The sequence below is a fragment of the Chrysemys picta genome, chromosome 4 (assembly GCF_011386835.1).
Source record: "Chrysemys picta bellii isolate R12L10 chromosome 4, ASM1138683v2, whole genome shotgun sequence".
Lineage (NCBI taxonomy): Eukaryota > Metazoa > Chordata > Testudines > Emydidae > Chrysemys > Chrysemys picta.
Genome location: NC_088794.1, coordinates 10,580,807 through 10,718,123, shown reverse-complemented (window position 1 = coordinate 10,718,123; position 137,317 = coordinate 10,580,807). Strand labels below are relative to the sequence as shown.

The 137,317-nt window shown below is 56.3% G+C and overlaps 6 protein-coding genes across 20 annotated transcripts in view; 3 read left to right on the top strand and 3 right to left on the bottom strand.

Annotated features, from left to right (window-relative positions):
- The window catches only part of NDUFS8 (NADH:ubiquinone oxidoreductase core subunit S8), a 2,744-nt gene extending 2,396 nt beyond the window's left edge, over positions 1-348 (bottom strand). The window contains exon 1 of the mRNA XM_005294967.5: positions 210-348. The gene's annotated coding sequence lies outside the window, so the exon portion shown is untranslated. The remainder of the gene's footprint in view (positions 1-209) is intronic.
- A 320-nt stretch (positions 349-668) lies between these two features.
- On the top strand, positions 669-21,996 carry LOC101937286 (aldehyde dehydrogenase family 3 member B1-like). Of its 10 annotated transcripts, none has more exons than XM_065594535.1 (12): positions 669-800; positions 5,146-5,450; positions 9,643-9,768; positions 11,613-11,775; positions 13,643-13,753; positions 13,988-14,108; positions 15,764-15,849; positions 16,204-16,285; positions 16,610-16,996; positions 17,269-17,435; positions 17,747-17,846; positions 18,438-21,996. In XM_065594535.1, the coding sequence occupies exons 3-12, from the start codon at positions 9,692-9,694 to the stop codon at positions 18,629-18,631; spliced, it is 1,488 nt and encodes a 495-aa protein (XP_065450607.1). In that variant the 5' UTR covers positions 669-800; positions 5,146-5,450; positions 9,643-9,691; the 3' UTR covers positions 18,632-21,996. The 10 variants fall into 10 exon arrangements, with proteins under 10 accessions (XP_065450607.1, XP_065450605.1, XP_065450604.1 ...); XM_065594533.1 differs by having other exon boundaries at positions 4,955-5,450; XM_065594532.1 differs by having other exon boundaries at positions 4,880-5,450.
- Positions 21,997-23,553: 1,557 nt separating this feature from the next.
- ALDH3B1 (aldehyde dehydrogenase 3 family member B1) lies at positions 23,554-34,961 on the bottom strand. 3 transcript variants are annotated; one of them, XM_065594539.1, is made up of 12 exons: positions 34,749-34,961; positions 33,769-33,901; positions 31,369-31,494; positions 29,754-29,916; positions 28,847-28,957; positions 28,471-28,591; positions 28,132-28,217; positions 27,810-27,891; positions 27,063-27,449; positions 26,589-26,755; positions 25,745-25,844; positions 23,554-25,100 (listed from the first exon to the last, which is right to left on the bottom strand). In XM_065594539.1, exons 3-12 carry the CDS (start codon positions 31,443-31,445, stop codon positions 24,907-24,909), a joined length of 1,488 nt encoding a protein of 495 aa, XP_065450611.1. In that variant the 5' UTR covers positions 31,446-31,494; positions 33,769-33,901; positions 34,749-34,961; the 3' UTR covers positions 23,554-24,906. The 3 variants fall into 3 exon arrangements, with proteins under 3 accessions (XP_065450611.1, XP_065450610.1, XP_065450609.1); XM_065594538.1 differs by lacking the exon at positions 33,769-33,901 and having other exon boundaries at positions 34,749-34,960; XM_065594537.1 differs by lacking the exon at positions 34,749-34,961 and having other exon boundaries at positions 33,769-34,695.
- A 10,163-nt stretch (positions 34,962-45,124) lies between these two features.
- Positions 45,125-54,735, top strand: UNC93B1 (unc-93 homolog B1, TLR signaling regulator). Its single transcript, XM_005294970.4, has 12 exons — positions 45,125-45,261; positions 47,750-47,880; positions 48,188-48,329; positions 49,257-49,410; positions 49,844-50,005; positions 50,216-50,345; positions 50,836-50,929; positions 51,184-51,308; positions 51,851-52,033; positions 52,342-52,615; positions 52,883-53,001; positions 53,444-54,735. The coding sequence occupies exons 1-12, from the start codon at positions 45,252-45,254 to the stop codon at positions 53,744-53,746; spliced, it is 1,827 nt and encodes a 608-aa protein (XP_005295027.2). The 5' UTR covers positions 45,125-45,251; the 3' UTR covers positions 53,747-54,735.
- Positions 54,736-68,368: 13,633 nt separating this feature from the next.
- Positions 68,369-82,480, top strand: MAX (MYC associated factor X). 4 transcript variants are annotated; one of them, XM_008171690.4, is made up of 5 exons: positions 68,369-68,577; positions 68,704-68,730; positions 75,874-75,981; positions 80,317-80,446; positions 81,310-82,480. In XM_008171690.4, exons 1-5 carry the CDS (start codon positions 68,542-68,544, stop codon positions 81,495-81,497), a joined length of 489 nt encoding a protein of 162 aa, XP_008169912.1. In that variant the 5' UTR covers positions 68,369-68,541; the 3' UTR covers positions 81,498-82,480. The 4 variants fall into 4 exon arrangements, with proteins under 4 accessions (XP_008169912.1, XP_005295028.1, XP_005295029.1 ...); XM_005294971.5 differs by having other exon boundaries at positions 68,372-68,577; positions 80,323-80,446; XM_005294972.5 differs by lacking the exon at positions 68,704-68,730 and having other exon boundaries at positions 68,373-68,577.
- A 3,026-nt stretch (positions 82,481-85,506) lies between these two features.
- On the bottom strand, positions 85,507-119,791 carry FNTB (farnesyltransferase, CAAX box, subunit beta). Its single transcript, XM_065594540.1, has 12 exons — positions 119,620-119,791; positions 107,621-107,685; positions 104,568-104,640; positions 103,600-103,691; positions 92,875-93,021; positions 91,990-92,073; positions 90,788-90,874; positions 90,406-90,535; positions 89,727-89,859; positions 87,131-87,242; positions 86,779-86,893; positions 85,507-85,910 (listed from the first exon to the last, which is right to left on the bottom strand). The coding sequence occupies exons 1-12, from the start codon at positions 119,710-119,712 to the stop codon at positions 85,785-85,787; spliced, it is 1,257 nt and encodes a 418-aa protein (XP_065450612.1). The 5' UTR covers positions 119,713-119,791; the 3' UTR covers positions 85,507-85,784.
- Between the last annotated feature and the right edge of the window lie 17,526 nt (positions 119,792-137,317).

Genomic DNA, 137,317 nt, shown 5'->3' with positions numbered 1-137,317 from the left:
CTGCCCCGCCCAGCAGGAGCAGAGGGCGAGGCTTGTCTCGCCCCGCTCAGCTGCCGTGCGCATGCGCAACCGCCTGCGCTCCTGAAGGTCCCAGTGACCCGAGCGAGGCCGAGAGGACCGACCCCGGGGAGGGAGGAAGGGGGGGGCTGCCGGGCATGGGCCGGGGGCGGGGCCGCGCGCGCTGCGCGGGGCCGGGGAGCCGAACTCACCCCCGCGGGGACAGCACCGAGCACCCCTACGCCACTCCGCTCCGAGTCTGCAGCGACCTGGCCAGGCCTGGGCCGGCAAGCGCTAGGGCCAATCAGCGTCCAGCTCGTGTCTCATTGGCTACGGGGCCGGGCGGGAGGCGGGGCGTGCGTTCTGATTCGGCAGCGCGGACGTGACGAAGGTTAAATGGGGTTAAATGATTGGCGGAGGGATGGGATTTAGGGCGGGATCACTAGTGGCGGCCTGGGTTGTGTGAAAGGTGTGGGGGGCGGGGTCACCCCCGGACGGCCAGTCGAATTGGTGGAGGGGAAAGGGGCGTGGCCACGTCCAGAACGGCCAAGTGGATTGGCGGAGTGGTATGGGGGCGGATTTACACACATAACGGACACGCGGATTGGCGGAGAGCCGTGGGCGGGGGGCGTATACTCCTTCCTATGACGCAGGGAGCGGGTGGGGCGGGACTTTTCAGCGCACGCGTGGACGGAACGTGGGGTTTGATGGGGTTGGTGGCGTTAATCCAGAGTAGTAGGGCCCTGTGTGGCTGGGTCTACACGGTCTCACTTCGGTTTAGCAGCGGCTGATCCAGTTTAGGGGTACGTCTTCACTACCCGCCCTATCAGCGGGTAGCAATCGATTTATCTGGGATCGATCCCCGAACGCGCTCCCCGTCGACTCCGGCACTCCACCAGAGCGAGCGGCAATAGTGCAGTCGATGGGGGAGCTGCGGCCGTCGAGCCCGCGCCGTGTGGACCCAGGTAATTCGATCCAAGATACTTCGACTTCTTGGATTGAAGTTGAGTATCTTGGATCGATTCCCCCCCAGTGTAGACGAGCCCTAACTGTGCATCTGCAGTTAATCCAGATTAATCTTTCTGTGTAGACAAAGCTTGCATCCCCTGTGCCTTGGTTCCCCACCTGCAGCATGGGGGTGGGATCCACAGGGCTGTACTGCACTGGAGACCGTGGGGTGCTTGGACAACAGGGGCCCACACTGCCAGCGAGAGGGACCATGGGAAGAGGGAGAGACACCATCCTTGGGGGAGGAGATTGTTGCTGAGGTTGGGAGAGCCCCTTACGCCCCCAGTGGCAACAGCGGCTGGCCCCGGGGGGTTGGTATAATCAGCCCGTAGCCAGAGGGACCTTTCCTTTTGGATGCGGGACTCAACCATGACAATGGGTGTCTTGGGAGTCGTGCCCTTGTCCAGGCTGGCAAGTCCATTAGAGCCATGTTTGCTTCCTGTTGCTTTAGCAACGTGAATGGAGCTTGCATGTGCTGTGACAGCGTCCCCGTTTGGGTGCCTGGCTTTCTGGGAGCCATTTGCAGCCCTCTGAAGTGTGACTTCCCGAGGGGCTGTTCCTGGGAGTGTCCACGCCAACCCCCTAGCTTTAGCAGGAGATGGAGGTTCTCAGCACTCCTTGAATCAGGCCTGGCCTTGCCTGAATTCGTGGACTTTTGAGGCACTAACGTAATGAGCCCCTGGCTCAGCGAGCACCTACACAATTCAGCTCCTGTGGAACAATCAGTTCTCCCACGGCTGTCCCTCAGTGCAGGGCCGATTTGTGGGGGGGGGAAGCTGGTACAAATTACCGGGGCCCAGCGGTCCGGAAGGGGGCCTGGCTTCCCCGGCCCTGTTTAGCCGGTCCGGCCTTGCTGGGCGGCCCTGCCCCAGTGCTCTGAGATTTTTTTGCAGGTGCCTGCAAACTGCTGTACATTGCAGCTGTGCAGCAGTGCGTGGGAGAGGTTCCCCAGGCGACGCTGTACTGTGTGTGGATGGGAGGAATAAACGCCAGGGAAGCAGGGCTGCTAATGCAGGTCCCGTGGGCGTGACAGCAATGGCCAGTGTTTAACACATTAATTCAGAGGGGTAGCCGTGTTAGTCTGAATTTGTAAAAAGCAACAGAGGGTCCTGTGGCACCTTTAAGACTAACAGAAGTATTGGGAGAATAAGCTTTCGTGGGTAAGAATCTCACTTCTTCAGATGCAAGACTACTTCTGTTAGTCTTAAAGGTGCCACAGGACCCTCTGTTGCTTAACACATTAATTGTGGCCCAGGTCAGTGTGCTGCCTGCTGGGCATGGCAGGTGAGTCAGGCACCTGGAGTGAGTGGAGGGTGGGCTCTGTGCTGTGGCTACAGGACATGCTCAGCACAGTGTGAATGGCTAGTGCCACACACCACAGTCAGTCAGCAGGGTCCAGACGGCACCATTTCTCCTCTGTGCCAGCCTTGCCCCTGACACTGCTGCAGAAAGCCATAGGGCAGCACTTACCTGGCCCCCTCCTGGCTAGATGTGAGCTGCTGGCCTGGGTGAGACTCATGTTAGAGGAGGGAGGCTGAGCAGGTGTGTGAATATTCAGGGCTGCCAGGAAGACCAGGGTTCAATTCCCTGCTCTGCTACAGAAGCCCTCCGTGCCCTTAGGCATGTCCCTTAGCCTCTGTGCCCCAGCTCCCAGCTGTGCAATGGGGCTCACAATCCGGCCCTGCTGCACTGGGGGTGAAAGGATAAACACACAAAGGCGTGTGAGGTGTCCAGATACTGCAGTGACAGGGGCTGGATCAGGGCCGGATCCAGGCACCAGCTTGTCAAGCAGGTGCTTGGGGCAGCCACTCTGGAGAGGGGCGGCATGTCCAGCTCTTCGGCGGCCGGTCCCTCACTCCAGCTCGGAGCGAAGAACCTCCCGCCGAATTGCCGCCACAGATCGCGATCGCGGCTTTTTTTTTTTTGGCTGCTTGGGGCGGCCAAAACCTTGGAGCCGGCCCTGGGCTGGATAAGGACCTGAGATAGAGAGTGCAGCTGTTTACCCCAGTGCAAATCTCCTCTGACTCGAATTGTGGCCCTAAGGACCAGCCCTGGGCCAGGGGACATGCCCAGGACAGGGAGGGGAGCTGGCAGCCACATGGCTATGGATCCCAGCTGATCTCCAGCCTGCCCCAGGAGGAGCCAGATGGGGAGATCGGGGTCAGTTGCCCTGGGGCTCCTGCCTTCTCTTTGGCCCTCATGTGCCCTGTTGCTGCTCACACCCCCTTGGGAGCCCCCTGGGAGGGAGTAGCACCCCCTCATCCTTGGGGAAGCTTTTGGGTGAAGGAGCTCATCCCTTCCCAGGGGCCTGTGCAGTCCAGGAGCCATCCCATGTCGCCAGGGGATAGCAGGTACCCTGTCCTTGGCAGGCAGTGGCTGCAGTCCCTAGGGGGTGCTCGGGGCACTAGGAGAGGTGTGCTGGGATAGCTATCTTGATAGGAATATCGTGACAACATCACTGTAACCAGGTGGGCAACCCCCAGGGGAAAGTCCGTTTGCCAGTTCCCTGAGCAAAATAAACTATAGTGGCAAAAGGATTTGGATTTGGATGGTTTAGCTGGGTGTGCGCCAGGGCTCTAGCTGGTATAGAAATGTGAAGAAATCACCCCCATAACCCGCATTGCTAGGCCAGCGTACGTTTCTAGGGTCACTCCGGCCTCAAACAGCTTTGCCCAGCTCCAGGCGTCTGGGAACGTGGGCAGGTGGGTGGCTGCGTGATGGTCCCATGTGGGGCTGCTGCCAGCCTGGTGATTACCAGGGCACAGGCACTCGCTGCTAACGGGAATGGCCCATGTTCCCAGCCTGGACACCCACCTCTCCATGCCCAGACCTCTCCAGGAAGGAGCTGTTTGCTGTGTTCCCCACACTAACCTCCCTGCTGCGGCGCTCTGTCCCCCTCTGCTTGCTGCACAGGGTTAGGGCTCCCTCCAACCAGGGGCCCTGGCACTCGGGCAGTGGTGCCTCCTCAACCTCCTGGAGGCTCTGTGCCACCCCCAAACTCTGCCTCCCTTTGAATGAGGTTCTGCTGACTCCTGTCAGTGGCCTCCTTCCCCACCCGCTGCAGGGCCCCTGAGCCTGGATAGCCCCCCTGCTCCTGGTCGATGCTGGAGTGACTGACTGAGGCACTGAAGAACCCAGGCGTCCTGAGGCCGGTCCCTCGCAGCTGCAGTCAATGCTCCCCTGCTGGTTGGCAAACACGGAAGGCACTGTGGGGTGGGGCGCAGGGGGTGTCACATGGGGTGGGCTGAGGGCCCATCCAATTTAACTGCTTGCAGGGGGGGGGGCACTCAATTGGGAGGAGCTGTGAGGACAGAGCAATGGCCAAGGGCCAGGACATGAGCAGGAGCTGACACCCTGGGGGTCGTCACACAGTCGTGGGAACACACACACAGGGTGGGGCAGGTAACGAGAGCTGTGCTAATGTGGGATAGGATGGCAGGGGAGTCCCTAGCTGGCTGGGGAGCAGTCACGCTGGCAGAGAGCATAGGGCTGCAGGCAGCTGTGGGATGGAGCCGCCCAGGACGGAGCTGTACTGGCTCTGCCATGTTATCCTCGGGCAGGCAGGGCAGTGATGCTTACCAAGCCTGCTGGCCAGTATGGATGCCAGGCTCCCGCTAGGGGCAGCACAGGGGGTGGGTGAGTCCTGCTCTGGGCCCAGGAGAGGGACTGGCTGGGGCCTTTCCCATCCCTGTGGATTCCAGCTCAGGGGATCTTGCCCCAGGCACCAAGGCTGAACCCTGTAGACTCTGGTACCTCCACGCAGATAAAACACTAACCCTTGAACCAGCATCAGGCTCATCACGGCAGGTTGACACATCGGGAATGCCAGGCAGCTAGGCACCATCAGCACAGCAGCTCATGCAACCCCCGGCAGGCAGCAGGCTGGGTGCTGTGCAGAGAAGAGGTAACGCCAGTGAGGCTGAGGGATCCTGTGCCCCCCCTTACTCAGGAGCCTGGTGGGTCAGCACTGCGTGAGTCTGGGGGAAGGTCACCCCATTGGGGCATTGCCAACTGTGGAAATCCTTGAGGAGAGCACCCACAGATTGAAATGGGGACATCAATGCATGGAGGGCAGCAAGGCCAGGGGACTGCCCGGCCCACATACACCTTGGCACTCACCAACTGCCCCTGCTAATACAGGCCCGGGACAGACTCTGTCTCTCTTCTGGGAGACTCGGGCAGGCCCTGGCACCCCGTTGCTGTGCCCAGCAGCTCTGGGGAGTGGGTGCCTTGGTCCCTGTTCTCTGGGCTTTCTTGTTGAGGCCAGCCCTCCCTCCTGTGCCCCAATTGGCTCCACCCGCCCACGGGGATTGCCGGGGTGAAGCACTGAGCAAACAACACTGTCGAGAGGGCTGAGTCGGAGGAAATCCCTGAGAGAAGCCAGCGAGGTGCCGAGCTCCCACCTCAACAGCACCCAACTCCGGAGTACATGGGCAGCACCTCAGGTACACGCCCCTCGCTGAGCCACTGCAATGGGGCATCCGGCCTGGAACAGGGCCTTTCCCCTCTAGGGGTGCCTGCTCCGCTCCAGCCCCAGGGTGGGGCACTGGCTGGCTGGGGGTGGAGGGGGTGAAGGGACATAGGCCCTTTCCCCTCTATGGGGTGCTGGCTCTGATCCAGGCCCAGAGCATGTACCTGGCTCGGGGGCAGGGAATGGGATATGGGCCTACTCCAATCCAGCCCTGGGGAGTGGGGAGGGCAGGCTTGCTCGGGTGTGTGTGGGGGGGGGGGGGGGGAGAATGGGAAATGGGCCTTTCCCCTCTAGGAGGCGCCAGTTCCTATCTGCTCCCAGGGTGCAGGGCTGGCTGGCTGGCTCAGAGGGTCAGGGAATGAGCAGGGGGCCTTTCCCCTCTAGGGGGTGCTGGCTCTGATCCAGGCCCAGGCCAGGAACGAGTTGGAGTTGGTGCTGTCTGATATCTCCTGGTGGCCCTGTGTGGACAGCGTCGGGGTCTGTAGACTGGGTCCAGCTCACCAGGCGGCTAATGCAATAAGTGCAAATAGCACCTTGTGGGGAAGTGTCAGCGCGGCTGGGCTCTGGGGCAGCTTCTTGCCCCCTTGCCAGAGGAGGTCCCAGCCCTTCTGCTGTCTGGTGAGTGAGCAGAGCCAGGAGAGGCTTGTGGTAAGGCCCTGGGTGCTGTGCCCAGCCCTGGACTGGCGGCTTGAGGACCACCCGGGATGCAAGGGCCAGAGACCCATGCAGGGATATGGGGGGCAAAAATGGACACCACTATTTACCTCTCTCCATTCTGAAAACTGACCATTTATTCCTACCCTTTGTTTCCTATCTTCTAACCAGTTACCAATCCATAAGAGGACTTTGCTTAATAGGGATCGTGTCAAAGGCTTTCTGAAAGTCCAAGTACACTGTATCCACTGGATCACTCTTGTCTACATGCTTGTTGACCCCCTCAAAGAATTCTAGTAGATTGGTGAGGCATGATTTCCCTTTACAAAAACCATGTTGACTCTTCCCCAACAAATCGTGTTCATCTATGTGTCTGATAATTCTGTTCTTCAACCAATTTGCCTGGTACTTAAGATAACTCGCTGATCGTCCCGCTTTCTCAGTCTGAGGCAGGAGTCCTCCCCTCTTGCGCTCTCCTGCTCGTGCTTCCTCCTGGTATCCCATTTCCCCACTTACCTTAGGGCTTTCGTGTCCTTCCCCCGGTGAACCTAGTTTAAAGCCCTCCTCACTAGGTTAGCCAGCCTGCTTGCGAAGATGCTCTTCTCTCTCTTCGTTAGGTGGAGCCCGTCTCTGCCTAGCACTCCTCCTTCTTGGAACACCATCCCATGGTCAAAGAATCCAAAGCCTTCTCTCCGACACCACCTGCGTAGCCATTTGTTGACTTCCACGATTCGACGGTCTCTACCCAGGCCTTTTCCTTGCACAGGGAGGATGGACGAGAACACCACTTGCTCCTCAAACTCCTTGATCCTTCTTCCCAGAGCCACGTAGTCTGCAATGATCCGCTTCATTCTTGGCAGTATCATTGGTGCCCACGTGGAGAAGCAGGAAGGGGTAGCGATCCGAGGGCTTGATGAGTCTCGGCAGTCTCTCCGTCACATCGTGAATCCTAGCTCCTGGCAAGCAGCACACTTCTCGATTTTCCCGGTTGGGATGGCAGATAGATGACTCAGTCCCCCTGAGGAGGGAGTCCCCGACCACCACCATCCGCCTCCTTCTCTTGGGAGCGGTGGCCGTGGAACCCCCATCCCTAGGACAGCGCATCTCATGCCTTCCAATCGGTGGAGTCTCCTGCTCCCTTCCCTCAGATGTATCATCTAGTCCACTCTCCGCATTAGTACCTGTGGAGAGAACATGAAGACGGTTGCTCACCCATATCTGCATTGCTGGTACGTGGACGCTCCTCTTTCTTCTTCTGGAGGTCACATGCTGCCAGATTTCTTCACCGTCCCTCTGTTCTCACTGCACAGCCTGCTCTGATTCTTCAGAACGTTGTGCCCGTAGACGTATATCCTGACGTCTGTCCAGGAAATCTTCATTTTCTTTTATGCAACGCAGGGTCGATACTTGTTTCTCCGGACCTCGAACCTTCTCTTCCAAGATGGAGACCAGTTTGCACTTTGTACAGACAAAATCGCTCCTGTCCTGTGGAAGACAGACAAACATGGGACATGAGGACCAGCCCTGGGACAGGGGACAGGCCCAGGACAGGGAGGGGAGCTGGCAGTCAGATGGCTGAGTCCCATGGGTCCCAGCTGCTCTCCTCGGGCCTGTTCGGGCCTGCTGCCCGAGCGATATGCGGAGATCAGAGCCAGTTGCCCAGGGGCTCCTAGACCCACACGTCTCCTCTCACTGCTCAGACCTGCCTGGGGTGGGTCGCACCCCCTCCTTGGACAAGCTGGGCCTCCCCCGGGCAGAGAGGCGGGCTAGCGGGTCCGACAGGTTTGGCCTGTTACAAGTGCCTGGGAACGTAGTGGGTGGGGTGGCTGGGTGACAGGTTCCTGCTCCCCGTCCTAGCACGCACCCAGGAAGGAGCTTGCGTTCGCTGAGCACCCCAGGCTAAGCTTTGGGCTCTCCGCTCCCCTCTATTTACAATAGCTCAAATACGCTAACCCTGAGACCGAATCATATCTCCCCCGGGCTGCCACCCCCCCTACCCCATAGGGACCCCTCAACACTCTACTGAACCCAGCGAGGGCCAGAAGCCGAGCGGTACTCTGTACTCCTCTGCGCCGTCCACTGCGATAGGCTGCGTCCCCCCTTGGAACTGGGTACTGCTGAGTGCTGTGCCAGTGACGACCTTCCTCACTGGTTGCAGGACTCCCGAGGCCCCTGAATCCTGGAAAACCCCAGACTCCTCATGGATGTTGGAGCAAATGGCAGTGTCACTGCAGAAGCCAGGCATCCGGAGGCAGCTGCTCTCCTGCTGGATGGCAGACACAGGAGAGGAGTTGTGGGGTGCTGGGAGGGATGTTCCCTATCTTGGCTGTAGCCTGGGGCACCCTTCTCCCTGGGTGGGGTAGGAAGTGACCCCTTGAACAACAGTTGGGGAAATCAGGATAAGCCTGACTCCCTGCAAAGCTTCTCGTAACCCAGCAGTCGCTCCAGGCTCCCAGGAGCCGGTGAGGCAGGGAAGCAGGGTTCCCAGCATTGGCAGGCCTGCTCCAGGGCTGTGTCGGCACCCCTGAGCTGTGCACATGCAAGGAACCCATTTCTCCTCCTGGAGATAACCCCGTTGCCCCAGCCCCTGGGACAGAGAAAGTCCCCACCTGTCCCACACATCCAGGTGGGCTGCATCAGGGTCTCTTGGTTAAGGAAACACACATGGCCACAGCTCTGTCCGGCTGCTGTACCCATCACGGGGGATTTCCTCAGTCCATCCACGGTAAACCCTTCACATCCTCAGCTCCAGCAGGTCACCCCGCCCCCATGCCAGGTGCAACATTCGTGGGGCATTTCCCTTTGCAGCTGAAAACACTATTGCCCCCTTGGTCCCAGCAGTTCATTCAGGCCTTGCCAGGCTGTTTCCGCTAGAAGCAGAAACAGAGGCTACATGTCAGGGCTGTTCTTTGGTGCAATCCTGTTTCTGCCCAAAGAACAGAGGCAGAGTCCGGTCCCCTGCGCCCAGCAGGAACAAACAGGAGGCAGGTCCCTTGCTCAGAAGTCCAAGTCTGCTGCTCCCAAAGGCAGCCCGGTCTCTGCTTCCTCCAGGGCCCTGCTCTCTGCTGCATCTCTCGCTGCATGACTGCTATTTCACTCACAACCAGTCAGTTTCCCCCTCTTGCCCCACCCCCCACATTTGCAATCAATCCCAGAGAAACTCCTTCGCTTGTTCCAGAGTGCTAACCGTGTTAGTCTGTAGCAGCAAAAAGAATGAGGAGTATTTGTGGCACCTTAGAGACTAACAAATTTATTTGGGCATAAGTTTTTGTGGGCTAAAATCCACGAAAGCTTATGCCCAAATAAATGTTAGTCTCTAAGGTGCCACAAGTACTCCTCGTTCCTTAGCTTGTGATTAGCTTTGCCATGAGGTTCATTGCCTTGGTCAGTGGCTTCCTGCTGTTTCCAGCTATCACTACACAAAATGATATTTAATTGCTGCATTCTTTTGGCCTGAAAGACAGGTGCTTAGCACAGCCATTGGCTTTAACCAGGTCTATGACTTTCTATAGATCAAAGACACGTTTGTTGAAAGCCACCAGCACCTTCCAGGGTAACAACATGGACACAAAAGGAGACACCCCAGGGAAGGCGCCCACGGGTAGCGACACAGGCAAGACGGACTCCACAGCTGCTGGGTGAGGGGCCGAGTGCCTAGAGACACCAAACTCTGGGTCACCACAGCTGTCAGGGAGGTGTGGTGCAGAGCCGAGTGGGTGAACTAGCGGGTTTAAGGCTTGGGGCAGCCAGACCCCACACACACAAAGGGGACCCAGGCCAAGCCCTGTTGGCTGCAGCAGGGTTAGGGCCTAGGAGGGGAGTGGCAGTGCTGGGCTCTTGCGCTAAGCCACCAGTCCCTGCCCCTCAGAGCATCTCACTGGGGAGAGCACCCAATGGCAGAGTCTCCTCCCAACCAAACCAACACTCAGCACGGCCCAGCCTCACACTGACAGCAGGGAGCCATGGGCCACCGGCCCTTCGGGTCACACCTGTGTGGGATGCTGATGGGAGGATAAATCAGTAACTCTGACCACCAGACCCCACTGCCCTCCCCAAGCCAGGAAAGAACACAGGAGCCCCAGCCTACAGCCCTCCCCCACTCTAACCACTAGACCCCACCCCGCAAGTTGGGCTACAGCCCAGGAGTCCTGGCTCACAGCGCACCACTCTAACCCAGCAGACCTGCCTGCCCCCTGCTCTAATCACCAGACCCCACCCTCCCAGAGCAGGGATAGAGCCCAGGAGTCCTGGCTCCCAGCCCCTCCCACTTCTCTAACCCCCCAAACCCCTCTCCCCTCCCAGAGCAGGGATAGAGCCCAGGAGTCCTGGCTCCCAGCCCCTCCCACTTCTCTAACCCCCCAAACCCCTCTCCCCTCCCAGAGCAGGGATAGAACCCAGGAGTCCTGGCTCCCAGCCCCTCCCACTTCTCTAACCCCCCAAACCCCTCTCCCCTCCCAGAGCAGGGACAGAACCCAGGAGTGCTGGCTCCCAGCACTGCACTGCTGGGCACTGGCGGCTCTACGTTTCTGCCCTGGGGGGCGGAGCCGTGGCCGCATCATCGGGCAGGAAATCATAGCGAGTGACGGGCCACAACATGATCCCTCCCCTGGCTCAGCCAATCACCGTCTTCCTCTCGAGGTCGGCTGCCCAATCACCATCAGCATAACGGGAAGGGGGCGGGGCTGTGCCAATCACAAAACAGCAGCGATTGTTACCTGGCCCGGAGGGAATCAGGTGCTGTGGGCGGGGCCTGCTGCAGGGGGCGAGGCGAATAGGTACTGTGGGCGGGGCCTGCTGCAGGGGGCGAGGCGAATAGGTACTGTGGGCGGGGCCTGCTGCAGGGGGCGAGGCGAATAGGTACTGTGGGTGGGGCCTGCTGCAGGGGCAGGGTGATCAGGCAGTGAGGCCGGGGCTTGCTCCATGGGGCGGTAGGGGGCAGAAGAGGGCTGCCCCCCAGTCCCTGATTTCACTGTAATTCACTACCATTTGAGCCCCTCTGGGGCTGGACCACCCCCTTCCCCCCCCCCCCCACTGCCTGTGCTTCCCCATAGGGGTCAGGGTTGGGGACTGTGGAGATGGGTGTGGTCAGAGGCTCAGAGGTCATGGGGATAGGCAGGAGCTGCAGGGGGTGGGGGAGGGACTCAGAGGCTATGGGGATAGGATGGGGCTGGGCAGGGGCTACAGGGGGAGGGTGGGTTAAGGGCGGAGATGCCTTGGGGATGGGCAGAGGCTGCAGGGGAAGAGGGGTTAGATGCTCAGAGGCTATGGGGAGGGGCAGGGGGGCTAGGGGCTCAGACGCTGTGGGGATGGGCAGGGGCTGCAGGGAGATGGGGGTTAGGGGCTCAGAGGCTGTGGGGATGCAGGGGGAAGGATCAGAGGCTGTGGAGATGGGTGGGGGTCAGTGGCTGTGTGGATGGAGAGCCGGGGATGGGGCGAGGACTCCGGGTCCCCCCAACACAGGCTGACCTGCCCCCTCCCCCAGCATGAGCCCCTATGTGAGTTTGGTGAGCAGCCTGCGCGCTGCCTGGCTCACGGGGAAGACGCGCGCCGCTGAGCACCGGGTCTCCCAGCTGGAGGCGCTGGGCCGCTTCCTGGATGACAAGAAGCAGCCCATCCTGGATGCCATGGCCTCGGACATGCGCAAGGTGAGACATGGGGCTGAGCCCAGAGCCCAGCTCAGGGCAAGGGGGGGGCAGGTCTCCCTGTAGGACAGGGTTGGGGGGGAATGGGAGTCTCCCTGGGGATCCCCCACAGCACAGAGAGCAGGGGGCACACTGGGGTCTCGTCTGCCCAGGTTCCTGGCCCACCCTCCTCCCCGCAGGAGTGGAGGACTGTGGGCCGTGCACTAAGCGAGGTGATTGCGGCGTGTGGTCCCCTCTCTACTCCCATGGGGGTGGGTCTGTGTCTGTGCAGGTGGGGGTGTTTTGGTAGGGCCTAGTTAAATGTCCTTACTGCCCTGGGTTCTATTAGCAAAGGCCAGTGGGAGCAGCGCCTGCCTTTGGATGGGGAAGGCTGGGACGACCCTTAGTTCCCGGGACAGTTTGTTCCCTGGGCTGTGACCAGCCCCCAAGGAGGCTCTGTCTCCTGCACAGATGAGATCTGCCTGGTGGCAGAGAGTCCCCCAGCCCAAGGAGTGGAGCTGTTGACTCCAGTTCCTATCCCAGGGCTTTAGGCTCTGTTAGATGCGCCGGGCCCAGGCCATGGAGCGCTAAGATGCGCAGGATCCAGCCCTGGTCTCTCTAGTCTGTGGGGCGCCAGTGCCGGGCGAGAGGACGGGGTGAGGGGCTCCTGGCAGCCTGTGGCGCTGAGGAACCTGCTGTGGTGACCTGCACCTACTGGCGTTTCCTGTGGGCGGGATGGCTCTGTGCCCAGGCCTGTCGTGTTGCTGGGGGCCAGCTGGGAGGTGACAAAGGCGAGGATATCCGAGGCCAGTGATCGCCCGCCGAGATGGGTCAGCATCTCTCGGCCACCCGGAGCTGGCAGAAGGCCTCATGCACCCAGGCGGCTGCGTGAGAGTCTGGAGTTGGTGAGGAGTCCAGGTGCCTCTGGCCTGGGGACTGCACTGACCCATGGGGGGACCCTTTGCCTGGGGAGACGGCACTGCGTCTGCCCCCACCCCAGTGAGCTGCCCCCACCCCAGTGAGCTTCCCCCAGCTGGTCCCATCCCTGCCGCATGCCACCCTCGGGGTCTGTAGTGGTGGATGGGCAGAGCTATGTGTCCCAGGCCATGGTTGTATCATGGTCTGTGCCCCGTCTTTAAACAGTTGCTCGGAGGAGCCCTTCAGTGCGCCAGCTCCTCCCCCCCCCCCCAAGAGATCCCACTCCTCCTCCAGGGCTGGCCATGTGGCCTCACTGCCTCTGAAATGGAGCCTCTGGGCTCCCGCCCTCCTGCTTCACACTGAGAGCTCTGCCTGGCGCCTCCCACTGAGCCAGACTCCTGCTCGGAGCCTTTTACCCCTCAGGAATCAATGCCCGTCTGTCAAGATCTGCGGCGACTCCAGGCAGCCCTTTCCAAACCTGGTAACCTGTGTCACCTGGAATCCAGGGTCGGCAAGGCAGCAAAGTGTAAGCGGGGGAGGAGGGGGGCGTAGGGTAGAGCTCGCACTGGTGGAAGCCAGAGAGCCAGCCCCTAACCCTGTAGCCCCTGTGCTATGCCCTGATCCTCTGAGCTCCAGCTCCACTCGCTCTCCCCTCATCTGTGCTTCTGTTTCCCAGCAGCAGTCGCAAGCCCAGGCCGTTAACGCTGTCCTCCCTGCCCCTGCCCTCAGGAGCCCAGCCTAAGGGCCCACTGGCTGGGTATCCATTATCTCCTCCAGGGCCTCCGTTCCCAGGGGCAGGCTCCGTTCACTTCACCGGAGCAATTCTGCTCTCCAGCCAGCCGGCTATGGGATTCAGGCACCTCCAGTGCCTGGCAGTAGGATGCACAGAGGCACGCAGCATCCGGATCGAAGTAGTACCAGAATGGGCATGGCCGGGGTGGGGGATGAAGCTAATGCTGCTCTGTGCCCCCAGCCCCCCTTCGAGGTGGAGCTCTCCGAGATTATCATGGTCAAGAACGAGGTCAACTACGCACTTAACAACCTGTCCAGCTGGATGAAGGACGAGGGCGTGGACAAGAGCCTGGTAAGGGGGAGACGCATCCTTGGGGCTGAGCGGGGACGTGCTCCCCCTAAGTGAAATGGGGGGAGAAACACACCCCCAGGCCTAGGCCTGTGGCGGCCGGAAACAAGCACCCAAGGCTGAGCTGGGACCTGCCCCCATGGCCAAGCCAAGGCTCCTGTCCCCATGGTCCAGTTCACTTCCTCGCCACCTGGGACCCGCTCCCCCCAGCTCCTGACACCAAGGCTTCCCCTTCAGGTGACTCAGCTGGACAGAGCCTTCATCCGGAAGGAGCCCTATGGAGTGGTGCTGATCATCGGGCCCTGGAACTACCCCTTGCAGCTCATCCTGGTGCCCCTGGTCGGGGCCATCGCGGCCGGTGAGTCAGGGAGTAGGGACACTTCCCCCCCACAGCCCGGATCCTGCTCCAGGCAGAGCTCCCACCCCCAGCATGGTCCCTACTGTGATGGGTTCTCCCCGGGGTGCCACCTGGAACTGGGGTATCACTGAGCCGCCCGTGACCCACCAGCCTGGGCTCCCTCTCACACTGCGCTGCTGTGACAAACCACAAAGCCTTCCAGCCTTCACTTTCACCAGCCTTCACTTTCACCAGCACACAGGTAGGGACACACCCAGCCGCAATGACATGCAGGTTCTTTAGAATCATAGACTATCAGGGTTGGAAGGGACCACAGGAGGTCATCTAGTCCAACCCCCTGCTCAAAGCAGGGCCAATCCCCAAATGGCCCCTCAAGGATTGAAGTCACAACCCTGGGTTTAGCAGGCCAATGCTTAAACCACTGAGCGATCCCTCCCCCTCTAACCACCAGCTTCCCAGCCTGGGACCACAGAGCAGTACCGTCCTGCCCTGGTCAAATCTCGCCAGTATATGGGTTTAATACCTGTCCGCCTCTCCCTTAATGTGAAGAGAGCAATGCACAGTTGTAGTAACCAAGCAGAGATTTTTCCCAAGCACTCCAGTCAAAGTTCATGGGTTTAGATTAAAACAAAAACAAGCTTATTAACTACAAAAGATAGATTTAAAGTGATTATAAGGGCTAGCAAACAGATCAAAGCAGATTACCTAGTACAGAACGCAAACTAAGCTTAGTATACTAAATAGATTGGATATGAATTAGCAGATTCTCACCCTGAGAAATGATACAAGCAGGCTGCAGAGTCTTAAGGCACAACCTGCACTTGCTTCACAGCTTGGAATCCCCAGGTCTTTCAGACCCAGGCTAGAAATCCCTTTAGCCTGGGTCCAGCACTTCCCCCGGTTCAGTCTTCGTTCCTCGGGTGTTTCCAGGAGTCTTCGTGTGGGGAGTGAAGAACCCCAGATGATGTTACTCTCCTGCCTTATATAGCTTTAGCGTATGGTGGGAACCCTTTGTTCCCGCAACTTGGTTCTCAAACCAGTTTGTGGAAAAATACTGACCTTCCAAGATGGAGTAGCACAGTCACATGTCCTTGTAGCGTCATAGCAGCCATTACTCACAGGCTGTCTGTAGCGTTCTCAGGGAGGCTCCCCAGGTGGGGGATAAGCTTCTCCTATGGCCTATTGTTTTTCCTAATCGCCCATTGCCCTGAACAGGCCTTCCCCACCCACTATCTAGACTAAAAACATCTTGTCTAGTGGGCGTTACCCAGGTGTAATTACATTTGAAGTATAGATACATAGTCAGTATTTATAACTTCAGATATATGCATAGAAATAGGATAATCATATTCAGCAAATCATAACCTTCCCAGTGACACCTGACATGACCCATCTTGCATAACATGCATCATCATTATGCCATAATCATATCATAATAATATCACTGTGAGAATATGGGGTGCAGTGTCACACCCACATGCTCTGGGGCAGGGCTCCCGACCTACAACCTCCCGCAGCCCCAAATGAGGCTCCTGGTGCGTTCGCCAGGGACACCTCCCTGCAGTGCCCCCCGGTGGTGGGTCGAGGTGCTGCGGCGAGGCCCCGGGGTGGGGAGGTGTCTGTGCTGCGCAGTGACATCCCGCCTGCCCCCCCAGGGAACTGTGTCATCATCAAACCCTCCGAGATCAGCAGCAGCACCGAGAAGCTCCTGGCTGAGACGCTGCCCAGCTACCTGGACAAGGTAAGGAGCTGCCCCCTTCCCTGGAACCACGCCCATCTCCTGTTCCCAAGGCGCTGAGCCACTTCTGCAGGCCTAACACCATGCCCAGCCCCCTACCCCATGCCGAGCTGGCCCCCATGCCCCAGCCCCCCACACCCAGCTAGCCTCTGTGCCTCCCCAGTATCTCGACCTCTGCATCCCTGCACCCACTGAGCTGCTCCCCAGTGCCTCCTTCCCCCCAATGCCCCGCGAGCGTGACGGGGACCGGGCCACAGGGAGCAGAGAGGGGAACAGTACAGCAATGGGCAGGGATGGGGCAGAGTAAAGGGGGCAGGATGAGGATCACCCCACACACCCTCCCCTCTCCGATTGCAGGACTGTTTTGCTGTGGTGACCGGGGGCCCCGTGGAGATGACAAAGCTGCTGGAAAACAAGTTTGACTACATCTTCTTCACTGGTATGTCCCAAGTGACCCAGCACCCCCCTCCCCCATGGTCCCCTCTCCCCTTCCACACCAGAGGGCACCTCCAGCCCCCCCTGCCTTCCCTTTCCCAGGGGGCTGCCCCCAGAGACCATTGCCACAGTGCACACTCAGGGCTCTCTGAGCCCTGAGGCCCCTGAAGATGGGGGCTGGGAGTGACTGGAGCCCCCAGCCAGATGCAGGGTCCTTCCCCCTCCTGGGCGAGACCGGGGCTGCCTGCATCCCAAGGTCCCTGGCGCCCCAGGCTGGGTGGAAGAGTGGCGGGTCTCTGCCCTGACGCTCCTTCCTGACCCTCCGCAGGCAGCCCCCAAGTGGGCAAGATCGTGATGGCAGCTGCGGCCAAGCATCTGACACCCCTGACGCTGGAGCTGGGGGGCAAGAACCCCTGCTACGTGGCCGACGAGAGCAACCTGCAGAACGTGGCCAACCGGCTGGTCTGGGGGCGCTGCTTCAACGCGGGGCAGACCTGCATCGCGCCCGACTACGTACTGTGCAGCGCGGAGACTCAGGAGAAGCTGCTGCCCGCCCTGCACCACGCCATCACCCAGTTCTTCGGCCCCGAGCCCCGGGAGTCGCCTGACTTCGCCCGCATCATCAGTGACAAGCAGTTCCAGCGCATCCGGGCCCTGCTGGGCAGCGGGCGCGTGGCCATCGGGGGGCAGACGGACGAGAGAGAGCGCTACATCGGTGAGGGCCCCGCCACCAGGGCACAGAGATCCAGGGGACCCATCCATGCCAGGGCACGGGGGCTCAGGGGACCCATTCATGTCAAGGTGCGGGGCCCTTGGGCAGGGGAGGGGGAGCCCCGATGGTGGAGAAATGAGCGCTGGGAGCTCTGGTGGCAGGGCAGGGCCTGTGGGGAGCTCTGGTGGCAGGGCAGGGCTGGATGGAGGCAGACCCGTGGCGGATGAGGGCTGCCATGTGCCCCTGTGCAGTGAGTGATGCCCCCTTCCCCACAGCCCCCACGGTGCTGGCGGACGTGCAGCCGTCGGAGCCTGCCATGCAGGAGGAGATCTTCGGGCCCGTCCTGCCCATCGTCACCGTGCCCAACGTGGACGAAGCCATTGCCTTCATCAACAGCCGGGAGCGGCCGCTGGCCGTGTACGTCTTCGCCTCCGACACCAAGGTGCGGGGCAGGGATCTAGGGCGAGATCTGGCTGAGGACTCACGCCCAAGGCCAGGGCTCCTTGCTGGAACCGGCCTTTCACCCATTCACTGCTGGGGCAGTGCGACCCCACCACCCTGGGGCCAGTCTCCACAGGAGGATGGCTCTGCTTGGCTCCCCACACTCCGCCCGGGCCTGCTCACCCCTCCCGGAAGGAAGCAGCTGTGTGGGAGGGGCTCTGGGCCATCTGATGTGGCAGCACTGGGGTCGCTGCGGGTGGGCATCAGGCACAAATTGGGGCTCCCTCACCCCCCATCTCTGCTTCCCCCTAGCTGGTGCGCCGAGTGCTGGAGCGGACGAGCAGCGGCGGTTTTGGTGCCAACGACCCCATAATGCAGATGACGCTAATCTCGCTGCCCTTCGGTGGGATTGGTACGTCTGGGCTCCCAGCCAACCCCTGTTCTCTGACCCCCGGCCTGGGACTGAGCCCCTGAGGGGGCGCATGGCTGGGCCCCGTGACTGAGCCACGCTGTGTGGGCAGGGCCCAGTGGGCTGGGATCGTACAGGGGGAGAGGGGAGGGGCAGCTGGGCCCCTTGACTGAACCGCGCTGTGTGGGCAGGGCCCAGTGGGCTGGGATTGTACCATGGGCAGGGGGAGGGGCAGCTGGGCCCCTTGACTGAACCGCGCTGTGTGGGCAGGGCCCAGTGGGCTGGGATTGTACCATGGGCAGGGGGAGGGGCAGCTGGGCCCCGTGACTGAGCCACGCTGTGTGGGCAGGGCCCAGTGGGCTGGGATCGTACAGGGGGAGAGGGGAGGGGCAGCTGGGCCCCTTGACTGAACCGCGCTGTGTGGGCAGGGCCCAGTGGGCTGGGATTGTACCATGGGCAGGGGGAGGGGCAGCTGGACCCCTTGACTGAACCGCGCTGTGTGGGCAGGGCCCAGTGGGCTGGGATCGTACAGGGGGAGGGGGGCGCGGCTGGGCCCTGCCCTGTGCCCGTATCCGAGCTGTGCTCTGTTTCTAGGGAACAGCGGCCTGGGCTCGTACCACGGCAAATTCAGCTTCGACACCTTCTCTCACCACCGCGCCTGCCTCCTGCGCAGCATGGGCCTGGAGCCCATGAACTCCCTGCGCTACCCACCCTACAGCGAGCACAAAATGGGGCTGGTGCTCTCCATCTTCAGGATCAAGCGCACGGGCACCTGCACCCTGCTATGACGGGAGGCCCAGCCCAGCCACCCAGCACCACACAACCCACGTGTTGCCTGATTGCCATGCGGGGGAGGAGCAGCTGGCTTGAGCCCCCCAGCTGACCTAGGAAATCTGACCTCCCTCCCACAGATTAAAGACACTCTCCAGCCTTCCTCTTTCCCCCACTGACGATGGAAGAAAATGATCTGGAATATTTAAGGCTCAATGTCCTAACATAGCGTTTCTCAAACTGGGGTCCACCGGCCCCGCTGATCAACTCCACCCTGTTCCTCCCTCAACTCCCCTCCCTTCCTACCAGTGCCTCCTGCACGCCGGGGAACAGCTGTTCAGTGGGGTGCAGGAGATGCTGGGAGGGAGAAGAGGGGATGGGGTGCACTCGGGGAAGGGGGCGGAAGGAGGTGGGGAAGACGATGGGCAGGGGCGGGAAGAGTTGGGGTGGGGCCTTGGGGGAAGGGGTGGAGCCTAGGGTTGAGCGGGGGACTTGGGGGTCTGTAAAAAAATTGAAATCGAAATGGGGGTTCTCAGGTTGCTAATGTTTGAAGCCTGCTGTCCTAACAGATAAAGCACAGGGTATTAGTTGGTGTCTGTTACAGCTACCAAATCACACTAGGGCTACCCCTGCCCCGCCTCTTTTGGCTGAGGCCACAGCCCCGCTTGCTGGTCTCAGCCCCGCTGTAGACCTAGCTAGGATGGGGGGGGAGGGGAGCCGGAGAACTCCGCCCCTCCCCCTGTGGCCGCGGCTACACAAGGTCTATTACGCACTGCCCATGCACTAGGGAATAGGATGACCGGAGCCTTATACATCTTAATGTGTAGGGGAGACACTGCGTGATCATGGGGGACTTTAATTTGAGTGCCATATGCTGGAGGAGTCATGCTGTCAGCACTGAAACACCCTTGGAATTTCGAAACGTTATAGATGACAAGTTCCTCCCTCAAAAAGTGTTTCTGCCAACGTGGGGGAAATTCTTTATTAGCTCTAGTTCTGAGTGGTAAAGAGGAACTGATAACAGAACTGAAAATGAATGGCGCTTAGGTATAAGTGATCATGACTTGATCACATCTGTGACGTGCAAACAGAATAAAGTCTGGACCCGTAGTATATAATACATGCTGCTTTAAAAGGGTCTCTCAGGCTGGATTGGGTAAGACTCATTTCTGTTCAAGAGCAGATAACAGTCAGGGATCTCTCACAGACACCTTCCTCTTACCCTGGAAGGACAAACTGAGGTATGTTTACCCTCTGGTGCTGCTCCTTTCCAAAGTGCCGCTCAAAAATCAAGAAGGATTGTGCTTGCGTGATCCTTATAGCACTGGCTTGGCCTCGTCAGCATTGGTTCTCTACTCTGCTGACCCTGTCTGCCAGACCTCCCTTGATGCTACCTCCAGAACTAGACCTGATCTCACAAGAGCAGGGTTGCCGGCTGCATCCCAACCTGGCGGCTTTTCATCACGTGCTATGGACACTTCATGGTTGACGCCGCAGGAGGCCGACTGTTCAGAGAACATGCAGAACGTTCTCCTAAATAGCAGACTGCTCTCTGCCTAGATACATTTACCTGTTAATGGGGAAGCGGTTCTCCTCGTGGTCTCAGAATAAAAACATGTTCTGGACTGTTTGTTCCGCCTGGAACGACAAGGCCTGGCTGTTAGCTGCTAGTGAGCTCTGACAGAACTATCTCTGCTTTCCAGCCTCAAAGTGCCGGTCGCTCAGGATTTTCCAATTGCATGTATGTTAGGTACTTGAAGGGTCTGGATAGACTCTCTCCACAGGTGGCAGAATTAATCCTTCCTTGGAATTTAAATCTACTGTTATCAGGGTCGAGGGGTCCACCCTTTGAACGAATGGCTGCCTGCCCTTGACTTCATCTTTCCACGAAAGGGGTGTTTGGGGTAGCAATTACCGCTGCGAGAAGAGTGGGGAGTATAAGCCTTGGTAGCTGACCCCCCCCCTTACTGTACCATTTAGGCTGAGAGGAGAGTTCTAATTAAGGGAAGCTCACCTGTGGTGGAACAGGAGCGGCGTCTATAAAACCAGGTGGCTGGTGGCAGAAAGAGGCTGCAGGGAGGAGAGCTGCAGTCGCTGTCCCTGGGATAAGGGAAAGAAAGGGGCATTGTTCCCAAGAGAAAGAGTCTATCTAGTAGACCAGGAGGACATAGGGGTTTAGCTAGGGTGAACAATGCGAGCCTGGGATAGGCAAGATAGGGAGTAGTCTAGGAGTGAGGCAGGAAGGTTTGGGGTAGTTGCTGGAGATAGGACCCCTGGACCGGAACCCAGAGTAGAGGGTAGGCCTGGGTTCCCCTACAGCCCCTGAAGGAGGGGCATGATCCAGGCAGTGATCGTGAAGACCGACTGGGAAGGTTCATCCCAGTCCCTGAGGGGGTGTGACTCAGCCAGGGGTGTGCCTGGGACGCTGTGGAGGACTTTGTAGAACCTTGGAAGGGGAGGACCATTGTGTACTTGGCTGGAGGGCTCCTGAGGAGCAAGAGTGGGGCCCTGGAGCAAGACAGGCCAAGGAACAGCAAGAAGAGGGTATCAGGCTGAAAGAGCTATGCCCCAGAGCAGCCAGCAGGGGGTGCCCCTAGCGGTGACTGGCAAACCCCATGACAGCAGCAGAACTGGACACAGGATTCCAGCAGCAGTCACACCAGTGCCGAATATACAGGTAAAATCATCTCTTTCTCCTACTCCAGATTCCCGTTTATGCATCCCCGGATCCCATTAGCCCTTTTGGCTGCGGCCTTGCACTGGGAGCTCATGTTCAGTTGCTTATCCATCACACCCCCCAAGTCTTTCACAGAGTCACTGCTTCCCAGGATAGAGTCCCCCATCCTGTAGGTGTGGCTGATATTCCTTGTTCCTAGATGTAGACATTTATGTTTAGCCATATTCAAATGAATCTGGTTTGCTAGTGACCTGTAATCTTCATTATTTACCACTTCCCTAATCTTTGCATCATCTGCAAACTTTTATCAGCAATGATTTTGTTTTCTTCCAGGTTGCTGATAAAAATGTTAAATAGCATAGGGCCAAAAACTGAACCCTGGGTGACCCCCCACTAGAAACACTCGTTCAATGACGTTTTCCCATTTATAATTACATTTTGAGATATGGCACTTAGCCAGTTTTTAATCCATTTAGTGTGTGACATGTTAATTTTGTATTATGCTAGCTTTTAATCAAAATGTGATACCAAGTGAAATGCCTTACAGAAGTCTATTACATCAATACTATTACCTTTATCAGCTAAACTTGTAATCTCATAAAAAAGATATTAGGTTGGTTTGACAGGATCTATTTTGCATAACCCCATGTTGACGGGCAGTTATTACATTGCCCTCTTTTTATTCTTTATTAATTTGTTCCTGTATCAGCTGCTTCATTATCTTGTGCAGGATTGATGTCAGACTGACAGGCCTGTAATTACCCAGGTTATCCAGTTTAATTATTGGCACAGCATTCACTTTCTTCCAGTCTTCTGGGGCATCCCCAATTTTCTGAGATGTATTGAACATCATTAATGGTCCAGCAGTTTCTCAGCCAGCTCTTTTAAAACTCTTGGGTGGGAGTTATCTAGGCCTGCTGATTTAAAAATGTCTCATTCTGGTAGCTGCTGTTTTAAATCCTGCTGAGATACTAGTGGAATGGAAAGAGTCATCATCATATTTTACAACTCCATCATACAACTTTTTCCCAAATACGGAACTGAAATATTTATTGAACACTTTTGTTATTTCTGGCATTATTATTGACCATTCTATTTCCATTGAGTAATGGACCGATACCCTGTTCTGATTCTTTTTGTTTCTAGTATATTTTTAAAACGCTGGGCCGGCGCAATCACTAGGTGAACTAGGCGACCGCCTAGGGCGCCTAGTGGTCGTGGGTGTCGAAAAGCCTGCTCAGACAAGGAAGTGGAGTGGAGATGAGCTGGGGGGGGGGGGGGGGCGCGGAGAGGGCCGCCCATGGTATCGGGGGGAGGGAGAGGGGTGCACAGGGGAACCACTCCCTGCCCCAGATCACCTCCACTCCGCCTCCTCCGCAGGGCACTGGACTCGATGACCTCTCGAGGTCCTTTCCACTCCTAGAATCTATGAATCAATTTTCTACTATTCCTAGCTTCTGATTTCTATCCAATACTATCAACCTGCCTTGTCTTCCATTTCTTATATATATATTTTCTATTACTGACTTCACTTCCCTCTAAGTTAGGTTGTTTTTTAGCCAGTGTGGTCTTTCTTCTTGATTGTGACTTCTTTGGGTATCTAGTGAAATGTTTTTAAACAATTCCTAAATCTCATTCCAAATGGTTTTTAATTGGGGGACAAGGACTGGAGTGGGGTTGTGGCTAGGCAAGGCAGGATGGGTGAGGCAATGGGGGTTGTCTGGCTGGGTGGAAGGGGATGGGTGAGGTGATGGGGGCTGTTTTTAGCTGGGCAGGGGGGATGGGTGAGGCACTTTGTGTCCTCATCCATGGAGTACAGTCATGGCCCCACTGGACATTACCACTGCGCATGGGAGCACATGCCCATCTAAAGTGGCATGTCCTGGCCCAGCGGCTGTAGGAGCAGTCCCGGGCGGGTCAGTCCCTGTTCTTCTGGCTGGGCCAATTCCACAAGTGAGATGAAAAGGAAACTGAAACATCACAAACTCCTTCATGTGCAATAAAAAGGGAGGGGGGTTCCTAAGCTGTCTTTGAACCTGGGCCCCTGAGCCCCAGCTATGAGCACAAAGGCTGCAGGGGGCAGCCACAGCAGAGGGGACCCACCCTTGCCCTGTGGGATTCGCTATTTGCCAGGGCTCAGGGACGTGGGTTTTGTTTTGGCCCCGAGGAGGTGGGTGTGGCCGAGGGGCTAAGTCTGTGCATACGCAGACAGCGATGTGGCACGGTCAGTCTGCACTGCAGGGCTCAGCCATGCAGTCTGTACCTCTGGGGGTACTCCCAGCTCTGCCATGAGGAACCCTGGTTTGCCACTGGCCCTGCTAAGGAATTCCCTCCACACCCCCACTGCCCAGAGAGCCCACAGCCAGCTCTCAGGGGCTTCCCCCCAAGTGCCCGGCCCCAGAGGCACTGAGCTGTGGCCATGGGGAAGAACAGAGGGATGGGGCCCTTGGAGCTGGCTTGGGCCACTTGCAGTGAAGGACTCAAAAATTAACTCACACTTTGACTTTAGCCCACTGGGGCCACCCACAGCCCCCTCTTATCCCAGCCTTGGGCTCCCCCCACAGCTCTTCCAATAGCCCTCAATCCTGACCCTCAGCCCCCTTCTGTCCCAGCCCTGGGCTCCTCCTACCCCCAGCTGTGCCAGTGCCCATTAATGCTGACCCACAGACTCCTGCTGTCCCAGCCCTGCCCCCCTCGCTAGTGCCCCTCAATTCCAACCTGCAGGGCTCCCCCCGGCTAGTGCTCCCCATCTTTCATTCTCCCACAAGCTGCTCCTTGACAGCAGGGAGAAGATGGGGGTGGGGGGCACACCCTGGCCGATCTGTCTGCTGTGCCTAGTCCCCTCTCTGGGAGTCTCACCCCAGCCCCGCCCATGCTGCCCGCTGGGCCAGAGCCAGGGAGGGCGAAGGCCCTGCAGGACCAGGCCAGGCAGGCGAGTTCAACACCAAGTCTTTACTAAACCAAAATCTACGCAGGGCAAAGCACAGAGCAGGGGGCACAGGCAGCGATGGGCGGAGAGCAGAGAGCATGATGGGAGAATGAGACTAAGCCAGCACAGCTGAGGCAGGAGTGATTCCCTGAGAGCAGGCTGGGTCGCAGGCTGCCCTTACTGCCCCTTCGGCCCTCGTCCCCCTCGGAGCAGGGTCCTTCGGCTCCAGGACACCTGCCTTCCCCCAGCACGCCATGGGAGGATGGCACTGCCCTTCCTGGGCAACACAGCAGCAGCCTGTGGGGGCACCAGTGTGGGAGGGCACCACTGGGATTACAGGTCCCACATGTCTCCCTGGCTTGGGGGGGGGTCATTCCTGGGCAGCCCCCTTGGCATTTCCCCCCTCCCAGCATCTGTCTCCGTGGGGGATGCTCTCTCCCCACCACCCAAGCAGCTGGAGATGGGGAAGCAAGAGGCTGGGCTAGGACGGGCAGGAGCTCCCAGGGATGGGATGGAGGAAGCGGTGCCCCTCTCCCCAGGAAGATGAAGGAGTCGGAGGAAGGGTATTTAACCCCCTTTGGAGGGGGCCTCCTAAGGTCAGCCAGGCCTTCTTCCCCCAAGGCCGTCAGGCAGCCAGGAGGTTGTGTGGTGCTGGGTGGTTGGGATGGGCTGGGCCGACCCTCCCGTCACAGCAGGGTGCAGGTGCCCTTGCGCTTGATCTCGAAGGCAGAAGTCACCAGCCCCATTTTGCGCTCGCTGTAGGGTGGGTAGCGCAGGGAGTTCATGGGCTCCAGGCCCATGCTGCGCAGGAGGCAGGCGCGGTGGTGAGAGAAGGTGTCGAAGTTGAACTTGCCGTGGTACGAGCCCAGGCCGCTGTTCCCTAGAAACAGAGCACAGCTCGGATACGGGCACAGGGCAGGGCCCAGCCGCGCCCCCTCCCCCTGTACGATCCCAGCCCACTGGGCCCTGCCCACACAGCACAGTTCAGTCATGGGGCCCAGCCGCACCCACCCCCACGGTACGATCCCAGCCCACTGGGCCCTGCCCACACAGCACGGCTCAACCTCGGGCATGGGGCCCAGCCACGCACCCTCCCATGATGGATCCCAGCCCCCAGGGCTCTGCCCACAGAGCGAAACTCAGCCATGGCATAGCTGCAGGCCCTAGTGACACCGGAGGAGACGCAGCCGAGCAGCAGGTCCCTGGGCCGCTCCGTGCGGTCCCAGTGTCCCCAGCTGAGGCCCAGTGTGTGCACTATGCCCTGGGCAGAGATGCTGGGCCCTGCTCCCAGCCCATGTCTCTGCAGGCATCTGGGTCAGCGGTGGGCGGCCACACGCTCTTCTAGGACTGCGCCGCTGCACGGCTCCGGGCTGCAATGGTTGGAGCTGGTTAGAGCCAGGGCCCGACGTTCCAGGAGCTCCATGGCAGACAGGCCCCTTCCCCGGGCTGTGTATCTAATGGCTCCCAGGGGCTCGGTCCCCACCTGGGGGGCAGGGAACGGGTTGGCTGGGGGCCCAGACGTACCAATCCCACCGAAGGGCAGCGAGATTAGCGTCGTTTGCATCATGGGGTCGTTGGCACCAAAACCGCCGCTGCTCGTCCGCTCCAGCACCTGACGCACCAGCTGGGGGGAAGCAGAGATGGGGAGTGAGGGAGCCCCATTCCCACCTGATACCCAACCGCAGCTCCTCCCCCAGTGCCACCCCATCAGCTGACCCGGAGCCCCTCCCACACAGCTGCTTCCCTCCGGGAGGGGCGACCAGGCCCAGGTGGGGTGTGGGACACTGGGGCAGTCTCTCCAATTCCTATCCAGCCCAGCCATGTTCTCCAGCCCGTCCTCTGCTGCCCCAGTCAGACCAACACAGAATCAAGGGGGCTGCAGGCACCAGGGCAGCCTCTGCTACCCACCAGACAGTGCCATGCACTGTGTGCATGATGCACACAGGGTGACTCTGCGGCTGGGGCCCTGTGCTGACCCCTGAAGGGCCCCAGTTCTGTCCTCACGGCTGACAGAGATCTAGGCTGGTTTCATGCTGGTCGTACAGTCTCACAGTGCCGCCCGCGTCTGGACGCTCTCACTCCGCTTCACAGGGGTGCAGCTTCGGCCTCTTCCCAATCTACTGGAATGAAGCCCAGCGCATCTGCTCCCGAACCCACCCAAGAGTGTCCACACGGGGGCTGCTGCCCTGGGGTGCAAAGCAGAGCCGTTCTCCTGTGGCGACTAGCCCCAGGGTGGGGGGTCACCTGCAAACGCTGCCCCCTCCTGGCCCAGCAGTGAATGGGTGTAAGGCCGGTTCCAGCACGGAGCCTGCCCTGGGCCCGGGCGTGAGTCCTCAGCCAGAACTCGCCCTAGATCCCTGCCCCGCACCTTGCTGTCGGAGGCGAAGACGTACACGGCCAGCGGCCGCTCCTGGCTGTTGATGAAGGCGATGGCTTCGTCCACGTTGGGCACGGTGACGATGGGCAGGACGGGCCCGAAGATCTCCTCCTGCATGGCAGGCTCCGACGGCTGCACGTCCGCCAGCACCGTGGGGGCTGTGGGGGGGGGGGGGGGCATCACTCACTGCACAGGGTCATATGGCAGCCCTGATCCGCCATGTGTCGGTCCCCATCCAGCCCTGCCCTGCCACTGGAACTCCCCACAGGCCCTGCTCCCAGCGCTCATTTCTCTACCATTGGGGCTCCCCCTGCCCTGCCTGGATCCCTGGATACTCAGCCCAGAGCCCCACGCCATGGCATGGATCCCCCAGAGCCCAGTGCCCTGGCATGGGTGGGTCCCCCAGAGCCCTGCACCCTGGCATGGATCCCCCAGAGCCCTGGACCCTGGTGGCGGGGCCCTCACCGATGTAGCGCTCCCTGTCGTCCGTCTGCCCCCCGATGGCCACGCGCCCGCTGCCCAGCAGGGCCAGGATGCGCTGGAACTGCTTGTCACTAATGATGCGGGCGAAGTCGGGCGACTCCCGGGGCTCGGGGCCGAAGAACTGGGTGATGGCGTGACGCAGGGCGGGCAGCAGCTTCTCCTGCGTCTCAACGCTGCACAGCACGTAGTCGGGCGCGATGCAGGTCTGCCCCGCATTGAAGCAGCGCCCCCAGACCAGCCGGTTGGCCACGTTCTGCATGTCGCTGTCGTCGGCCACGTAGCAGGGGTTCTTGCCCCCCAGCTCCAGGGTCAGCGGCGTCAGGTGCTTGGCCGCAGCTGCCATCACGATCTTGCCCACTCGGGGGCTACCTGCGGGGGTGGGGGAGACACATCAGAGCAGAGACCTGCCACTCTTCCACCTGGCCTCACCCAGGAGGGGGAAGGACCCTGCATCTGGCTGGGGGCTCCAGTCACTCCCAGCTCCCATCTTCAGGGGCCTCAGGGCCCAGAGCGTCACTGAGCTGGGATCCCAGCCCCGGAGAGCCCCCTCCTGGCTCAGTCAGGACAACGCCGAGGCCCTGGGTGTGCACCCTGGCACTGGTCTCTGGGGGCAGCCCCTTGGGAGAGGAAAGGCAGAGGACGTGTGTAGGGGGGGCTGAACGGTTTCCCTTGGAGTGAAAGGGGAGGGGATCATGGAGAGGGGAGGGGGCTGGGTCACTTGGGACATACCAGTGAAGAAGATGTAGTCGAACTTGTTCTCCAGCAGCTGGGTGGTCTCCGCAGGGCCCCCAGTGACCACGGCAAAGCAGTCCTGCAATTGGAAAGGGGAGGGTGTGTGAGGTGATCCTCATCCTGCCCCCTTTACTCTGCCCCACTCCAGAGGTCGAGATACTGGGGAGGCACAGAGGCTAGCTGGGTGTGGGGGGCTGGGGCATGGGGGCCAGCTCGGCATGGGGTAGGGGGCTGGGCATGGTGCTAGGCCTGCAGATGTGGCTCAGCGCCTTGGGAACAGGAGATGGGCGTGGTGCCAGGGGAGGGGGCAGCTCCTTACCTTGTCCAGGTAGTTGGGCAGCGTCTCAGCCAGGAGCTTCTCGGTGCTGCTGCTGATCTCGGAGGGTTTGATGATGACACAGTTCCCTGGGGGGGCAGGCGGGATGTCACTGCGCAGCACAGACACCTCCCCACCCCGGGGCCTCGCCGCAGCACCCTGACCCACCACCGGGGGGCACTGCAGGGAGGTGTCCCTGGCGAACGCACCAGGAGCCTCATTTGGGGCTGCGGGAGGTTGTAGGTCGGGAGCCCTGCCCCAAATCATGTGGGACCCATGCTGGGGGTGGGACCTCTGCCTGGGGCAGGTTCCAGGCTTGGGGGGTTTAGGTCCCTGACTCACCAGCAGCGATGGCCCCGATCAGGGGCACCAGGATGAGGTTCAAGGGGTAGTTCCAGGGCCCAATGATCAGCACCACTCCATAGGGCTCCTTGTGGATGAAGGCCGTGTCCAGCTGAGTCACCTGTGGGGGAGGCCTCGGCATCAGGAGCTTTGGGGAGCAGGTCCCAGGTCCTGGGGTGGGTGTGGGGGACTGAACTCGACCGTGGGGACAGGAGCCCTAGCTTGGATGTGGGGGCATGTCCCGGCTCAGCCCTGAATACTTGGTCCCGCCTGCCCCAGGCCTCCACCTGGGGGGGTGTTTCCTCCCCCATCCCCACAGCTCAGCCCCAGCGGGGTTCCCCTGCCCGCTCAGCCCCAGGGACGCGTCTCCCCTTACCAGGTTCTTCTCCACAAACTCGTCCTTCATCCAGCTGGACAGGTTGTTGAGCGCGTAGTTCACCTCGTTCCTGACCAGGATGATCTCGGAGAGCTCCACCTCCAAGGGGGGCTGGGGGCACAGAGCAGCGTTAGCTTCATCCCCTGCCCATCACCTTTGTCACCTCCCAGCTGGCCCCCAGCAACACGACAGGCCTGGGCACAGAGCCGTCCCGCCCACAGGAAACGCCAGTAGGTGCAGGTCACCACAGTTTATCTCCTCAGCGCCACAGGCTGCCAGGAGCCCCTCACCCCGTCCTCTCGCCCGGCACTGGCGCCCCATGGACTAGAGAGACCAGGGCTGGATCCGGCGCATCTCAGCACTCCATGGCCTGGGCCCGGCGCATCTAACAGAGCCTAAAGCCCTGGGATGGGGACCGGGGTCAACAGCTCCACTCCTTGGGTCAGGGGGACTCTCTGTCACCAGGCAGATCTCATCTGTGCAGGAGACAGAGCCTCCTTGGGGGCTGGTCACAGCCCAGGGAACAAACTGTCCCGGGAACTAAGGGTCGTCCCAGCCTTCCCCGTCCAAGGGCAGGCGCTGCTCCCACTGGCCTTTGCTAACAGAACCCAGGGCAGTAAGGACATTTAACTAGGCCCTACCAAAACACCCCCACCTGCACAGACACAGACCCACCCCCAGGGGAGGAGAGAGGGGACCACACGCCGCAATCACCTCGCTTAGTGCACGACCCACAGTCCTCCACTCCTGCGGGGAGGAGGGTAGGCCAGGAACCAGGGCAGACGAGACCCCAGTGTGCCCCCTGCTCTCTGTGCTGTGGGGGATCCCCAGGGAGACTCCCATTCCCCCCCAACCCTGCCCCCCCTTGCCCTGTGCTGGGCTCTGGGCTCAGCCCCATCTGACTCACCTTGCGCATGTCCGAGGCCATGGCATCCAGGATGGGCTGCTTCTTGTCATCCAGGAAGCGGCCCAGCGCCTCCAGCTGGGAGACCCGGTGCTCAGCGGCGCGCGTCTTCCCCGTGAGCCAGGCAGAGCGCAGGCTGCTCACCAAACTCACATAGGGGCTCATGCTGGAGGAGGGGGCAGGTCAGCCTGTGCTGGGGGAACCCGGAGTCCTCGCCCCATCCCCGGCTCTCCATCCACACAGCCACTGACCCCCACCCATCTCCACAGCCTCTGATCCTTCCCCCTGCATCCCCACAGCTTCTAAGCCCCCACTCCCCTTCCCCTGCATCCCCTGCCCATCCCCACAGCCTCTGAGACCCTAGCCCTTCTCCCCCTGCAGCCTCTGCCCATCCCCATGGCCTCTGAGCCTCTGACCTCACCCATCTCCACAGTCCCCAACCCTGACCCCCATGGTGAGGAGGCACAGGCAGTGGGGGGGCTGCACCTTTGGGGGGGTGCAGGTGGGGAGGGGAGTGGTCCAGCGCCAGAGGGGCCCAAAGGGGTGGGAATTACAGTGAAATCAGGGACTGGGGGGCAGCCCCAACTTGGACACTATCCCACAACCCTCTTCTGCCCCCTACCGCCCCATGGAGCGAGCCCCAGCCTCACTGCCTGATCACCCTGCCCCTGCAACAGGCCCCACCCCACTACCTGTTAGCCCCGCCCCCTGCAGTGGGCATCACCCTCGGTACCTGATCCCCTCCGTACCAGATACCAGTTGTGGGTGTTTTGATTGGCCCAGCCCCGCCCCGTTCCTATTATGCTGATGATGATTGGGCACCGGTCCTCTGGTGGAGGACAGTGATTGTCTGGGGCCGGGCTGAGTCAGGGGAGGGCAGAGACCTAGAGCCACCAGCGCTGGAAGCCAGGACTTCTGGGTTGTATCCCTGCTCTGTGACGGATGTGGGGTCTGGTCTGGTGGTTAGAGCAGGGGGCAGGCAGGGCTCCTCGGTTCTATCGCTGGGTTAGAGCGGGGTGCTCTCAGCCACGACTCCTGGGTTCTAGCCCAACTTGGGGAGAGGGATCTGGTGGTTAGAGGCGGGGTGGGCCTGGGGGCTAGGGCTCCTGTGTTCTTTCCTGGCTTGGGGAGGGCAGTGAGGTTTGATGATTAGAGTGGGGGGCAGCTGGGAGCCAGGACCTCTGGGTTCTATCCCAGCTATGCCCTGCAGTTGTTCAGAGTTATTGATTTATCCTCCGATCAGTGTCCCACACAGGTGTGACCCTACTGGCCTGTGGCCCATGGCTCCCTGCTATCAGTGTGAGGCTGGGCTCTGCCTGGCCGTGCTGTGTGTTGGTTTGATTGGGAGGAGACTCTGCCATTGGGTGCTCTCCCCAGTGAGATGCTCTGAGGGGCAGGGACTGGTGGCTTAGCGCAAGAGCCCAGCACTGCCACTCCCCTCCTAGGCCCTAACCCTGCTGCAGCCAACAGGGCTTGGCCTGGGTCCCCTTTGTGTGGGGGGGGTCCGGCTGCCCCAAGCCTTAAACCCGCTAGTTCACCCACTCCGCTCTGCACCACACCTCCCTGACAGCTGTGGTGACCCACAGAGTTTGGTGTCTCTAGGCACTCGGCCCCTCACCCAGCAGCTGTGGAGTCCGTCTTGCCTGTGTCGCTACCCGTGGGCGCCTTCCCTGGGGTGTCTCCTTTTGTGTCCATGTTGTTAACCTGGAAGGTGCTGGTGGCTTTCAACAAACGTGTCTTTGATCTATAGAAAGTCATAGACCTGGTTAAAGCCAATGGCTGTGCTAAGCACCTGTTTTTCAGGCCAAAGGAATGGCGCAATTAAATATAATTTTGTGTAGTGATAGCTGGAAACAGCAGGAAGCCACTGTCCAAGGCAATGAACCTCATGGCAAAGCTAATCACAAGCTAAGGAACAAGGAGTACTTGTGGCACCTTAGAGACTAACATTTATTTGGGCATAAGCTTTTGTGGGCTAAAACCCAGTGGGGGGGGTTAGCCCACAAAAACTTATGCCCAAATAAATTTGTTAGTCTCTAAGGTGCCACAAATACTCCTGTTCTTTTTGCTGCTACAGACTAACACGGTTAGCACTCTGAAACAAGCGAAGGAGTTTCTCTGGGACTGATTGCAAATGTGGGGGGTGGGGCAAGAGGGGGAAACTGACTGGTTGTGAGTGAAATAGCAGTCATGCAGCGAGAGATGCAGCAGAGAGCGGGGCCCTGGAGGAAGCAGAGACCGGGCTGCCTTTGGGAGCAGCAGACTTGGATTTCTGAGCAAGTGACCTGCCTCCTGTTTGTTCCTGCTGGGCGCAGGGGACCGGACTCTGCCGGCGTTCTCTCCCTGGCTGGAGAGCGCAGGAGCAGAGCCCTGAGCCTGGGACACGGTGTGACCAGCAGAGGGGAGCGGAGAGCCCAAAGCTTAGCCTGGGGTGCACAGCGAACGCAAGCTCCTTCCTGGGTGCGTGCTAGGACGGGGAGCAGGAGCCTGTCACCCAGCCACCCCACCCGCTACGTTCCCAGGCACTGGTAACAGGCCAAACCTGTCGGAGCCGCTAGTCCGCCTCTCTGCCCGGGGGAGGCCCAGCTTGTCCAAGGAGGGGGTGCGACCCACCCCAGGCAGGTCTGAGCAGTGAGAGGAGACGTGTGGGTCTAGGAGCCCCTGGGCAACTGGCTCTGATCTCTGCATATCGCTCGGGCAGCAGGCCCGAACAGGCCCGAGGACAGCAGCTGGGACCCATGGGACTCAGCCATCTGACTGCCAGCTCCCCTCCCTGTCCTGGGCCTGTCCCCTGTCCCAGGGCTGGTCCTCATGTCCCATGTTTGTCTGTCTTCCACAGGACAGGAGCGATTTTGTCTGTACAAAGTGCAAACTGGTCTCCATATTGGAAGAGAAGGTTCGAGGTCTGGAGAAACAAGTATCGACCCTGCGTTGCATAAGAGAAAATGAAGATTTTCTACGTCTACGGGCACAACGTTCTGAAGAATCAGAGCAGGCTGCGCAGTGGGGACAGAGGGACGGTGAAGAAATCTGGCAGCATGTGACCTCCAGAAGAAGAAAGAGGAGCGTCCACGTACCAGCAATGCAGAGACGGGTGAGCAACCGTCTTCATGTTCTCTCCACAGGTACTAATGCGGAGAGTGGACTAGATGATACATCTGAGGGAAGGGAGCAGGAGATTCCACCGATTGGAAGGCATGAGATGCGCTGTCCTAGGGATGGGGTTCCACGGCCACCGCTCCCAAGAGAAGGAGGCGGATGGTGGTGGTCGGGGACTCCCTCCTCAGGGGGACTGAGTCATCTATCTGCCATCCCAACCGGGAAAATCGAGAAGTGTGCTGCTTGCCAGGAGCTAGGATTCACAATGTGACAGAGAGACTGCTGAGACTCATCAAGCCCTTGGATCGCTACCCCTTCCTGCTTCTCCACGTGGGCACCAATGATACTGCCAAGAATGACCTTGAGCGGATCACTGCAGACTATGTGGCTCTGGGAAGAAGGATCAAGGAGTTTGAGGCGCAAGTGGTGTTCTCATCCATCCTCCCTGTGGAAGGAAAAGGGCTGGGTAGAGACCATCGAATCGTGGAAGTCAACAAATGGCTACGCAGGTGGTGTCAGAGAGAAGGCTTTGGATTCTTCGACCATGGGATGGTTTTTTTAAGAAGGAGGAATGCTAGGCAGAGACGGGCTCCACCTAACGAAGAGAGGGAAGAGCATCTTCGCAAGCAGGCTGGCTAACCTAGTGAGGAGGGCTTTAAACTAGGTTCACCGGGGGAAGGACACCAAAGCCCTGAGGTAAGTGGGGAAATGGGATACCAGGAGGAAGCACGAGCAGGAGAGCGCAAGAGGGGACGACTCCTGCCTCAGACTGAGAAAGCGGGACGATCAGCGAGTTATCTTAAGTACCAGGCAAATTGGTTGAAACTGTAGTGAAGAACAGAATTATCAGACACATAGATGAACACGATTTGTTGGGGAAGAGTCAACATGGTTTTTGTAAAGGGAAATCATGCCTCACCAATCTACTAGAATTCTTTGAGGGGGTCAACAAGCATGTAGACAAGAGTGATCCAGTGGATACAGTGTACTTGGACTTTCAGAAAGCCTTTGACACGATCCCTATTAAGCAAAGTCCTCTTATGGATTGGTAACTGGTTAGAAGATAGGAAACAAAGGGTAGGAATAAATGGTCAGTTTTCAGAATGGAGAGAGGTAAATAGTGGTGTCCATTTTTGCCCCCCGTGCCTTGGGTATCCCTGCATGGGTCTCTGGCCCTTGCATCCCGGGTGGTCCTCAAGCCGCCAGCCCAGGGCTGGGCACAGCACCCAGGGCCTTACCACAAGCCTCTCCTGGCTCCGCTCACTCACCAGACAGCAGAAGGGCTGGGACCTCCTCTGGCAAGGGGGCAAGAAGCTGCCCCAGAGCCCAGCCACGCTGACACTTCCCCACAAGGTGCTATTTGCACTTATTGCATTAGCCGCCTGGTGAGCTGGACCCAGTCTACAGACCCCGACACTGTCCACACGGGGCCACCAGGAGATATCAGACAGCACCGACTCCAACTCGTTCCTGGCCTGGGCCTGGATCAGAGCCAGCACCCCCTAGAGGGGAAAGGCCCCCTGCCCATTCCCTGACCCTCTGAGCCAGCCAGCCCTGCACCCTGGGAGCAGATAGGAACTGGCGCCTCCTAGAGGGGAAAGGCCCATTTCCCATTCTCCCCACACACACAAACACGAGCAAGCCTGCCCTCCCCACTCCCCAGGGCTGGATTGGAGTAGGCCCATATCCCATTCCCTGCCCCCCTGAGCCAGCTGCATGCTCTGGGCCTGGATCAGAGCCAGCACCCCATAGAGGGGAAAGGGCCTATGTTCCTTCCCCCCCACCCCCAGCCAGCCAGTGCCCCACCCTGGGGCCGGAGTGGAACAGGCATCCCTAGAGGGGAAAGGCCCTGTTCCAGGCCGGACGCCCCATTGCAATGGCTCAGCAAGGGGTGTGTACCTGAGGTGCTGCCCATGCACTCCGGAGTTGGGTGCTGTTGAGGTGGGAGCTCGGCACCTCGCTGGCTTCTCTCAGGGATTTCCTCCGACTCAGCCCTCTCGGCAGTGTTGTTTGCTCAGTGCTTCACCCCGGCAATCCCCGTGGGCGGGTGGAGCCAATTGGGCACATCAGGGAGGGCAGGATGGCTCCCTGCCTCTGTGGAAAGACAAAGCGGGGTGAAAAATGTACAGCAGAGCAGCGCCTCGGAGATGGGGGTGATTGCCAGGGGGCGCTGGGAGCACCCCAGAGAGCTGGGCACAGCCACACCACTGGTGCAGCCTCACTGGAACTTCCAGAGCCACGCAGGAGCCTGGGGAACAGTGCTCCCTGGGACCCCCCTCCCCTCACACCGCCCCCCCCAGGACCCTGTCCTGGGAACCCCCTCCTCACACCGCACACCCTGGGACCCTGCCCTGGGAACCCCCCTCCCCTCACACCGCCCCCCCCCCCGGGACCCTGTCCTGGGAACCCCCTCCCCTCACACCGCACACCCTGGGACCCTGCCCTGGGAACCCCACTCTCCTCACACCACCACCCCTGGGACCCTGCCCTGGAACCCCCCTCCCCTCACACCGCCCCACCCAGTATTCCCTCTCCCCTCACACTGCCCCCCCAATGGGAACCTGCCCCAGAGATTGAATTTCCGGGGCTCAGGCAGATTCCCACCCATCAGCTTGGCTGGGATTAGTCATGATCTGAATCTGAAAACCCCACACCCTAATAATCCCACAGAATCCTGTGTGGGCGGTGGCACAGCTGGGCCCTGTGCCAGCACGTCTACCCCTCCCACTGGCATGCCTGATCCTTGTCCTGCTAATTACCGCTCCTGTAAGCGAGGGGTAGTGGCAGTGGTGCCCCAGGTACAGAAGGGAAACTGAGGCACCAGGACAGAAAGCAGCCAGGCCAAAGTCACCTCCAGGAGCTAATGTCCGGGCAAGAGGGCTCCAGGCCCTGCACAGGGGTGAGACCCAGATGGCCTTGCCTTGCTCCCCCAGTGCTCTGCATGGGGAGACCCAATGTTGCCTATGAATTCCCCCGCCGTCACTAAAGCAAGGCTGCCAGCCCTACCTGCAGGGGTGGGGGGCTCTGCAGGGTCTGTGCTGTGTGAATTGCCCAGCACATCTCCTGCAGCCTGCTGTGGGCCAGGACGCAGCCTGCACCCCCAATCTGGGGGCAGACTTAAGGCACCCAGGCCTGGCCATTCCCAACCTTTCCCACTGGTTGTGGATTGAGTTTAACCCGAGTCCCCTGCCTTTCCAGTGTGGATGGGGCCCTGTCGCTGCCTCCCCCCCCCCAGGCCCCAATCCCCTGGCCCCCCCAGGACTAAGTGCCCAGCTCCTCAAAGGTCTTTCAGCTCCCAACATCCACCAGCCCTTTAAGGAGCTGGACCCAAGTTCTTGGCCTTCATTTGCTCTTAATGGTTGTAAATGGCCCAGGGCCATTGGCTCTTGTAGGGCTGCCCTGGGGAGACCTGCCAAAGGCCTGTGTCAGCAGAAACGAGACGGGGAGCAGGTCCCTGGGGGAGGGCAGAGCTGACTTAGCACTGAATGGAGGGGGGAATCCCCACCCCCGTCAACTGCTCAGGCAGGGGGTAGTCGCAGCTGCCGGCCCAGCGCGAGCTGCGTGGGAGGCGCAGGGCTGGCACACCGGACAGGACGCCAGCCAAGCGTATCAGCAGAGGTGGAGGTGCTGTAAGGCCAGCTCAGTGCTTCCTCCTCACCCCAATGCTGCATCTGCATCACAGGGCTCTTCCAGCCAGGGCGCCTTGGGATCCAGCAGCCTCTGTCCCTCCCGGGGCGGGGGTCAGACACAGCACAGGGCTGCAGGAGGCCGCCCCTCTGTATTAAACAGTAACTATTTAAAAAAAAATAACTTTTCTGCTTATACTGTAACAATAATTTTGATACAAATGTGTTTTGGTCTGAATTTAAAAGCGGTGAGAAAAAGTCAATGCATTTTAAACATTTCACATTTGAAATAGTGTGAAATACAAAAAATGTTTCATTTATAAGAGGGGGGTCACATTCAGAGGCAGGCAGTGTGAAAGGGGTCGCCATCGCCAATACAAACAGTTTGAGAACCACTTCTCTAGGGATGGGGCGCTCTGCTGTCGGGGAGAAGGGGAAACCAGCTCCGGTCAGCTTTATTTGCATCAGATTTCAAGCCGGCTTAGCCACAATTCCGTGTGTTGCGGAGTTTGCTCAGAGTTGGTTTCTGTGTCACTTGTCTAAAGGATTGTGCCATGGAGCGGGGAGGGATCGCTCAGTGGTTTGAGCATTGGCCTGCTAAACCCAGGGTTGCGAGTTCAATCCTTGAGGGGGCCATTTAGGGAACTGGGGCAAAAATCTGTCTGGGGATGGGCCCTGCTTTGAGCAGGGGGTGGGACTAGATGACCTCCTAAGGTCCCTTCCAACCCTGAGATTCTATGATTCTGCTTGGGCCAGTGGCATTGTGCTGTGCCCGGGGAGAGGGGTCACTCCAAGCCTGTTGCTGGTGGACTTTGGTTGGGTAAGGAAATCCTACTCGTGCGAGAGGAAAGTTGTATTGCAGAAAGCAGAGGGGATTTGCCCTCCGTGTAGAAGCAGGTGTTGTCCGTGAGTTGCGCCTAACCAGCCGGGGTAGCTTTGCAGCAGGGCCTGAGAACCCAGGGGAGCAGCAGGTGATTCAGTTGGAGCACGTGCCCTAAGGCGCGGCTGGAGAACCACCTCATTCCAACAGCCTGTGGAGAAAGCAGGTGTGCGGGGGCGAATGTACCGCAAGCACGGGTGTAATTTGATGAGCTGATTGTGCGCTCGGAAGAGCACAAAGTGAAGCAAGGCTCCTGGGAGTGTCAGGTCGGGTAGCGAAGCCAGCAATGAATGCAGCTCTTCTGCACAACTGGCACTTCCGCGGGTAGGGCGCATCGCACCCCAAGAAGGGGGAAGTCCAGACCCTCCTAAAATAAGAACAGGAGTACTTGTGGCACCTTAGAGACTAACAAATTTATTAGAGCATAAGCTTTCGTGGACTACAGCCCACTTCTTCGGATGCAGTGGGCTGTAGCCCATGAAAGCTTATGCTCTAATAAATTTGTTAGTCTCTAAGGTGCCACAAGTCCTCCTGTTCTTCTTTTTGCGGATACAGACTAACACGGCTGCTACTCTGAAACCTCCTAAAATAGATGCTCTCATCCCATGGCCAGGCCCAGGTAATGACAGAGAGCTCAAGCCCATCCTTGGATTTCGAGTGGGACCCAGGAAGCGTCACAGCGCTAGAAGATCCCAGGAACGCCACACTGCAACCCACGACGCTGAGTCAGCCGTGCAATGAACGAGCGAGCCGGGCACCTTCGAGGGGCAGTGGAGGGTCACCGGACAGTGCTCATGAAAGGGCAGCGGGATTGCGCAGATGAGCCCTGCAGGAGGGTTGCCGCGCTTGGAGAAGCAGTGAGCTCTGGGCAAGTAACACGCTCCGAGCTCAGCAGAGAGACTGGTGCTCTGGAGGCGATGAGCGGGTCCTGGAGCCGGCCCGTCGCGTGCCAGGGAGCGCAGCTGCGGCAGTAGAGGTGCTGAGCTGGCCTCAGCAGGGAGCCTGGCTGGAGCAGCAACGGCACAAAGCGGAGTTAGCCCTGACCCAAGGTATGTTCACACCACTCCAGCAGGCTGGGTGGGCAGCACGTGTGCAGTAGGGCTAAGAGATCTGGACTTGGCTAAGGCAGACAGAGGCTCCCTGAATCCAGCGGGGAGGGGAGCAGGCTCCAGAAGCACGGAGCTGGGCTCAGCTGGTTTTCTTGTTTGGAAATATACAGAGAGGTGCTCTGGGTTTTCCCATCTCCTGCAATAGAGGGATCCTTGGGGGTCCGTGTTCCCCATGGCGCTGAGCGCCTGTGAGGGGGGAGGACCAACGGCCAAGGGGCAGCAGGGGGCACGTTAATGTCCCGAGGTCAGAAATAGGAGCCGGGCAGCAGGAGGGAACTCTAGTTTGATTTCTTTTACAGCCTGAGCCTGGAGCTTGTTGCTCCCCCAGGCACCTGGCAGATGGGTTCACACAGACATGTGCATACCTGTGCACACCCACACCCCTGTGCTTACACATGCACACCCACCCACCCACACCTGTATCCACACACACACACATACACCCACACGCGCACACCCCCAGGTATGCCTGCACCGGCACACCTGCACCCACATGCACACACCCCTAGGCACACCTGCACCCACACCAGCACACCTGCACCCCCCACACACATGCAGGCACACCTGCACCCACCCACCCACTCTCCCACCCACACACACACAGACACACACACATGCAGGCACACCTGCACCCACACTCACACACCCCTAGGCGCACCTGCACCCCCCCCACACACACACACTCAGGCACACCTGCACCCACCCACACACACCCCTAGGCACACCTGGATCCACATGTGCACACACTCAGACACACCTGCACCCCCCCCACCCACAGACTCAGGCACACCTGCACCCAGATGTGCACACCCCTAGGTACACCTGCACCCACCCACCCCTAGGCACACCTGCACCCACACCAGCACACCTGCACCCCCCACACACATGCAGGCACACCTGCACCCACCCACCCACTCTCCCACCCACACACACACAGACACACACACATGCAGGCACACCTGCACCCACACTCACACACCCCTAGGCGCACCTGCACCCACCCCCCCACACACACACTCAGGCACACCTGCACCCACCCACACACACCCCTAGGCACACCTGGATCCACATGTGCACACACTCAGACACACCTGCACCCCCCCCACACCCACAGACTCAGACACACCTGCACCCAGATGTGCACACCCCTAGGTACACCTGCACCCACCCACCCCTAGGCACACCTGCACCCACACACACTCAGGCACACCTGCACCCACACGCACACACCCCTAGGCACACCTGCACCCACCCACCCACTCAGGCACACCTGCACCCACACGCACACACCCCTAGGCACACCTGCACCCACCCCCACACACTCAGGCACACCTGCACCCACATGCGCACAAGTTCTCCCAACACCAGGGGCACCCGGCCCCTTTGTAGCTCTCTAAGAGGATGGAAGGTGCTGGCCGCGCACACCCCCTTACGTGGGGGAAGCCAGACAGCCAGGGAAGCCGTGCGCTCTCACTCTCTGGGGCTGCCCAGCCAGCCCCTCAGCTGGGGCTTGTCAGGCTGGGTAGCGGGGCCCTGCCCCAAGCTCCTATGCCCCCTCTGCTCAGCTGGCTGGCCATTCTGCCCACAGGCTGCCCACACCAACAGTGCCATCCCAGGCCTGGGCTTTGGAAGCCAGGGCAAGGCCCTGGGCAGCTTCCCCCCCCCCCCCCCGAGCGAGGGCCCGGCCAGTGCCCCCCTGTACAGCTGCTTGGCAGGACGCAGTGGGAATTGCCAGGTGCATCCCTGACTGCAGGAACAAAGGCGGGCGATCGAGTTACCAAGGGGCTTTGGGCAACCCGTCCCCCCGCCACTCATTCCCTGGGCACGGTGCCCAACCTGGCTGCGCTGCCCCAGCCAACCTATCCAGCCCAGCTGAGGCCCCCGCAGTGAAGGCTCTCCCTGCCTTTCCATTGCGGTGTCCGCCCGCCTCCTCCTCGGCACCATCCCTGGCAGCGAGCTCCCACCTCACCCCTCCTGCCGGGGGGGTGGGGAGGGGCGACTCCACCAGCAGCTCCCGCGCCATGCCAGTCTCCGTGCTGGAGTGCAGGCCCCTTGCCTCAGCGCCCCCTGCCCCTTACTGCCTCACTGCTGAGCCCACAGGGAAGGGCCTTACTGATCTGGCACAGGTCCCAGCCACCAGCTTCACCTGCCAGCCTCGCTACTGGTTGGATGGCTGCCCGAAACCCAAGAAGCTGATTGGCTGTGCCAGGGCAGGGGGTGGGAAGCAGCCCTCAAACTTCACCAGGGTTATCCCATAGAGTCAGCCCCGGGGCCCATCTAACCTGATGTCCCAGCTCCAGCCAGCTGCTTCAGGACAGCCCCAGAATGCCTGCAGTTATGGGACAGCTGCCCCCACCTGGTGCTATCTAGTAGCAGGGAGTTCCAGAAGTCAGTCCCCCAAAGTGTAAAATAACACTGAACTTCCTGCCCCTACTTTGAATGCCCCTTGATGCTGAAGTTTTCTAAACAGACTCCATTCTAATCTTCTAGGGCTCCCCACCACACCCACCCGCCAGCGTCACCCCAAGCGCACTTCCCAGCCATGCCCACCCATGGTGTCACACCAAATGCGCTCCCCAGCTAAGCCCATTGGCCAGTGTCACACTGAGAGCTCTCCCCAGCCATGCCCACCTGACACCGAGAATACCCCCAACCACCATCGCCTCTCACACTAAGAACCCCTGGCCACCCCCACTTGCTAGTGGCACACTGAGAGCACCCCTCCCCCGTCACACCCACCTGCCGGTGGCACACTGAGCGTGCTGCCTCGCCACCTCTGGCACCATGTAGGGCGCATTCCCCCCTGCCATGTTGAGCTGCCGTTGTCACCCTGAAGCAGCCACACATAACCGAACTGCAGCAAACGAATGCTCCCCCCTCTGGCTTTCCCCTTTGGCCTCAGGGAAAGTGCACTGGGCTGGGATCCAGGAGACCAGGACCTGAAGGCTGGCCACTCCTGGGGGCCATCTCGCCCCACGTACACACCTCCTGCACCAGCGGAGAAGGGTCCAGCCCAGGAGGCTGCCATGTTAGCCAGATTGTAGAGGGCTCCACGCCCCCACAGCACAACGTCTGGAGGTTGGGGAAGGGAAGCAGGCTGGGGGCAGCAGCCTGGCAACCGGACTGCAGAGAGGGGGCGGGGGAGGCATTGCACTGGTACGGCCCTGCCCCCTTGAACTGCGCTGCCCCTATGGGCCGGACTGGGGACTGCTGGGTGCCTGGGCCCCCGGGGAGCTGGCACCACTCAGCTTCTGGTGGCCCTAGTAAATCCCCCTCTGTGAGCTGGTACGTGAGTGTCAATGGGAGCCCCGCGCTGATAGCTCAGAGAGCACAGAGCGCCTGCGGCGCACCAGTCAGCCAGAGCGGAGGGGTGTGCGCCCCATAGCTCCCCCAGCCACAGTGGGGCAGTGTGGAGTACATGCTCAGCTGTGGAGGCAGAAATGCAGGTGTAACCCACCCTCTGTAGTTGGCCCTGGCGTGCCCGCTGCTGGAATCTGGAGCCCAGATCTGGAGCGCACCCTTCCAGAAGGTGCTGATACACTGGCGAGGGGTCAGAGAATGATTAGGGGATTGGAAAACCTGCCTTGGAGTGATAGACTCCAGGAGCTCAATTTATTTAACTTAACAAAGAGCAGGTTAAGGGATGACTTGATCACAGTCTGTAAGTTCCTGGGTGGGGAACAAATATGTAATAATGGTCTTATCAGTCTAGCAGAGAAAGGCCTAACAGTGGCTGGAAGTTGAAACTAGACAAATTCAGACTGGAAATAAGGTGTCAAGGTTTAACAGGGAGGGTAATTAACCATTGGAACAATTTACCAAGGGTTGCAGTGGATTTGGCATCACTGACAAGGTTTAAATCAAGATTGGCTGTTTTTCTCAAAGCTCTGCTCTAGGGATTATTTGGGGGGCAGGTCCCTGGCCTGTGTTGTAGGAGGTCAGACTAGATGACCACAGTGGTCCTTTCTGGCCTTCGAATATATGAATCTTCCAGTATGTTACATGGCTCCCTGCTAGTGGTTGGGTCAGAGAGGATAACAACCAACTACTGCAGTCAGCTAGTGCAGCTCCTCCTGGAGTGCCGGTGCCAGGGGTCTGTGCTGCAGGGCTGAAGGCTCTGGACTCACCCCCGGCTGGCTGCGGGGCCTTGTGGTTGCTGCAGGCTCTGGGCTCACGGCTGTGGAGCTGTGTGGGGGTTGGTGCAGCTGTACTTGGTGGAGTTTCTCACCTGAGTTTTTCTTTTAGGAAATTGCACAGGACCAGGATGTGGCTGAGGTGGCCAAGGACGGCAGTTGGGCGCTAGGAGATGGCCGCAGGCCAGCCGCCTGGGCAATCTTCCCACTGCCCCTTGCACAATTGTACCATGATGGTTTGTAATCACAGGGTCACAGGCCCAATTGCCCAGACTCCCACCTCCATTCAGTGCAAAGGAAGGATGAGAACAGGGCTGCTGGTATAACAAGCCGGCTCAGCTGGGCGTTGTGGGCTGGAGGCACGGACCACTGGGTTGGTTCTCTGGCCTGTGTGATGCAGGAGGTCGGCTTAGCTGATCTAAAGGTCTCTCCGGGCCTGAACATCTGTGAATCTGTTCAACATCCCTTCAGTGCACGGCCCTCGCCTCTTTCCTGGCACCAGATAGTCAAGCCTGCCCTGGATGGGGAACTGAGAATGAAAGCTGGTGGCTGTTCTACCAGATGCAGCCCCGGAAAGGGAATTTGGTAAGCATGTGACTTGCTGCAGAAAGGGAAGTTGGGGCAAGTGAAACCTGCCCGAAGCTGCGTGGTGTCAGCTGGGTGAGCTGCTCCCGCCTGCTGCGACTGGCTGGCCTTTGCGCTGCAAGCGCACTTCCTGAGCAGGGGCTGATGTTCACTGCATGCGACACCCCTGGGGCAAACGCCTCCAGGGCACAAGAGCAGCCAGGCCCCGCTGAATACGCCTGCTGCTGCTCGGCGCAGCATGGCAGGAATTTCCCACAATCCTCTGGAGCTGCTCCCATCCTAGCATGCTGTGGAGTGGCCAACAAGGGCAGCCCATGGCTGGGCGGAGCAGCTGAGCTTTGTCTGGGGAGGTGCCAAGGCCCTGCCCCTAGTTTTAGCTTCGAGTCCCCACCCCAGAACAGGCTACTCCTGGGGCCGGGCTAGGGGAGGGCAGATGCAAAGGGGGCGGGGGCTGGGGTACCTGGATAGGCAGAGGGGGTGGGGAAAAGACATTGAGCAGCTAGTAAAAAGGGAGATTCAACACATAAGTGAGGCAGTGCTGGGACTAGTGACCCACGGCTGGGGCGCCGCATGGGCAGAGATGGCCGCACTAGGGCAGATGGTGAACATACCAAGCAGAGAAGGAACCTGTCTCAGACACCTGTCCCGACAGGCACCTTCCCCGGTGGTGGCGCTCTGCCCACCACTCACCGGGTGATTGGGTTTGGGGAAGCTGTGTGGGGCCTGGGGCTCTGGGCCTGGGGCACTCTGTCAGCTGTGGAGTTCTGAACCCATTGCCCCAGGGCCTGCCGGGCTGGCAGAGCCCACTGCAGAGACCCCGCTTGGCGTGCTCGCCTGTGGACTTGCTCTTGTGCCGTCTGGCCTGGTCATCCTCTTAGTAAGGGTCCCTCTGATGGGCGCTGGCTGGAGACCAGTGCCAGGCTGAACATCAGCACTGCAGCCCACAGGGATGCAAGTATATAGGGGGCGCTCTCCCCTGGCAGTCAGTGCTGGCCCAGTGCCCCAGGTCAGCACTAGGGGGCGCTGTGTTGAGAGCCTTTGGGAACTCCGGGAGCTGGGCCTTGAAGAAAAGCTCCAAATATCGAGAGCTGGCGCTAAGATTGGCACTTGCTGGGTCTGTACTTACGAGAAAAGGGAGCAGGAGGCCACGCTGCCCCATCCCCATCCCCAAATGCAGGCTGCTCCAGCTCTTTCCCTCTGAGATTTCCCCAGTGCCTAGAGACCACCATGGAGATCAGGGGCTCCTGCCTGGCAATGGCCAAGGCTCTCCCTGCCATGTGACCCTGGGGAGGTGTGGGGGCAGTTCCTGTGATCCCCTCCCATCCTAGTGCACCACCAGGCCAAGATCTAAGCCCATCTTTGCCCCCTGCTGCAGCTAGTGACTGGGACGGGTCCCCTCCCCTTATACAGGCCCTTCAGCAAGTATGTGTGTGTGCGGGCGGGGGAGGCGGGGCTTCCTGTTCACCCCCAGGGCAGGGGGAGGGTCAGCCCCATCTTGCTGCCAGCGGATCAGAGCCAATTTGCTCCCAGCCCTGACCCCAAATTGACCCCAACACCCTTGGGAACCGGCAGCACCTAGTGCGGGTGCCACTTCCCACATGGGGCAATGATGCCCCCTTAACTCTGCCCTGCTGGGTGCTCACCTCGGGGGGGCCATGGGGTATTTGCTGGGCGAGTCCCCACTGCTGCCCCTGCAGGGGGCAGAGTTAAGGAGATGCGGGCAGAGTTAAGGTGATGGAGGAGCAGCACCGGAGCTGAGTCCCCGCACCAGTAGCAAGTGCCCTCGTGTCATCACAATATTCCAGGGCAGGGGCTGTAACTGGGCGTCCCTCAGCAATCAGGTCCTGGGGGGCAGGGGTACACGGGAGGGGGAACGGATCGTACCCCTCTATCTCCATCCCAAGGGGCAGCCTTGATGGAGCTAACAGCGCGGAGGCCGGCCGGGCGGGCCCTGCCACTTTAAGACATGCCCCCCCTCCCTCCTCCCGGCCGAAAGGGGAAGTGCTGCCCGCTCCCTCCCCCGGCCCGGGTCCTAGCCCGGCCCGGAGCCTGCGGGATTCACCAGCGCCATGGAGTCAGGTACCGGGGCGGTCCCTGCGCTTGATCCCCCTCCGCCCCTCCCTGCACCCCCTTCCTTCCCTCCCTCCTTCTCCTCCCCCTCCTGCCCCATTCTCCCCCCCCCCACGTTTGTTCTCCTCCTCCCCTCCCCAGCCCAAGAACCCCTGCAACGGCCCCACCCCCACCTGCTTCCCCCCCCCCTCCAGCTACCGCCCGCTACCGCCCCCGCCGTTAGTGCCACTTGTTGGGGCAGAATCTGTTCATTCTTGGGTTTTTCTGTGTCAGACGGAACTTCCTGAATCCCCTCCCCTCCCCCACCCACCCTGCCCCCAAACCACGGGGCTGCGGGTCGGGGGTGAGGGGCACTGGCAGAGCAGTGGGGGACCCAGGGCTGGGATAGCAGGGGGTGTCGGGAGTGAGGGGCACTGGCAGAGCAGTGGGGGGAGCCCAGGGCTGGGATAGCAGGGGGGTGTCGGGAGTGAGGGGCACTGGCAGAGCAGTGGGGGACCCAGGGCTGGGATAGCAGGGGGGGTCGGGAGTGAGGGGCACTGGCAGAGCAGTGGGGGAGCCCAGGGCTGGGATAGCAGGGGGGGTCGGGAGTGAGGGGCACTGGCAGAGCAGTGGGGGAGCCCAGGGCTGGGACAGCAGGGGGGTGTCGGGAGTGAGGGGCACTGGCAGAGCAGTGGGGGAGCCCAGGGCTGGGACAGCAGGGGGGTGTCGGGAGTGAGGGGCACTGGCAGAGCAGTGGGGGAGCCCAGGGCTGGGATAGCAGGGGGTGTCGGGAGTGAGGGGCACTGGCAGAGCAGTGGGGGACCCAGGGCTGGGATAGCAGGGGGAGTCGGGAGTGAGGGGCACTGGCGGAGCAGTGCGGGGAGCCCAGGGCTGGGATAGCAGGGGGTGTCGGGAGTGAGGGGCACTGGCGGAGCAGTGCGGGGAGCCCAGGGCTGGGATAGCAGGGGGTGTCGGGAGTGAGGGGCACTGGCAGAGCAGTGGGGGACCCAGGGCTGGGATAGCAGGGGGAGTCGGGAGTGAGGGGCACTGTCACAGCAGTGTGAGGAGCCCAGGGCTGGGATGGCAGGGGGGGTCAGGAGTGAGGGGCACTGGCAGAGCAGTGGGGGGAGCCCAGGGCTGGGACAGCAGGGGGGTGTCGGGAGTGAGGGGCACTGGCAGAGCAGTGGGGGACCCAGGGCTGGGATAGCAGGGGGGGTCGGGAGTGAGGGGCACTGGCAGAGCAGTGGGGGGAGCCCAGGGCTGGTATAGCAGGGGGGGTCGGGAGTGAGGGGCACTGGCAGAGCAATGGGGGACCCAGGGCTGGGATGGCAGGGGGGGTCAGGAGTGAGGGGCACTGGCAGAGCAGTGGGGGGAGCCCAGGGCTGGGATAGCAGGGGGTGTCGGGATTGAGGGGCACTGGCAGAGCAGTGGGGGACCCAGGGCTGGGATAGCAGGGGGGGTCGGGAGTGAGGGGCTCTGGCAGAGCAATGGGGGACCCAGGGCTGGGATAGCAGGGGGTGTTGGGAGTGAGGGGCTCTGGCAGAGCAATGGGGGACCCAGGGCTGGGATAGCAGGGGGTGTTGGGAGTGAGGGGCTCTGGCAGAGCAATGGGGGACCCAGGGCTGGGATAGCAGGGGGTGTTGGGAGTGAGGGGCTCTGGCAGAGCAATGGGGGACCCAGGGCTGGGATAGCAGGGGGTGTTGGGAGTGAGGGGCTCTGGCAGAGCAATGGGGGACCCAGGGCTGGGATAGCAGGGGGTGTCGGGAGTGAGGGGCACTGGCAGAGCAGTGGGGGACCCAGGGCTGGGATAGCAGGGGGGGTCGGGAGTGAGGGGCACTGGCAGAGCAGTGGGGGGAGCCCAGGGCTGGTATAGCAGGGGGGGTCGGGAGTGAGGGGCACTGGCAGAGCAATGGGGGACCCAGGGCTGGGATGGCAGGGGGGGTCAGGAGTGAGGGGCACTGGCAGAGCAGTGGGGGGAGCCCAGGGCTGGGATAGCAGGGGGTGTCGGGATTGAGGGGCACTGGCAGAGCAGTGGGGGACCCAGGGCTGGGATAGCAGGGGGGGTCGGGAGTGAGGGGCTCTGGCAGAGCAATGGGGGACCCAGGGCTGGGATAGCAGGGGGTGTTGGGAGTGAGGGGCTCTGGCAGAGCAATGGGGGACCCAGGGCTGGGATAGCAGGGGGTGTTGGGAGTGAGGGGCTCTGGCAGAGCAATGGGGGACCCAGGGCTGGGATAGCAGGGGGTGTTGGGAGTGAGGGGCTCTGGCAGAGCAATGGGGGACCCAGGGCTGGGATAGCAGGGGGTGTTGGGAGTGAGGGGCTCTGGCAGAGCAATGGGGGACCCAGGGCTGGGATAGCAGGGGGTGTCGGGAGTGAGGGGCACTGGCAGTGCTGTGGGGGGAGCCCAGGGCTGGGATAGCAGGGGGGGTCGGGAGTGAGGGGCACTGGCGGTGCTGTGACCAGGTTGTGGCACTTTTTCCCATTCCTGTCTCTCTCTCTCCCGTGTCTGTGGCCCTGCAGGCGGCAATGCCAACGCAGCGATGGAGAAGGACCCTGATTGCTACCAGGAGGCCATGGGCAATGGGGTGGCAGCTGACGGACTGGTGGTGGGAGCTGGTGACGTGCCTATTCTGGATGTGGGGGAGGTGCAGGTGAGACCCCAATTCCCTGCTGAGCCTGTCTGGCTGTGCGCTATGTCCTGGCAGCTGTGGGCCGAGGAGGGTCAGAGCCGAGCTGGGTGAGGGCCAGCCGGGCCCCTCAGTGCTTCCAGCCTGAGGGGTGTCCCTGTCTGGAGGGGGTGTGGATGGGGATTGGAGGGCAAGGAGCGCAGCTGCTGTGCTGGCAGTTCCAGAAGTGCCTGGCAGAGCCCCACCATGGACCAGCGTGGGGAGCAGGCCCCTGGGAAAAGGGGTCCTGGGTCTGGCCCCACCTCCCTCATGGCTCCCTGGTTCTCCTCAGCTGGACGACTTTGTGGGTGCCAACCCCGACTATAACGAGGAGGAGGAGGAGCGCAAGTACTTCCGCCGCAAGCGCCTCGCCGTCGTCAAAAACGTGCTGGCCGCCAGCCTGGGCGGGATGCTGACCTATGGCGTCTACCTGGGTATGGCCCGCCCTCTGCCCTGCCCTGCCCATTGCCCCCCAGGCATCTACCTGGGTATGGCTTGCCCACTACCCCATATCAGCCCCACCCACTGCCCCCCAGGCGTCTAGCTGGGTATGGCCCTGCCCACTGCCCTGCACTGGCCCTGCCCACTGCCCCGCCCTGGCCCCGCCTACTGCCCCATCCCTTTCCTGTCCCCACCCACTTCCCCCCAGGCATCTACCTGGGTATGGTCCGCCCACTGTCCCACATCGACCCCTCCCACTGCCCCCCAGGCATCTACCTGGGTATGGCTGGCCCACTGCCTCACCCCTCTCCTGGGCCCACCCAATGCCCCCCAGCCTGGACAGGATGCTGACCTACAGCGTCTACCAGGATATGCTCCCCCACTATCCCTGCCTCCTGCCACCCCACCCAACCCTCAGCCTGGGTGTCTCCCTGAGTACGGCCCACCCACTGCCCTGCCTCTCCCTGGCCCCACCCGCTACCCCCTCCCTGGGCATGATGTTGGGATACGGCATCTGGGGCCCCCCTCCCGTAACTCTGCTGCTGGGTTTTTCCTGGTGCCTCCACAACTTTTCCTCTGTGTCCCCATCCCTTGCAGATACCTGCTGGGGGGTCCCTACCACTCCACTCACTCCCTGGGTCCTGCCTCTCTACCCCTCCAATCCCAGGGGACTGTGGGGAGGAATGGAGGTGGGTCAGATCTCAGCCTGATTCCAAGCATCCAGGGCCCCTGCGTGTCAGCCCCTCGGCCCTGGTAACTTCCCCCGTCCTTTCCCAGCCGCCCCATCCTGCAGGGGGCTGTGGGCTGGGGAAGAGGCCCTGTCCCTCTGGGTTCAGCTCCCCCGTGCGCTAGGCTGGGCTCGTGGGGCGCAGGGCAGGATTCACCCTGGTGCGACCGCCCCTCCTCCTCCCCCACCCCAGGCCTGCTACAGATGCAGCTGATCCTGCACTACGATGAGACGTACCGGGAGGTGAAATACAGCAACATGGGGCTGCAGGACATCGACAGCAAGATGCTGATGGGCATCAACGTCACCCCCATCGTGGCTCTGTTCTACACGCCCGTCCTCATCAGGTACCTGCCCTGCCCACCAGGGCTTTGGAGCAGAGCCCGGAGCTGGAGCAGCGGAGCTGCAGGTTTTTGCCTGGAGCTGGAGCGGAGCCGGAGCACAGCTCCAAAGCCCTGCTGCCCACTAGCCCAGTCTGCAACCAGCACACCCGAGAGATCCCACCCCCCGAGCCAGCCCCTGCTCTGGGGCTGGATCGGAGCTGGTGCCCCCTAGAGGGGAAAGGCCCCATGTCTCATTTCCTGCCCCCCTGAGCCAGTCCCTGCCCTGGGGCTGATCAGAGCTGGTGCCCCCGCCCCCTGAGCTAGTGCCCCCTGTGGTGAGCAGACCCAAGTCCTATCCCCTGAGGCAGACAGAGCCCCATGTCTCCCCGCGGATGGGGGATGGGGATGGGGACATGGGGGTCCTACTGCTGACCCGGCTCCCCATGTGGCTGCCCAGGTTCTTCGGCACCAAGTGGACCATGTTTCTGGCCGTGGGGATCTACGCCCTCTTCGTCTCCACCAACTACTGGGAGCGCTACTACACGCTGGTGCCCTCGGCCGTGGCCATCGGTGTGGCCATTGTGCCCCTCTGGGCCTCCATGGGCAACTACGTCACCCGGTGAGCTGCCATGGAGCAGGGCCCCACCTGCTGGGGGGCGGGGGGCCCTCGGGTAATGGGGCGTGGGCGTGGCTGCAGGGGGATGGGCGCTCGGGTGTTGGCGTTCCTGGGGAGGAGGGGGTGTGCCCCCCCGGTGGGCACTGTGTGGCTCATGGGGCTGCTGCGCCACACTCCCCGCCCCCATTTCATGCTCACCGTCGCCCCCTGCAGGATGGCGCAGAAGTACTACGAATACGTGAACTACAAGGAGGAGCATGTGCTGGAGCAGCAGCGTGCCCCACGTGGTGCCTACAACACCTACATCATCACCTTCCAGAGCCTCTTCTATGGCTGCTTCCACGTGAGGGCAGGGCCTGGGGTACTGGGGAGGGGGCGGGGAGATGGCCCACGGGCTAGGAGTTGGCTGGGCTCTGACGCATGGGTACTGGGATGGGGGAAAGCAAGGCACTGGGGAGTGGCCAGGGAGGTGGGGTAGGCACTGGGGCTGTATTGGGGGCATGGAGCTAGGCTGGGCGTAGGAGGAGAACGGGGAGGCTGGGCGTGGGGGAGGTGCTGGGAGGTGGGCTGGGCGCGGGGGGGGGGGCAAGGAGGTGGGCTGGGCACAGGGGCAGTCTGGCTGCAGCTTGGTTCTCATGTGTTGAGAAGCAGGAGGTGTGGTTGCACCAAGTCCAGGAAATGCAGTGGGCTGTGCTGGCACGGGGGCTGGCCCTGGGCAGTGTGGGGCCTCCTGTCCTGGCACAGAGCTGCGGGTGGAGTGGAGTGTGCTGGTGCCGCTGGGCTGCGGTAGGAGACCCCCATGGCCTCACCTCCTCCCTGTTCCTCTGTTCCAGCTGAGCTTCGTCTGCGCCCAGATGCCCATGCTTTTCTTCCTGAATTCGTACCTGTACGACCTGAACCACACGCTCTGCAATGTGAAGAACTGCGGTGAGCATCTGCGGTGGGGCGGCATTACCCAGCCAGGACAGACTGGCTCCTCCTGCCCCGTCCTTATCCTTGCCACTTCCACTCCCCTCACCCCAGCACTCCTGCCTGTTGCTCCCTGACACGTCTCCTGGGCACTGCCCCTGCCCCCTCCTCGCTGCCGGAGCGCCCGCCTTGAGTCCCACGCCCCCCTCTAGGTGGGGCTCTGAGCGCCCCCTGCAGGCCGGCTGGGCTGTGACGCCATGTTTGCTCCTCAGGCACCCTGAGCAAAGGCATGCTCCCCGGCTTCAACGCCACCGTGCTGCAGAGCCTGCCGCGCAGCATCAACCTCATCATCGTCGAGAGCGTGCTCATGGGCACAGCCTTCCTCTCCATGCTCATGGTATGGACCAGCAGGGGAGTGTGTGGGGGCCTTCCCCTCCATGCTCATGGTATGGACTGGTGGGGTGGGGCAGCGGGGGCGGGGCCTTCCTCTCCATGCCCATGGTACAGACTGGACCTGTTGAGAAGGGATCGGGGTGGGACCTTCCTTTCCATGCTCATGGTATGGACTGTGGGTGGGGCGTTCCTCTCCAGGGTCATGGTATGGACCGGTGGGCAGGAATGGGGGCAGGGCTTTCCTCTCCATGCTGTGCCACCCCTCTCCACGTTCACCATCTGAGCTCCCCCAGGTGGGTGCGGTGGGGTCAGGGAGCCCATGGTGGGAGCTGTGGAATGGGGTAGTTGCTGGAGAGGGGGATTGGTCTCCTCAGGGCTACGGCCCCCTCAGTTGTCTCCCCACACCCAGCCTGACCCACAGCCCTGGCCAGCTCCTCCCATCACTCCCTAGCTCACTCTGTGCAAGGAGTGGCAGTGCCCCCCCTTGGCGCAGGGTCCCTACCCCTCTGGGTTTCAGGGTCTCCCGTACTCACCCCCCGCTCCCAGGTGCTGATCCTATGCGGCTCAGCCTATCGCCCCACGGAGGAAATCGACCTGCGCAGCATCGGCTGGGGCAACATCTTCCAGCTGCCCTTCAAGCACATGCGGGACTATCGCCTGCGCCACCTCTTCCCCTTCTTCATCTACAGCGGCTTTGAGGTGCTCTTCGTCTGCACCGGCTTCTCCCTGGTACGGCTGCGCCCCTCTCTGGGGTCCCCCGTAGGGGATGGGGAGGCCACAGCAGAAGGGGTGGGGTACAGGGCTCTGGTGGGGGACTGGCACAGGCAAAGGGGTGGGGGATTGGATTGGCTGCACTATGGTGGTGGGGCTGCATGCAGAAGGGGTGGGGGATTGGATGGGGGTGCACTCTGCTGGGGGAGCAGAAGTGGGGGGGGGGCTGCACTGGGCTGGGGAGCGGGAGGGGTGGGGGATGGGGGGTTGCACTCTGGTGGGGGGCCGGCCATGCCATGCTAACCAGCATCTACCCCTCACCTCAGAATTATGCTGTCTGTGCCATTGGCCTGGAGAAGCTGGCCTACATCATCATGGCCTACGGCTTCTCAGCTGCGGCCTGCTCCAGCCTGGCGCTGTCCATGCTGCGCCTGCCCCGCCAGGCCCCACTGCTGGCCGGAGCTGCCGTCCATGCCATCCTGCTCGTCGGCCTGTTCTGCTGGGCGCCCAAGCCACGTGGCCCAGACCAGGCCTCCCTGCTCTACCTGGTGGCTGCGCTCTGGGGGCTGGGCAGCGCCCTGAACAAGACCAGCCTTAGCAGTGAGTAGCGGGGTCAGCGGAGGTGGGGTGGAGCCCCGGGCCCAATGCCAGCCGGACCCTGCCCATCGCTCCCCATGATACCTCCCCCATGGGGGGAGGGGTAGCCCAGTGGCTCTGGAATGGGGCTTTGGGTCCGTCGGTGCAGTTGGAAGCCCCCCATCTCCCTGGGCCCCAGTGGACCCAGGAACTGTGACCATGTCCAGCATGGGGGAGGAGCCGCTGTCTGATGCCTGCTGTCTGTATGTCCGTCTGTCTGTCCCCCTGCAGCGCTCCTGGGAATGCTGTACCAAGACAAGGAGCGCCAGGACTTCGTCTTCACCATCTACCACTGGTGGCAGGCACTGGCCATCTTTGTGGTGTACCTGTGGTCGGGGCTGCCCATGAAGGTGAGCGGGGGCTGCTCCCAGCCTGCTCTTCTGTGGGGCAGGGCACAGGGGGCTGGGTTCATGGGAGGTGCAGGCCTGACACCACGATCCCCAGGGGGGCAGGGTCCCGAGGGCAGAGGGTGTGGGACAGGAGCCATTTTCTCCAGCCATAGGGGCATAACCCTGCTCCCCAGTGGGGCTGCAAGGACCTGGAGGCTCGGGCATAATGGGCTGAGACTTTCCTTTGGTTCTGGATCAAACTGGTTAGTCATGGGCCTGGCCCCGGCCTCAGTCAGGACAAGCCCCTTCCTGGAACTGCCTTTCCCATCATTTCCCCCTCTGGGTGAGGCAGGCAGCCTGGCTCAGGTGGTTGGGGGGGAGGGGTGGGCCCAGCTGGTGGGGGACAGGGGTGGGGGAGAGTCCAGCCCTACCCCTGCTCAGTGTGCTCTCGCCCATCCCCTAGGCCAAGCTGTCCATCATGCTGCTGACCCTGGTTGCCTCAGTGCTCTCCTACCTGTGGATGGAGCACAAGCTGGCACGGCACGTGCTCTACCGTGTGCCCAAGATCCCCAAGCCGCGGCACAAGGTGCGGGGCTACCGCTACCTGGAGGCCGAGAACTCGGACGAAACAGGCTCGGAGGGGGAGTCTGAGCAGGACAGCGATGGGTCCCAGGAGGAGCGGGCAGGGCCCGGCGGGCAGCGGCACCAGCAGAAGTGTGCTTACGAGCAGGCACTGGGGGAGGAGGATGGAGAGAACGTGGGCTAGGGGCCGCCTATGTCCCCCATGCCCGCCACCATCATCAACTCACTGCAGCTTCCCCCCTGTTTTGCCCACTGACTGTGGTGCTGGATTGTCCCCACCGCCCTCTGCCAGCCAGGCCTGGCAGAATCCCCCACCCTCTTCCAAACCTGGTGGGAGGGGACTGGAAGCAGAGAGAGGACCCTGCACACCACGGTGACTCGGTGACTGCTCCAGAGGGCACTGGGAGTCCCGGCAGAACTGGGCTCCAGTCCATTTCGCAGAGCAGGTTTGCTATGGGGCTGTTTAGCATCAGTCCCTCTGGGCTGCTCCCAGAGTGCCCCCTGCCCTGGTTGAGGTCTCCAGGGGCCTTTGTGCTGTAGGAGCTGGTCAGGAATCAGGCCCAGTCTCCCGGCTCGTGTCAGCTCTGGACTGTGCATGGTGCTGTCCATAACGGGCCCAGCCCTGGGCAGTGCGTGGAGAGGCTGGTGCACTGTGGAGTAGTCCTGTGTTATCATGCTGGATACTCTGGGGCTTGGGATCTGCCCTCTGCCAAACGTGGAGTGGCTGGCACTGAGCATTGCCCTTTGTGCATGGGCACCAGGGCGGTTCCCATCTGAAAAGGGCAGCAGTCGCTTTTCCCAGCACAGATGGGACCCACATAAGGGGACGATGCCAGTCCCCACAGCTGCCTTCTCCTGGCAAAGCAAGGGAGGGGCATGGAGAGCCCTCTGCCAGTGCCCCCTTCCAGGAGGGGAAGGTTCAGCCCCACCCTCCGCAGCCTACTGAGGTCTGGCGCCTGTGTGAGCGGGGAAGCCCATGAGGCCAGGCGCTGTAAAGCCCTGCCCTGCAGTAGAGGAGCTGTGATTCCCCATCCCTGCCCCACCAGCCCCAGCAAGAAGCAGAGCATATCGTGTCTGCAGGCGGAGTTCTGGGTACTGGACGCTGCCCCCCGCACCTCCCGTGTCCTACTGTGCTTTGTAAAGGCCCTTTCCCAATAAAGATCCTCTCTCGGAGCTGCTGGGGCTGTGTGTATCTGGGCTGCTGGGTTGTGTCCTGGGTGGGGAGGTCACTCATAGGCCAGATGCCCATGCACACTGGCACCTTGGCCCAGACCAGCTATTGCCAGGCGGGGCTCATAGTTGCCTTGCCAGGCTGGCTCCCTGGCCTCTCAGTGAGGAACTTTGCGAAGGGAAAGAGGCAGCAGGAGAGGGGACTCAACTCTGATCTTCAAGAGGGGGGTGAAACAGTCTGAACCCATAATGATGGCGGGGGGAGGGGCTGTGGCAGGGCCGGGACTTCGGGGGACAGCTGCTGCCCACAGACCTGGCTTGGCAGGGAGTGGGTGGGCCATGTGTTCACTAGGCATGGGGCTGTGGGAGTGGGGCCTGCGCTCCCTAGAGCAGCTGCTCCGCGCCCACCGTGGAGGAGTTAGGTGTCACTGGCCCCTCTAGACTATTTTCAATCCCTCTTGTCAACCTGGAACTGCCCCTGCTCCAGCCATACAGAGGGGCACCCAAAACAGCAGGCCAGGGACAGAGCGCCCTCCCCCAGCCATGGGGCAGCCCATCAGTTACAGAATACACTTTAGTGGTTTTCCAGACCCAGCCACCCCCTAATGCCTTATGTCATTTATGAACAGCCCCCCTGCCCTGCAGTCCGGGGAGCTGTGCCCCCAGGCCGCTCAGAGGGCAGGCTGACCCCCTGATAGGCCAGACGAGCAGCTTTCCACACCCACCGGGCCCAAGTGCAGCCCCAGCCGGGAGGCCGGCCCTGTGGGGACAGTGTGGGCCGAGCGGGGGCCTGGGCAAGCAGGGATGGGGCAGTGGAGGTAGTTTGGCTGGAGTTAACCCATGGTGGTGGCAGAGCGACAGAGGTGAGCGTGAAGGAGAGGAGCCGGGGGGGGGGGGGGAGTGGAGCTGCTGAGCAGCCTCTGGGCACTCTCACCCTCTCACGCTGCCCTGGGCTTGCTCCCCCGCTGCCATCCTCTCCAGGGCAGCCATGACTGGAGGCCGGGCCTTGGGCACTGTGCTGCAGCTTCCCCCGGACTGCATCCCCATCTCTCTTGGCAGAGCCCCTTGGATGTGCCCCGATCAGCAATGGGGCAGGATGATGCTTGCCAGGCTGGGCTCTCCACCCCTCACTGCACGGGATACAGCCTTGGGGAGACTCACAAGACTCTCAGCCTGCCCTCTGCCTAGCCCCCTTGGGAAGTGCCTGACACCCTGACCCTCAGCTCCCCCCCTTGGGGAGTGTCCGACACCCTGACCCCCAGCTCCACCCCCCCTTGGGAGTGTCCGACACCCTGACCCCCAGCTCTCCCCCCCCATCCCTTGGGGAGTGCTTGACACCCAGCCCTCAGCTCCCCCCATTAGGGAGTGTCTGACACCCAACCCTCAGCTCCCTCCACCCCAGGGAGCACCCAGTGCCCTGTCCCCCCACATCCTGCCTAGGGGTGTGTCCAAACCCCCAAATCTCAGCTCTGCCCTTGGGAAGTGCTTGATGCGCTGCCCCTCGGGGAGTGCCCAGAGATTAGGGCACTCCCTTGGAATAGGTGGGCCTGGGTCTCCCACATCCCAGGTGAGTGCTCTGATTGTGTTAAAACTCACAAGGCAGTTCACCACTGTCACCTCCTCCAGCTGTTTTATGACTCAAACCCTTTACAAATGCCAAAAACAAAGTGGACCGGGTTGAACGACATGTTTGGTTAGACTCAAAAATGGATTTTTTTTTAATTTTGGTGACACTTTTTGCAGTTTTCGGATTTGGTTCGACATGAACCAATTTTATATTTATTTTATTTTCAGAACGGCCATCAAACTGAAAAAAAAAATCAGTTCTTCACCCAGCTGTAGTTGGGGGCGACAGCTGGACTGCAGGGAAAGCGCTGAGGTGGTTGGTGACAGTTGAAAGGTTCTGGATTGGTTGGGGCGGGGTGGGGCAGCAGGTGGAGGGATGTGGCAGGTTCTGTCACAGTTGGAGTGACGCGGAAGGTTCCGGAGTGGTTGAAGGCAGCCGTTGGAGTGATGCGGAAGGTTCTGGAACAGTGGAGCGGGAAGCTGTCAGTTGGATCAACACAGAGTGGTTGGGGGGGGGGGCAGCAGCTGGAGCGACATGGAAGGTTCCATGGCAGCTGTAGTTTCATGGAAAGTTCTGGAGCAGTTGGGGGAGGAAGCAGCAGTTGGAGTGATGCGAATGGTTCTTGAGTGGTTGGGGATAGGGCAGCGGTTGGGGCACATGGAAGGTTCCGGAGCAGTTGGTGGGTCAGTAGATGGTGTGACATGGAAGGTTCAGGAGCAGTTGGGGGAATGGTAGTCAGAGCAATGTGAAAGTTTTTGTGCCAATTGGAGTGATATGGAAGGCTCCAGAACGTTTGGGGGAAACAACAGTTGGAGTAATGCAGAAGGTTCTGGTGTGGTTGAGGATGGCAGTTGGAATGGCACAGAAGGGTCTGTGGCAGTAGGAACATAACGTAAGAAACGGCCCTACGGGGTCAGACCAAAGGTCCATCTAGCCCACTATCCTGTCCTCCGACAGTGGCCAGTGTCAGGTGCCCCAGAGGGAATGGACAGAAGAGATAATCATCAAGTGATCCATCCCCTGTTGCTCATTCCCAGCTTCTGGCAAACAGAGGCTAGGGACACCATCCCTGCCCCCCCCCCGGGCTAATAGCCATTGATGGACCTGTCCTCCATGAATTTATCTAGTTCTTTTTCAAATCCTGTTATGGTCTTGGCCTTCACAACATCCTCTGGCAAGGAGTTCCACAGGTTGACTGTGCATTGTGTGAAGAAATACTTTATTTTATTTGTTTTAAACCTGCTGCCTATTAATTTCATTTGGTGACTCCTAGTTCTTGTCTTATGAGAAGTAGTAAACAACACTTCCTTATCTACTTTCTCTACATCAGTCATGATTTTATAGACCTCAATCATATCTCCCCTTAGCGGTCTCTTTTCCAAGCTGAAAAGTCCCAGTCTTATTAATCTCTCCTCATACAGAAGCCGTTCCATAGCCCTAATCATTTTGGTTGCCCTTTTCTGAACCTTTTCCAATTCCAATATATCTTTTTTGAGATGGGACGACTACATCTGCACGCAGTATTCAAGATGTGGGCGTACCATGGATTTATATAGAGGCAACATGATATTTTCTGTCCTATTATCTATCCCTTTCTTAATTATTCCCAGCATTCTGTTTACTTTTCTGACTGCTGCTGCACATTGAGTGGATGTTTTCAGAGAACTATCCACAATGACTCCAAGATCTCTTTTTCTGAATGGTAACAGCTAATTTAGACCCCATCATTTTATATGTATAGTTGGGATTATGTTTTCCAATGTCCATTACTTTGCATTTATCAACATTAGATTTCATCTGCCATTTTGTTGCCTAGTCACCCAGTTTTGAGAGATCCTTTTGTAGCTCTTCACAGTCTGCCTGGGTCTTAACTATCTTTAGTAATTTTGTATCATCTGCAAATTTTGCCATCTCACTGTTTACCCCTTTTTCCGGATCATTTATGAATATGTTTAATAGGACTGGTCCCAGAATAGGCCCCTGGGGGGCACCACTATTTACCTCTCTCCATTCTGAGACACCACTATTTACCTCTCTCCATTCTAGGAGTGACGGAGAAGGTTCTGGTGTGGTTGAGGATGGCAGCTGGAATGGCACAGAAGGGTCTGTGGCAGTAGGAGTGACGCAGAAGATTCCCTGGCAGGTGGTGGCAGGTTCCAGCGTAGTTGAGTATGGCAGTTTCATGACCAAGATGTGGGCAGTCTGCCCTAGTGGTCAAAGCAGGAGCCAGGCCAGGTCAGATACCTGGAGGCAGATAGGCCAGAGGGCCAACTGAGAGTCAAGCATCAGGAGGCAGGCAGGGTCAGGTTGGCAGGAGACAAGCTTGAGAGCAGAACCACGGATCGATAACTGGAGTCAGACTAAGTCAGGATACCAGGACTTTGAGCCAGGGGAACAGGAAGCACAAGGCTCACAGTCCAGAGTAGGGTGGATCCCAGCTGCACGGATGACTTCCTGTTCCTATGTTGGGTTTATATAGAAGCTATACCAATCAGGACTAGTGTTCCCTCTAATTTTTCCCACGCATGTGCGGAATGAATTTTGTTATGTGCACCGATATGGAGGTGATGTGAGACACAGCGTAAAATGTGCATATGTGATCTTCTAGGTGATCAGTCATTATGCTCTCCAAGTAGATGTTGAACAGTGTGGGTGAAAGAAGGGAGCCTTGCTGGACTCCAACAGTGGTGCAAAACCACCCTCCTATTGTGCCATTGACGAGAACTGCACTGTTGGCTTTGGCATACAGCTGTTTAATGGTAAGAATAAGCTTACAACCAACATTGTACTTCTTCACGGTGGCCCAGACAGCTTCATGCCATTCTCTGTCAAATGCCTTCTTGAAGTCAACAAAGACATGGTAGATGTCCTGCTGGTGGGGTAAGTACTTCTCACATAGAACATGAAGGATGAAAATCTGTTCTGTGGTACTTCTCTCAGCACGAAAGCCAGCCTGATCTTCAGCAGTGATATTCTCCGCTTGTGGCTTCAATCTGTTCAATATGACTTTCAACATCACTTTGCTGGGGTGGCTAATTAAGCTTATGGTCCAGTAATTTTGACACAATTGCAGGTTGCCTTTCTTTGGCAGAGTGATGATTAGTGACTGTGTCCATGTGGAGGGCCACTCACCGGTCTGCCAGATCTTGGTGAGTACATCCATTACTATTTCTTCTCCGAATTTCATCAGTTCGGCTGGGGTGTTGTCAATACCTGTAGTCTTTCCGTTCTTGAGTGATTTCATAGCTGACTCCACTTCTTCACACAGTATTGGAAAGTCATCCTCTTCTGTTAAATCTGGGCTGTCTAGGACACTAGGATCTCCATTTGTCTGGTTGTTGTATAGTTCAGAGCAATAGTTTGTCCACCTATTGATGATGTCCCTTTCTTCTGTATGATTGTTCCCTTCTTTGTCTTGAATTTGTGTCATTTCATAGCTTTGGTCCATCTTTCCTTTGTCAGATCTTTTACAACCTGGAAGGCTCGTTTGCTATTTTTATTATTGATATACTCTTCAATTTTAGAGCAATGTTTTTCGATTCATATCTCCTTGGCCAGCTTCATTTCTTTCTTGATCTTTCTGCCAATTGCTTTGTATTTACCAGCTCCCTCAGTGCTGTTCTTGTCTTTCTTGAGTTCTTTTCTAATGTCACACATTTGTAATATTTCATTTGTGAACCATGGTTTCGTCTTCTTACAGTGTTTTCCAATGATGTCCATTGCTGCCTTATTCATTACAGCATTGAAATTGTTGGTCATTGTTTCTACGTCCTCCTCTAGAGCAAGCCGTGAGGCAAATTTTTTGCCGATCGTTGCTTGGAATGACTCTCCAATGTTTCGGTCTCTGAGTCTTTCTAAGTCAAACTTGGTTCTGGTGAACTTTGGCCTGACGATTTTCCTTAACCGCAGCCAAAAGTTTAGCATCACAAGGTCGTGATCACTTCCAATATCAGCACTGGCAAAGCTCCTCGTTTTAGCTCTGTTAATCCCAGAACAAAATTGGTTTTGCACTATGATGTAGTCGATCTGGCTGTGATGTAGACCATCAGGTGCATGCCACGTTGATTGTCTGGATGCTTTATGTCCTAATGTGTTTGCAAGAACCAAATTATTATAGCTGGCAAACTCCAAAAATCTCAATCCTCTCTCACTGGTTACCGCATTACAGAAAGGGCCACAATAAACTCGCCAATCTGCCTGTGCGTCAGTACCCACTTTAGCATTCCAATCTCCCTGTACAATCAGGATATCTTTCTTGTGTACCTTATCAATGATATCTTGGAGCTGATTGTAAAAATCAGGGTCTGGGGACCGAATAGGCCCACTGCTCCTCCTGCATGTCGTAAGAGGCGACTAAAAGGGGGCTGCCTGGAGAGGGATGGGCTCTGCCAAGTTAGAAATTTGCCCAAGACACACCATATGATGAGCAAGTCAACCATGTTCATACCATATTGGTCGCAGCCCAGGTTAATAATGACCGCGCCGTCCGTCTCCCACCAGGGTGGACGTGACTAGTATACTACTGGTGTAACCCCAACAAAGAGGATCCGTGGAAGAGATAACATCACCATAGCCACATGGAATGTAAGGACACTGAGACAGGGAGGTTGAAAGAACTCACGTAGGAAATGGAACAATACATCTGGCACCTCCTAGGAATCTCTGAGGTCAGCTGGAAGAACTTTGGAGAGGCACTAACAGAAGAAGGCCATGTACTCTATTACAGTGGAGAGGACAAACATGTCAACAGTGTAGGATTTCTTGTGCATAAAGATATCAAGAATTCAGTATTAGGATGCCGCCCAATGTCCAGCAGGCTTATTTCCATCTGTCTAAAGGCAGTACCATTTAATATCACAGTGGTACAAGTCTATGCCCCTACAACAGACTATGACGATGAGCAAATTGAAGATGTTTACAATCCACTCCAAGACATAACCTATTTAGGAAGGATGAAATGGGCAAAAGGGGAGGAGGAGTGGCCCTCTATGTCAAAAACGGCATTACCTGTTTCCAAGTCACTGATAACTTGGAAGAAAATGACCTTGAATGCTTATGGGTCCTAATAGATAAAGCACAAGATGGGGTATTAGTTAGTGTCTGCTACAGCCTACCAAATCACATTAGGGAACAACATGACCAGCTCCTTACACACCTATCAATAATTTGTAGGAAAAAAGGTTGCATGATCATGGAGAGCCAAATGATGGAGATCTCATGCTGCCAGTACGAAAACATCCTTGGAATTCCTAAATATGATAAATAAGTTTCCTAACTCACAAAGTGTTGCATCCAACACAGGGCATTTTATATTACACGTTGTTTTGACAGACACACAGGAACTGACGAGAACTAAACATTTATGATAACTTAGGTAAAAGTGATCGTGATCTGATAACATTTATAATGTGCAAACAGAGTAAAGTCCAGACCAGACTATATATATACTTGTTACTTTAACAGGACCAGTTTCACAAAGCTGAAAACAATTATGAGTGAAATCAGCTGGAAGGAAGAATTTAATCAGGAAAAAACATGAATGATAATTATTTGAGAACACTTTACTAGAGGCCCCAAAAGCCAAAGTTAAGGAAGAAGACTGTATTAGTTAAAAACTGACCTGGTTTAGAGGGGAAGTGAAGGCAGCTATAAAAATGATATATAATAAATGGAAGAAAGGGAAAGTTGATAATGAATATAAATCAGAAGCTAGGAATTGTAGAAAATGGATAAGGGAAGTCATTCAAGGGATACAAAGAAATCTATGGCCAAGAGTTAGGGACAATAAGAAGGAGTTTTTTAAAGTATATTAGGAACAAAAAGAATCCTAATAATGGTATTGGTCCATTACTAGATGGAAATGGTAGAATTATCAATAATAATGCAGAAAAGGCAGAAGTGTTCAATAAATATTTCTGTTCTGTATTTGGGGAAAAAACAGACGGTGTTGTCACACTGTATATTTTTCTGGTAGAGAAACAAACTTGGCAAATTTGTTTGACGATGACAGTTGGTTAATAAAGTTGTTATCTCTAGCTGACATTTTCCAAATTTTAAACTAACTGAATTTGAAGTTACAAAGAAGTCTTTGTTTCGAACTGTGAACAGATCTAAGCATTCCAAAAGTTATCAGCACTGTGGCAAGCATAACTGAAGAGGAATCATCTGAGCTACTACATGCACCCAACATTGTTACAACACACCGAGGAGAACAGCATCAGTAAAGAAAAAAGGAATGAAATTAAAAGTGTCATATAGTTACATCTTGCTGCTCTGTCTGGTAGTTTTAGTCACTACTTCCCAGCAGAGGGTTTTGAAAATTTGAAGGAAAGGTATTGGGTGAAAGATCTTTTTGCTTTTGAAAATCCTGACTTAATAACGGAGCTAAACGTGATGCCTGAACAAGAGAAAAAGCTGCTGCAACTCGCCCATGATATCACACTCAAAACACGCCCCAAGACATGAAATTTGTCATAGTCCTGGATAAGTGTTTTCAAAGAATATCCACTGTTAAGTAAGATTAGTGCTCTGCTGTTGGTATGGTTCACAACACCCTACAGGTGCGAACTGGGATTTTCGACTTTGATAAGGTTAAAAACAAAAGAAAGAAACCGACTCAACAGCGTACCTGATATGTGGGTGGCCTTTCATCTTGTGATCCAGATTGGAACGAGATCATGAACAACAGGCAGGTCCACCCGTCATATTAAGTAAGTGAAACTCAACCTGATTGTCTTTTTTTATTGTATTTATGCTGTATTTAAAAATGTTTGACAAGTAACATCGCTGGTTAAAGCTAGTGTGTACTGCCCTTTGTTGTGATTTTATGATGTTGTTTGGGTCGTGGGAATAAGTGTTTTTCTTCCACTGGATCGCAAGAAAAAACAAGTATGAAAACCACAGCTCTAGAGAACACTGAACACAGCACCTTTCCTCATCCTATGCAGTGGGGAAGAGTGGGCTATTGGCTGAGGGTGCTGAAATCCAGCACACAGCGTGGGGGTGTTCACCCATGACCTCAATCCAAGTTTCCTTCCCCCTAGATCCTGCCTCCCCTACCTCATTTGTCCCCCCCCCCCGTGCTTTCCCCAGCCCTGCCAATGGGTCACAGTCTGGCGGTGTGGCCTGCCCATGCACTTGCTGTGAATTCTAGGAGTGCTCCCACTCCCATACTCAGAACGAGTGGAGGGGCCCTGAATTCACCACTCACTCCACCCGAGCCCCCCACTCCTCTCAAAGGACTCCTCTCATCCCCCCACAGTTGATCTGAATGCAAATGGAGTGGGGGGAGGGAAGAACGACCCCCCTTTTGGTGTTCCTAATCGTCTCCTGCCTATCAGACCCAACCACAGCACTGACCCAATGGCCTGCAGCCCTAAAAAGTAAGTCTCCAACACACAGCTCTCCCTCTCTGCCTATGAGCTATCCCCCTGTCAAGGCTGATTCCCCACTCTGGCACTTCACGTGCAGAAGGTGGGGGCCCACAAGGATTCTAAAAAATAATACTGGCCACTCCAGGCTTGTATTTAACTCTCAAAGTTACAGCTTTTCTCTGACCTTGGATTGGTAGATGCTGCCACCACCCAAGTGCAGAACCCCTTTGAAAGACAAGGTAGGCTCACTTGGGAATTCCTTCCTGCGGGGTACCCTCAAGCCCTTTCACACACACCCTCCTGCCCCCGGGGAAGGGCTGAGAAAGAAAGAAAAAAATAAATCAGCTGTTGCCACCGGCTAATTTAAAAAAATGTGCACAAACCTCTTAAGACACAAAAATCCAGTTCTTAAAAAAGGTAAATTTTATTAATAAAAAAAAGAAAGAAAATACATCTGGGAATTTAGGCTTTTGCCAGATTAAAAAAAATTACAAGGATTAAGCATCAAGAATAGATTTCTTGAGGTCCAGCTTAAAGGTTACAAGCAAAACAACAGTGGCTCTTTTGGTCGGGTGCCCATTCACTTCCTTTTACCTATGCAAAGCACTGAGACTTTTAACCCTTTACAGGTAAAGCAAGTAGAGAACAGCTACTAAGAGGAATTTTATAGCTAACTGGCTGGGTGTCCATAAAAGGGAGCTCCCCCCCACCTTTCATTTATCACACATCCTTTGTCCAATCCAGCACCCCAGCCCATCTTTCCAACGTCTTCACATGGACATCCAATTATCAACATGGCCCAAACTGAGCTCTTGATCTTTTCCCCCCAAGTCAACCCCTCCTTTCACTGTGGACACAGCACCGCCATCCTCCCACTCAGGCCATAGTCTGGGCTGCATCTATGGCTTGGCCTTTCTAGAGTACACCCACGTATTCAGGCTCTGTCTAAAAATCTTGCCATTTCATAAATTCATAGATTCCAAGGTTAGACGGGACCTTTGTGATCATCTGGTCTGACCTCCTGTCTAACACAGGCCGGAGACCTGCCCCAGAATAATTCCTAGGGCAGCTTGTAGAAAAACATCCAGCCTTACTTTAAAATTTGTCAGTGATGAAGAATCCACCATGACCCTGGGTAAATTGTTCAATTGGTTAATTACGCTCACTGTTAAATTTCCAGTCTCAATTTTTCTAGCTTCAACTTCCAGCCATTGGATTGTGTTAGACCTTTCTCTGCTAGACTGAAGAGCCCATCATTAAATATTTGTTCCCCATGTACGTACTTATAGACTGTGATCAAGTCACCCCTTAACCTTCTCTTTTTTGAATAAAAATAGTTTCAAGAAGCTCAATCTATTTTGTTTAAGAGCTCTCTGGAAGCTCAAAAGCTAGTCTCTTTCACCAACAGCAGTTGGTCCAATAACAGATATTACCTCGCCCACCTTGCCTCTCTCAGCAAATGGTGTGATGTTGCACTCCATAATGTTTTAAGGAAATATGCTTATGAATATGAATATGATGTAACTGGAATATGCTTTAGGCAAAAGGTCTCTTGTAAGGTATCATTACAAAGCTTATAATCTACTGAGTGTGGTCATCCTATTTGTATGCATGTATCATTCTTGTATCTGAAGCAAGAAATATGAAGTATAGCTCTGAGGTCCTATTGTAATTATGCAAAGTGTGGGCCATTAATGGTGGTTTGGAAGCTTGATGGCTCCCATTGACTAGGACAATTGGTTGTAAATGGTCTGTTTACTTGCAAACCTTCCTGGGTGCCTGTGGGATATGTCACCTGATACTGGAATCCATCTTAAACCTGGTGTTTTTCCTTTTAGAAGGAGGGGTGGTGACCCAGAGAGACAAAAAATTCCCACCTTGTGCCAAAGTTATAAAAGGGGGTGGAACAGAACAAAGGAGGCTGCCAGTCATGAGAACAACTGTTTTCCACCTAAGATGTCTGCTGGAACTAACAAGGACTGTACCAGGGGAAAGGATTGGGCCCAGACTAGGAAGGAGTCTAGTCTGTGAAAGAAGCTTATTCGAACATCTCCGAGGGTGAGATATTACCTGTAATCAGTTTTTTACTGTATTAGGTTTAGACTTGTGTGTTCTTGCTTTATTTTGCTTAGTGACTTACTTTGTTCTGTCTGTTATTACTTGAAGCCACTTGAATCCTATTTTTTATACTTAATAAAATCACTTTTGTTTATTAATGAACCCAGAGTAAGTGATTAATACCTGGGGGAGCAAACAGCTGTGCATATCTCTCGATCAGTGTTATAGAGGGTGAACAATTCATGAGTTTACCCAGTATAAACTTTATACAGAGTAAAATGGATTTATTTGGGGTTTGGATCCCATTGGGAGCTGGGTGTCTGGGTGCTGGAGATAGTAAACCTGCTGAGCAGTTTTTAGTTAAAAACTGCTTTGGGGGCATGGACCAGATCTGGGTCTGTGTTGCAGCAGACTAGTGTGTCTGGCTCAATAAGGCAGGGTTCTGGAGTCCCAAGCTGGCAGGGAAAACAGGCTCAGAGGTAATTGCAGCACGTCAGGTGACAGTCCCAAGGGGGTCTCTGTGACCGAACCCATCACAAATGGTATCAACATCATTACTTTTATCATTCAAACTTGTGATCTCATAAAAAAAGACACCAGAGCAGGTGTGATTGATAAGACTCATTTTTCCATACAGCCCTGTTGACTGACAATAATTATGCTACTAGTTCTTAATTCTTTACTGATTGTGTCCCATATAAGCCTTCCCACAATTTTCCTGGCAGTGATGCCAGGCTCAGTGGTCTGCTGTTATCCCCAGTTTATTCTGTTTAAGCATTTGATATGACTCTAGCTTCCCCCCCCCCCCGCCCTCTGGAACCTCCCCACAGTTTCAAGCTCTTCGGGGCAGCAACTGTCTTTTTGTTCTGTGTCTGTACAGCACCTAGCACAATAGAGCCCTGGTCAATGACTAGGGCTACTAGGCAGCATGGTAATAAATGTAATAGGAAGATTTGTTAAAAATCAACAATAGTTCAGAGAATTGGCCAATTCTCTTAATACCATTGGGTGCAAGTGATCAAATTTAACTTGAATAGTTGCTGTTTAGTGTCCTCCCTAGTTATTGATGACATAGGAAGAATTTCCTTCTCATGTTAATATCACAGAGGTCCAGCCTTTCCCTCCTGCCCACACAGCCAAAAATCTCATCTCACATCTTGACTGTTCAAACCTCCTCCTTTCTGGCTTTGGCTACTGCAGCCCTACTTCCCTCAAGTTTACTCAGAAGGCTGCTGCTAAGATCATCTTTCTGGCTTGTGGGTCTGAGCTTGTCATCCCCTCAGTCCCCCCGCAGGCTCCCCCTTCACCTTCCCATCAAATCTGAGCTTGCTGGACAAGATGCTCCAAGGTATTTAGACATCCAACCACCACTGAAATCAGTGGAAGTTAGATGTCTAAATATCTTCAAGGATCTGGGCCCTTGTCTTTACCCATAAGGCCCCTCAGCTTAGCGCTCCCCTGCAACCTAGATACTCTAGTAACCTAGTGTGACACTGATCTCCATCTTTACTCCACCTGCATTCTCAACCTTTCCTGCCCACCATCAGTTTTTCCCTTACATAGCTCTGTGCTTTCTCCCATGCTGCAGCTCCTTACGCATGGGATAAAATCCATCAGCCACTATCTTATTCTCCTCTAAATCCCTCCTTACGTTTGCCTCCTCCTTGACACCTACAGAACCCTGCCTGCACAGCTACCCAGCTGTCAAGGGGTGAGGAGGGGTCCTCTTCCCCTTCCTTTCCCTATCCTCATTCCCCCATCTCACCCTCTGTCCCCTAAGTACAGAACCGCTTCCCCATTACCACACATCATTAACAATTCTCCCTGGCATTGTTTGCATGTGTGTTCTGTCCCCATCCCCTCTTCTTAGCATGGGAGCTCATTGAGGCATGGCCTGACTGTGCCCCCACAGCACAGCAAGCAGGGGTGGAAGCTTCCCCTCCCAGACTGCCATCGAACTAGGACAGCCGCTAGGGTCTGTGGAGTTCTTGGGCAGAGCCATTCCAGTGGGGGGTACTGTGGGGCCTGTAGCCAGGGCCCCCAAGGTGTGTGTGTGTGTGTGTGTGTGTGTGTCTTTAGCAGGAGAGAAGCCTTGGCCCCAGACCACCAATGTGGGGTTGGTGGGGTCTATGCCACGTAAGTGCGGCAGGGGCCTTGGGCACAGTCTCACGCACTATAGGGTCTGTGTCCCATAGACTGGCAGGAGCCTTGGACACCCCCGGGATCCGTGCCCCCTAGGTGGGCATGGGCCTTGGACACAGCCCCCCGCCCAAGGGTGGGGTCCCTGCTCCCTAGGTGCGGTAGGGGCCTTGGACCCCCCTCACCCCAGCGCGGGGTCTGTTCCAAGTGCGGAAGCAGCCCGGGCACAGCCCCGCACCGTGGGGTTGTTAGTAGGGTGGGGTCCCGCACACTCTCCGCCTCCTATCCACGTGTCTTCTTCTCCGCGGAGTCCTTCCTCCTTGCCCGAGACTACAGCCCCCGGCGTGCAGCGCGCCGCCGCCGCCGCAGGGGGCTCCGGGGCCGAAGAGAGGGCCGCGCGGGGCCCGCTGGGAATTGTAGTTCGCTGAGGCGGGACAGCGGCTGCCGCCCGCACCCCAGCGAACTCCACCCCCCAGCAGGCCCCGCGGCGGCGGCGGTCACGTGGCCGGGGGCGGCGCACGGTGGTGGAGGCGGCGGCGGCGGCGCTGCTGGGGCTGCGGGAGGGAGGTGGCTGCGCGGTGCGGGCTGTTGTTGTTGCGCTGCCCGCGGCTCCCCCCCGCGCCCCGCCCGGCTCGGCTCGGCTCGGCTCGCAGCGCCCGGAGGCCCGGCAGCATGAGCGACAACGATGACATCGAGGTGGAGAGCGACGTGAGTGGCGCCCCCTGCCCCCCTGCGGCCCGGCCCGTGTCAGGCCCGGCCCGGCCCGGCCCGGCTCGGCGCGGGCAGCGGCGCTGACAGTAACGCGTGTGTTTCTCTATCTCTCTCTTATTGCAGGAAGAGCAGCCGAGGTTTCAGTCTGCGGTACGTGCCTGCCTTTCCTTGCTTACCGCCCGCCCCCGCCCCGCCCGGCACGGCACGGCCCGGCCCGGGCAGCCAGGCCGCGCCGGTGTGAGCGCTAGGCTGGGGGTCGGGGGGGGGGGGGCAGGCCGGGTGCGCAGGGAGTGGATCTAGGGGACCCGACCCAGCTGGCTCTCAGTTCATGGGATCCGAGACGGACATGTACTGTGAGCTAGCAGGGGTTGGGATCCAGGCCGGGGCAGGGCGACGCAGGCTCAGAGATCCAGGCTGGGAGGTGTGTATAGGGGATCTAGGGCTGGGATCTAGGGCAGGGCGAGCCAGGCTCAGAGATCCAGGCTGGGAGGTGTGTATAGGGAAGCTGGGGCTGGGATCTAGGCTGGGCGAGCCAGGCTCAGAGATCCAGGCTGGGAGGTGTGTATAGGGGATCTAGGGCTGGGATCCTGGCCGGGGCAGGGCGAGCCAGGCTCAGAGATCCAGGCTGGGAGGTGTGTATAGGGAAGCTGGGGCTGGGATCTAGGCTGGGCAGGGCGAGCCAGGCTCAGGTGAGCTAGGCTGGGAGGTGTGTATAGGGGATCTAGGGCAGGGCGACGCAGGCTCAGGTGAGCCAGGCTGGGAGGTGTGTATAGGAGAGCTGGGGCTGGGATCTAGGTCAGGGAAGGGTCAGCCAGGCTCATGTGCTCAAGGGGTGGAGTGGGATTGGGAAGGGTCATCTGTGGTGGGGTGGGAATCTAGATCAGGCATGTTGGGCATGGGATTGGGAAGGGGGATCTAGATCAGGGAGGTGTAGAGTAGTGGCTGGAAGGGGCATCTGTAGCAGGCATATGTGGAGTGGGAATCTAGGATGGGGTGGGAAGGAGGATATAGACCCAGTGTGTTTGGGGGGAGGTCAGTGTGTGAGATGGGGATTTAGATGCGTGGTGTGAAGGAGGACCTAGAATGGGGCATGTGTCAGGGGAGTGTGTATGAGATCCAGGTGGGATCAAGATCAAGCATGAGTGGGGGGTTGTGGAGAAAAATCTAGACCTGGCATGCTAGGTTGGCGTGTGTATGGATGGGAATCTAGGCTGGGCATGCGTGAAGGAGGATTTGGAGGGGAATCTAGACTGAGCATGTACGGTGGGGGTGGGATCAAGGCTAGGTGTGTGTGTGTGTTGGAGGAGAATCTACACTGTGTGTGTCTGTGGAGATCGTGGCTAGACGTGGCAGTGGTGGTGGAGGGGATCTAGGCCAGGTTTGGGGGGCGAGGTGTCGAGGGGCTGTAGGCTGGAAGTGGGGAGGATCTAGGCTAGGCATGTATGTGGAGGAGGAGGGATCTAGGCCAGCCAGGCATGTGGGAGAGGGATCTAGGCCAGCTGGGCTTGCTCCCGTGTATGTGGGGGATCTAGGCCGGCTGAGTGTGTGGGGGAAATTGGGGAGGATCTAGGCCAGGCACGTGCATGTGGAGAAGTTCTAGGTTGGGGGTGTGTGGGATCTAGGCCAGGGTGTGAGGAATTGGAGGGGGGACCTAGGACTGGCATGTGTGGCTGGGGACGTGGGCTGGGTGTGTGGGGGAGAGTTGGGCCATGTGGGCTCATTGTGTGTAGGTTCGTGCTCTAGGCTGTGAGTGTGAGGAAAGGTGCAAGGGGATCTAGGCCATGCATGGGAAGGGTGGGTAGTGTAGACTGGCTGGGGTGGGGGGGAGATGGGGGACATACACACCACGAGCAGTGATGGTTTGGGAGAGGGGGCCCCCGTCTCTATGGAGGAGTAGCTTTGAGCATGAAGGAATTACTGGGCTGAGATCCCAGGCCTGACAGGTGGTGGTGTTCTGAGCACAGGGGAGAGAACCTGTTTTGGGGTCCACCCTTCCTTGGTGGGGGGACAGCTGGGGACATTGCAGCCTGCCCAGAGCTTGGGTCAGGGATTGAAGGTGTAATTGCTGTGGTTCTGTGACATCCCATAAGGCATTTGTCTTGTTTGGAAGTGACTGCTTGTAGGGAGTCGGTCTGTGTTAATGGTTGAGTCCAGCTGAGGTGGGGTTGTGGTACAGGCTCCCCCCCCCTCCCTGCACTGCCTCCAGAGGATTGAATGAGTACCGAGTGGGAAGTTGTCTTCTTTGGGGTGGTTAATGTGAATGGGTGACACTGAAAACACAACGCACTGTCTTGGGGGTCCTGGCTGGCTCTTTGAAAAATCCCTGCGCGTTTGGCTGGGGTGGCCCTTAGCCTCCGCAGCTGCGTCGCTGCCTTCGGTGCCACCTCTGCATGGAGCAGCAGCCTTTTTCCAGTCAGGTTCCCAGCGGTATCTAGTCTGTAAAATCTGGATTGTAAGAGGCAGATAGAGGGGATTTAGCTCGGGTTGTCAGGTTACTAAACCAAGGGGGTCCCTGATCACCAGCTAGCAGTTGCCTTCAGTCGCCTGTCGGGTTAGCGGAGCATCAGCAGTGCCAAGGGGTTTCCGTCCCATTCCTTGGTTTGTCTTGAAATTTGTTGTCTGACTAGATGGTGCCACGTGCCGGTATTTTATAGTTCGAGATCCCATATTGTTCTCGTGTCCCGCAATGGATGTTTGTCCCTGTACCAGGCCTTGCCTAGACCAGTAAGATTGCAATACATCGGTTGCTCCCTGAATCCTTTGGGGAATGGTGCATGTGGGTGAACCACATACCAAGGCTGTGTAAAAGGACCTTCTTAGACTGGCGTTGGGCCATATATCTCTGTTGACTCCTGGATTATCAAACTGAATCTTGCTCACTGCTCGAAATCCTAGGTTTGTGTGCTCCCCTCTTCGGGAGAGAAAGGGCCACCCCACCAAATCAAGGCAACTTCTAGCTGTGTGTGGCCTGGAAGGCCCTTGCTGATGGAGATGGTTTCACATCCAGATTTTCCTGTTTTAAAAAAATATTTCTCACCCCTCTTGCTGTGCGAAAGAACCACACGAACGGAGCAAGCAGCTGTCAAACGCCCGAAGAAAAGAAACTGAAAGTCCAGGACACTTTCCTCCAGCCTTTCAGTTTCCATAATCTTAGGTGTTTCTGGTAACAACTGTAAGTAAACATGGCTCAGACGGAAGTGGTTCTTGCTTTTTTTAAGCGGCAGGAAGGATTTCAGGTCTCAGCCAGAGGGTGGCAGTGTAGAAAGAGCTACACTACTACCCGGTTGGCCTAAAAGTTGAAGCCATGATTTGCGTGGCCATGTTTATGAATCTCTCCGAACTGCAGGGAAAACTTTTCTCTGCCGCGGTTGTACCCTTAACCCGCTCGCCTCCTGCTAGGGTGGGAGAAGCAGGCCGGGAAACTTTCTGCCTGTTTGCGCTGTCCAGCTAGAGGGAAATGCTCCACAGTAAGCAAACATGCCAAGAGTAAATTAGGTTTTACCGCTTGGAGGCCAGTTTTCAACTTGTAGCTTCCAAATGCCTCTGAACTCAGTGTTGGCTCCGGACAACTTGCTGTGAGTTGCTAGGGGGAGAAGTGTGGGGCGGCTGCTTTTTCAGATAAAGGCTTCCTTAAATAAGTCTTGGGAGCAAATGACTTTGGAAGTCCCTTTGTCTTCCCTCGCCAGCTGGTGGAAGAACCCCGGTGAGCGCGAGCTTGGCCTGTGGAGGGTTGTTGGCCTGGAGAAGCATGGTCTCCTGTCGAGGAGTGTGTGGTTTTTTTGAGCCTTGCGAAACGATCTGTTTGTGGAAAGTGCAGCTTACTCGGGGAGAGGGGCTGGGAAGCCGCGATACATTGAGGTTCAAGCCGCTAACGCAAATAGCTGCTCCTGTTTGGCCTGGCACAAATGCTCCATGATGTGCTGTGCCTAGTGTCATAGGCACCGTGGGATTGTTCCTTAACAGCACCCGTTTGGTTCCTGGTTTGTGGGGGGCTGGCTATGGAAAGTGACAATTTCAAGGAAGATCTGTAAAAGCAGCCCCTAAAAGGCCGCCTTGTGGCATCTGCGCCAACTGGGTACAGCCCAGGATCAGGCCCTGGCTTGCCCGGCTCAGACTGGTGCAGGGCATCTCCTGGCAGGCTCTGTTTTGCTCTCCCACATCTTTGGTCGGTTTGCAGAGTAGCAGCTTCCAGGGCGCCCAGTTGGAAGCTTCTCCGTGTCGCAAGCAGGAGACACCTCGGCGCGTGTCCCCGGTGGGCAGCTCCGTTCCTCGAGGGCATGGGGGCCCGCGGCTTGGCGTTCTGAGCTAATGGGATTGCATTGCTGGCTAATCCTGAATGTTGACTTAAGTGTCTGGTCTGGCTCGTGTCCTCGGGTGACCTGGAAGGGAGGCAGCTTTGTTTTTATTCCCACCAGGTGTCATTAGATGACTTGACCTGGGTTTACTCTTCCCCTCTGTTAAGGGTTCAGGCCGTCTCCCCCATGCTGGGCTGTGTTGGGCAGGGCCTTCTGCTGCCGGTGGGGGTGATCGGAGCTTGGAGCGCTCTGTCTGTTCCCGATGGGGGGGGCGGAAGGCATGTGCAGGCGGGGACCAGGTGGGCAGTGCAACGATTCCACAGGCTGCTGCGTCCACTGCCCACCCTCTCTGTCAGGGTGCTGGCTGCGTGTGCCACGCGCGCCGTGAGCCCGGCTGTTCCGTGAGTTGCTCTCCTCGCTGCCCAGGGATGTCTAGGTAGAGCCCTGCTTTTCCAGTGATTGTGACTCTTAAAGGCAGAGCAGAGCCCAGGGCCATTCAGCCATATGTCTGAGCCAGGGTTTGACGGGTTGGCGCGAGGTGTTTTCCTTCTTCTTGCGAGCGTGTGCCCCGAGGCCCGGCTGTGCGGGTGCTGGCAGTCCCCACCAAGGCACCGCAGGGCTGGCCGAAGCTGAGACCCTCTGCAGCACCTGCCAGCCCGGGAAGGGCGCTTGGAAGCACTAACGGAGAGTCACGTGGCAGCAGGCCATGCTGGCTGATGAATGGGGCAGTGTTGTCACGCGGGCCTCGCTTGGCACCAGGCACGGCTTGTGCCAAGTGGCGCTGGACGGATAAGAGCCAGTCTTGCATCCGCTCCATCAGCAGGTCGTGGGAGAGCCCGATGCTGCTTTCACTTCGCCCTTGTCTGGGCTTAGGGCTCGCTGCCCCCACGCTGCAATTGTCCAGGGCTGGGCCATCCCCATGTCTCAGTTGCTGCAGGTGGCAGCCCTTGGCATAGTGGGCAGCCCTTGTATGGGGGGGATTTTTGTTCTGCTGATACCCCCGTCCCAGCAAGCTTCCCTGCTGCAAGCACAGCAGCCGTCTAGCTCTGGGTCTGCACCCATCAGCCACAACCGCTGCCTGCGTCGTCAAGCCAGCTTCCAGGGCTGGCTGGGAACCAAGCCACATGGGAAACCAACGCTGCTGCTGACTGGTCAATGGCCGTATTCTTCTCCAGCCATTCACTCCCGGTGCTGCTCGGCCGCTGAGACTGAGTGCACGGCAGCCGCTGCCGGCGGCTTTGTGCCTGCTTAGCTCTCCCGGCTCTGCCTTTGTAAGGCCCCGGCTCCCAGGACTGGCGGTGTTCACCCAGGCCCTGGACAGAGGCTCCGCTTTGGTTGCGGAGAAGCTCCCGGCACAGTTGCCCCTTTGTGCTGCTGCCAGGGCTGGGAGGGGCTGAGCTGGGCGAGTGCCCGGGGAGTGGGGGAGCCCAGGACGACTTCATTTGACTTATCGTGGGCTGCCGCTGCTGGCCGGCACCAGAGAGGCTGGGGGAAGTGATATGCATACAAATAGCCCAGCTTGGCGGGAGCACCCCTCCTCTCCCCCCCGCACGCCAGTCGAGGGACCAGTTCAGCCTGGGTCTCCAAAGCGGCTCTTTGCGGATGGCTAAGGGGCAGGCCAGGCCTGGCCCCGGGAATAGCAGGGCCTCCATTCCTGACAGGCTGCTGTTGGGGCCGACTCCTTGTAAGTCAGAGTGCGCGTGGCTGTACTGAACCCCCTGGTGCTGGATGACTAGGGGGCAGCTAGCACTTGCGTTTCCCCTGCCCTCAGTAAGAGCCCAGGGTAGGTGTGGCACTGCACCTCCTCCGCGAACAGCTGGCACGGAGCTGGCAGCGCTAGACAGAGGCCTTGTGAAGAGCAGAAGCTGGCCGGTTGCTGGTCCCCTGGGGAGCTGATGACAGGGTGTCTGCCTGCCTGTGCTGGGAGGAGGGGAGGGAATGTGGTTTTCAGGCCCCAGGCCTGAGAGCTCAGCTCTTTGCTAAGTGGATCCGGCGCACAGCTGGAGCGGCGATGGCATTGCCCAGCCTGTAGGTTCGGGCACGCTGTGTAACCCCTGGCAGCTGGGGCCCTGGCGCAGTCATGCCAGTGAACGGGTAGGCTGCCTGGGCTGCAGCAGCCGCGTGGCATTTGGGCCTGGTAAGAATACTGCCTACTTGTCTCCTTGCACCCGCCCGTGCCAGCTCGCCTCCAGGAACTACCTCCCCCAAGCCAGCGTTGAAGTGTTGGCAGCACGTGCCGCCGGCTGTCGATCCTGTAGCTGAGTTAGCCAGCACAGGAAGGTGACCGGAACCTGTGGGCACCCGAGGCTGCCAGAGAAATGGGTTCTGAGGGAAACCGGTGCCCATGCCGGCATGGCACCTGGCATCCCATTCAGAGGCCAGACGCGATGATCTCACGGTTCCATCTGGCCCTGGAATTTCGGGGGCACGGCGATGCCTGTTGTGAGGAGTGGCTGGGCTTTGAGGTGATGGAGGAGGAAGCTGGGTGGTCCTAGAGTCTCCCGCAGCCCCACCAGCGTAGGCAGAGGTGGGAGGACAGAATGGGACTCTGTCCGGCCCCGGAGGCTCCCAGCTAAGTCTGATTCTCCCCCCTTGGCCCCTCGGGTATCTGGTGCTGAAGCGCCGTGTCCAGGAGGGACCTGTTGCTGGGGCCGACGTCTCCGTGGGCACCCAGGAGATGCCACCTAGGTGTGTGATCGTCACTGGCCGTTAGCTTCAGTCGCCGAACGATCCTGGTTGGTTGTGAGCATGGGGGCGGGGCCGGCCTGAGCATGGGGGCGGGGCCTCTTCCTGCCTGGATGACCGCTCTTCCTCTGCACGCCTGACTCCAGCTACCTTGGCCGCTGCCGCCGCTGCTCTTGTTCCTCCCTTCCTTTCTTTGCATCCAGCAGGGACCGCTGTCCCCCGAGCGCAGCGCCATCCCGGTGCTGCCGGCGCCCTCCCCGCTGGGCCAGGCCGAAGGTCCCTAACGCCCCGTCTCTCTGTCCTTTTCTTGCAGGCTGACAAGAGGGCGCACCACAACGCGCTGGAGCGCAAGCGCAGGGACCACATCAAAGACAGCTTCCACAGTCTGCGGGACTCCGTCCCGTCCCTCCAGGGAGAGAAGGTGAGTTTACTGAGAGAGCTAGCCCCCAGCCCGGCCCCGCTTCCTCCTACACACGCCCTGCAGCCCCGGCTTAGAGACATGGGCCAAGAATGACCCAGGGAGACCCACCCCGGGTGAGTGCCACTGGAGGCTGAGATCCAGAGCCCGCAGTCAGCGTGGGGAGGCACCTGGGGCGTTTTCTGTGCTGGGTGCCCCAGTGCCAGGGGCGAGGGGGCATCTGAGGAGATGTGACGGCCGCTGACACACTGGGGATCGAACCGGGGCCCTCCAGAGCTGCTCCTGCTTGAGTTAAAAGACCAGGGTGCCGGAGCTGGCGGCTGTCACAGGCTGGTATCGCCGGCGCACCAGTGGGTATCCGAGACGAGGTAGGGAGCAGAGCCGGACTCCGGAGGAAAGGCGCACTATCAGACAGGGTAGGTTGATCTGAGGGCGGAACGGTACAAGGGTGTTGCTAGGAGAGCTGCATTGTTGCCTAGATCCCGTGGTCAGGGAGGGATGGGCGCTGCCTGTCCTGCCACGCCGTCCCGGCGGCTGGTGCTGTCTCCTCAGTGACCGCTGGCAGAGCACCCTGCTGTCCGCTGGTCTGTCCCTTTTGGGCCCCGAATTCCCTCCTCCCGCCCGCAGCCGTGGCTGTGCCACGCTGGGCTAGCACTCGTCCAGCACCACGCTGGGGCAGGCTGCGGGCAGCGCTTGTTCCTCCTCCTGTCCACACGTGGTTTCCCCGCCGCGTGGAGACTCGGCCTGGCACCATGACTGTCCCGGCACAGCTTGTTGCCCAAACACTTCAAGTCGCCCAACTTGTTCACAAGTCCGCCCGCCTTCCCCTGGCAGGGACCCGGCGCTGGGCTGTGGCCCGCCTGCTGGGAGCCTTGCGTGACTGGGCCGCACGGCCCAGGAGACAGCGGCAAAGGCGCCTGCGCTGGAGACTGGGAGCCTTGACGTAGGCGGGCGTCTTCTGGCCTGCCATGGGCAGGGCCCCATCTCTCCTGAGACGTCTTAGTGCCGGACACATAGTGATGGGGTTTCCCTAAGGCCGGCTGTGCTGCCTCCAGCCTCGGGCAGGCAGCTGGTGACGCTGGGTCGGAGCGGGCATGGCCGGGGCGCAGCACTGCTTTGGGTTTGGACCTGCCCTGCAGCATCGTGCCCCATTACTCTGGGGCCATCCCGTTCCCCCCAGGACACCGCCTGCACTCCCTGCCCTGGTCTCTGGCACCCGGTTCTTCTGGCCTCCTGTTGCTCTGGGTCGGCTGGCAGGGGAGAGCTGGGGGCTCCTGGGAGGAGGCCCCATGGCTTGGAAAAGCCAGGCTCTTGACTGTGGACCAACCTTCTGCCCTGTGTTGTTTCAAAGGGAGTCGGCGCTGGCACCGGCTCTGAGCTAGGAGGCTAAGGAGGGCCCTGGGTCCCTTCAGACTGCGGGTGGAGCTAGCTCTCCATCAGAGCTCTGGGGAAAGAACGAGGAAGCGCAGAGAGAGCTGTTGGGAGGCTCCGGGCCAGGCACACGTCCTGCTAGGCAGCATTCCTGGGTGCTGTCAGGTCAATGACGCTGTATCGCAGCCCTGGACAGACCCATCCTTCCTCATCCAGGCTTGGGCTGAGAACGGGGGCCTGCAGTTGGCTCCCGAGGCCTTGCCTAGGCCCTGATTTGCGGCACTGCTCCTCACAGCCTGTGGCAGCCGCTGTCTGCTTAGCACAGCAAGTCAGGCCACTCGCTGGGCTGCTGCAATCCGGAGGTAGGAACCCCGGGGGAGGCCCCCGCTTTTGGAAATCTCAGCTGGGGAGTTGCGGTCTCAGCAGAGAGACGCTGAGCGTTACTCCCCCATGCAGAGCTCACGATGCGCAATCCCCTACTGCGTTTTAGAGAGATCCCACAAGAGAACCCCATCCTGTGTAACTGTAATATGTGCCCCTGGGTCATGGGCTGGGCTCGAACCTGGGACCCTCTTGTCCACAGCCCAGAGGAGGAACTCCACTCACTGCTCTCGGTAGGAAGCTGTTCTCCTCACACCAGCCCCCAGAGGGTGAGGTGCTGCGCTCTGCCAGTGGGTGACACGGGTGATTGCTAGACACCAATAGACCGGTGGGGAGAGTGGCTCAGTGACGGGCGGAGTTAGGATTGAGAGGAGGCATTGAAATTACACAGGACTCTTTCGTCTGTGGTCCTCACAGCACTTTGCAGCTGGCTCTGCAGGAGAGTCTCTTACGGAAACCTACGCCAAGCACCTAGATTTGGCAGCTGCGTTGTGAGAGGCACTGAAACCTGGCTTCTGCGCCCAAAGTGACTGCGCTCTCTCAAATCCTCATTGCCTCTCCTGTCAAATGAGGAGAACCCACGCTTGACTGCTCCCTAAAGCAAGGGCCTTGCTCAGTAAGGGCCTAGAATTAACGCCAGTCAGATAGAGAAGCTCCCGGCTCCCAACCCAGTGCACCTTCCTCAAGGCCCAAATTTATTGAAGAGGAGCTGGAGGGTCAGGGGATGTTTTGCTTTAGTTCTGTCTGTCACGTGGCTACGGGGAGGTTTTTCTGTGGCTTATAACTTGGGAGAGTCAAACAACTTGGCTGAATTGAACCCGCTTTCCCAGGGATGGCGAATGGTCCATATAACTGGTTCCTACACTAGATTGGGAAGATGCCCACAGTAAGATGGGCGGGGGGGGGAATTGCATCATCAAAACTTGCTGATTTTGCTCAGACTTTCCAAAAACATTCAACTGGAACTAGAGGCCAAGTCTTGAATATTTCAGCTTGAACACTTCAAATGGGTCGGAGTTACAAGCAAGTGAAAACAGGGGATTATAATGGGAAAGGTCAGTCAACCTGAACGCAGGGGTTCCTACTGCTCCCCCTGTAAGCAGAGAGAACCCTTCACATGCAGCCACCTCTGGAGGCCCAGCGATGCTGTGGGAGCATGTCAGAAAGTGTGACACACTGTGTCCCGGAGAGCAGGCTGGGATTATCCAGGCCAGGGTGCTGGAGCGCCCCTAACTCGAGTGCAAAATGCCCAGGGGGGCACTGAGTGGGTCCCCTTGGTGGGGAGGAGGCCTCTGTCCAACCCAGCCTCCGCAAGCCCCACGCTGTCCTCACTTGGCTCCGCTTTGGGCGGGCTGGGGATAGCCTTTCTGGTCTCCCATCTGAGGGCTGCCGTGGCCAGATCCTGCTTAACTTCCGAGCAGCACTGAGCTCGGCCCAGCTTGTGGTGATGAGCTGCTGGGATCCCCACGTGCAGCCTGTGGAGATGGGCCAGGCTGAGTGCAGTGCCTCGCTCTCCAGGCTGGTAACCTGCAGCCGGGAGCTCCTCCAGGCTGCCTGTTGGACAGCGACTGAGGCCAGCCTGGGCCAGTCCCTCCCTCTCTGCAGCAGCAGTGAATGGAGCTGAGCTTCGGGCAGTGGGTGGGCCCCAGCAAAGCTGCTTCTAGCCTCAGACAGCCTGAGTGACCCCATGCAGGCTGCATAATCTGTGCCTCAGTTTGCCAGCTGTCAAAGGGGCTGTGGGTCCCAGGCACGTGGCTCGGTGTTGTCAGGCACTCTGCCGTGCCTCTGATATGCCAGCGACCCTCTGGTGCAGCTTTGACGGTGACTAGGGCCAAGGGGCTGCCCCTTGGACGGGGATCACTACCTCCCCCACTGGGCACTGTCCCTCCTGGGCACCAAGTGAGGCTGATCAGGTGATGGACATCTGCATTGTAGGGTGTGCCAGAAGGGCAGAGTTAAGGTGATGCTGGCAGCCTTAACCCCATCACGGCTGGCCGGGGCAGCTGACTTTGCAGCTGTACCATTCTTCTAATGACACCTTTGGGGAGAACCTCCTAGGGTTTGGAAAAGAAAAATGAGGAAACAAGTATTGCCACCCTCCTCCCTTGCCCCTGGTACCAGAGCGTGGGAGCCGCAGTCGTAGCCACTGTTGCACACGCCTTCTCTGCCAGTGTCTGGTTGGGTTCCCGAGCAATGCCAGCCAATAGGCTTACTGCTCCACACCAGCGCAGGCGCTCAGAGCGCCCCTCCTGCCCCAGGGCCGGGCCCCGCCAAGGGCAAGCTGAGACATCGTCACTGTGTTGTGCACCCCCCGCCCCAGCGATGGGCTCAGGCTCTCTGCAGACTCAGGTAGCGTCACTGTGTCGTGCACATTTGGAGCAGCTTCTCCCCCCTCCTCTCCCCCCCCCCCCCCCCCCCCGCGATGGGCTTCGTCTTGCCACAGGCTCCGGCTGAGCCGCTCACACCGCCCGCTCCATGCCTAGGCCTGCCCAGCTGCGGGGCCTGTCTCCCTGGCGGGGAGGAGGGGCCCGAGAGCTCCCCCCCATGAACTAGGTCTTTATTTTGTTGTGTTTTTTCCTACTATTGCAACAGGCATCCCGGGCCCAAATCCTCGACAAAGCCACCGAGTACATCCAGTACATGCGCCGGAAAAACCACACACACCAGCAGGACATCGACGACCTCAAGCGCCAGAACGCGCTGCTGGAGCAGCAAGGTGAGCGGGCAGCGCCCGCGCGTCCAGGGCAGGGGGCGCTCGATGTGCCTGGGCATTTCGTCATCTGCCTGCGTCCCTGCCGGATCCGCAGCGCACAGCTGCTGGGCAGTGGGGGTGGTGCTTGTTGCCCGGGCACTGGGTTTCCCCAGTCCAAACAGCCGAGACAGCTGGGCTCTGGGGTGCCCTGGGGGTGAGGGCAGAGGGAGACTTGAGGGATTGGGTGGGGAATTGTATCTGGTTGGGACTGGGGGGCCCATCTGGTGGAGATTGTTGTGGGGCTTCATTGCAGAGTGAAAAGTGCTAAATAAATGGGGATCACGCCAGGGCTGCCTGGCTCCCTGCCGGCACTGGGTGTGGGGTGGGGGGATCTGCCCCACGTCTCGGCCCCTGGCTGGCCGGCTCCCTGCCGGCACTGGGTGTGGGGTGGGGGGATCTGCCCCACATCTCGTCCCGTGGCCGTCTGGCTCCCTGCCGGCACTGGGTGTGGGGTGGGGGCATCTGCCCCACATCTTAGCCCTGGGTCACCTGGCTCTCTGCCAGCACTGGGTGAGGGGACCTGCCCCACATCTTAGCCCTGGCTCCCCGCTGGAGCTGAGCGGGCTCTGGAGTTCTCTGTCCTCGGGCCCGTCGCTGTGCGTGGCAGGGGGTTGTGGCCTCAGCTGTGGGTGGCTTCACTCCAGCTTCCCGAAGCTGCTCCGGCCACCCTGGCCCGTGCTGGGGGCTGGGCTGGCAGCAGTGCCTGCTCAGCGTTGGCGAACCCCTCGGGCGGTGGCAGCCAGAGCCTCGGGCCTGGGCTCTGCCGCCCCCTGGGGGTCACTCCGGGGCCCATGGGGGCCCCCTGACACTGTCCCCTCTCCCCGCAGTCCGGGCGCTGGAGAAAGCGCGGTCGAGTGCCCAGCTGCAGGCCAACTACTCCTCGTCGGACAGCAGCCTCTACACAAACCCCAAGGGCAGCGCCATCTCTGCCTTCGACGGCGGCTCCGACTCCAGCTCCGAGTCGGAGCCGGATGAGCCTCAGAGCCGAAAGAAACTGCGCATGGAGGCCAGCTAGACGCCTGGCAGCGACGGACTGGCCCCGGCCGCCCCGGCGCCGTTAGCCCCCTGCCCGCCCGCTCTGTAAGGACTCTCCCTTCTCTAGTAGAGGCTCTCGGACTGCAGCTTTCTGCCCCTCCCCGCCCCGCCGGGCCCGGCAGCGTTTCCTCTGGGGGCCAGCCGGACGCTCGGCCTTTGGATAGACTCTGGGCAGCGCTCGGCTCGGAGGAGACGCCCCCGCGAGTCGCCCGGGCCATTTTCTACGAGTGTTTCTATTTATACTAACGCGCCCCGTGAATCTGAGCCGCTGGGGGGAGGGGCAGAGAGCAGCGGTGCCCGTCTGGCGCGCCCAGAGCCAGCCTCTCCTCGCCGTTCAGGAAGGGCCCCACACTGCCCTGGCAGAAGCCAGGCCTCTGGCCTCCCGCTGTGATGCGCGAGGGGGGGGGGGGAGGGGAGGAGTTTTTTATCTCGGGTGAATGGTGATGAATTGCTATTTATTTCCTGCTCTCGGTTCGATCCGGCCAGACTCTGCCGCCGCCGCCGCCCCCGCCCCCGGAGGCCCAGGCGACAGATTCGTAGAGTAATGATCAAATTCCCTTGCGCGCGGGCGTCCCTCAGCCGCCTGCCTTTCGGATGTAAATACACCCCAAGCGTTAGAGCTGGTACTAATAACGGCTGCGTGGTGCTGGCCTCGGCCCAGGGCAGCCGGGCTCCGGCCCAGCGGGGTGCAAAGGGGGCACCGGGGCTGGGCCTGGCGACGGCCAGCGCGTGTGTATGTGTGTCTGTCCCTCTCTCTCCGTCCTGTTTTCTCCCTGCTCCCCCCGTCCCTGGTTCGTGGCGTTCTCCGATCTCTAGTGCACACCATGTAGCAGGCTCCCTGGCCAGGGCCTGGCTCCCTCCGGCGGAGCTGAAGTATGTTGTACATACTGCCCCAGAAGTGTCTTGCAAGTTAAGGCTTCCCCTTTACTATGAGACTATAAATAAAAATCTTATTTTATCCTTCCTGTTGGTGGCAGCGTTTTCTTGCGGCCTCTGAGGGGGAGCGCGCTTTGCCAGGCTGCCCTCCCCACTCCGCGTAGGAAACGCCCCCAGAGTCGGGCGGCGGCTCTACTTTGTTGCAGACGTTGGGCATGCTGAGAACACCTTTGGGTGCTGGGATGCCCAGCTAGCCCCAGCACCAGGGGAGTGGTGGGGGACGTTTTGGCATCAGGCTGCCCCTGCCTGTTGGGCTGTAGTGAATTGGGCACGGGCCGGTTCTGTGGGCAGAGCTCCAGAACGAGTGTGAACACCCAGGTCTTTTCCTCCATCCCTCTCAAAGTAGGGCAGTAGCACTGTCCCCAGTTCACCACTGGGGAAACTGAGGCATGGGGCAGGGACTTGCCTGGTGGTGTCTGGACAGAGCTGGGAATAGAGCCCAGGTCTCCTGAGTGCCTGGCCAATGCCCCGGCTGCTAGGCCGCAAGCTCGTTGGCTCCTCTGCTGGGCCCAGAGGAAGAGCAGGGGCTGCAGGAATTGGGCCCTGTCTGTGGGGTGGGGAACCAGCTGTGCTGGGGTGCGGAGAGTGGCTGGTGGGAGGATGCTCATCCCAGGCTGGTAACAGGAATGGGCACCCGGGGAGCTGCCTGGGAGCAGCACGAGGATGCTTCCTTGGGAGGGGGTCCAGGTGGCCAAGGCCTTAGCTCCCCGGCCCAGCTCTGGGGCATGCACCCAGCTTGGTGTAGAGGGGGAGGGGCCTTTGGGGATGGGCAGCAGAGTGGGGCTGGGAGTCACAGCAGGGCAAGGGAAGGGTGAGAACCACTGATGGGCTGGCCCTGGGGGGCACCAAGGCCAGGGCCCATTGTGCTGGCAGGGCAGGGCTAGGGGGGAGGTGTCCCCTGCCCCCAACAGTTCTGTTCTCACCCTCCACCAATCCAGTCCCCCCTCATCTGTTTCTCCTGAGGTTCTTCCCCTCCCCGCCCTGGGAGGCTGCAGCATGGGCACCCCTGGTTGGACAGGCTGCCTGGCTCTCGCTGTCCCTCTGCCGTCTTCTCTAAGGCCCCAGCACCGCACCCTCATGTGACTCCATCCAGCCCATTAAATTACTGCCTGGCCTCGTGGGCATGGATGCTAATGGGGATGTCTGCTCACCTCCCTGCTCTGTGCCTCGGTTTCCCCTCACCTCATGTGCCTATTTTGAGTGTGAGCATCTGGGGGCAGGGACTGCTGCTGTGTGTGGGCTGCCCAGGGCCTGTTTCTCCCTGTGTCTGTGCCGCACCCGGTGGAACGAGGCCCTGCTCGGGGGTGAGGCAGCTGGGAACTGCCCTCAGATAACACTACAGGGCGTAGCTACTGCCGTGCTGGGTGGGGGTTGTTTATCTAAGCCACCATGCTGCCCTTCGCCTCTCCCCCTGCTGTCCATGGGGGGCAGATGCCACAACACCACTGTGGAGCTGGGCCGAGGGGCAGCACCCAGTCCTTCTCCTTGGCTAGGGCCACTAGGCCTAGCCCCCCCCCCGCCTTCTGCTGCTTCATGCAGAGGGAGCTGGCCTCTCCCACAGCTGAACTGCTGCTCTTCTAAACAAGGAACCCTGGCCCTTGCCCCAGGCGGTCATCAGAGCCCCTGTTCAGCACCACTGCCCCGCCCCCTACAGCCGTGCTCATGGGAAGCACGACTGAGTGACCCCTGTGGCTGCAGCTACTGGGCCTGAGAGCTGGAGTCACACAGCCATGAGACCCCCCCCCACCACTACCGCTTCCCCCTCAGCCCCTATCTTTCTGCCCACAGCTGGGTGGCAAGCGGCTCACCCCTGAGCCCCAGGGATGCCCCATCATGCTGGCCTGCAGGGCCCAATGCTGGGGGCATGGCCCTGGGACACCCAACCTGCTCAGTGGTTACAACCCTTCCTTGGCATGGGAGAGCCCCATTTTCAAATCTCTGCTCTGTACATTGGAGCCAGGGTGCGAATCCAGCTCCCCCTGCCGGAGTGGGCCCTGACCACTGGGCTCGTGCGTGGCAGCTCTGGCCTCAGGGCACGAGAGGGTCATGGCTGCCCCCCTCACCATCACCCCCATCAATCTCAGGGTGGCTTGCCCCTAACACCCACCCTCCCTGGCTTACAAGATGCCATGTGGCTCTGAGCTGCTCTTCGAGTAGGTTGGGGCTGCAGGCTCCTGCCCCGCTCCCACCGGTGCCCTGGTGGCAAGTTCTGGGAGGAGTTGGCACCTTCTCCCCCAGCCCTCAGTGGGGTCACTGGCAGGCACCTGGGGCTAGTGGCATTAGAGCACTGGCCAAATGGAGCCTCCCTTTGGCCCTTCTCAGGGGTAGGCCCCTGGTGTTTCACTCACACAGCCCAGTCCGGAGCCCCCGGCCCCCGATTACTGATGTGCTAGGCAAGGTAAGAACAGAGACGGGGGCTGGAAAGGGCAGACCCAGCGGCCCGATCTCAGCCCCAAGGACAGGCCGGGCCAGCACGAAGGTCGGTCAGGCAGGGAGAACATGCAGCTCCAGCCACAGGACCTGGGTCATGCTGGGCCTGAGCCGAGGCCAGGCTGACTCCCACGCCCACTGGCCCACCCCTAGCCTGCAGCAGTGCCAGGATGTGGTGGACAGGCCAGCTGAGCCCCGGGCTGGCTTGGTGCACCCTGCACTGGAGCCGAGGAGGCAGCCAGAAAAGGGTTAATAACCACGTTGACAATCACCCCGCAAGACCCGGGGCAGAGGGAATGGGGCTGCTGCCCATGTCAGTCCTGTCCCCGTAGCTAGCCTCCCACTGGATTTCCTGTTCCACGCAAGGCACCCAGCAGCAGGGACCGCGGCCCCTGCTGGAGCGACCGCCTCGGATCAGCCCTCATGCCGGTGCCAAGCCAAGGTTCAGCCAGTATCCGGCAGCAGGCCCTGTGGCACCAGCCTCCCTCTCTTCCCACGCTGTTAATTTTGAACAGGCCCCACACCCGCTCCCAGGTAGTGCCATGGGGCAGGGCCTGCACTCGCCAGGCTGGATGTCAGCAGCTCAGGCCGATTTAGGGTGGTGCCAAGGAAACCACCAGGGACTCAGTTCTGGTTTATTGATGCTAAAACGTTCACAGCCCGTTATTTCAGAACAGCTTTGCTCCTGGCAGGAAGGTTAGTGGGGCCTGGGACCCGTGTGTGCCTATGGCAGGGGGCCGGCGTGGCTATTTTTGGTCTGGCTAGCGCCCTGAGCTCGCACCAGCCTGAGGTGGGGAGTGCTCTGTCTGGCCCGCTCTCAAACCCCAAGGATGGCTCCGCGCTGCGCTCCGACTGCAGGGAGAGCCCGTCTGTACAGCCTCCGCGAAGGGAGCAGCCGCGTCTAGTCTCCGGCAGCCGCTGTCGCCTCTTCTGCCGCCGGCATGCCGGGGACGGGCTGCCGCAGGAAGTGCATGACCGCCCGCACCACTCGGTCGGGGGAGATGTTGTACACGGGATGCGTCGGTTGCTGCGAGGGGAAACACACCCGAGTTAACAGTGGCGAGGGGGGGACCTGCCCAGGTGAGCGGCTCACGTGGCCCAGGCACAAAGGGCAGGCGGGTGTGGAGGAAGCGTGGGGCAGAGGCACTGGGACGCTGTTTTACATCCCATGCACTAGGCATTATTCTGGGGCAGGTCTCTGGCCTGCATTATCCTGGAGCTCAGACGAGACTATCACAATGGGCCCTTCTTGGAATCTATGCATCAATTTTGTACCAGCTGCGGCCCTTTAAGAGGAGGAGGAGGAGGAAGGCTGCCCCTGCAGCCCACAGAGGCCCTGGGAATCAGCCTGGGGCAGCCCGGCTGCGACCCAGACACAGGGCTGTGCTCTCCCACAGGGCTAGGGGTGCCTGGGAAAGGAAGAGGCTCCCGCTGACCCAGCCTCCATCACCAGGCCCCTTCTAAGGAGTCAGGCGTCCAGTCCTCGTGCACTCAAGACGCCCGGTGCTGAGGTGCACGCCCCTGCCTCCTACAGACCCGAATGCAAGGCTGGAATCCGCCCCTCCCCCCGTCTCCCCATGTGGGTCAGGAGCGCAGGGCGTGCCTCATGTGGTGGCTGCACCCGGGGCGCGCTGTGGTGTGATGCTGGGGAACGCCAGGCCGGCCCCAGACACAATGCTTCAGGGGGATTGCACTCGCGCCAGGCGGGAGGCTGGCTGAGTGACAGGCCAGGCCAGTATTCACGTGGACCCAGCTCTAATCCCGCCCCATGCGACCCAGGGAGGAGGGCACGCAGCAATCCGTGCCATCCCGGTCACGGGCTGATGTGGGGAGGGCTCCATTGGCCCCCGGGCAGCGCCAGCCTCCTGCTGATGCCCGGCCGCGGACCCCCTTACCAGGCGATTCTCAGGAACTCCCAGCACCACCTCGTGGAGCAGGTCTCCGCTGCCGAAGTGCTGGGCTATCGACAGCCCACTCAGGCAGTAGCAGGTGTGATAAAAATCCCGTGACCTGCAGTCAAGCAGGGACACGTTTGGTCAGACGCCCCCCCATGGCACAAAGCAGCCCCCCTATGGAGCCCCCCAGCACCACCCCTGTGAGCCCCAATGAGCCACTCGATGCTGCAGCCTTCTCTTAACCCTTTCAGCGCTGTCCTGGGCCACGCTGGCTCTGGGGGATGCACCGGCCACAGAGCTCCAGGCAGCCAGCGCGTTCAGCGGGTGCTGTGACCTCCTCGCAGGTACTCACTTGCCCGGCTTGTCCAGCAGCCCCCCAACAGGGCACTGGCAGCACAGGAGGATGTATTCTTGCAGCGCCTGCTGGTCGAACATCCAGTGCGTCATGCTGAGGGCAGGGTCGCCTGGGGAGGGAGCACAGGCCGTGGGGGGGGGCGGTTAGGGAAAGCTGAGACAAAGTCCCCTGTTTCTAGCGCCGGCCAAGGAGAGCGAGACTGACTCCATCCCGTTGTACCCGTGCCAGGGATGGGGCTGGTCAAAGTGACCGTCACTGGCCTCTCCCACGTGGGGAAACGTGTTTGCTTTGCGGGCTGACAGGGACCTCATGGAGCTGGCCCTGCCCCCGGCTGTCCCCCCAACTCTGAGGTCACAGCTAACAGAGCTCCAGGTGCCTGGGGGAGGCCCTCCAAGCTCAGGGAGCCAGGAGAGTGCCTGGCCGTGGGGATCACGGGAGGCACCACAGCTAAAGGGAATGGTGGGGCGGGGGAGCTTTAAGAATAATGACTGCTCCAACCCCCCTCTCCCCCCTGCTGACAGGCAGTGAGGCACTGAGAGTCACAGGGAGCTGGGCACCTAACTCCCATAGGAGCTTCTGAACCCCCTCCCCCTACACGCCCACTCGGCCTGATCTCGCACTTCTCTCCGTGTCAGCACTCAGCATCCCTCCTGCCTCTGCCAGGCGAGGAAACGCCCCACGCAGCGTAACACAGAACCCGCCTCTCGCTGCCGTGCTCGCTGTCCTTGCTGACCCTGCTTCCCGTCTGACAACACCCCAGTGATCCTGCAGCCGGGGTGGGGGGAAGGGCACAGAGATGTTAAAGATCTTGCCCAGTGTCACCCAGCAAGTCAGTGGCGGAGGTGAGGCTGCGGTCCAGGAGCCCCGCTCCCCAGCCCCGACAGGCAAGCCACTGAAGAAAGCGCTCTGCCATCCCTGGAATCCCAGCCTGGGAGAACACAGCCCAGGCCGATGCCAGGAACAAGCAGAACTTCCTCCGTTTTGCCAGGCATCCACACATTTCATTAGCGCACTCCCACGTTTTGTGCCAAGGTCATTAATGAAAATGTTAAATGAGATTGGTCTCGAGACCGATCCCTGAGGAACTGTACTGGTAACCTCCCTCCAGCCGGACAGTTCACCTTTCAGTGTGATCCGTTGTAGTCTCCCCTTTAACCAGTTCCTAAGGTTACTTCCTTTCAGTTCTCATATTAATCCCCAGCTTCTCCAGTTTAACCAATAATTGTCCATGCGGGACTGTATCAAATGCCTGACTGAAACTAGGTAGATTAGACCCACTGCATTTCCTTTGTCTAAAAACCAGTTCTCTTCTCAAAGAAAGATCACATTGGTCTGGCATGATCTACTCTTTGTAAAGCCATGTCGTATTTTATCCCAATTACCATTCACCTCTATGGCCTTAGCTACTTTCTTTTTCAAAATTTGTTTTTAAGACCTTGCACACCACTGAGGTAAAACTAACAGGCCTGTAGTTTCCCAGATCACGTTTTTTTTTTTTCTCTTCTTCCTCTTTTCTTAAATCCAGGTACTATATTAACAATTCTCCAATCACAGGAAATGACCCCCGAGTTTACAGATCCATTAAAAATCCTTGCTATTGGACTTGCAATTTCATAGGCCAGTTCCTTTAATAGTCTTGGATGGCGATTATCCAGGCCCCCGATTTAGTCCGTTAAACTGTCTGAGTTTGACTTCCACTTTGGATGTGGTAATTTTTACTTCCGTATCCTCATTTCCACTAGCAACCCTGCCACTACCCCATAGCTCTTCATTACCCTTATTAAAACTGTGATAAAGGATTCATTTAAGTATGAGGCCATGCCTAGATTATCTTTAATCTCCAGCCCATCCTCAGTGCTTAGCGGTCCAACATCGTCTTTCCTTGTTTTCTTTATATGGCTAGAGAACCTTTTCCTATCAGTTTTAATTTCCCTGGCAAGGTCCAGCTCTGCTTGGCTTTTGGCAGTTCTCACTTTATTCCTACACTGTGACCTCCCAGAGGTCGCTTTCCTTGCTGATCCATCCCATCTTCCATTCCTTGTAGGCTTTCTGTCCCGGGGTAGGGACGGTTTTGTGGCCTGCAGCATGCAGGGGGTCAGACCAGATGATCATAATGGTCCCTTCTGACCTTAAAGTCTATGAGTCTATGAGTCTTAATCACCTGTTTGGGATGCTTTGTTCATCCCAAACCTGAACAATTCTGATTCAGAAATGCAGCTACAGCGCCTCACAGGAGCTGTAGTTTGGGTGCCGCATTCTCCTCTATAGGCTGGACTCCATCTCCCAGGATGCACCATGGTCTCCCCCTTGGAGAGGGAGGCAGTGCATCATGGGAGATGTAGTCCGATCAGGAAGCCCAGCGGATAAAGGAAAACAAAAGCATGAGGCCACACGGACTACAAGTCCCATGTCCAAACTGAAATATTCCAGTTTAGTCAAACACCCAATTGTCAAAATTTCCAGGCAGCCTAATATAGGATCCCTCTGCTACGGAGGCAACCTGGCCACTGATGCAGACGACACAGTAGCCTAGCTGGCACGGTCACTGGGCCTGGCTTCACTGCTGTAAGCACGACACAGGCCCTGGACTCACCTTTGGCATGCAGTGCTCGGTGGAGGAGGGGCAGCAAGCCCGCCTGCCAGAACGAGTAGCAGCCATCCACCAGCTTGTTACAGCGGCCCTGGAAACCGCCCTCAAAGCGCATCTGCCGGCTCGTGACCCAGTGCTGGGAGGGACAGACGGGGATACGTGTCAGGGCTCGGACAGTCACAGCCGCCACGGGACGACCGGCTTCGTGGCACCGGCACCTGGCTCTGTTTCCCACCCTCGGACCCTGGATTTCACCTCCTCCCTCTTCTTGCCAGCTCCCCCCAACCCCCATGGGCCCAGGAAACCACTTTCTTTCGGCACTGTGGAGAGGAGCCCTCAGCCTGAGCAAAACAACCTCCGAAGGGCTGGCCCCTGGCAGCGCGTTGGCCCGACAGGTCGGCGTGCCAACCGTCCGGCACACCGCGCTGGTGCCCGGGTGTTGGAATCTGTGCAAAGAGCGGGAACGCTGCCTGCCAGACTGGTACTGGCCACCCCAATGCCGCTCTGCAGCGTCAGCATGGGATCTCTAGCCCAGCCATGAGCGCGGTGCCCCCCAGCCACACTGGCTGGAATGAAGCAGGGGGCGCCGTGGGGTGGTGTCGGCAAACGGGGCCCTCCTCGGCTGCGTGGTTCCAGCCTCCCCAAGGGTAAGGAGAGCGCGCCCCCGGCAGAGTCCACTTACTAACAAACATTTCAGATTCAGTGAGTCCTCCTGCTTCAGAATGACCAGCGCTGCCAGGCCACAGAAAGTGTATCCTCCGTGGGCCTCCATGCCCGGGACTCCGCCAATGCCACCCTCCCAGTTCTGGCACCTAATTCAGAGAGGGGCGGGCAGGGAGAACATGGAAACAGCCACTGATGCCAACGCCTAATGCTTCTCTTCTCCCAGCTCACCCCTGGCACCGCCGCACCACCCTCCTGCAATGCAGTGCGCAGCCCCGCGTGTAGCCTGCCGAGCCCATGGGATCTCGCACAGGCCTGCCCCAGCAGAGGGGAGCCTCGTTTCTCCCCGGGGTACAGTCTGCAGCGCTGCACAGAGCGGCAGCCCTCTGGGCTCTGCTCACCTTGCGATCCACTCGGCAGTCCCTGCGAAGAGCGTGGGCGTGATGATGTTGGTCAGCGAAGCCACTGAGGCGGCGCAGTATGCGCTCCTGTGATGGAAAGACGGATCGGAGAGTCGGCCCCCACCATTTGCCATGGACGGCCCCAGGGCTGGCAGCTATTGCGCCGCCAACTCCACGAGCGTCCAGCAATCCCTGCTCCGCTGCGTTTGGCTTCTAGCGGCATAAATACGAGATTCGCTACGGTGCAAGTCCCTTTATCCCTAGGAGAGATTCACTCAGTGCCCCACTCCGCAGCGCCTTGCAAGGTTATCAGAATAATCCCTCGCTTTTCAGCTGTAGATCTCAAAGCACTTTACAAGGCAGGTCAGTATCACTATCCCCATTCTGCAGATGGGGAAACTGAGGCACGGGGCCAGGAAGTGACTTGCCCGAAGTGGCCCAGCAGGCCAGTGGCAGAGCCGGGAATAGAATCCAGTTCCCCTGAGTCCCAATCCAGTGCTCTGTCCACTAGGCAACGTTGCCTCCCGAACAGACCCCAGTTCTGTGGAGTGAGAGCAAGCCAGGAGACAGCTTCTCAGCCAGGGCCTCAGGCGCTGCTCCAGGTAAGCAACGCTGAAGGCCTACAGCAAAATTCAGAAGCCGTCCCACACTGGACACCTCCCAGACAAACCCTAGATCATCTCGTCGGCTGTGGTTTGCTTTTGGTGCAATGAAGGGCTTGTCTACATGGGGAAATGGACCATCTATTTCTACTGCTCTGGTTACACCCAGATAACTCCCAGTGTGGCCAACCCCAGGAGAGGAGGGCCTTTTTCTGGCTTCGCTTCTATGGGAGGTGCAAGATTAGAACTATCCTGGCACAGTTCTGGCAGGAAGTTGCCCCCCCACAGACAAGCCCTAAGACTGATATAGCCACGCACTGCCTTTCCCTACGTCCCCATACTGTCCGTAGCTGCAGGGGTGCCTGGCAGACAAGGATTTCAACCTGGGACACTGCCAGGCAGGCGACACCGGCTATTCCATGCCTCCATCACCCGGAGTCTTTAAACCAGGACAGGACAACTTCCCAACAGCTCCGCTTCAGCTCAGACACAAGCTATCGGGCTGGAGGGGGAATCTGTGGGGCGGGTGATGCAGGAGGTCGGTCCACTTCCCTCCTGGCCTTGGAATTTCTGACCGGTGCTGTGAAGGCTCCCACCCACCTGACGTCCACTTCACCTCCCACGTGCATGATGAAGGAGCCGTCGGGCTGTTTCAGCGAGTATAGATACTCCAAGAGCTTCTCCCTGAAAAGCAGCAACGGCATTGTTAGGGGCTCACGCCGCCCGATGCAGGAGCTGGCCAGGCCAGGGGCCCACTAGCAGCTGAATCGAACAGGCAATGGTAGGACAGCCTGGCCAGTTCCTGCCTGACCCCTGACGGTTAGTGGTTGGCTCGTGCCCTGAGGCATGAGGGTTTAAGAGCCCTAGGTAAGGAGACAGTGGACATTGCCATTGCAGGGTCAGCTCCAGCCAGCCTTGTTAGTGTCTCACTTTCACGATCACAACAGTGGTTCACAATTTATCTTTTAAAGTCAGTCACACCACCCAGCCAATCAAAATGCCACATCCCCAGGCACACAGGGGAACCAACCAATAAGGGCAGCGGGAGGGGCCTGCCTTCAGCGAGGGTTCCAGGAAGAGCACTTTTACCCGGGCAGAGATCTGGGCCTGGCCTGGGTGTTTGGGGGTGGATGGCTTTACACAAAGCCACTCCTCACCTCCTGGACACCCAGGGCCCAAATGCTGTGAGGTGCTGGACAGCCGAGAACCCCAATAACTCACATGGGAGCCCAGCACATGAGCACCTGGTGTAGCAGAGACCTCGAAGCCCTTGTGGCAAAGTCCTCAGCCGGCGTTTCTCCCGTGTACACACACAGGCCGCACACTGGACGTGACAGATGGCTGCTCTGCTAACACCTGCGAGAGCTGTACCAAGCCATCAGAGCAGGTGGGGCTCCACCCACTGGGGAGAAGGGCTGCGATCTGGGTCACCTCCCTCCCACCTCCCACAGCAAGCCGGGAGTCCCGCACCGGCGCCGTTTTCACCTGTCGATGACGTTGAAGGCCTCTTCGGTCCCGATGATGCAGAGAGCGCTGACAGCGGCATACGTGGGAGCGAGATGGGGGTGCTGGCCCGGCCCTCCTCCGAACCCACCACTGGGGCTCTGGCACCGGCCTAGGAACTGGCAGACACTGGAGGGAGAGACGGGGTTGATCAAAAAAATACCTGGGCACAGGTCATCCAAACCTGCACTTCAAATCGCCAGCACAAAGCCCCGGCTCTGTGGTGCAGCGGCTAGCGCGGGGGGATTCACAGATCGCCAGTCCCACCAGGGTTTTGCTCTAGCGGTGCAGTCAGCTAGCACACAGCACTACCGCAGCAGTACTTGGCGTGCCGAGGTTGTGAGCTGAAGCCTAACGTGGAGCACTACGAACGTAAGAAAGGGGGGCCCAGATCGACAGCAAAATCCCAAAGATTTCCAAGAGAACCTAGCAGGGTCCGGAACAACTGAGGGTCATGAACCCCTGGAACAACTTACTAAGGGCCGTGGTGGATGTTTACATCAAGATTGGATGGTTTTCTATAAGCTCTGCTCTAGGAATTGTTCTGGGGCAGGTCTCTGACCTAGGCTAGACAGGAGGTCAGAGGAAATGGTCACAGGGTTCCCTGCCGGCCTGGGAATCTCTGAAGGGAAAGGGCAGCTGGGCAGGTAATTTACAAAGAAAATGGAAGCAGTGCCCATCGTCAGGCACTGGGGGAACAGGGCACTGGAGATGGAGGGGCCTCCCGTGTGGCCTGTGAGCCAACGCAGCACAACGTGGCATCCCGAGGGCAGAGGTCTGCCCCATGCAGATTACAGCCTGCAGCGCAGTTCAGGCCTAGTGCAATCGATCCCCTGGAGCCTGCATTCTCCGCAGGCCGCACCTGCTGTGGTAGATCTGCAGGATCGGTGCTAGCCCCCAGCTTTTAAACAGTCCCTCGGAGGAGCTCTTCAGCGCGCCAGTCCCCCAAGGGTCCCGCTCCTCGGCCAGGGCCGGCCACGTGGCCTCACCGCCTCCGAGATGGACCCTCCGGGCTCCAGCCCTCCTGCTCCACCCCGCGAGCTCTGCCTGGCGCGTCCCACTGAGCCAGACCCCTGGAGAGACTTGGCTGCTCTCACCCCCCAGCCGGTGTTTGCAGTAACACATGGCAGCCTTTTCAGAATGGAGTTTATTAGTCACTGGAACGCAGCAGGTTAGCAGAGAAAAATAAAGATTCAGGTTAAGATTCTGGGCCACTCAGGTGCCTTTATCTGCCACACAGCAAAGCTACACTGAATTGCTCAGACTCAAGCGTGGGGGTGGGCCCAGCGCATACCACACAGCAAACCTCTTCCTTTATATACATTTGCACCGCTCATTGCATGGCCTATACATTGCATCACACGTTGCAGGACTGGCTTGGGCTCTTGCTCTGACCGCCCACAGCTTCCTCCTTGTCTCGTCTTACGTTCCCCGCTTCGCTCGTCCATCGCTAGCTTGTCCTGGGATTTCCCCCCCATCATCGTAGGTCGCCCAGACACTGACTCTCAACTCACTGATCCATTTACTATTGTCATTAGCACATTCTTTTTTCAGCCTGCTGATCTATTTACCTCCCTCGTCCTGCCTCCCAAGAAACGGGGTCTGCGCTATGTCCACCAGCTCTTTATCCACAGATCTCAACGCGCCTTGCAAAGCAGGTCAATATTCTTCTCCCCATTTCATGGAGAGGGAAATTGAGGCACAGAGCATGGGAGTGACTTGATTTCCCCACAATCAGGAGCACAGGCGATGGCTAATGATCACCTGAGAACGCCCTTGAGGCAGGTGCTGACCCCAGCAGCTCCCCTGGGTTTTGACGGAGTCTGCTGGGGCCCAGCACGTGGGGACGTCTGTGTGCTCTCTGTGCCGTGCACAGACAGAAAAATACAGACGAAGAAACGCCATCTGCAGGGCCCCTCCTGAAGAGCTGCAGCATCCGTCATAAGAACATAAGAACGGCCGTACCGGGTCAGACCAAAGGTCCATCTAGCCCAGTATCCTGTCTACCAACAGTGACCAATGCCAGGTGCCCCAGAGGGAGTGAACCTAACAGGCAATGATCAAGTGATCTCTCTCCTGCCATCCATCTCCACCCTCTGACAGACAGAGGCTAGGGACACCATTCCTTACCCGTCCTGGCTAATAGCCATTAATGGACTTAACCACCATGAATTTATCCAGTTCTCTTTTAAACTCTGTTATAGTCCCAGCCTTCACAACCTGCTCAGGTAAGGAGTTCCACAAGTTGACTGTGCGCTGCGTGAAGAAGAACTTCCTTTTATTTGTTTTAAACCTGCTGCCTATTAATTTCATTTGATGACCCCTAGTTCTTGTATTATGGGAATAAGTAAATAACTTTTCCTTATCCACTTTCTCCACATCACTCATATACCTCTATCATATCCCCCCTTAGTCTCCTCTTTTCCAAGCTGAAGAGTCCTAGCCTCTTTAATCTCTCCTCATATGGGACCCGTTCCCAACCCTTAATCATTTTAGTTGCCCTTTTCTGAACCTTTTCTAGTGCCAGTCCCCCACTTTTGCTGCTGTCGCACAACGGCCGGCATCTTGACAGCCACTCAGGCTTTCACACCTTCCGGGTCTCCCCAGTCACTTGCTTCAGCCCCTCCCTCCTGCCAATGCTGGCGATGGAGCGCCACCAAGTGGTCAGAATGGGCACCTCTCAGAACACGATCATCCCAACCTGCTTACGGGCGTCGTTTTAGTCATTGCTACGCTGCTGGACAGGAAGCCACCTGCAGAGAGACGGTTTAGTGGCCATCTGTCCACATCCACCTGGTAAGAGCATCGCCGAGGCCCCAGCCTTGCTATTGAAGTGCGGCTGCGACGGGCTACATAAAACCACCTCTCTGATGGCCCAGATACACTCACTCTGGGTCTGTTCACTGCAGCCAGCCCAAGCTCTTACCCAACCCCCGCCCCTCTCACCCCAGGGTGGCGGTGCTTACAGCCCGGGCTAGCTGGCCCAGCTGGGGCTGTGGGCTAAAGTCTGGGTGCTGCATTCGCTCAGGCTGGTAATCAGACAACTATGCAGTGAGGACACAGGCTAAATCTCTTAAATGCTGCTAGTCCTCCAGCGCCTGCCCACAATTCCCCCCACGTGTCCAGGAGAGAGACGCTTTCCCACAATTCACTGGGAAAGATCCAGAGCGGTTCAGCTTGGTGCAGCATATACGCCCCAGGAAATGCTAGCACCACCCCAGGGCAGCGCAGCAGTGAGGAGGCAGGCAAAGGGCTGCTCACACCCGGCCCAGGCGAACCCAGCTACCGATCACCGGAGTTAGCCGCATGGGCAGAGGTCTGCCCCACACAGATTACAGCCTGCAGTGCACTTCAGGCCTAGTGTAATCGATCTCCTGGAGCCTGAACTCTCCACACATCTAGACAAATTCTCTAGACAAATTAGCTCTCACTAGCTCAAATTAAACTCTCTAGACAAATTAGAAGATTGGGCCAAAAGAAATCTGATAATGTTCAACAAGGACAAGTGCAGAGTCCTGCACTTAGGATGGAAGAATCCCATGCACTGCTACAGACTAGAGACTGAGTGGCTAGGCAGCAGTTCTGCAGAAAAGGACCTAGGGGTTACAGTGGACGAGAAGATAGATATGAGTCAGCAGTGTGCCCTTGTGGCCAAGAAGGCTAACGGCATTTTGGGCTAAGTAGGAGCCTTGCCAGCAGATCGAGGGACGTGATCGTTCCCCTCTATTTGGCATTGGTGAGGCCTCATCTGGAGCACTGTGTCCAGTTTTGGGCCCCACACTACAAGAAGGATGTGGAAAAATAGGAGAGTCCAGAGGAGGGCAACAAAAATGATTAGCGACAAAGAGTCCTGTGACACCTTATAGACTAACAGACATATTGGAGCATAAGCTTTCATGGGTGAATACCCACTTCATCAGATGAATGATTAGGGGGCTGGAGAACATGACTTATGAGGAGAGGCTGAGGGAACAGGGATTATTTAATCTGCAGAAGAGAAGAATGAGGGGGGATTTGATAGCTGCTTTCAACTACCTGAAAGGGGGTTCCAAAGAGGTTGGATCTACACTGTTCTCAGTGGTGGCAGATGACAGAACAAGGAGCAATGGTCTCAAGTTGCAGTGGGGAAGGTCTAGGTTGGATATTAGGAAACACTATTTCACTAGGAGGGTGGTGAAGCACTGGAATGGGTTACCTAGGGAGGTGGTGGAATCTCCTTCCTTAGAGGTTTTTAAGGTCAGGCTTGACAAAGCCCTGGCTGGGATGATTGAGTTGGGGATTGGTCCTGCTTTGAGCAGGGGGTTGGACTAGATGACCTCCTGAGGTCCCTTCCAACCCTGATGTTCTATGGTGCAGATAAACCTTCCGGTCTCAGCCGCTGACACCGATCCCTTTGGACCGCTCTTCACCTGCACAGCTGGAACAGCCCATACAGCGAGCCGCTATCTAATGTGCCTGACGCATCAAGACAGCTAGGACTGACCGTAGCCCCCGAACTGCCAGCACAAAGGGCCTCACAGGGGGCTGGATTCTCAGATCCCAGGGGGAGTCTAGAAAAATCATCCCTCTGGCCAACCAACTGAGCAGCGTTTGCTATGGGACGCACTGGAAGAGACAACGTGGAGAGAGATTCTGCTGATCCCTGGAACGCAACAGTGGCTACCTTGAAATGACGTTGAACAAAGCATCCATTCTAACCCACCGGGCCCCGCTCTTCCAGACCCCGCAGCAACAGCGCTTTTACATACATGGGAAATGCCTGGGTTTAGCCACCCGTTTCACTTCTTTCGGTAAAGCCTGAAGCCTCTTGAGGGGACGGAGAAATGACGTAGCGAGAACACAACAAACCCGGGCATGCAGAGAGGAACGCAGGGCTGAGGCAGCCTGAATAAAAAGCACAACCTGGAATTTGAGCTAGCGACATGTGAAATGCAGGAGAGATGCTTTTTCCAGTAGTTGAGCAGCCCAGTTAACAGGCCAAGCAATTGTCGTGGACTGGGATGTAGGCAGTCAGACCTAGTGGTCAGAGCCAGGAACCGAGCCAGGCGTCAGAGGGGGAGCCAGAGCCAGGAGTCAAGCCAAGGGTGGGGCATAGGAGCAGGGAGTTGGAACAAGGCAGGAGGGCAGAGAATCAGGGACATGGCAGGAAGGCAGGGCTCAGGAGAGAAGGCAGGGTCTGCCGTAGCAGGCAGCAAGTCACCTAGTTACTGGGACAACTTCTGCTACCTCCTTCTGGCTTAAATAGCAGATTTGAGCCAATTGGAGAGACTAGATATCTCCTCCAATCAGGAGCTTCATGGGTGGCACCTCTAGTGAGCGAGGGTCCAGCAGCCCCACACTTCCTGCCGGACCCAGCAAGTCTGAGGCCTGTCTGAGGACCTGCGTTTGAGACCCATGCTTCCCCCCAGCAATGTGAAAGGGGGTATTTTCAGTCACTGGAGGGAGGTTTTTTATTACAAATATTTGCATTGTAAAAAAAAAAATAGTATTTTTCAATTCACCTAAGTACTGTAGCGCCATCTCTTTATCATGAATGTGCAACTTACAAATGTAGAATTATGTACAAAACCTCTGCATTCAAAAATAAAACAATGTAAAACTTTAAAGCCCACAAGTCCAATGAGTCCTACTTCAGCCAATCACTAAGGCAAACAAGTTTGTTTATATTTACAGGAGATAATGCTGATCCCTTCTTGTTTACAATGTCACCTGAAAGTGAGAACAGGCGTTCACATGGCACTGTTGTAACCGGTGTTGCAAGATCTTTACATGCCAGATGCACCAAATATTCATATGTCCCTTCATGCGTCAACCACCATTCCAGAGGACATGCGTCCATGCTGATGACGGGTTCTGCTGGATAACAATCCAAAGCAGAGCAGACTGACACATGTTAATTTGCATTATCTGAGTCAGATGCCACCAACAGAAGGTCAATTTTCTTTTTTGGTGGTTTGGATTCTGTAGTTTCCGCATCATAGTGTTGCTCTTTTAAGACTTCTGAAAGCACGCGCCGCTCCTTGTCCCTCTCAGATTCTGGAAGGCACTTCAGATTCTTAAACCTTGGATCGAGTGCTGTAACTATCTTTAGAAATCTCACATTCTTTGCATTTTGTGAAATCTGAAGTGAAAGCGTTCTTAAAATGAACAATTTATGGTGGGTCATCATCTGAGATTTCTAGAACATGAAATATATGGCAGAATGTGGGTAAAACAGAGCAGGGGACATACAATTCTCCCCCAAGGAGTTCAGTCACTAAGGTTACGTCTTCACTACCAGCGTGAAAGCGCTGTGAAGAGCTCTCCCAGCACTGTTAAAAACCACGCCCACGAGTGGAGTAGCTCCCAGCGCTAGTGCACTGTCTACACTGCCACTTTACAGTGCTGAAACTTGCTTGCTCAGGGGGTGTTTTTGCACTCCCCCGAGTGAGAAAGTTTCAGCGCTGTAAAGTGGCAGTGTAGATAAGGCCTAAGTAATTAACGCATTTTTTTTTTAAACAAGCATCATCAGCATGGAAGCATGTCCTCTGGAATGGTGGCTGAAGCATGAAGGGGCATATGAATGTTTAGCGTATCTGGCACGTAACTACCTTGCAATGCCAGCTACAAAAGTGCCATGCCAATGCCTGTTTGACATTATAAATAAGAAGCAGGCAGCATTATCTCCCATAAATGTAAACAAACTTGTTTCTCTTAGCGAGTGGCTGAACAAGTAGGAGGACTGAGTGGACTCTAGGCTCTAAAGTTTTGCATTGTTTTGTTTTTGAGTGCAGTTATGTAACAAAAAAAAATCTACGTTTGTAAGTTGCACTTTCACGACAAAGAGATGACACTACAGCACTTGTATGAGGTGAATTGAAAAATACTATTTTTTTTTATCATTTTTACTGTGCAACTATTTGTAATCAAAAATAATAATATAAGGTGAGCGCTGTATATTTCGTATTCTGTGTTCTAAATGAAATCAATACATTTTAAAATGTAGAAAAACATCCAAAAATAGTTGTTAAATGTCAGTTGGTATTCTACTGTTTAACAGTGGGATTAAAACTGTGATTAATTGTTTTAATCGCGTGACAGCCCTAGTAATAGTATCATCCCATTGCAGTTATCACCTCAGCACCTTTCTTCTTTGCTTTGGACAGGAGAAAACATTTGGTAGTTTAAAGGGGATGATCACTCTTCTGACTGAAGCCTTTTTCCTGCCATGTAATAAGGACCCCGGAACGTTAGAAGCCACAAGAGAGATCAGAGGGGAAAATACTTTTCTCTCATTTATTTTTCAATTTGAGCTCTTGATGCATTCGCCAGCGGCGTGTGTCAAGTTAATCGTGTGAGTTAACTGTAATTAATCAACAACGCTAATTATTACTAATAACCCCTAGAGCTTTCCATCGGTCCATCCGAAAGCGCTTTCCAAAGCAGCTTAGCATCCCTGTTCCCATTTTACAGGGTGGGGAAACTGAGGCACAGGAAGGGAAGTGATTTGCCCAAGGTCACCCAGCAGGCCAGTGGCAGATCTGAGCACAGAACCCAAGTCTCCTGAGTCCCAGTCCAGTGCTCTACCCCCTACACGACACTGCCTTCCCTTTCCACACAGCGCCCCTTAATCAGCAGCTCTTGCTTGTACGCAATGCCAAATAGTTCAGCCCGGAAGCACCAGAGCATCTCCCCTCCCTGCCGCGTGCTCCTGGCTCTGGCTCTGAGATGCGTGGCAGCGTTGCAGGACCGGCAGCATTCCCTCCCCTCACTGAATCTGTGACCAACCTCCCCTGTGCTGCACCTCACCCAGCGCCTTCCTTTGCACAGCTCCCTGCCCACAAGAGAAGAGGGTGGGCATCCTTATCACCACCATCGACAACTCACAAGATGCCCCCCCTGCTGCTCAGAAAGGCAACAATGGGGGTTATTGTTGGAGCAGGATGAATGGCACAAAGTGCTTTTGTGCTGCAGAAGTAGCGTTATCCATGCCGGGGCGGGGGGTGGGGGGGAGCTGGCCAAGCACCCAGACAAAAGCACCTCCAGGGTCGCTCTCCAGCGTCACTCCGAGGTGCAGGACGGGCGATGCCGAGCCAGACCTGGGCAATGCACCTGCACAACACACCTGGAAGCTTGCCAGGACAGCGAGCCACTACCCGTGGGACAGAGGGGTCCAGCAGAGAGGGGGGCGGGAATTGAACAGATAGGCCATGGCTGTAGCTAGCAGATTTATTTCGTGTCTAGAGACACCTAAGAGGAAAGCCAGGACTGCATCAGCGCGGCTGAGAAGGGGTAACCCGCTTCGAACAGCGGGTGCTAGTGAATTAGCTGTCCGTACAGCTCTCCTCACTCCAGTGCCTCAGACAGAGCTGGCTGTCAAAGCAGCAGGGGAATTTGTAGTTTATCTGCATGAAGCAGGCACCTATCACCTCCCACGTCTCGGTCTGAACCCCGTACGGGCCAGGCTGATGTTACTGACGAGAAGCCGCACGTGCGATCGCAGATCGTTCTCAGAGGCCAAGGGAGGGATGCAATCGACAAGGGGCAGAGCGGCCCGGCAGCCCGTCTGAATGCCCGCGGAGGAGGATGGAGACGCAGAACCCGTCCCGCTTCTGTGAGCGACACCTGATTAAGGAGTGCTGTTAGTCCACACGCAAGGGTGTGCAGGGCTCCGATCACCGCAGCGCTTGCTGCGGGACAGTGCAGGGGGCACTCCAGGGTTATGACAGGGAGGGGGGCCCGGAATCAGACTCAGCACTTCTGGGTGCAGCGAGCCCAGCGTTAACCCTCTCAGTGCCTGGCTGCACAGCTCCCCTCTCTGCTCAAACACACAGAGACTGGAAAGCCCAGGGAGACCCAACTATAAACCCTAACTGGAGCACAAGGTAGATTCTGCCCCATATCCGTCTGCCTCTCTAGTAATCTACAGTGCTTCTCCTTTCAGGCCAGCATGCCCATTTCCTCTTTCATCTCCCTCTGGCCCTCTGCTTGGCTTTTCCTTCCCTTCGGCTTCATCCGTGGTCTGTCTTTTTTTTCCTCTCTCTTTCCCTGGGATTCCACGTTCTTGAGCTCCGTATCCCCTCGGTGATCCAAATGATCAAACAGAGCAGAGCCTTCTGCGCCTGCCGAATCCAGAGCTGAGCCGTACCATCCCCCAGTAGGGTGTGGAACCCATCCCAGCACTGGCTCTGTGAGACGCTGGGAGCTCTGCACCCTCTCCCTGCTTCAGCCCCGTCAGCACGGTTGCAATCAGACATAGCCCTTCCGTAACCTTGGACTGGGGAGGTCCCTTCTTTCTCCGGTTCTTGGGCACTGTACATCACCTTCTTCACCTGCTTGGGAGGTCTGTGCCCCGTCCCCATGGCTGGCACAGTTTTCAGGAATACTGGGGTGTCTTTTCTCCATCTGCCACACACTTGTCCGCTCTTCCTCTGGAGGGGCCAGGACCATGGGGTTCCCATACCTTCTGACAGTCCTGGGACACTGGAAACCTGGAACCATCCTGCCCAAATTAATGCTCGTGAATTAAGCCACAAAACAGCCCTCTGCCTGGGTCAGGACAGTTATTTCTATGGCAGACACAAATTGCAGGCACAGAGAGGTTACAGGCCTGATTGTCAGCAGGTGAAGGCCCCAGGTCCACATGCTCGCATGTAGATAACACAACTGCACAGCTGCGTTGGGAACTGGAGCACTCCCATGGCATGTGGCCCCATTAGTGTGCGTGAAGCCCTGGCCTGCGCGGACAAGGCAAGCTCATGGGTACAGAGAGGCCTCCCATTTTGGCTTACTGAAAAATCAGGCCCTAAGGGACTTGCCCATGGTCACGCAATGAATCAGTAGCAGAGCACAAGAGACGTGCTTTAGCTCGGCTAGAAGTCATGGGCTGACGCGGAGCTGAATGGGGGAGTCAGCGCTCTCTGCCTGGCTGCTCCGCGAAGGAGTGAGAGGTAACCCCCAAAAAGAGAAATACCAAGAGAGCGAAAGAGGGTGATTGGCTTATAAACCATGCTGGCTGCAGCTGACAGGACCAGATCCACACCTATGGGTGCTACGGTTCTCTCCTACCCCCCCAAAATCAGCAGCATTCGATCCCCCGTTTGGTGAATGGTAACAGGAGGTAATGGGGGCACCTTATGTAGTACTGGGACAAAACAGAATGGGCCATGTTCCTCCCAGGTGCGAGTCCAGCGCAGTCAGTGGAGTCACCCCAGGGATGAATTCATCCCGAAGTGCCAAAGTGACTTGGTTTCATTTCCTCTTAAGTCGGAGCAGTTGCTACATCTGATTTCCAGTGGAGTAGCTCACGGACCTGAAGTCAGAGAGCGAGGGTAGGGGCCGCCCACTCCTCACACAGCTCCCCTAGGCAAGAGGTGGGTTCTCCATCACCTGGAGCCTCTCAATCAAGACCCGATGTCTTTCTAACTGATACCAAGTAGGCCACAAGTCACTGGGCTCAGTGCAGGACCCAGTGGGTGAGATTCCCTGGCTGGTGCTAAGCAGAAGGTCTTACTAGGGACGGTCACAGTGGTTTAAAAGCCAGGCTGAGGAGAAGGGAGGATTCCTGTTTTGCCCACTAGACCAGGGTACAGTACTTGTAAATATCATGGAGACCAAGAAGAGATCCCCAGGAGTTTATGTTCAAATATCCTGCCTTACTGACTGCAAACCTCCTGCTGCAATAGGCATATATTACAGAGCGCCGAGCACACACCGAACAAGACTTACTCCGAAGCCACAGACTCTGGGATCGGCTCGTCTAGCAGCTCCAAACTGTGCAGAATCCAATAGCACAACCAGGGGCGGCTGGCGTCCAGACACTACGAAAGGGAAAAAGAAGAAAGCAGTCAGATCTCGGACCGGCGCTGCCGACAAGGCAACGTTTGTTACACGGCAGCAGGGAGATGGAGACAGGGCTACGCTGAGGTCAAGCACAATGAAGCGGATTCACTTGTACGGCTCTGGGGTGAGTTAGCGAGCGACTGAAATTATTCTAAGGAAGAGAAGTAGAAAAGTCACAATGCAGGTCCTTGGAAGCAAGGCAGATCAGAGGACTAGGAGGGCATGGAACTCATAACACCTGCAAAGCCATGAAAATTAGAGAGACGCTCCAAAAAGACTCTAGAAAGGAAATAACCCGAAAACAATAATAAAGGCTTTCATTCCAAAGGATCCCAGAGCGCTTTACGGACCACATACACAGCACAGAGATCACTTCACCCACTGCTGAAATGCAGCCACCTCTGGGGCATGGTGTTTCAGCCATTTAATGCCACACAGCATCAGTAGAGAAGCAAAGGAGGATGCCTAACTGAAATTAAACCAGTCATCTAGAAAACTGGGTTTCACGCCGACTGGAAAATGAAAACAAAGGTAAGCATAAAACACCCGAGCGATAACCAATCAGTGGTACCGGCGGCCCTTTAAATGCAAGACATGCAATGGAATGAGCGCCGGAGCTCCAGTAGCTAATACGTGGCCTGCAAAAGTGCCCCTGGACAAAACAGTAACTGCAAGTCCCAGGCAGCATGCAAGACTGACAGGCCGAGGAAGGAAGGGGGAACAAGTGGGAAGTTTTACAAGCCAAGAAACAAGCTGGATAGGATCCCCAGTGACTGCTGCTGCCAGCTCTGGGACTGGGGTGGCTGACGGGGCGGCGGCAGAAGGCAGCTGTGACTTTGTCACTGCGCGGTTACCTCGTAGGCGTCCGTCAGTTGTCTCAGGCCTCTCTTCAAGTAGTGGAAATGCTTCTCGCGCTGCAGAACAAATCTGAAAGGCAAACAGAAGGTGAAGAGTGCTCGGAAGCGTCACCCAGCATTTGCTAGTGAATTCATCTTTTACATCCCAACCGCTCAGAGCGGGGACGCCCTAACATGCCATCCTCTAGGCCACTCGGATACCACACAACAAGCACTACACACATACCAAGAGACAGCACAACTTCCATTAAACAGAGCAGACTGCAAGTGCCTGCATCTTTACCACGCAACATGACAAATCTCAGCATGCAGCGCTCCATCTTGTTCGGAGCGGCTAGGCTGCAATGCATGCTGGGAGCTGTAGTTCCTCCATAGCCAAGATCAAGGTAAGAAAGGTTTGATGCAAATTAAAGTGCAACTTTCTAGTGCCATGCAAGCTGCTAACGCAGCCGTCAGCCGGACACCGCTCAGGCATCCTTAGCCTAGAGGATGCAGGAAGAGAAATATTGCAGCTGCCATGAACTGAAGATATTTACAAATGTCCCCGAAGCACTTCTCCAGCAGCACATCAACCAGTTAGTCAGGGCAAAGAGACGGCACAGAAAGGATCACACAGGGGGGATTTTAAGGGCAGGAAGAACAGCCCGTGGAATGATTAGCCCTTCTATGCAGTTTACAGTTGCATACTGGTCCTGTGGGTACAAACACTCTTTGCTGTTAAAATCCTGTAAAGGCGTAACTGCCATTTGCTGAGCAGCGCTTAGGAGAGCAGGCACAAGGTTGGACTACCATATTTATCAGAGTACTAGCACCCCTGTGTTCTCCCAAGAGCCCGTGCAGCTCTAGGCCCCCCTCCAGAAGCCAAGCATAATGCTCACTTGGCTCTTTGCATTACCACTGCCTCCGATGTCAGTTAGAAACCCATTTTCTTGCCTAGCCGCTGTCTTACATTCCTCCTCAAAAGCTTTCAACAGCTAGACGGGGCAGGGATCTCACTGCAAAGTGCAGCCAGCGTTACCGCGCGCAGCCACTCGAGGCAGTCCGAGGCGGGACATACCAGCTGTGATACTATCCGCTACAACAGATTTGGGAAATTCGACCTCCCCGCAGGAAGAGAACAGCTGATTCGCCCCTTCTACGCAGACTATAATTTCTTGCTCTACATCTTGTTGAGTCTGGCCCCAGCTCTCTGTCAGGTCCTTTGTGGTTTTAATCCACCACTTCTCACCTGTCTCTGCTCTCATTGGTTTTAAATCGAATACATGCAGGGACTTGGAACTGGTTTTTAGCTGAACCACACTATTTCCATGTTCCCACAGAGCTAGAAAACAGAAGCATGAGGTGCTCATTCCCTTTTGGGCCATCGAGGGCCAGAATGACACAGGGACTGAGGTACCTAAAGATGTAGACCGGTGCCGAGGGGCCCACCAAAGGATCTAGGTGCCTAAAGCCCATTGGCTGTCAATGGAGTTAGCTGTTTAGTCTGCTTGGGCATTTTTAGGGATTAGCTTAGGTACCTATCCTTTAAGCTTCCAAGTTGCTTTGTAAATCTGGCTCCGAGTATGGAACATAATCCCAAACTAGACCCTCAGAGGTCAGGGACAGTTCTTATTTAGAGTATCAGAGGGGTAGCCGTGTTAGTCTGGAACTGTAAAAAGCGACAAAGAGTCCTGTGGCACCTTATAGACTAACAGACAAATTGGAGCATAAGCTTTTGTGGGTGATGCCCACCTTGCATCCGACGAAGTGGGTATTCACCCACGAAAGCTTATGCTCCAATACGTTTGTTAGTCTATAAGGTGCCACAGAACTCTGTGTCGCTTATTTAGAGTGTGAATTCTCTGGGACAGTGACTGTTCTGCATTTGTACGGCAACCAGCACACCAGGGCCCTGCTCTCAGCTGGCCCGTGGGCCCTACCGGAGTGAAAATATCATTCGTAACACGGTGGCCACCTGATTTCAGACATTCAGTCAAGCGCCCACATGTGCACGCTAGGAGCACGAATTGGCATAAGTAACAGGCCTCCCGTATGAGGAAGCAAAGGTCACCCGAGATCAGGTGCACCAGGAGCTGGATTTTAGCCAGAGGTGGTTTTGGATGGGGGAGGGACTAGACTGCACATGTGTGATGACTGGTGCTGCTCCAGGAGTTCCATACTTGGCTGCTGGATTTGATTTGACCTTGGTTTTAAATTGGGAGCAGTGGATATGAGGACGGTGAAGACGGAGAAGAAAACAGGAGTAGGGACTAAGGAAGAGAAGGGAGAAGCGCTGAGAGGAAGAAGGGGGCAGGAGGAAGATGGGGCAAAGAGCCAATCAGCAGAGATTAAGGGCATACAGAGTCCAACCTGGAAAAGGCACCTGGTCCACCCAGGAGACAGGATGGTGCGATGCTGCAGGCGTTATGCCCATCCCCCACTGTTCCCACCCTTCCAGCATCCACCTGGGGGTGTTACTCAGCACTGTGCATGCAAATGGAAGCTGGCTCTGCGCAGGGAGGTTATGGGACAGACGCACCGGGTGGGCAGAGCAGCAGAGCTGTTGGGTTTGAAGATCCAGGGAGTCACCCTAACAGTTTAGCCCAGGAGGTGGCAAACACCTCTAATCCTCTTGCCTCCCAACGTGCAGCTAAGTAGCTTGTGTCAAAGTGGAGCAATGCATGCTGGGACCTGTAGTTTCAGGGTGAATACTAAATGCAGCATCAGGCTGCACTAGAAGCTCCTAGGAGCCACATCTCCGACACAGCCAGCCAGAACACGTGAGCAAACCAACGTGAGATGAAAAGCAGAGACAGGGACGTCTGACTCCTGGGCTCTCTCGATGGGCAAAAAGAGGGTGTCCGCCCATCGCGCTAGCTCAGTCGAGTCCACTTAACACGACTGACAACTGCCACCAAGACAGAGAGTAGTGCGTTCGAGGCCGTGCTGTGGCCTAGGTTAAAACCCGGCCAGCGGACATGACTTCCAAACGCACCACCCTGCAAAGTTCACCCAAGACTCCCGGGTCAAACATTCCCATGGCTTCTATTGGGTCTGCTCCAGTAACTTACTGTGAGGTGTGGTGGTTCGTCTTGTAAGCGCTGAAGACCTCTTGCACCAAGTCTTCCACTCTGGTCTGCAGGAAGTGACGGTCATCAAGCAGCAGAAAGGAAGAAAAAGAGCTCTTTAGTTTTGGAAAGCAACCTCACCAAGTTTACCTAGCAAGCAGCATGTGTGACCACAGCCCATCCAGCCATGCAGGTGCAGCTTAGCTAAGGGCAGGATGTGCCCAGAGAGTAGACTCCAGGACAGAGTTACAGGATTACAACATGAGAAAAGACCACGTTGTGTCAGAGCCGCACACGGCTTCTGGCCTTCTGATCCCCAGGCCAGCAAAGAGGCCTGCAGCATGGCTGGATGGGCAACCCCAGCTGCTTCTCACGTCTGAGCAAGTTCACTCACTAACAGAACAGGGAGAGGAAAGCCGGGGTCAATATCGACGTGTGTTTCAAATCCGCATGGTGGTCTGACCCCAGGACAAGTCGGGAACTCTTCTGTTCTCACCCCGTCTCCGACCCCCTGTGGGACGTCACTCACCCACTTTGCCTCACTCTCCCGGTATGCCAAATGGGCTTTGGGGACAATCACTCCGGCAGGTCTGGCACAGTGCTTAGGCCTTGTCTACCACAAGCTGTACAGCTTTGATCGTACCGGGCTAGTGAATGCAGTATAACCTCTCCCTAGTGTGGATGCAGTTCTGTCAGTATCAAGGTCCTTACACCGGTACAGCTGTTCCCATATGGGAAGGGGAATGAACAATATCTGTGTAACTGTCCCCATCAGGGGTTGGAGCAGTATGCCTATACTGGTAAAAACCACGACACCCCTAACCGAAATAGTTACATCGATACAAAACCCGTGCGCAGACAATGGAACATAAGAGGAACACAAGAACGGACATATTGGGTCAGACCAAAGGTCCATCAAGCCCAGTATCCTGTCCTCTGACAGTGGCCAATGGCAGGTGCCCCAAAGGGAATGAACAGAACAGGTTATCAAGTGATCCATGCCCTGTCACCCAATCCCAGATTCTGGCAAACAGAGGCTAGGGACAACATTCCTGCCCATCCTGGCTAACAGCCATTGATGGACCTATCTTCCATGAATCTATCTAACTCCCTTTTGAACCCCATTATAGTATTGGCCTTCACAACACCCTCTGGCAAGGAGTTCCACAGGTTGACAGTGCGTTGCATGAAAAAATACTTTCCTGTGTTTGTTTTAAACCTGATACCTATTAATTTCATTTGGTGACCCCTAGTTCTTGTGTTATGAGAAGGAGTAAATAACACTTCCTTATTTACTTTCTCTATACCACTCATGATTTTATAAACCTCTATCATATCCCCCCTTAGTTGCCTCTTTTCCAAGCTGAAAAGTCCCAGTCTTATTAAGCTCTCCTCATACAGAAGCTGTTCTATACTCCCAATCATTTTTGTTGCCCTTTTCTGAACCTTTTCCAATTCCAATATATCTTTTTTGAGATGGGGCGACCACATCTGCATACAGTATTCAAGGTGTGGGTGTACCATGGATTTACATAGAGGCAACATATTTTCTGTTTTATTATCTATCCCTTTCTTGATGATTCCCAACATTCTGTTCGCTTCTTTGACTGCCGCTGCATATTGAGTGGATGATTTCAGAGAACTATCCACAAGGACTCCAAGATCTTTTTTGAGTGGTAATAGCCAATTTAGACCCCATCATTGTATGTGTATAGTTAGGATGATGTTTTCCAATGTGCATTACTTTGCATTTATCAACTTTAAATTTCATCTGCCATTTTGTTGCCCATGCACCCAGTTTTGTGAGATCCTTTTGTAGTTCTTTACAGTCTGCCTGGGACTTAACTATCTTGAGCAATTTTGTATCATCTGCAAATTTTGCCACCTCACTGTTTACCCCTTTTTCCAGTCATAAATAGGATTGGGCCCCGTAGAGACCCCTGGGGGACACCACTATTTACCTCTCTCCATTCTGAAAACTGACCATTTATTCCTACCCTTTGTTTCCTATCTTTTAACCAGTTACCAATCCATGAGAGAACCTTCCCTCTTATCCCATGACAGCTTACTTTGCTTAAGAGCCTTTGGTGAGGGACCTTGTCAAAGGCTTTCTGAAAATCTAAGTACACTATATCCACTGGATCTCCTTTGTCCGCATGCTTGTTGACCCCTCAAAGAATTCTCGTAGATTGGTGAGGCATGATTTCCCTTTACAAAAACCATGTTAGCTATTTCCCAACAAACTATGTTCATCTATGTGTCTGACAATTTTGTTCTTTACGATAGTTTCAACCAATTTGCCCGGTACTGAAGTTAAGGCTTACTGGCCTGTAGTTGCCATGGTCACCTCTGGAGCCCTTTTTGGAAGGAACTATAGATGTGTTATCACTGGAGAGAGAAAACAACACTGGGGGACATTCTCCCTGTTAACACCTGGGCACCGCTCCACTGCCACTACAGCACGCCGAGGCCCTACAAGTCAATGTACAGACCATACTTTGCTACCAACCACCATGAGACAGCGGCAAGTCAACCATCTCCAGTCAACAAGAAAGTGCCACAAGTCACCAGACCTTTTAAGGGAGAGGCTCAGCAGTAACACCTGGCTGTGAATTACAAACTCACCCCGAGGAAGGTTTTTAAGAGCAGGTGGGACAAACACCTGCAAGGGATGGGCCAGGCTGACTTGCTCCTCCCTCAGCACAGGGCTGGACTAGATGATCTCTCGAGGTCCCTTCCAGCCCTATGTTGCTATGACTCTATGCTCCAAAGACAGACCTTAAAGAATGATCACGGGAAGGGGCTAGGAGTGGCTTAAAAGTGTCATTCTTGTGTGTGCCATGAATTCCCAATCTCGCTTGCCTAGGCGGCCGGCCACTCCAAAATCCCTTTCTGCAGCAGCAATGAACACGTAGGCCCCAGTCCGGCCAGTTCTTAAGCACACACCTGACTTGATCCAGTCAGTCCAACTGAGGTCAATAGGGCTGCTCACGTGAGCAGAGGCAGGCATGTGTCTAGCAGCGTGCTGGAGCATGGCCTTGGCCACCGTGCCGCTCCAAAGACGCAGTACAACGGCCAGGCTCTTTGCTAGAACATTCCTGCTACTTGGTTTTCTGGCCGGTCACTCCTGTCAGTCTTCTCCAGTTGGCCGAGAGCCGACAGATGCTCTGTTTCTGAGGTGCAAGGGCAGAGATGTCTCAGAGAGCTAAGAGCCACCCAAATATCACATCTACAACCAGCCAATGGAACCATGGCCCAACAGCGCCACATGGTGCCGTCGGCTGCCCTTGCCACTTCTTGCGTGAGGGGTAGGGACAGTGGTTGGCTGCGTAACCACAGTCGCTGGTTCTGGAATTCATCAGGTTGCAAACGTACAAAGATGGATCTGGCAGCAATGGTGCCGTGTTTTGCAAATGTCACTGCTCTCTAAAGGAATCAATTGACGCCAACAACTCTCAAAGGCTTTTCCTGTCAGAACCCCTGCCTGATCCGACAGGGTTTATTCAGCTAAGTATATATTAGCTTTGCCTTATCGGAGGCTCCTTTTCAAGGAATCAAAACGTACCCGTAAGCCATCAAACAACCCCGACGTGACTTTTGTTTGTCCAAGGGGAATTCATGTATCTCCAACAGAGACGCAGCTTATCAGGAAGCTTGAAAAGAAAACGGCTCCTCGGCCAGGCTTCAGTTTAATTGGCCACGAGGAAAAAAATGCCTTTAAAAACCAGTTCACTTTACTCTGAGACCTCTGATACCAAACCGTATTACACTCTAATGGGATTGTTATGACATGACATCCCTATAAAGCCAAGTTAAGGCTGTTTGGGTGCCCTAGCTATACGTCTCCAGACCTTAACGCGTCATAGATTCTAAGGTCAGAAGGGACCCCTGTGACCATCCAGTCTGACCTCCTGGATAATGCAGGCCACAGGACTTCCCTGAATTAATCCCTGGACAAATTAGAGCACAACTTTAGAAAAACATCCAATCAATCCACCACAACCATACACAAGTCGTTCCAATAGTCAATTACCCTCACTAATGTCTCTCGCTTCAACTTCCAGCCATTGGATTGTGTCAGACCTTGGATTTCTTTTAAATTAATTCTAAATTTCCTGGGTTTCTAATGCTTGTTTTGGGAGATAATCACAACATTTCTGAGATGTTTCTTACTCTTCAGTTAATGATATATATTCAATTTTAACTTCATCTGTGATTTTTTTTGGTTGGGAATATGAGAGATTGAGACATTTTTACTGTAGGATGGTGTACAGATTAACAGATTCTGGTCCTTCTGGCTTTACTGTGATCATTCCAGTGGTTCTCAATTAGCACATGGATTACCGGCTGCCTGGCCGCCCAGCACCACGGGGTCTGGGCTTCCCGGCCAGGCAATGCATGGTGGGGTGGGATGGGGATTACTGGCTGGCCCCACATGGAGAGGCCCGGGGCTGTCACCCGGCCAGCCCCACAGAGGGTCCGGGGTCAGCATCGGGGCTGCCGCCTGGTTGCCCAACCATTCAGCCCTACGTGGCCGGGTCCAGTGTCGGGGCTGCTGCCCGGCCCCAAACAGCAGGGTCCAGGGTCCCTGCTGCCAGGCTGCCCTCGCCCAGGGCTCCACTCCTTGCCCCACTTCGTGGAAGGGTCGCTGGGCATAGGGGTCTGTGGGGGGCATGCTGTGGTTCTCAACCTGCAGCCCAGGTAACAAATTGTGGGTCGCATATGCAGCCCAAAATGATAAATTGGTTGAGAACCACTTGATCTCGGCTGAGCTCCTGAATGACACGGGCTGCAGAATCTCACCCGCTGATCCCTGCATCCAGCCCAGAACTCCCAGCTGAGGGAGAGCAGAGAGATCTAAATTTAAACATTAACTCGATTTGGTAGTATAACCCCTAGGTCTGGTTTTTGAAGCACACGAACTGTGTGGTCGGCGAAGCCTATGGCAATCTCTTTTCCTAATGTAACAATCTGGGTGTGGCGTGGGTATTCTCTGGATCTGGAAACAGATACCCGAGTTATACCCGAGACAAAAGGGGATTTTATTCTGTTGGAAGAGCTGGGAAACGATAAACACAGCTAGCGATGCCACTCCCTGGAGATGCAAGTCAGAGAGGAGGAGCATTGCGTGAGCCAGAAACACCAAACTCCCCCCTCACCGCTGCATGGAATCATTTCAGGGCAGGAGTGAGGCGGATCTACGCGTACAAAGCCATGGTGAGAACAGAGGGCTACAAGTCTCCAGGGTTGTCAGGCTGACACCTTCCACCAGCACTAAGATTATTTAGTGTTTCTCTTATGGGGGCACTCACAGGCCCCAATCGGGATCAGGGTCTATCTGCACTAGGGGCTGGACAGACACTAAGAAAGTCACAATCCCAGCCCCAAGGAGCTTCCATGCTAACTAGACAAGCCAGACAAAATAGAAATAGACAGTAAGCTCTTTGAGGCAGGGACTATCTTCTCGTTCTGTGTCTGTACAGCGCCTAGCACCATGGGTTCTGGGCCACGACTGGCGCTCCTAGGTGCTACCCTCATACACCTAATAAGTAACAATCACAAGCAAGATGTCAAGGGATGTTTTTTTTTCCTCCTAAAGTATCTTCCACGCCCCCTCTCTGTCCAGCTGACCCTGAGGGCCCTCCCTTTCCACTCCGCACACAGGCTCACCGTGGGGAGGACAGAAAATTAGCCAACTCTCTCTAATGAAAACAACAAAACAATCCTCTGTTTCTAGGAAAACGCGAGCGCAGGACACTTCTCAAAAAGCACCGCTTTCAGCCGAGGTGTTCGGTAAACCCTTCCTAACAAAGGAGGGGAAAAAACCACTAATCGACTGAATCAGACACCACAAAGCTCTAAGAAAAGGGTCATATAACAGGCACATTCTTGAGCCACGTGTGTGCTTCACAAATAGCGAGAGAACGATCACGAGCTCTCTCCCCACTAAGAGCGCTGGCCTTGCCTAGCGTAGGAGGAATTTGCACTAATCTACCCCAACCCTGGAACACAAATATATTGTGGGCAGCATTTGCCTGCTCTACGATATTGGAGACTCTCCAGAAAACACTGCATGGTGAAACCCCGATTTACTCTGGTAAATGTCTGGTCAATATGCTCGCCAAGGCTGCACCAGCCCCGGAAATCTGCTCCAGTCCATCCCGGGAGCTGCACTGCTTATATGTCGTATCTGCCTGTTGTCACTCACGTTATATACTTAGACCACGAATTCTTTGGGTCAGGGACCATCGGCACTCTCTCCATATAGCACCTAGAACGGGGGGGCCCGGCCTACAACTGGGGTCTCGACTCCCCAGCAAAACAGACAACAGAGCACAGCTTCAGTTGTGCAGGACTTGGGAACTCTTCCAGAACTGGAGCGCCATCCTGGGGAGCCGGCGAGCTCTCTGTGCTACAGCTGGGGGAAGCCCCACCTAGCCAAACTCTTGCTTTAGTAAACGGCTCCAGTGTCCCTCTCCACCATCAGAAATCCAGCCTCTACTGACGCTGAACATAGGAGTCCTGTCACTGGTACTATTTATATTTGCCGCCTTAGGTTTATATAATTCCAAAGGCTCCCAAAGCTCTTTAGACGCTATCCACACGCACAGAAGGCCCCTAAAACGCAGCCGCTTTGGGGCTGGACAGCAGCACACTGCAGAACTGAGAGAGAAGGAGCAATCTAAGCCTATGACCCGCTCTTGCGAAGAAATTCCTGGATCTGCAACATCCTCCACTAGGGGTAGCACCAGCAGGAGTAATAGTTTAAACCAGTCGTTCTTAACCAGGAGTACATGTACCCCTGGGGGTACGCAGAGGTCTTCCAGGGGGGACATCAACTCACCTAGGTATTTGTCTAGTTTTACAACAGGCTACATGAAAAGCACGAGCGAAGTCAGCGCAAACTAACATTTCCTACAGACAATGACGTGTTTATACTGCTCTAAATACGTAAGTACAATCTTTATATTCCAATTGATTTTTTTTATAATTATATGGTCAAAATAAGAAAGTCAGCAATTTTTCAGTAATAGTGTGGCCGTGACACTTTTGTGGTTTTATGTCTGATTTTGTAAGCAAGTAGTTTTTAAGTGAGGTGAAACTTGGGGATACCAAGATAAAGCAGACTCCTGAAAGGCGTACAATAGTCTGGAAAGGTTGAGAGCCACTGGTTTAAACAAGGCCCTGGCAACTGCCCGTATTGAAATTCGACATTGTGTAGGCGTGCCCCGAGCAGGGTTAGACCGCACGAGTGGTGGCCTGAGGCTTGCACCTATGGTGTGTGGTCACAAACCACAGGAAGGGCCAGTGTCTGACTACAAACTCAGTGAAAAGCCGCAGCATGAGCAGGGTATTCACGGGAATACCCCACTGAGATCTGGGCCCAGGACATAAGTGCATAGACACCAAGGCAGAACACTTCCATTGTACGCAGTCTGGCCACCAGGGAAAAAACAAATAACCCCTTAATAACTAGTCTGAAAAATTACACTGCGGAAAGGGGTTGTAGCATTAACTGAACTGCCGGCCATAGCAAACGCCAGCAACAGGTCCCTCACAGATAAGCCTCCAGGATCCAAAAGTATTTCCATGCCTGCTGGTCCTGCCCTGGGGGATGGACTCCAAGAATTCAAAGGCATAGCACGATCCAGTGGCTGGAAGTTGAAGCTAGCCATATCCAGACTGGAAATAGGGTGTCAATGTTTAACCATGAGAGCCATGAACGACTGGACCAATTTACCAAGCTGGCGGTGGAGTCTCTGTCACTCACCATGTTTAAATCGAGACGGGATGTTTTTCTCAAAGCTCTGCTCTAGGAATTACTGGGAGAAGTTCTCTGGGCTGTGTTAGACAAGAGGTCAGACTACAGCGGCTCCTTCTAGCCTCGGAATCTATGAAAATCTGGATCCGCACCGATGCCCCCCCTCCAGGAAGCCATTTCAGATCTGAGGCGTAGGCGCCCGACTCTGCGGGTGCTCAGGGGCTCAAGCACCCATGGAGGAAAAATACAGCGTGCTCCGCACCCACGGGGCTACTGCTCTGGTGGCCCTGGGGCTGGCTGCCAATCAGCTGTTCAGAAGCTGGTCCTGCCCTCCCCTCATCAGCTGTTGAGCAGGGCTGCCCCACCACTTGCTCCTCTCTGCCCCCTCCCCCCAACTGCCCTTAAGGCAGGAGGGGGCAGAAAGGAGCAAGCGCGGGCAGGGGACATAGGCAGCATCCATCATCATGCCAGAGGGCTAGCAAGGGAGGGCAATCACTGGGCAAAATTCTGGATGGATTAAGTAGTGGTTTTGTACCCCACACTTCAGAATGCCAGGGCCACACCGACCTACAGGGGCTCGGCACACATCTCCATTTGCCAGGGTCTTTTTCCTCTTGAACACACCCACACGTCTATTTCTCCATCCCCATCAGGCCTCTGACTTGACAGAGGTGTCACAGCGAGAAGGGGAGAGGGAAGAAACATGCTCATCTTTGCCACCACCACAGAGAACTTCCTGTTTCCACCACAGATGCGCCAGGTTTGAGTCAGGCAACGAACGCAAAGAAGTCAACAAATACTGTCCCTGCGACTAGGGCGCACACACTCACCGCACAGCCAGCCAGCATGGGCACCCAAATCTCTCCAGAGCCTAATCAGCTACGCTCTGTGCGAAGAACCCTACCCCTTCATTTAAAGAGAGGACAGCCAACTGGTCCTGATTCTGAGAGCTATGAATGGATCAAAGCCCAGCTGCATTAGAGGTTGCATCTCCACCTCTGGAGTACTTCTCGGGGGCAATGCAGAGCCTAAAGCCTGGGGCGAAGTGTGTGAGAGCCTATAAGAGACTGAGATAAGGCACTCGAAGGGATCTGGCTGCAGAACAAACTTCCAGCAGAGATTAAACTAATCCAAAACCTGGGAAGCTTTAGGAAATGCCACCACGGCTCCTTTAACACAGCTTTTCCGCCAGAAACAGAATGACGGTTAGCACAACAAACCTACCCAACGAGAGCTTCCCATGGCCGGAGAAGCGAGAAGAGCAGAAGACTCAAAGTCCACTAGGGACCTTGCAATGCCAATCTAATGAACGTGGGAGGGGCCCAGACACTATGGTGACGGGCACAAGTACAAAACCGTCAAATGGATGCATCTTTTTGGGAACTTTCCTCCATTCTGACCCAACACTCCGGCCCAGGCTTATAGCTGCCTGGTGAAACTGCCACTGAGCATGGAGATAAGGACACTGAAATTAGAACTCCGCTGGACTTCTTCTATTACCTAGATTGGGGTGGCCGACCTGTGGCTCCAGAGCCGCATGCGGCTCCTTGTATAGGCACCAACTCCAGGGCTGGAGCTACAAGCATCAATTTTCCAGTGTGCCAGGGGGTGCTCACTGCTCAACCCCTGACTCTGCCACAGGCCCAACCCGTACTTCCCCCCTTCCCCCAATGCCCCCGCTCCTTCCTGCCCCATTCCCTGAGCCTGCCATGCCCTCACTCCTCCTCCTCCCCCCAGAGCCTCCCGCATGCCACAGGAGGCATGGGGAAGGAGGTGGAGGCTGCTGACGTATTACTCTGGCTCTTTGGCAATGTACATAGGTAAATTCTGGCTCCCTCTCGGCACAGGTTGGCCACCCCGCCTAGATCACTAAAGCTGCAGAACTGGAATTAATTTGCAAACTGGATACCATCAGATTAGACCTGAATAAAAACCTAAACTTAATTTCCCCAATACTAATTTCTCCCTACTGTTACTCACACCTTCTTGTCAACTGTCTGTAATGGGCCACTCTCTTACCACTTCAAAAGTTATTTTTCTCCCTTGTTATCCTGCTGTTAATTGATTTATCTCATTAGACCGACCTCACACTTGGCAAAGCAACCCCCATCCTTTCATGTATTTATACCTGCTCCTGTATTTTCCACTCCATGCATCTGATGAAGTGGCTTCTAGCCCACGAAAGCTTATGCCCAAATACATTTGTTAGTCTCTAAGGTGCCACAAGGACTCCTAGGTTTTTTTTGCTGATACAGACTAAGCATGGCTACCACTCTGAAACCTAGCACCAGCTCGGACTCTTGTTCTGTCTGTTTTAATAGCCTCTTTCCTTTCCACCACTCACAGCCTTTGCTCTCTTCGTTCCTCTCGCTTTGGCCAACAGACCCTGGCAGTCTACAGCCACAGTGCCCTTTCCGGCTCTCATGCCTGTGCAGAGGAATTCAAGCACCTCCCAACAGCAACCTGTTTCCAGTGACATTTAAACTAACTCCACAAACACGTATCTGCTCTCCATGCGGCCCGTTCCAGATGAACGATGCTGGGCACTGCTCCCAACGCGCCCCCTTGCGCACTGTGCTGCTGGGGTGAGAGCACTCACAATCCTCACAAGGTGGGAGGGGAAACTGAGGCACGGGGAAAGGCAGGGATTTGCCCAAGATCACCCAGCAGAGCAGTGGCAAGGCCGGGAAGAGAGCACCGGCCACTCAGGCCCCAGCCCAGGGCTCTGCTCAGTAGACTAGACTGGCTCCTTGGTATAAACTCCCCCATCCCTGCCAGTAGCAGGGCAGTTATCTTTGTTACCATAAACCAAGCCCAAGCCCAAGCCCAAGCCCAAGCCCAAGCCCAAGCCGGGCCAGCCCCCCCCTCCCGCTATATAACCCCCCCACCCCCAGCCCGGGCCAGCCCCCCTCTCCCGCTATATAACCCCCCACCCCCACCCCCAGCCAGCCCCCCTCTCCCGCTATATAACCCCCCCACCCCCACCCCCAGCCAGCCCCCCTCTCCCGCTATATAACCCCCACCCCGGGCCACTCTCCCCTCTCCCGCTATATAACCCCCCCACCCCCAGCCCGCCCCCCTCTCCCGCTATATAACCCCCCCACCCCCAGCCCGCCCCCCTCTCCCGCTATATAACCCCCCCACCCCCAGCCCGCCCCCCTCTCCCGCTATATAACCCCCCCACCCCCGCCCAGCCCCCCTCTCCCGCTATATAACCCCCCCACCCCCAGCCCGGGCCACTCTCCCCCCTCCCGCTATATAACCCCCCCACCCCCAGCCCGGGCCACTCTCCCCCCTCCCGCTATATAACCCCCCCACCCCCAGCCAGCCCCCCCCTCTCCCGCTATATAACCCCCCCACCCCCAGCCAGCCCCCCCCTCTCCCGCTATATAACCCCCCACCCCCAGCCCGGGCCACTCTCCCCCCTCCCGCTATATAACCCCCCCACCCCCAGCCCGGGCCACTCTCCCCCCTCCCGCTATATAACCCCCCCACCCCCAGCCAGCCCCCCCCTCTCCCGCTATATAACCCCCCACCCCCAGCCCGGGCCACTCTCCCCCCTCCCGCTATATAACCCCCCCACCCCCAGCCCGGGCCACTCTCCCCCCTCCCGCTATATAACCCCCCCACCCCCAGCCCGGGCCACTCTCCCCCCTCCCGCTATATAACCCCCCCACCCCCAGCCCGGGCCAGCCCCCCTCTCCCGCTATATAACCCCCCACCCCCAGCCCGGGCCACTCTCCCCCCTCCCGCTATATAACCCCCCCACCCCCAGCCCGGGCCACTCTCCCCCCTCCCGCTATATAACCCCCCCACCCCCAGCCCGGGCCAGCCCCCCTCTCCCGCTATATAACCCCCCCAGCCCGGGCCAGCCCCCCTCTCCCGCTATATAACCCCCCCAGCCCGGGCCAGCCCCCCTCTCCCGCTATATAACCCCCCCACCCCCAGCCCGGGCCAGCCCCCCTCTCCCGCTATATAACCCCCCACCCCCAGCCCGGGCCACTCTCCCCCCTCCCGCTATATAACCCCCCCACCCCCAGCCCGGGCCACTCTCCCCCCTCCCGCTATATAACCCCCCCACCCCCAGCCCGGGCCACTCTCCCCTCTCCCGCTATATAACCCCCCCAGCCCCAGCCAGCCCCCCCCTCCCGCTATATAACCCCCCAGCCCCAGCCCGGGCCAGCCCCCCCGGCAGCCAGTGCCGCGCGGGGCACGCCGGGAGCCGTAGTCCCGGCCCCACCTGCTCGGCCGAGGTGAGGGTCCGCACGCCGTCGTCCCGCAGACGCTCCCGGCCGGGCTCGGGACCCGGCGGGGGCCCGGAGGCAGCCGCCATGCTCCGCAGCGGAGGGAGAGGCGGGCAGCCCGACGGCGGCTCGGCGGGGACAGAAAGGCTCGGGCCGGGCGCGATCCGCTCGCCGGCTCCCCCGCACGGCCGCAGGACGCCAATGCAGGCGGCCGAGCGCAGCGCCCAGGTGGGCCCCTCCCCGCTGACGGCCTGCGCGGCGTCGGCTGGGCTCCCCCTACCGGCCCTGGGCGGGACTGCAGCGCTGCCTGACCCCCGCCTGTGCGCTCCTGGCGCACGCGTGGGCACATGGCGCCCCTCTCGCGTGCGTGCGTGGCCCCCCTCCCACGTGTGCCCCTAGCATGTCCCCTTCCCACATGTGCCCCCTGCATACCCCTAGTGTGTCCCCCTCCACATGTGCCCCTAGCATGCCCTGTGGCCCAGGTGCCCTTAGCATGTCCCCTGCATGCTTGTACTGTGCCCACTCCCACGTGTGTTGCTACCATGCCTGCCCCTCCTGCATGCCCCAGTGTTTCCACCACATGCCCCTGGTGCATCTCACTCCCCTGTGTCCGTAGCATGGCCCCCCTGTGCCCTGTGTTCCTCAAATACCCCCCCAATGCCAACAGCAAGGGGGTTACAGGAATGTCCTGACTCCTACATTCTGGGTCACCAAAGAGTGTAATGGGAGGTCTTAAATGAAAGCCGGGGTCCCACTGATGACTGTTACCCTTGTGAAATGCATGTACAGCTAGTAAGGAGTTCTGTGTGTATTCTGCAAATTCGTTCTTAGGGTGTGTATCACAGTGGGAGGTTTCCTGTGTATTGACCTATGTATTGACGTCTCTCTCCCTTGGGATGGAAACTACACCCCTACGCTAACACTACAGGCATACTTGCATAGGAAGTCAACAGAGAGATGTGAAGTGAACAGGGGAGAGCCCAGAGGAGGGTTATACTGTCTCCGAGGTCAGACAATGAATTTCGGGGATACAAGCAGAAGGCAAGAAAGACGCCCCTATATTCTGTGCCTATGTTACCGAAATATCGGGTCCACCTAGCTGAGAGCCAATAACAGCCAGACAGGGATAAGGAAGAGTTGCTTTATTCTGCAGAAGAAAGGAGAGCTTTGCACCTTAGTACAAAAACTCTGTCTTACACACATTTTACAGATCCTTTATACACATTCAGACAAAGGTCCTTGCAGTGTTAACACTTGATTGGTGGTTGTCAGACCCGTGCTTTTGCTATCTGGTCAGTGAAAACCGACTTGGGACCAGCTCCAACTACCTTAAGGCCTTGAAGGGAAGACAGTTGAAAAGTTCAGGCTACTGTGTACTTGAAAAAAGAACAGGAGTAAATTTGTTAGTCTCTAAGGTGCCACAAGTACTCCTGTTCTTTTTGCAGATACAGACTAACACGGCAGCTATTCTGAAACTTGTGTACTTGAAGTGTCTGCTTCCCCCTAATGGCCACTGGTTGACATAAAGGCTGCTCTGTTAAGGGGGGTCACTAGTAACTTTCACAGTCCCCCCTTCGGGCCTGACAAATTCAAAAATTGTCAGGCCCGTTACGCAATTTGCGATCAAGCTGGAGGGACAGATACTGGGTTTTCTTATGGACAGCAGAGCTTTTGATCATAGCATTACACAGGCATTTGGCACATTGTATCATTGTCCAAATAACACATAGAAAGAAAAGAATCCATTTAACAACTGTTTGGAAGAGCCCCGTAAACCATGACCCAAGGTCTGGAAGGAGGTCCTCAAAACTAAAAGTGTGATCAAGAGATAAAGCACGGAAAACAACAGCAGCATTCTTAATGGCTTGTAAATCCTGCTCAATTAAGCCAGAATGATTAACATAGAAACAACATTTTTCCCCGATGCGAGCACAAGTCCCCCCCTAATTGGTTCATATGCTTGGAAGGAGCATTGAGAATGTTTGTACTTCCACCCAGAAAGTTTCCAAGTATGTCTCCATGGCCACAGATCAGATGGTACTCCTGATGTGTCTGTAAGGGCAGTGGGCCAAGCCTGATGCTTTAGATCATTCCGAATGGCCATTAGCTGGTCATTCAGGAAATCCTGAATTTCTGAACATGCTAGATCCCACTGCAATGCCTTCCCAGCCTCAGTGATATTCAATACCATCTCTGTCAGCAACTTCTGGGTCATAGAACTAAGGGCGGAGATAACATGTAACTCACCATTTCCAGCCTGTACCTAGGTTAGCTGTGCCCCAATTTCTCATCATGTTCTTGGGTCTTAAAAATATTCCAAACTGCTGCTGCACTTTTGGCCCCATCCCATAGGGATCCGGTCGAGTCACTTTTCTTTCTAGAGGAAATAACCCAAGCCCTCTGTTGTGCTAATCTAATGGCAGCCCCCTGTGAGCAATTTGGGTATGTAGAGGTGATCTGGAAACTGAATAAGGGTAATGAAAATTTAACAGTCCCTAGTGTAGTGTTAATCACAGTTCATTGATATCCTAATACATTTCTTTTTGGTGTATATTCTGTGCCTATGTTACCGAAATATCGGGTCCACCTAGCTGAGAGCCAATAACAGCCAGACAGGGATAAGGAAGAGTTGCTTTATTCTGCAGAAGCAGGGCCGGCTCCAGGCACCAGCCCACCTAGCTTGTGCTTGGGGCGGCACCTGTAGGGGGGCGGCGTGGTGCTTCGGCTCTGGCCGCCGGGGAGAGCGGAGCCCCGGCTGGGCTCTCTGGCCTCCCCCCCGGCACTCTGGCCACGGGGAAGAGCGGAACCGCGGCGGGCTCGCCGCCCTCCCTCCGGCACTCTGGCCACCGGGAAGAGCGGAGCTACGGCGGGCTCGCCGCCCTACTCCCGGCGCTCTGGCCGCCGGGGAGAGTGGAGCCGCGGCGGGCTCTCCGCCCTCCCCCCGGCGCTCTGGCCGTCACTCCACCCTCCCCCCGGCGCTCTGGCCACCGGGGAGAGCGGAGCCGCGGCGGGCTTGCCGCCCTCTTCCTGGCGCTCTGGCCGCCTGTGAGAGCGGAGCCCCGGCCGGGCTCTCCGCCCTCCTCCCGGGGCTCCGGCCGCCAGCGGAGCCGCGGCAGGCTCGCCGCCCTCCCCCCGGCACTCTGCCCGGTTGGGGAGAGCGGCCTGCGGCCAGGCTCGGTGCCCTCTCCTGCCGCGCTGGGGGGAGCGGGGGGGCGGTGGGAGGCTTTTTTGCCTGGGGCGGCAAAAAAGCCAGAGCCAGCCCTGAAGGGAAGACAGTTGAAAAGTTCAGGCTACTGTGTACTTGAAGTGTCTGCTTCCCCCTAATGGCCACTGGTTGACATAAAGGCTGCTCTGTTAAGGGGGGGTCACTAGTAACGTTCACACTTAGGAGGCAAACGGGATCACAACCAGCCTTGGCTGAAGATGCTGCTGAAGGCTTTGGGTGAGATAAACCTTAGTCCCTAGAAAGCAAGTTAGGGATTTGGTTTATATGTAACCTTTTGTTTCCATGATCCTTGCCCAGCGTCTCTTGAATCTTGGTAATAAACTTCACAATTTGCCTGCCTGGTTTTGACCTGCCCTGACTAGGGTGACCAGACAGCAACTGTGAAAAATCGGGACAGAGGGTGGGGGGTAATAGGAGCCTATATAAGAAAAAGACCCCAAAATCGGGACTGTCCCTGTAAAATTGGGACATCTGGTCACCTAGCCCTGACGCCAATGGTCCCTGTTGAACAGGTTCCGGACCAGGCAAGGTCTCTGTGCGGCCAACCAGTATCGCTGGGGCCTTCGTGACAGGCCTGTGTGCAGCTGTGACACAACACAGACGATGGTGCACATTGTCAATGAATGCCTGCTGACTAGGTTCAGCGGTAGCCTAGAAGAACTGTATCATGCCACTGAAGATGCCATCACTTGGCTAGACGACTATGCACATGCTAAATAAATAAACTTCCCCTTGTTTTCTCTATAAATTAGGGCTGTCGATTAATCGCAGTTAACTCACGCGATTAACTCAAAAAAATTAATCGCAATTAACAAAATTAATCGTGATTAACCGCAGTTTTAATCGCACGGTTGAACAATAGAATACCAATTGATATTTATTAAATATTTTTGATGTTTTTCTACATTTTCATATATACTGTATTCTGTGTTGTAATTGAAATCAAAGTGTATATTATTTTAATTACAAATATTTACACTGCAAAAATGATAAAAGAAATAGTATTTTTCAATTCACCTCATACAAGTACTGTAGTGCAATCTCTTTGTCGAGAAAGTGCAACTTACAAATGCAGATTTTTTTTTTGTTACATAACTGCACTCAAAAACAAAACAATGTAAAACTTTAGAGCCTACAAGTCAACCCAGTCCTACTTCTTGTTCAGCCATGTCCTGGGGAATGGTGGTTGAAGCATGAAGGGATATATGAATCTTTAGCGCATCTGGCACGTAAATATCTTGCGACACCGGCTACAACAGTACCATGCGAACGTCTGTTCTCACTTTCAGGTGACATTATAAACAAGAAGTGGGCAGCGTTATCTCCTGTAAATGTAAACAAACTTGTTTGTCTGAGTGATTGGCTGAACAAGAAGTAGCACTGAGTGGACTTGCCGGCTCTGAAGTTTTACATTGTTTTATTTTTGAATACAGGTTTTTTGTACATAATTCTACATTTGTAAGTTCAACTTTCATGATCAAGAGATTGCAGTACAGTACATGTATTAGGTGAATTGAAAAATACTATTTCTTTTGTTTTTTGTACAGTGCAAATACTTGTAATAAAAAAATAAATATAAAGTGAGCACTGTACACTTTGTATTCTGTGTTGTAATTGAAATTAACATATTTGAAAATGTAGAAAACATCCAAAAATATTTAAATGAATGGTATTCCATTATTGTTTAACAGTGCGATTAATCGCGATTCATTTTTTAAATTGCTTGACAGCCTGTGACGTTATTGACATAAACTGGGACCATATAGATCATTGTTGCAACCAAGGTCCTGTAGTGGCACCCAAATCTTGTATAAAGGGGGTCAAATGGGGTGTCTAGGACAAGGTTATGGTTTACTGGTTATGATTATGCTGTCTATATGTATGTATCAGTTTTGTAGTCGAAGTTATGAATATTGGCTCTATACTGTCTGTATGGCAAATTTATGCTATGCTTCTGGGTGACATCCCAGACAAGCTGAGATTAGCTCTGCCTAGCCTGCTTGATGGCCCATTAAGGACCATCAGCTATACAATGGACCCATTGAGAGAAGGCAGATACGCCTTGTACCTCAGCAAAGTATGCAGGGACTGGCCCATGTGACTCCAGACTCGATTTTGCTGTAATTTTCCACAGTAAGAACAAAGAGGTGATCTTACACCTGGAAAAGACTATATAAGGCTGATGCCTGATCTCCATCTTGTCTTCAATCCTGCTTCTTACCTCTGGAGGGACTTTGCTACAAACTGAAGCTCTGAACAAAGGACTGAATGACCCATCCCAGCTGGGGATGTATTCCAGAGACTTGATTTGAACCTGCAGTTTATTCCATCGCTGCTGCAAGCCTGAACCAAGAACTGTGCCATTACTGTATGTAATTGATTCCATTTAACCAATTCTAACTCTCATCTCTATTTTTTTCCTTTTATGAATAAACCTTTAGATTTTAGATTCTAAAGGATTGGCAGTAGCGTGATTTGTGGGTAAGGTCTGACTTATATATTGACCTGGGTCTGGGGCTTGGTCCTTTGGGATCAGGAGAACCTTTTCTTTTACTGGGGTATTGGTTTTTATAACCATTTGTCCCCATAACGTGTGGCACTGGTGGTAATACTGGGAAACTGGAGTGTCTTAGGAGATTGCTTGTGAGACTTGCGGTTAGCCAGTGGGGTGAGACCGAAGTCTTAGTCTGGCTGGTTTGGTTTGCCTTAGAGGTGGAAAAACCCCGGCCTTGGGCTGTAGCTGCCCTATTTGAGCAATTTGTCCTGAGTTGGCACTCTCAGTTGGGTTCCGCCAGAACCGCATTGTCACAGTGGCGTAGTCGTGCTTGGATCCACAGAACCAGGTCAATTAAGCTTTGGGTCAGAACCCCACGCTATCCAAATTTGAATTTTGGGATTGAGAGTTTTGTTGGTTAAAGAGCTGCTGCAATGGCTGAGCAAAGAGCATATGAGGGACTTGGCAAAAAAGCCCTGGAAAATTTGTGTTCAGAAAAGAGGATATGCTTTAGAAAGAAAGCTACAAAGGAAGAACTGAGAAATCTGTTAATAGCCAGTGATCAGGGGGCAAGAGCACAGCCCTTACCTGAGGTTGCAGAAGATGCAGAAAAAATTAGGATGCAAAGGGTGACAAGTAAACTGCAATTTGAGCATGAACAGAAGCTAGCAGATCTTCGATTGCTGGAGAAGCAAAAAATAGCAGAGTTAGAAAGAGAGAGAGAGAAGGAGGCTGATGAGAGAGAAGAGAGAGCTCGTAAGGGACGTCTAGAGCTGCTCGCTGCGGAACAGGAGACGGCCAGACTTCAGCTCCAAGTAATGGAAGAGCGGAGAAAGTCATCCCCACGTGGTACTCCAATTCCCCCCCACCATGAGAAAAACTGGGAAAGGATGTGTCCCATTTACAATGATACTGAGGATATAGAGGAGTTTTTGTCTACCTTTGAACGCCTCTGCAGTCTGTACCAGATCCCTGAGGGTCAGCGAATGCCTGTCCTGCTGACCAGACTGACTGGAAAAGCCAGGGAGGTGTTTAATGACTTGGGGGAACAAGAAGCCTTAGATTATGAGCGGTTTAAGGATTCGGTGTTAAGGCGGTTCAAGGTTACTCCTGAATCTTACAGAGTTAAGTTTAGAGAGTTTAAAATGTCTAAGGATTGTACTTTTGTAGAATGTGCTCATAAGCTGATGGATTTTGTTAAAAAGTGGGTTATGGGAGCCAAGGTTCATGGGAGTTTTGAAAAACTGCTGGATTTAATAACTTTGGAACAGTTCTTAGACATTGTGCCGGACAATGTGAGAGCAGCTGTGTGTGACAGGGACCCTGAGTCAGTCCTACGGGCAGCAGAGATTGCGGATGCCCATACCCAAAACAGGGCTCGAGAAGGGTGTAAAACCCCGGGGAAAACTGATCACCATTCTCCCCAGTTCAAGAGGAGGGAAGGATTTAAAAATAAACCTGACTCTTCTAAAGGAGTTCAAGGGGGTCCGGGGGGTAGGAACTCACATCCCAGGACGGAACAGGTTACATGCTATCACTGTGGTATGCTGGGCCACATGAGACCAGACTGCCCGACACTGAAGGGCAGCCCAAAACCAGCAACCCCAAATGCCACGGCCAATGCTAACCCTGTTGTTGTAAACTCACAGGCAAGCCACACAGAGCCCAGCATTGGTGCCCTGGGTGCAAATGCTGTTTCTGTGGTCTCGGAAGAATTTGACCTTAAAACTCACATTAGAGCTAAATATGGGGGAAATAATGCAGAGTTTATTAGCAGTGCAGAAGTAAATGGAGTGGGGTGTATGGCATGGAGGGACACCGCAGCAGATATTACTCTGGTTAAAGCAAGTCTGGTCAGGAAGGAAGATTATTTGCCAGGTGAAGATGTAACTGTTGTAGCCTTATCTAAGTATTTTGTCAGGGTGCCTTTGGCTAAAATCCACCTGAAATGGAAGGGATTGGAGGGCACTATGGTTGTGGGAGTAAAAGACATAATCCCTAAGGATATTATGATTGGAAATGATATTAAAGCTATGGTCAGTCAAGTTAATACAAACCAGGCACAAGAGAGGATTGATCCTAAGGTTGTGCCTATGGAGGATTTCTCCAAAAGTTTGTCTTTGGAAAGTAGCTGTTTGGCTGTGAATGAAGTTTCTGAATATCTATCTAATGTCTCAGAAGTAAATCTGGAATTAGATCAAGCGAAGGGAGAGGAGAACAAGGAGATTTTGGATGAGCCTAGGCAGTCTTGTGAGCTGATGGCTTTATCTAGTCAGCAGTTTGGGAAGGCAAGGAGAGTGGAAGATGAGTGTCCCTATACCTTGTCTGTTTCCTGTGCGAAGAATAGTGACAGTGAAGGAAATGTGCCTGTGACTGTCAGGGGTATTGACTTGCCTATGGAGGAAGCTACCCCAGTCTCCAAGCAGTTGTCTGTGAACAGCCCGGTGTGCTGGGACAAGGGAAATGAAATCCCAAACTATATGTCCAGTAAAGAAAAATGCGTCTCCAACTCTTTTTTGTCTGTGGAGCAGACAGAAGGTGCCTTTCGGCCTGTGATGGTTGAGAGTAATTTAGTTGTCTCAGAGTTGGTTCTGGATTCAACTAAAGCCCAGGAAGGGAATGGTCCTAAGTTTGCATCTGCTGGGGAGAATGGCACCGTAGCTAGGTTGCATCCAGTTAGTGTCTTAGCAAAATCCCAGAGACCAGACAATTCTGATGCTTGTATTGGGCCTGTTGCTCATGTGTGGTTGGAGAAGGGTGTAACAACTCTGTCTGATCAGGGTGATACCCTAGCCAGGGCACAAGGAGAGCAGAAAGGTAATTTGGTTGTGTTACCTACGGACAGTTTAACAACTTGTAGCAAAAAGGAAAAAATTCCTAAGCTGGTGTGTGGAAAAGAGAAGGGAAGTATTTCCAACCTTTTAACTAGGAAGCCTATGGGTTCACCTGAAAGGGGATTGTGTAGAGATCTGCCTGATGGGCCAGAGGTGATCCTGAATGTAAGTAAGACCCAGACAGAGTCTGTTGTTGCTCAGGAAATTGTGCCTTTAGAGCAAGCCCTAGGTGAAGAGGGTAAGGGCAGAATTTCTGTGAGGGGTGAATTGCTGCTTAGAAAAGCTCCTGGAGAAAGGAATCCTCATGGTACTCGGTGCAAGCAGTTCCCTGCAACTGAAGGGTGTGAGAGTGATTTAATCAAGGAAGTTTCAGTTCCTAGCAGCCAAAAATTGTCTGTTGTGAATGGATCCTCTGACTTTCCTTTTAAAAGATCCAGTGTGGGTAGCTTTGAGAAGGTCTCAGAGGAAGTAAAAGTTGTTAAGGAATTGAGGCATCCCTATAACCGAGTGGCTGTGTGGGGCCAACTTGTTGGGGAGACAATGGTGTTGGAACAGGAATGTCTCCTTTCTGATTCTTTAAATGAGCAGTTTGTGCTTCAGGGTTTGAGGACAGATTTGGTTACTGATGTGTCAGAGCAGAGCAGTTTTATGGCTAAATGCTTGAGGATGCGGGGGAGAGCAAGCAGACTCTCACCCGCAGACTCTTTGGATTTGTGTGGTATCTCTTTAAGACAGAGTCCAGCCTTGGAGATGATAGCAGTTACGAATATGAAAACTGGTGGACTGGCTCTGGTCTGGGGTAGTGCAAATTACTTGCCTGGCTGGGAAAGGAAGGACTTGCTAATAGCTGTTAGCACAGAGGGCCCACCCCATCAGCCAGTGAATTCTGTTAAGCAAGAGAAATCGGGGTTTGATCCTGCAGGACAAGGAGGAAAGAGAACGCTGAATTTTGCAAAGGGAAGCCACAGGTTAACCCTAAAATGCCCAAACTCCAATGGTATTGAGCCAAAGGTGTGGCATGACAAACATGACTGTAGATGGACACTTGCAATGAACTTGTTGTTATTGCTAAACTTTGTAATTAACAATGTGCCTAATCTTTTGGAGAATCCCTTGAACATGTTAAAAGGAATACATGAAAACACACGTTATGTTAAAAGGCCTTGTTACACTGGGGTTTCACAGGTAATGCCTATAAACAATATGGGAACTTTTCACAGGGGAAAAGACATTCCAGACCTAATGTGCTGTATGAAAAGGAAGACTGAGGCACACTACCATATTGCTTTCATGGCTAAATGCCAAGATTCCTGGACTATGAAGAACATTAATATCTGCATTTATTCGATGTTAATTGGGTTCCAAACATTTGCCCGAGCTTGTATGGATAAAGTAGCAGTCTTCTTTAGCTCTTGGCAAGATCACATGGCACATACAGGAACCATGCTGCCAGAGCAGATCCAATCCACTATTGTTCTAACTAAGTGTTACCTTGAGTTTGTAAAGAGGTTCAATCATGTGGTTGAACATGATTTTGATAAACCATTTCTGTTATACACTGGTACGGCTTCTAACCCAATACTAGCTGTAGTGAGACAGAACCCAGGATAGGGAGCTCTTGGGATGCAGTCAGTGATGTTTGTGTCATCCCTTCCTGCATCAATTTTGCGTTGGGGGTGTGACGTTATTGACATAAACTGGGACCATATAGATCATTGTTGCAACCAAGGTCCTGTAGTGGCACCCAAATCTTGTATAAAGGGGGTCAAATGGGGTGTCTAGGACAAGGTTATGGTTTACTGGTTATGATTATGCTGTCTATATGTATGTATCAGTTTTGTAGTCGAAGTTATGAATATTGGCTCTATACTGTCTGTATGGCAAATTTATGCTATGCTTCTGGGTGACATCCCAGACAAGCTGAGATTAGCTCTGCCTAGCCTGCTTGATGGCCCATTAAGGACCATCAGCTATACAATGGACCCATTGAGAGAAGGCAGATACGCCTTGTACCTCAGCAAAGTATGCAGGGACTGGCCCATGTGACTCCAGACTCGATTTTGCTGTAATTTTCCACAGTAAGAACAAAGAGGTGATCTTACACCTGGAAAAGACTATATAAGGCTGATGCCTGATCTCCATCTTGTCTTCAATCCTGCTTCTTACCTCTGGAGGGACTTTGCTACAAACTGAAGCTCTGAACAAAGGACTGAATGACCCATCCCAGCTGGGGATGTATTCCAGAGACTTGATTTGAACCTGCAGTTTATTCCATCGCTGCTGCAAGCCTGAACCAAGAACTGTGCCATTACTGTATGTAATTGATTCCATTTAACCAATTCTAACTCTCATCTCTATTTTTTTCCTTTTATGAATAAACCTTTAGATTTTAGATTCTAAAGGATTGGCAGTAGCGTGATTTGTGGGTAAGGTCTGACTTATATATTGACCTGGGTCTGGGGCTTGGTCCTTTGGGATCAGGAGAACCTTTTCTTTTACTGGGGTATTGGTTTTTATAACCATTTGTCCCCATAACGTGTGGCACTGGTGGTAATACTGGGAAACTGGAGTGTCTTAGGAGATTGCTTGTGAGACTTGCGGTTAGCCAGTGGGGTGAGACCGAAGTCTTAGTCTGGCTGGTTTGGTTTGCCTTAGAGGTGGAAAAACCCCGGCCTTGGGCTGTAGCTGCCCTATTTGAGCAATTTGTCCTGAGTTGGCACTCTCAGTTGGGTTCCGCCAGAACCGCATTGTCACACAGCCCTACTATAAATACATCTCAGGGCTGTGATATTTACCAAGGAGCTGGTCCTGAGCAGAACGAGACAAGCTGGGGTATACGCTGCTCCCTTGGGGATAACAGCGCTGCTATCCCTGTGAGTGTCGGTGGACCAGGGGCTTGGCACGACAGGGGAACGCTTTACAGGGGCTCAGAGACTGGGGTGTCCCATTGTTAACCCGCAAGGCAGAGTAAAGGCTGGCAGAGCTCAGAGGAGAGTGTGAGGGTGGCTCACAGCCTGGTGGGGTCAGGGTGCTGACACCAGTTAAGCACAAGCAAGTCTCCCTCATGCTGGAGGCAAGGGGGGGTAGTAACAAAGGGGGGATGTTTCATAATATTTTGTATGACTACTGTGTGTGTATCAGTTCCCCTATGTGCTGCATGGTTAATTAGGTGGGGAGAAAAGGCTGTTTGCTCTTTGCAGAGACCCAGAGATACAGGTGTGACTGTCACCTAGCTCTCTGGGGCCTGGGCCCAGAAAATGGCTCAGCCATTTGGTACCTAGCAACTAACAACCTTGGACAACAGACCCCCTCTGCAGGAAGCCAGCAGGTTTGGCCAGCTGGAGAACAAAGGGCCAGGTGACCAAGTTTGCCAGGAAACTAGAACAAAGGATGGAGGAGGGGCCCTTGGGGGGGTTGTTATGTGTGGGTCGCTGGAAGCAGGACACACTCTTCTGGACTGGGACTCAAGGCGGGTCAGAGAGAGAGCCCTGAGCTCTGGACTGACCCAGATGCTGGAACTTTCCATTCTCGGTGCTAACCTAAGGAGTTTGTAGGCTGTGGTCCAGACATCTCAGAAACCCTTCTGCTTTACAGTCCCCCCTGATTCAGTTGGGGGTGCATCGCTCCCTTGGGGGGTACGAGTCTTCCCCAAGTGACCAATCCAGGTGGACTCACTGCAGGGAGCTCACGGCGGCTCCGAGGTTCGGCCTCAGGAGGCGGTGAAGCCAGGGGCTCACCCCAGTGACCGAGTGTGAGGGGGCTAATGCACTGAAGGGCTCCTCCCAGGGACTGTACCAGAGCCAGATGAAAGCACCAGATCTGTTGATCTGTGACAGGGGTAACAAGGTGATTCACACTCCTGAGTACCCCAAGAAACGTCACACCCCTAGCATGGCCCCCGAGGTTGTCTCCCGCCCCATAGCTCATACCCTGCATGCTGGGCACTGGTGCAGACCCCCCCAACCAGGATCAGGACCCCCAATTCCCATTGTGCCAGGTGCTGTGCAGACCCCAGCTTAGATCAGAGGCCCGTTGTACTGGGCGCTGCACAGACACATAACAAGAGATAGCCCTTGCCCTAGCTGAGATCAGGGCCCTGCTGTGCTGGAAGCTGGACTGGAAGGAACATCAAGAGGTCATCAAGTCCAGCCCCCTGGCTGAGGCAGGACCAAGGAAAGCGAGACCATCCCTGGCTGGCATCTGTCCAACGTGTTCTTAAAAGCCTCCAATGACAGGATTCCACAACCCCCCTTGGAAGCCTATTCCAGAGCTGAACTATCCTTATAGATAGAAAGTTTTTTTTCTAATGTCTAACTTAAATCTCCCTTGCTGCAGAATAAACCAAATTACTTCTTGTCCTATCTTCATGGAGAACAAGTGATCACTGTCCTCTTTATAAAAGCCCTTAACATATCTGAAGAGCGTTATCAGCTACCCTCCCTCCGTTTTCTTTTCTCAAGACTAAACACGTCCGTTTTTTTAGACCCCGAGTCTTTTACGTGGCAGCCCCAAGTTCCATTCACTTAGACACACTGCCTTTCAGAATGAATCTGCCAGGACTATGTGCTTGTCTAGAAAATACATACCCACCTTCACAGCTGGACGTCCTAACTCTAACCATAGACCCCACTCCTCTTTGAGAGTCGGGGAGAGAACCCAGGAGTCCTGACTTCCTCCAACTCAATAGAGCCCAATCCTCTCCCAGAGCTGGGAATAGAACCCAGGAAGCCTGAGCTCTATCATTCTACTGTCGTCTAACAAATAGTTGTTGTGTGACTCACTGACAACGTGTGCTCTAGTGCTAATGAACATATAGGGTGACAGCCTTCTAACACTATCTGTTTGCCGACTCCTAAGCTGGGGTACAAGGCCTTGCTCGGCAGTGAGAGGTGTGAAATGCACCGAATTATTAACCCAGGCAGCAGGAGAGCGGAGATTGGCCTACAGGCTCCCAGCTCAGCGCCCTTTCCCATTCTAAGAGTGTAGGGGTAGGGGGGAATTGGATACTACCACCCACTTCCCTCTGGGTGCAGGGAGCTGTATTCTTGAGCAGCCATTGACCTAAGAGCTCCATGTCAGTGCCTGTCCCAGAGGATGGAGCAAGCGGCGCAAATCAGAGCACATGTCCCCAGTGACTGCTGGTGCTCTGAGTTTCCTGCCCGAGGGGTAGATCAGACAACCTTCCCCCATGCTGGGGAGCACTTATTCATACAGCAGTGGGACTGCTCGCGTGAGTAAGAGCGACAGCTGCGCTGCCCAACCCTTGCTGAGCTCCTGCAGGGTCCCAGGAGGCCACGGCTGCCTGCCCCTGTCCCCCGCCCTCACCGGAGCAGTCCACACTGTGGCTGGGAGGCAGAGCCTGCCCACAATGAATGGCAGGCAGTGGGCGCTGGCTGGTCCTACTGAGGACAAAGCCCCAGCCCCAGCTGATCCCCTTCCACTTGGGCTTGTTCTCTCCCTCATGGGGTCACGTTGTAACCCAGGCCCTGGCCCCTGCTGCAGCTGGCAGAACACTGCCCAGGGAGAGAGACGCCCACGGAGAGGGCAGGGACTGGGAATCTGCCTGAAGAGGCCGTGGGAAGGCGGCTAGAGATGAAGAGATGGTGCTGCGTGAAGAGGGGATTTGCTGAGGAAGCTGGATGCGAAGGGCCGTGTGCCAGGAGCCCGGCCACGAGGGCACAGTGCGTGTGACGAGGGAGGGTTACCCCGGTACCCCGGCGCCTGTGGAACGGGGGTGGCCCTGCAGGTGAGGAGCTGTCATTGGTGGGGGAGCTGCTTGTAAGAGCTGCAATCATCGCAGCGGTGAAGCAAAGCAGCGTGGCAAGCCAGAGGGAGGCGAAAACGGGCCAGCAGGGGTGAAACTGGACTTCGCAGCCAGGGGACGGGGACTTGAGTCCTTGGGGTGATGCAGCAGGGGGTGGAAAAACTCCTTGTCCTAGGATGGTATTTTACAGTTTAGTATTTTCCTAAGCAAGCACTTGATGTTACTTTCCATTATTTCTTGTCTATTATTATTCGATTATTTCTATTCTATTATTCTTCCTGCCAAATTTCTGGGGGGTTCCTCTGTAAAGTTTAAAATATAAGGGTGTGTTGCTTTGCCTCTGCCTCTCTTCCCAGTAGGGAGCCTGCTCAGTGCTGCTCGACAGGCAGCAGCAGGCCTGAGCTAACACGCAGCGCGGACTCTGCTCCGAGGGCGATGGGGCCTCCTGCTGCCTCATTGCAGTCTGTCAGAGCTGCCTCCAGCAGGGGAGGGAACAAGATGATGGTTGTCTCCTAGCGCAGGGACAAGGGGGTGATCAATGGAAGAAAAAGGGGGCAAACTGAAAATCGCTACCAGGAAATCCCTTCTCCCCCAGCGGGTGATTGGCCTGTGGAACTCCCTGCCACAAGGTGTGAGGGTCAAGTGCTGAGCCAGGTTCAAGAGGGGACTGGACGTTTCTATGCAGAACGAGAATATCCAGCATTGGACTAGCTGATGCTGGCACGCATTCTGAGCCCTCTTGCTTCAGGACATGAGCCCAGTGCTGTGAGAGACCAGGATGAGACCTGTGGGAGGAGCAGATTATCCCGCAGCTGCTACGGTGGGGGTCCTACCCCTTTGCCTAAAGCACCTGGTTCTGGCCACTGTCAGGGATGGGATCCTGGACTGGATAGACCTGGGGTCTGCTCCAGGTTGTCAGTGCCTATGCTGCCGTGAATCTGGGTGACTATTCATTCCATGTAATACAGCAGCACCTGATCTGCGTTGGGGCTCATTGTGCCTGGCTCTGCATACCCGCAGCATAGAGACAGGCCCTGCCCACCTAGGGTTGGATGAGCCAAAATGCCCACCTTTCTCCTAGCCTGGTTAATAGCAGTGCCCTGCAGCAACTGCCTGACACAGCAATTCACCACCGGGTTACTGCAGCGTGTGTGGCTGGGAGCTCGGACTCCTGGGTCCTTTCCAGAGTCTGACACCCACGTGTGACCTGGGACACGTAGCTCCAAGTGGACACCTGTCTGTGCTCCAGTGCCCCCTTTGAGAACTGGGGCAACGCACCTTGGTAAAGCGAGCTGCGATCCTGGCCTGGGAGATGCTCTGTCCGTTCAAAGCGTTATTATTAAAGGGGCAGGTGGAGAGCTCCTTACATCTGAGTGCCCGAACGTTTTCTGTTATGTTCGTCGGAGTGTTTTGGTGAAGAGCTCGAATGCCGCCATGGCGTGGTGCAGCGGGGATCTGGAGGGTTAGCAGGGGTTGAATACTCTTAGGGTCAGCGAGGTTACAGGTGCCTTTCGGGGGCACCGGAGAAAGCTGCTCTGATTTGCCAGCTGCTGAAAAGCACCATTTCCTGTCTGAGCTTCACTCAGTAGAGCTTGCTACTCAAATCCTCCAGTATCCCATCAGCACCTGCGTGCACTGCCCCGGTGGTTCCCTTCAGTGTGCCACACGTAGCTGGGGCAAATGCTTCCTGCTTCCCCACCAGCGACCTTCCTGGCTGAGGGGAAAGTGCACTAGGTTGGGAACCAGCAGACTATGAGTTTATGCCTCATGTCTCCTGACTGCTGTCCGAGCTCTGTGTCCTTCACAACCCTTGTAACTTACTGAGCCAGGTTAGCTATCCCACTGAGACGTTTCGCAGGGTTGGAATAGAAATCTGCTTTCTGATGTGGGCCGGCCCAAGCCTCAGCCGTGCTGTCAGAAAGAAGCTGCCAAATCTAAGTGCTTGGCTGCGTTGTCTGGAAAATGAGGCTGTTCACCGTTTCAATGTGTTACGCATTTTCCTCTTGTGGCAGCTCTGCAGATAACAACCTACACCTGCTGCCACCTATTGTAGATGATCCTTTAGTTCAGGTGGTAGAGGCCCGTGCTGAAAGCCCAGAATTCAAACCTTGCTAATGCAAAGGATGGAGGTTTATGGATCACCCATCACAGAATGTTTTTAAATCAACCTAGGCAATTCTCTACAATTAAGTTTGTTAAAAGAATGTTCAAGTTGCAAAGTCCAACACTCAAAAGTTAGCAAATGTCAGAATAATAAGGGTTGCTTTTGCAACCTGTATTCCGCTGTCTGCATTATGAGACAGTCTATAACAGTGGTCCCCAAACTTTTTACCTTGCACCCCCCTTACTCTTGTCCATGCCGCCCCCCCGAGCTGAGGCCGTGGCTACGGGGGGGGGGGGCAGACAGGGATAAGGAGTCTGGGGCCACAGCTCGGGGTGGGCTTGGAGCTGGCTCTCCCTCTCTGGCACCCATGGGGGCTGGCCCAGGCCCTAGCCATGTCCCCCTAAACATTCCTCTGTGCCCCCCGGGGACCTCTGGGCTATAATTACGTGATCACAGATTTCTTTTTCCCCTCAGGCCCTCTGCATCATTCAATGCACAAGCTGACCTTTTTTGTTTCAGATAAAATGCTTCAGCTGCTTCAGAGAATAATATGAGGGGGAAATACATTCTTTTGCCCTCAGGGCATCATTTCAGAAAAATTCTGGGGCGGGCAAAGTTGTTCCAGCACAAAGAACATAATATGTGATTAGATTTGTGACGTTACTGACATAAACTGTGACCGTATAGATCATTGTTGCAACCAGGGTCCTATGGTTGCACCAGGTCTTGTACAGAGGAGGCCAAGTGGGGTGTCTACGGGAAGGTTGTAGTTTGCTGGTTATGATTATGCTGTCTGTCTGTGTTCTCATGTTTGTATTCGAAGTTATGAATATTGGCTATGTACTTGTTTGATTCTGAGTAGCCTCAGTGGAGCATTTGGACAGCTGCTTGAGAAAGGACTAGTCTCAGTAAGTGCCCAATCAAGAAACACTTAACTGACAATGGACTTTGGGAGACGCCAATCCACATCTGAGCTGTCCTGGGGATGTTCAAACTAACATGTAAACAATGGCGTCGGCCTGCAAAAAGCTGATTCATTCATAGACATGGAGTGGGCTGTAGTCCACGAAAGCTTATGCTCTAATAAATTTGTTAGTCTCTAAGGTGCCACAAGTCCTCCTGTTCTTCTTTATTCATAGACATGTGACTTGCCCAGGTGACTGCAAACTCCATCTTGTTGAGGGGTGTGACGAACTGGGGGATTGTCTTGTTTTTTCAATGGTTTGCATGCAGAGGGGGTGGGACTCAGTTTCCCTGGGTGTTACTGGTTTA

Excerpts from the sequence above, each read along its gene's own strand:
- MAX (XM_008171690.4), top strand. The coding sequence starts at position 68,542 with ATGAGCGACAACGATGACATCGAGGTGGAGAGCGAC. Across the intron at positions 68,731-75,873 it reads AGCCGAGGTTTCAGTCTGCG|GCTGACAAGAGGGCGCACCA; the intron begins GTACGTGCCTGC and ends CTTTTCTTGCAG. Across the intron at positions 75,982-80,316 it reads CGTCCCTCCAGGGAGAGAAG|CAACAGGCATCCCGGGCCCA; the intron begins GTGAGTTTACTG and ends TTCCTACTATTG.
- ALDH3B1 (XM_065594539.1), bottom strand. The coding sequence starts at position 31,445 with ATGGACACAAAAGGAGACACCCCAGGGAAGGCGCCCACGGGTAGCGAC. Across the intron at positions 29,917-31,368 it reads ACGGACTCCACAGCTGCTGG|CATGAGCCCCTATGTGAGTT; the intron begins GTGAGGGGCCGA and ends CCCCTCCTCCAG. Across the intron at positions 27,450-27,809 it reads CGACTACATCTTCTTCACTG|GTAGCCCCCGAGTGGGCAAG; the intron begins GTATGTCCCAAG and ends CCACCCCCGCAG.
- LOC101937286 (XM_065594524.1), top strand. The coding sequence starts at position 12,869 with ATGGTCTGTGCCCCGTCTTTAAACAGTTGCTCGGAGGAGCCCTTCAGT. Across the intron at positions 15,850-16,203 it reads TGCCCAGCTACCTGGACAAG|GACTGTTTTGCTGTGGTGAC; the intron begins GTAAGGAGCTGC and ends CTCCGATTGCAG. Across the intron at positions 17,847-18,437 it reads GCTGCCCTTCGGTGGGATTG|GGAACAGCGGCCTGGGCTCG; the intron begins GTACGTCTGGGC and ends CTCTGTTTCTAG.
- UNC93B1 (XM_005294970.4), top strand. Across the intron at positions 47,881-48,187 it reads TGGATGTGGGGGAGGTGCAG|CTGGACGACTTTGTGGGTGC; the intron begins GTGAGACCCCAA and ends GGTTCTCCTCAG. Across the intron at positions 48,330-49,256 it reads GACCTATGGCGTCTACCTGG|GCCTGCTACAGATGCAGCTG; the intron begins GTATGGCCCGCC and ends CCCCCACCCCAG.
- FNTB (XM_065594540.1), bottom strand. The coding sequence starts at position 119,712 with ATGGCGGCTGCCTCCGGGCCCCCGCCGGGTCCCGAGCCCGGCCGGGAG. Across the intron at positions 90,536-90,787 it reads ACTGCCGAGTGGATCGCAAG|GTGCCAGAACTGGGAGGGTG; the intron begins GTGAGCAGAGCC and ends TCTCTGAATTAG. Across the intron at positions 86,894-87,130 it reads CTGCTGGACAAGCCGGGCAA|GTCACGGGATTTTTATCACA; the intron begins GTGAGTACCTGC and ends GCTTGACTGCAG.